The 142,974-nt window shown below is 44.0% G+C and overlaps 8 protein-coding genes across 15 annotated transcripts in view; 3 read left to right on the top strand and 5 right to left on the bottom strand.

The window, feature by feature from the left end:
* Positions 1-2,818, top strand: part of eme2 (essential meiotic structure-specific endonuclease subunit 2) — a 3,737-nt gene extending 919 nt beyond the window's left edge. The window contains exons 2-9 of one of the 2 annotated variants that reach the window (XM_029456322.1): positions 355-588; positions 990-1,111; positions 1,238-1,324; positions 1,414-1,538; positions 1,653-1,725; positions 1,855-1,970; positions 2,051-2,240; positions 2,412-2,818. In XM_029456322.1, the coding sequence (XP_029312182.1) occupies positions 405-588; positions 990-1,111; positions 1,238-1,324; positions 1,414-1,538; positions 1,653-1,725; positions 1,855-1,970; positions 2,051-2,240; positions 2,412-2,567 (1,053 nt within the window). In that variant the 5' untranslated portion in view covers positions 355-404 and the 3' untranslated portion in view covers positions 2,568-2,818. Of the gene's footprint in view, positions 589-989; positions 1,112-1,237; positions 1,325-1,413; positions 1,539-1,652; positions 1,726-1,854; positions 1,971-2,050; positions 2,241-2,411 lie in introns of both variants that reach the window. The other variant, XM_029456321.1, reaches the window with a different exon arrangement.
* A 2-nt stretch (positions 2,819-2,820) lies between these two features.
* On the bottom strand, positions 2,821-8,740 carry LOC115024580 (SPRY domain-containing SOCS box protein 3-like). Of its 3 annotated transcripts, none has more exons than XM_029456320.1 (7): positions 7,822-8,740; positions 6,062-6,309; positions 5,295-5,475; positions 4,587-4,798; positions 4,384-4,486; positions 3,947-4,072; positions 2,821-3,843 (listed from the first exon to the last, which is right to left on the bottom strand). In XM_029456320.1, the coding sequence occupies exons 2-7, from the start codon at positions 6,188-6,190 to the stop codon at positions 3,317-3,319; spliced, it is 1,278 nt and encodes a 425-aa protein (XP_029312180.1). In that variant the 5' UTR covers positions 6,191-6,309; positions 7,822-8,740; the 3' UTR covers positions 2,821-3,316. The 3 variants fall into 3 exon arrangements, with proteins under 3 accessions (XP_029312180.1, XP_029312178.1, XP_029312179.1); XM_029456318.1 differs by having other exon boundaries at positions 6,062-6,197; XM_029456319.1 differs by having other exon boundaries at positions 4,587-4,774; positions 6,062-6,197; positions 7,822-8,736.
* Positions 6,159-12,127, top strand: nubp2 (nucleotide binding protein 2 (MinD homolog, E. coli)). The gene is given in 8 exon segments (XM_029456323.1): positions 6,159-6,233; positions 8,824-8,939; positions 9,170-9,368; positions 9,595-9,680; positions 9,682-9,750; positions 9,939-10,049; positions 10,227-10,296; positions 10,819-12,127. Coding segments are annotated over 8 exon segments (795 nt in total). The 5' UTR covers positions 6,159-6,229; the 3' UTR covers positions 10,959-12,127.
* Positions 11,775-18,919, bottom strand: atp6v0cb (ATPase H+ transporting V0 subunit cb). Its single transcript, XM_029456325.1, has 3 exons — positions 18,652-18,919; positions 13,503-13,686; positions 11,775-12,796 (listed from the first exon to the last, which is right to left on the bottom strand). The coding sequence occupies exons 1-3, from the start codon at positions 18,722-18,724 to the stop codon at positions 12,592-12,594; spliced, it is 462 nt and encodes a 153-aa protein (XP_029312185.1). The 5' UTR covers positions 18,725-18,919; the 3' UTR covers positions 11,775-12,591.
* A 3,150-nt stretch (positions 18,920-22,069) lies between these two features.
* On the bottom strand, positions 22,070-29,079 carry tbc1d24 (TBC1 domain family, member 24). Of its 2 annotated transcripts, none has more exons than XM_029456584.1 (7): positions 28,943-29,079; positions 25,677-26,785; positions 24,952-25,110; positions 24,542-24,605; positions 24,025-24,120; positions 22,901-23,147; positions 22,070-22,774 (listed from the first exon to the last, which is right to left on the bottom strand). In XM_029456584.1, exons 2-7 carry the CDS (start codon positions 26,660-26,662, stop codon positions 22,620-22,622), a joined length of 1,707 nt encoding a protein of 568 aa, XP_029312444.1. In that variant the 5' UTR covers positions 26,663-26,785; positions 28,943-29,079; the 3' UTR covers positions 22,070-22,619. The 2 variants fall into 2 exon arrangements, with proteins under 2 accessions (XP_029312444.1, XP_029312443.1); XM_029456583.1 differs by lacking the exon at positions 28,943-29,079 and adding an exon at positions 28,754-28,935.
* On the top strand, positions 28,692-46,219 carry LOC115024756 (alpha-1,6-mannosylglycoprotein 6-beta-N-acetylglucosaminyltransferase B-like). 3 transcript variants are annotated; one of them, XM_029456580.1, is made up of 18 exons: positions 28,692-28,895; positions 32,021-32,076; positions 33,263-33,378; positions 36,896-37,025; positions 37,103-37,239; positions 38,810-38,874; positions 39,111-39,284; positions 39,591-39,758; positions 39,880-40,049; positions 40,263-40,394; positions 40,657-40,790; positions 42,191-42,333; positions 42,537-42,692; positions 43,075-43,221; positions 43,320-43,436; positions 43,546-43,620; positions 43,806-43,966; positions 44,203-46,219. In XM_029456580.1, the coding sequence occupies exons 2-18, from the start codon at positions 32,051-32,053 to the stop codon at positions 44,399-44,401; spliced, it is 2,250 nt and encodes a 749-aa protein (XP_029312440.1). In that variant the 5' UTR covers positions 28,692-28,895; positions 32,021-32,050; the 3' UTR covers positions 44,402-46,219. The 3 variants fall into 3 exon arrangements, with proteins under 3 accessions (XP_029312440.1, XP_029312441.1, XP_029312442.1); XM_029456581.1 differs by lacking the exon at positions 28,692-28,895 and adding an exon at positions 31,242-31,509; XM_029456582.1 differs by lacking the exons at positions 28,692-28,895; positions 32,021-32,076; positions 33,263-33,378; positions 36,896-37,025; positions 37,103-37,239 and adding an exon at positions 38,542-38,658.
* Positions 46,220-73,144: 26,925 nt separating this feature from the next.
* On the bottom strand, positions 73,145-116,000 carry ntn2 (netrin 2). Of its 2 annotated transcripts, none has more exons than XM_029456710.1 (7): positions 115,782-116,000; positions 101,971-103,245; positions 90,896-91,084; positions 84,885-85,034; positions 82,434-82,487; positions 77,821-77,895; positions 73,145-77,720 (listed from the first exon to the last, which is right to left on the bottom strand). In XM_029456710.1, exons 2-7 carry the CDS (start codon positions 103,019-103,021, stop codon positions 77,335-77,337), a joined length of 1,905 nt encoding a protein of 634 aa, XP_029312570.1. In that variant the 5' UTR covers positions 103,022-103,245; positions 115,782-116,000; the 3' UTR covers positions 73,145-77,334. The 2 variants fall into 2 exon arrangements, with proteins under 2 accessions (XP_029312570.1, XP_029312571.1); XM_029456711.1 differs by lacking the exon at positions 115,782-116,000 and adding an exon at positions 112,893-113,024.
* Positions 116,001-128,438: 12,438 nt separating this feature from the next.
* On the bottom strand, positions 128,439-130,997 carry nog2 (noggin 2). Its single transcript, XM_029456407.1, has one exon. The coding sequence runs from the start codon at positions 129,790-129,792 to the stop codon at positions 129,157-129,159; it is 636 nt and encodes a 211-aa protein (XP_029312267.1). The 5' UTR covers positions 129,793-130,997; the 3' UTR covers positions 128,439-129,156.
* Between the last annotated feature and the right edge of the window lie 11,977 nt (positions 130,998-142,974).

Raw genomic sequence — 142,974 nt, 5'->3', positions numbered from 1 at the left:
TTTTTGTGTAATCGTTTGTCCCTCGGCGGACACCATCGAGGTGATACTCGCTGTTCCACCTGTGTGTTGCACGCAACAACAACAACAACAACAACACATGGTTTAATAATGCGTTAATAATGATTATGTCTTGAACATATGAAATGTCTGAGTTGCGGAGAGCGAAAACATGGGAAGTATCTGAATCTGAGGAAAGCGATGCTGAGACAAAGCCCGATGAGAGCAGTCAAATAGTAACAATCAGCACAGACTTAACAGAGGATCAGGGTTCAGACCACAAGTGCAACATCCTCTCATCGTCACACACACACACTGAGCCATGTCCATCTTCTGCTTTGTCTCCTCCGCGACCAGATGGACGCGCCACGCCGAGCCCTGCAAGAAAGCGCCGCACCAAGGAGGAGATGGAGGCGGACAGACAGACAGCCAGGGAGAGGAAGGAGGCGAGAGATGGACAGAGAGCAGCCAGAGCCCGGGAGAAGGAGGAGGAGAGACGGGAGCAGCAGAGGAGGAGAGAGGCAGCGGAGAACCTGAAGAGTCTGCGGCCAGAGAACTGCCTCAAGTGTCTGACAGTCTGCATAGATCCAGGTAAACCATGCTGCCTTCAGGTGCTGTCGGAAATTATTGTTTTCGTCGACTATATTGGGACTGCCTGTCAACTCAAAACTCAAAGGAATATTTGACTGAAATAATGATGATATGATATAATAATAATAATAAACAGGTGATATGATGTAACTCGTATATCGGGATTTTACTAAGTCTGTTGAAATAAATAATATTAGCTAATAAATCAACTCTTTAGGCAAAAACAAATGTATGCATTACAATTTGTATTTACAACCTACAAGCTTCAATGTCTGAGCCAACAAGGACCCCTTAAAGGCATCATGTGACCAGGTTATGACTTCTACAAAGAGGACAATATGCTGAAATGCTGCATTTCCTTAAGTGTGTTCTTCTATAAGCCTCTGTGTGTTATTGTCCAGCTCTTCTGCAAGAGGATGGCTCAGACATCTTGCTGGACGCCCTGGCTACCTTTGAGTGGAGGTTTAGCATCGAGAGCCAGCAGCTCCCACACAGCATCACCTGGACCAGAGACTTACCTCAGGTAGCCACCTCACGACTCTCGTAAATAATAATAAACATAAACATTTGATTTAATTGTGATATTTTGGCTGCATTGCATTTATTCATTTGCTGTGTTTTTAATTGCATGTTCTTACTTTATCTTCAGGGAGACGATGGCCCGGTGGACGAGGAGCAAGTGGTTGTGGTGCTGGGTCTGACGGTCTTCATGGACATGGTGATCTCTGTGAAGAAAGTAAGCAACCTTTTTTAAGATGTAATAAATCAACCTTGATGGCAGCGTACACGATGGCCCGTCTCCATTTGATTTTGTTGCCACTGCAGATGCTCGACAGCGACGAGGAGGAGACGGGGGCGGGGTCTCTCCTCGGTCCAATTTTGGAGTGTCTCAACCGGGATGCCAAGAAGGTGGTCACTCTCTTAGTGACGCACTCTCAGCTGGATTACAGGTGTGTGTACATGAATGTGGCCTCTGATAGACATATACTTTCTGATCTACTAACTTTATTAATCTTTGGTCAAATAAAACACACAACAGGACGTATTGGTTTACTTACCAACAGGGTCGATGCTTGTGGTGTACGTTCACTAGATGAGACTCTACCATTGGGTATGGAGGACATGGACGTCGAGGAGGTCAGTTTACTCTGTTACAGTTTGTTATTATCTGCCACTCAGAAGGTATAAGACATGCGCAGTCCTGCACACTTTAGGATGTATGAGCTGAGCTTTAAGTTTTAAGATGAGGGGTTTTTGCCTCTACAGGTCCTCGTGTACCTACAGCTCTGCAAGAATGTCTCGCTGGTGTTCCTTGATGGCTGGCAGGAGGTCACTAACCATGTGTGTGCCGTCACCAAGTCCTTATCAAAACGCCCTTTCAAGTACGCAGCCACTTTAGTCATTGTCACAATAACGAGACGAACGTTTCCTCACTTACAAGATGTTCTTTATGTCCTTCCAGACTGCTGACGGAGCGAGCAGAGCTGCCCTTCTGCGTGGACGGCTCATGGGCCAGCGGGGCTCGCGTCGAGAGGGACGGCTCGGGGCTGATCCAGGTGTGGAGCAGGCAGATCCAGCAGCTGAACAGAGTCAGCCCTGCTGTGGCCTCCACTGTGGTTGCTGCCTACGCGTCTCCTCAGCTGCTGCTGCAGGTACACCTGAGTGTGCTTCAGGATGGTAGATTGGTAGATTCACCAGCTGAGTAATTGTTATATAAATGATCATTTTGTTCTTTTTTAATACATAAAATCACAAAACAATTAGTTGTTTATGTCCTGAAGGAACTTCCTCAAGAAAATTAAAGTGTCCCGTGTTGTTTTCAGGCGTACCAGAGTTTGGGCGCAGAGGAGGACAGAAAGTCGCTGCTGGCTGGTCTCTTGGTGAGAAGTGCAGGTAAAGAGAGACGTGTCGGACCGGAGATATCAGCCCGAGTCTACCGCTGCTTCACAGCCCAGAACCCCCAGCTGGTCCTGGACTAATCCGTCCACTTGAGAACGTCAGCGCAGATTATTCTGGTCTGGAATGACACTTCATCACCACTTGGCTACTTGTGTGTTAATGTTGATGTTTAGAAGCTAAAAATAAGCCTCAGATATCATGTTGGCAGTGAAGGACTATTTATAATATGATGTATATACATTATTCTGTTTATACGTATGAATACAAGATGTCAGCGTGACCGGCATGATGTTTTGTTTGTGTGTGAAATAGCCATTAAAAATGAGCTGCAAGCAAACTTTTCATTTTCATTTTATTTTAAATGAGTAAGAAAGTTAATAAACAAAACTTTATATAGAAAAACAAATCTTACAGTAAAGCAAGAACACAACCGCTGTTGATATTCAAGACAAATGCTGATTACAAAACACTTTTACAAAAGTAATTTCCACAGTATCAAAACAACTTTTCTCCCCCCCCCCCCCCTGGAGGTTACACATGAGAATAACAAACATTAGGCCTTCCAAAGACAGTGACATATTATTATTATTATTATTATTATTATTATTAACCCCATCAGCTAAAATGCAACCGAATGACCCAGCTGTCACTCGACTTCTTTAAATGTCTCACATTCATTGACAAAGTTTCTTAATAGAAAAGTAACAATCACTCAAAGTAGAAATATTGGCTAAAAGATGAGCTTGCTCTTATCTCCATGATCTCCCAAAGGACAAGTTGATGGCAATGGTAGAACAGCTGTGTGCCAAACACGTTTTGACTACTTGGGTCATGTCCAGCGGCACCTCTTGCACTGGTAATCCTCCGGTTCAGAGCAGCAGCTGTCGTAGTCGCTGCCGGGAGGAGTCGGAGGGCAGTGGCGACTGCAGGGTCCAGTTTGAGGTGACATTTGACGGGGGCACTGGTATGCGACTGTGTCAAGAAAGGGGCTGGAGCAGGGGCTCGGGGAGGAGCAGGGGCTCGGGTTGGGGCTGGGGATGGGGCTGGAAGGCAGGCTCATCTCTTCCTGGAAATCCTCAAGCAAGTCCTCGTTCTGCTCCGAGGCTTCGGGGCTGCTGCTGAGGGTGAAGACCCAGCCGAGCCGTACGTGGAGGAGGGCGCGCAGGCCTGGGGGCAGCTCCACCGCGTTGAGCACGTCGGGGCAGCACGGCAACATTTGGCGGAGCCGGGAACAGCAAAGGTACTGCAGGGAGGTGGGTGTGTAGCAGGCACGGATCACCTTCATGCAGCTCTTAGCTGCTGTGGAGCACACCATGGGGTAGAACTTCTTGTTCTGCAGCCTTGTGGCAGCAACACCTGTCGTAGTGGGAGAGGATTTAAAACACTTCAGGATTGAGAAAAATGCAGTTTTCTTCTTCTAAGCATAAAAGAGCTGCTCGCATTGGAGAGCAACACGCACCTATGCAGTGCCGATTCTTGTAGAAGGTCAGGGTACCGTGCCAGGTGTCCAGGTGCACTCCTATGATGGAGCCTTGGCCAAACTGAGAGGAGAACTTCACTTTGTCCCCTTTGTGCTGGAGGAAACCTTAAAACAAATATAAGAAACAGATGGTTTTTTTTAGTCAATTACAAAAAAATAATACAAGTCGTGCATTTTAAAGCCTACAGAAGTATTATTAGCCTACAGAAGTATTAGCCTATTAGCTAAATGCATCTAAAGTATCAAAATGAACAGTATTCAATAACCCCTGTGAGTGATACGTTATCCTATAACATTATTAGAGTGTATGAATCATGCACAAGTTGAAGCTGGTCGAGGTGGAGGTGGAGTATTTCCCTTGACTACGTGTGCTTTTCACCACTGCTAGAGCCTCCAACAGGTTTCATCACTCTAACCTGTGTAGGAGAGCCCCCAACTGTCTTCATCGTGCCCCAGCAGGCTGCCGAAGCTGAATTGAAACTTCTCCAGGTTCACCTCTGACGTTCCAATTCCCACCATCTACACAGAGCAAGCAGTAAAAACAGGAGAAGTATTTCCATCTCTTCACTAGACGATATACACCTATCTATATCTAAACATCTTCAGGCCTGCTACTCACCATATCGGTGCCATAGACGGGAGAGGTCATCTTGACTTCCCAGAAGTGTTGGCCGTCTGCGAGCTCTTTGGTGCCGCGGATGGCAGCTGTGCCGCAGCTGTAGTCTGAGTGAAAGCTCACCTTCCTGTTGTCGCAGCCGAGGAAGGCCCCGGAAGACTTGAAGCGCTCGTCCCACTCCCAGTCGAAGTCTGGGAGCACGAACACGTCAACGTCTTTAGTAGTTAGTAGTTAAGATTTCATACTAATTGTTAGCTGAAATAACGTAAACTTAAAACCTACATGTTGTATTCTTTTGTTACATTATTTTATTATTAATTTATATTATTCTGTTTTTTTGTTATTTTATTAATGACTTATTTCATTGTTTATAAAGTTAGTTATTTTTTATTTTATTATTATTAATGTTATTTCACGCTGTTATACAAACTATTACTGATATTATTGCTTTTAAATTCATTTTATTACATTTTTATTGTTTCGCATTTATTGGTCTGAAATTATCAATTTGCCAAATGTGTTTTTGTCTTATCTGCACAATACAAAAACACTGATGGATTAATTGAACTATTGAATACGTAGTGATGTACTCACAAAAGCCAATTATAGTATATGTATGTTATACTTTCATAATACTGTGAAAGCCTCATATTCGTCCCAGATTCAACACTTCTCTGTTGTTCATGTGGTGTATTGCTGTATTTTGCTCACCCTGATCCTCCTCCCCACAGAGGCAGTCGCTGGTGACGCCGAAGCCCATTTTAAGCTCTTCCTGACGGTCACACTGGCAGAAAGACTCCCCTGTCACTGGTACTCTGCTGGGCGAGGCCACCACCTCAGACACGGCCTGAGAACTCTCCAGGTAATCCACCTCAGACTCCAAGTCGCTGCTCTTTTTGACACAAAGGGCATCTTGTAAGTTCCTACACGTGGCCATGGTCCAGAGACGTTGGCTTGGCAGCAGCGGGGAAAGGATTTAGATCCAGCGGAGAGAGTCTGAGTAGTCAACGCTTTCTAAATTCTACTGAATTCCCTGACGTAGCATCAATAAAAGAGCAACCTGAAAAAAGCCTGGATTGAAAAATCACAATCTTGCTACCTTGTACTCGACAATCCAAAGAAGGGCGAAATGAGAGCCATGTTTTAAAGACTCAAAAGCATATTCCCTAAAACCCTATTGGCTCCAGAGGTCATGTGTGCTTGCAAGTAAAATTAGACCCCTTCCAAAAATACTAAGCCTCCTTTCCTTGCCTTTGAAGACCGACTCACTTACACAGAGCCATTTCAGACAGGGGACAGTCCCAGTGGAAAACTACTGGCACTCAGGTAGAAATATTATGTCATATGTAGTCACACCAAACTTTTGGACTTCTTATCCACTGGTCTCTTTCTCCAGTCGTACCAAAAATAAATGTTATCTCCCACTGCTTTTTAAAATTCCATCTTTTTCTTCCTCTCCACAAACCCCGATGTCTCACCTGTGTCGTCGCCCGGCCTTCCCATTCCTCCCTGTCCGACGTCTGGATCACTGCCATGGCATCTGTCTCTTTCCGTGCTTCGCTCCAGGCCAAATGCTGAGCCCGGCCGCTCCTGCCTCTTCGCGGCATGGCAGCTCTGTGGACCAAACACCTTTACGAGCAGCTGCCATGTGTACAGTAGGCCGTGCACGACTTATTTTTACGCATGTCCAGTAAAGTCAGCGCTGAACTCCTGGTTCACAGTTGATCTGTTTGTCGAGGTCAGATTATGTTTTTTTTGACACATGCATGTACATTTTACAAACCAAGCGGGCTGTGTTCGAGGGAGAGAGACAGAAGTGAATCCCTACTTCAGACTGAAGAGGGCTTTCTGGGAATAACAGCATGCAAATTAGGGCTGCAACTATTATTTTCATTGTCAATTCACATGTTGATTATTTTCCTCGTTGTTTGGTTTATAAAATGCCAGAAAATTGCAAAAACAAAATGTTGATCTGTGTTTCCCAAAACCCAAGATGACGCCTCTCAAACTACTTTTTTGTCCTCTACTCAAAGATATTAAGTTTACGGTCATAAAGGAGTAAGAAGCTGGACTCAGAAGTGTGAAGAGCAAACATCCTCTGTAGGCTTCTCTCAGTTCAACAGTGTGTTTACTAACCTTTACTCTCCTTACAGTCCGTGTGAAGCTGTGCAGACAACAGGTCTGGTCACCTACAGCCTTTGTGCACTATGGCTCGCCTATTTCCACTTGTCCCATATGTCGCAGTTGGCAGCAGGAAGTGTTTCCGTGCACCTTTAAACCTAACCCTCTGTTTTGCCACTGAAGCAGCATGTAGCTACCTTCAACTGCAAATAAGGACACCTGGCCTAGTGACTACAATGTGCACCCATCATAATATCCTTGTGTTTACACCCTGGTAATATTGACTGTTCCTACATAATTATGTGGCACTTTGGATGCAATGATGACAAGCGATACATCCAAGCAATCAATCAATTGCCTCGATTGCAGTGATTTGTTTTTCTGAACTTTATCCTCGTTTACCATTAACTGAGTTTGAGTGTCATCTCTTGCACGCTTGTTTTCTGTCTTACAAAGTATTATTTTAAAAGTATTTGTTCTACATCATGATAACATATAGTTGACACTTTGAACCTCAACAATAATCTTTGTGACTAAACGCAATACCTAAACCTGATAGCATGTCTCGGTTAATGCCACCACTGAACAAAGCAGCTGGTGACTGCTTTGCGAGCAGGAGCAGGAGATAACTGCCATTAATTTAGATTAGTTAGTCTGGAGCTAGTCTCACTTTAATTGGGCTTTACCCTACATACTGCACACACATCATCTGGACCATCCAGTCAAGACAAACCACAGTACCTTTGTTAGCCAGTCTTTGACGGAGGACAGTGACACTGAAGTGTATGTTTGCATGTTTCTGATATTCACTTAATGAAAATCACAACACTGTCTACGTCCTGCACAGACTTTCTATTCAAATACACCAATCCACTTCAGAAAGCAATGTTTACTACACAAGTCAGCGCACTTAAAAGAGTAATCTATGATTCTCACTGCAGGTTAGATAATAGCATCAGATGGATGTTTAAATATCAGCACATATACTATACTCTATGTATATTTAGTAACACTACAGCTGATGTTTTGCTGTTCTTTATCTGAACTCAGTCAGTAAACTCAGTCAACCACAGTACAACATGAATATCTCAATTTTAGCAGCAGTTATTGCTCTTACCTCACAATAGTTGTCCTGTACACCGTCTTGCAGTGGCTCATGCCAGTGTGCCGCTGTATCCGACCGTGTGACAGGTGCAGTTTACACTCTGTCCCACTTCGCAGCAAGCTAGACGTAAACATTACCTCTCCCCGCCCTCATCGTGTGCTTATTGGATAAGACTCGTGAAGGGGAGGGGTTTGTGTTCATTTATTTATTTAACAATATGCTGTATTGTCGATATATAAACACATATGTCAGGAGCCAGAGGTTTACATTTATTACAGGTTGATATCTTAGTTAAATATTTCAAACAGAAACACAAAAATCCAGTTTCGCCAATATTTTCGATCGTTTGCGGTGCGAGTAAATGCACCATGGTGCGCACCGGCAGCCTATTGGTGGCGTCGAAAGAGAGGCGGGACTTATATGTAAAAGGAGCTGTGTGATTGGCTAAGAGGCACGTGACAACATACGGAAGTAGTTGAAACCTGTGCATGCTCCAAGTCCAAAATATGGAACAAAATAATGGTAAAACGAAGTTACCGGTCAACAAAGTTCATTAGGTGGATACGTCTCCATCTTTAGCTCGTCCATCCGTACACGAATGTTTTCCTCGTTCTTTAGAGATGAAGGTTGTCAGAAACGGCTGCGTGTTTTATAATAGTTACGCATTTATAGCTTAGCTAACTGGCTAGCTGGAGCTAATTGGAGATCAGCTTACGTTAATATTCAGCTCTTTCAGCTGCTAAATCGTCCAAAATCGAGGTTTACCGAAAGGCTTTTATATACTAAGAGAAGCTTCTGTTCCTACGAAAAGCTATTATATAGTTACTAATGTTAAACATATTGAACTTTGACCTAGTTATGTTGAACTTGTTAACTCAGGTGATGACTCGTGCTCGTTTCAGTTTACGTTGACAATTTAAATGACTGACATTTAGAAACTTGAGAAATAACCTGCAATGTATCTGCTGCGTTCATGCTGAAATAACCCCATTTTGTTTCTCCTTATCATTTGAGACGGGGGTTTGGCCCAGGTCCGGCATGTTGTGTTGGTCCTGTCGGGGAAGGGAGGTGTGGGCAAGAGCACCATCACCACAGAGTTAGCTCTGGCTCTCAGGCATGCTGGCAAGAAGGTGAGTTCAAAGACCAGCTGAGTGTATGTGCAGCAGGGTGTCAGTATATGCTGACATGTTGTTATCCTATTTAAAAACACACAGAGGATCTACTAAAGACAACACTTGTGTTTGTGATGCATGCACACATACATAACTTCAGATATTATATATTAAATGTTATGTATTGCAAATGTCAAGAAATGAGCTGCATAAGTAAATTGACTAATTAATAAATCTCTGTTCATCAGGTTGGCATTCTAGACATTGACCTGTGTGGGCCCAGTATCCCCCGCATGCTGAATGTGAGCCGGACTGACGTGCACCAGTGTGACTCGGGATGGGTGCCGGTCTACACGGATGCCACAAAGAGCCTCGCACTTATGTCCATCGGCTTCCTGCTGGAGGACCCAGATGAAGCAGTGGTGTGGAGGGGGCCCAAGAAAACGGGTAAGCCAGTTTTTTTTTAGTGACATTTTAAGAGTTTCAATCATGTTTAGATGATTATCTGGATAATATTGTGAAAGGAATCACACACACGCACTAATTCAATGATTATTGTGATATTCTGTTGTCTGCTTTAACATCTCTCTCACCACAAACCCGCGCTGCATGATTTGAACTCGTACTCACCTTCTTCCGCCTAATATCCGACTCTGCATGTCTTGTCCCACAGCTTTGATTGGCCAGTTTGTGTCAGATGTAGCATGGGGAGAGCTGGATGTGCTGCTGGTGGACACGCCGCCAGGGACGTCTGACGAAGCATTTGGCGGTGGTGGAGAACCTTAAAAAACACAGATTGGATGGAGCCGTTTTGGTCACCACACCTCAGGTACCCACTAGTCTGGAGAGACCTCACTGTCCATAACAGGAGACAGAAGACTTCACTGACAATAAGCTCAAACATGAGATGTAGCTTCTATTACTGAACTGTAGACCGGACCCACCAGAAGCCTTGGCTGCAAAGTTGGTTGTCATCCAGTGACGCGATCGTTTGTTCTGGTCTTGTGTTGGCTACAGGCGGTATCCACGGGGGACGTGAGGAGAGAGATCACCTTCTGCAAGAAGACGGGCGTGCGGATCCTGGGCATCATCGAGAACATGAGCGGTTTTGTTTGTCCACACTGCTCAGTATGTAAACTTTCATACAACACAGATGTGAAATACCGATAACATCTAGTGAAATTGTAGCTACAGTAATGTGACAAGTCTGACAGACTATGAAGGATAAATCTCCAACAATGCATGATTAATTGTCTTCTGTCAAAGTCTAATCTGTCCATTTTAATAAATATTCTCTCTTTTCAGGAATGCAGCAATATATTCTCGAAGGGTGGCGGTGAAGAGTTAGCCAAACTGACCGGATCAATATTCCTCGGTGAGTTTAATGGGTTTGAATCGCACGTAATGTTAACTTCCAGCCACACGGTGTCGCCACACACTGTGACGTCACTCCTCACCCACCATTCATGATTTGGGAGGTATTTTACGCCACTGTCATGCTGCTAAAATGGTCGATCTAGATTTCAGTGCAGCAGCAGGTTTAAAAATACCTCAGTGAGAGCACGATGCATACATATCAATAATTCTCAATCAAATTAAGAGATCATTTAATGGTTGCCCTCAGCGGTTATCCGCATTGTGTGCAGATCAATCTCTTGAGTAATGATGCAGCTAATTCAGCTTACCCCGTGGCAGCGAGGAGCCAGCTGTATCTGTGCTGCAGCTTTAGACATGAAGACATTAGGATTAGTGAACGCCCCTTAACATCCACTTGATTATCACTATTTATCATTAATTAGTTCAGCGTTACTTCCAGGCACAAGGTCGCTGTGAAACCAGTGGTGCCCTTAATTGGTTCAGGTGAGGTCAGTAATCGACATGTTTTCTCCATCCTCAGGGGCCGTGCCCTTGGATCCTCTGCTCAGCACCAGCATCGAGGAGGGCAAAGACTTCATACAGTCGTTCCCCGACAGCGCCACCTTCAGTGCCATCAGCAGCATTTCTCAGACTCTGCTCAACAGCCTCCAAACTGCTTGAACCATGAATGTATTTTCTCGTGTGTACATGTTTGAACATTCTGTGAAAAGTACAGTAGAATACATAAATGTTAGTCGTCGTGTGGATGTCATTTCAGTGTTGCATTTTTGTTCTGTACAGTTTAACAATTTAAAACTATTTGCTGATCATCTTTTTTAGACCTCATTATCTGCCTTTAGACGGTACAAGGCAGGATGTGTGTGTGCAGATATCTTTCAACGCTGCCGTTGCAATTCTTGAGGCATTAACCAATCACTGCAGTGACACAGGAAGGTATGAATGGTAAGTCATTCTTCCTGTGAGACTTCAAAAATGTCACTGTAAATAAATACAGTAGTGAAAACACTTTGCGTTTTGAAGCCAGTCAAATCTAAGTTGGAATCTTCTTTAATTCGATTGTGACACACCAGGATAACTTCAATATCAGTGGTAATACAGGATTGTAGATTGGCGCTTTAGTAAATGCGTCAGCAGCAGTCCCATTTTCAGAAAACAAACCCCAGATCAAATCGGACCAGTTCTTGCATGAAACTAGGCCAAACTCTGAACACTAATCTCACTGGATCCCTGCTGCATGCTACGAACGATACCAAGTCTTCACATTTAAACTTGGATTTTCTTATTTTTATTGGGGAGGTATACATTTAATATTTGATCTGGATTAAATCTTCTGAAACTAGCCTGCCCTTCAGCTTTATATCCAACAGCAACAAAACACTGAAACCCATGCAGGATCTTGATGGCTGGAATGTGGAAGAGATGAAGTTACAGCCACAGATGAGGAGGAGGTGGGAGGTGAAGAAGATGGAGATGAAATTTTGGAAATTACACTTGTGAGTCCCAACACGGGGCACACACACACACCTTTTTAATGCAAACAGCAGTACTACATGAAAAACACTGAAGTTTGAGAATGTTTGCGTAATGATTAGAATACAGCTACACACAAAACTCCCACTTCACCAGCAACATACTAAAGGCAATCTTAATTATTAAACCAAGAATTACATCCAGAGGAATTCCAACCACTTATCACAATTAACCCACAGTGCATTAAATCTATCTATGTAGATATTTATATATGTCTGTATATATGTATAATATATCCTGGGGAATTAAAGACTTTTGCTGCATTAAACAGTTCAATGAACAATTTCTTATAAATAAAATCAGTTGAAAAAAATCGTAAGTCCATATACATTTCTCTTTACAAATAGATCCTCAAGATTAATGCAGAAATGGTGTCAACTCCCAAGTCGATACGGGAGGAGAAAACGCTGTGCGGCCCTTTGGTCAGCTCTCTAAGACCGGAGGCAGCTTGGCCTCAAGGCCGGAAATAAGTGGAGGGAAAAAAGGAATCTTCATCATACAATTTTTAAAACACACACACGCACGCACACAAGACAGACAAATCACTACATTGCGCATTTACAAGTTGACTATCAAATTGGGACAACTGTACACATTGTTGAGATAAGACCATATTAATGGAGCCATTTTTAATTCATTTTTTCCCCGCCTTCACTTCTTTCATCTCGAGTGGCAGACATTTTTACAATTCTTCCCCCATTTTACACTTTTTCACCAGCAGCCACATAAAGGGGCAGATGTTGTAGTGGAGACGTTTGGGTGTTTATTTCGTGGAGAGAATGAGGGCAACGATGAGCCCGTAGAGACCCAAGACTTCAGCGAAAATCAAGATGAGGATCATGCCCACAAAAAGCCTCGGCTGCTGAGCTGTGCCCCTCACGCCTGCGTCGCCCACGATGCCAATTGCGAAGCCTGCTGCCAGCCCACTGAGGCCCACGCTCAGCCCAGCGCCCAGATGGAGGAAACTCCTAAAAAACACACAGAGGCAAGTGTTCGTGAGCACAAGGCATGTTGATAATCAAGCAACTAAGAGCCCGTCATGTACACGTGGAGCGAATGGTTTGTCGTAGAGTAAAAGCTGTTCGGGTTCGGCCCAACTGTAATCAGTCTGCTGCCTACAGATTTCATCTCAACCAGATCCACTCCGGTTTTTGCTCGTTTCTACCGTGCAAGTTTTTAAACTGAGCCAACAACAAACCTGTGAAGAATGTCTCCATGTACACAATTCTTTCTCCAAAAAGGATTTACAGTTACCACTATAGCATGTTTTCTGGTAATTCAATATAAAAACATCTACACAATGTTATTTCTATATGAAACAACCACACTGTAAAACTATTTGTTTACTCCTGTGGGAAAGTCGTTTGGCTGCATTGCACAAAGTCGTTTAACTACACTGGCTGTGTTCATTGTGAAGAAGCAATGAGTCATTCAGTGCAACAGTTTAGCTTTTATGTGTTTAATAGTTTATTAATGGATGTAGTGGAGCTACAATGATCTAGTGGTGGCTGCACCACTAGATCATTGTTGGTGAATAGATTTTGATCTCTTTTCACACACACACTTTTTGTTATGGTGTATTCTGAGCCTGACAAGTGACATCTCCCAAATAAATACAAATTAAATTGAAAGAAATGTAGACAACACAAAATATGACTGGTCAACTGAACTCACTTGTAGAGGGTGACCTTCTCTGAGATGTTGTTGGCAATCAGCACTGCTACTACCAGGCCGTAGATGGCTATGATACCCGCCATGACCACTGGGATGATGGACTTCATGATGAGCTCCGGCCTCATCACGGACATGGCGGCGATCCCCGTACCGCTCTTGGCTGTGCCATAGGCCGCTCCCAAGGCTGGTAGGGAAGAGAGAAAATTGTTTTAGCTAAATAAACAAGATAACACACAAACGAGTTACAATAGGTTGACCGACAACAGGAACCAGAAGGCACAGCTGGATAATGAAGCAGAAGTGAAATAAGCGATAGATCAGCAATACGATAGTATACTCTTAGTTTCTGTTCCACTTAAAACTCTAACATGGCTCCACCTGGGGAATTTGCTTGTGTTGAAAAGAAGGGAAATAACCGACTCGGTTCTTTTTTTCCTTGAAAACTCAGCTTCGTACCATGTTGTGACTCATCTCCTCAAACGGCCTCTGCTCTTGTAATTTCAGAATGGACCCTGCCAGACCGCTGCAGAGTTGTACATCACTCTCTGAATAAAAGGACTCATCAGGCTTAAGCACACAGCTGACATAATAAGAGAAGCGGGATACCACATCCCCAGAGACGGCATCAGTACAGGAGGGGACTAGCGGTACACACTCATGCGACATCTGCTGCGTGGCATCTCCAGTCCGCACCAGTCTCTGGCTCGCATCACTGTAATGTGTCGAGGAGGAAGGAGAACAAAAAGCTCAGCATATTAACTACGTCAGCATGTGACGCTGAGGAGAAGCAGAGTGCCATCTACGTCACACACAACCAAGTCTGACTGCGGGAGCAATTTCTGAGCACACGACACCCTCTGTCCTTAGACGCTCGATTAGGAGAAGGAAAAACTTAAAGGAACCTCAGGAAAAGAGCCGACATGCAATAGATGTGCACCCAACAAAGGCCGTCACTGCAAGGCAGTGTGTGTCATGAATCAGAGGCTGGTTTGACCAGATTTCCCGACGTCAGGAGTGTGTGCACGCAGGAACGTGTTCATTTCCTCATCCACAGCGAAGCTATTTTTGTACATGCGTGATGTGGCAGGTCCTTCACGTTCCAGCCGTATTTAACATGTTTTCATGTAAATAATTCAACAACAGTTTTACATATTTCCAGTTTTATGGCTGCTGCTTTGATGCTAAATATAGCCATCTGCCCTCTTTGAGTTCTCTATTGCTTTGACAAAACATGTCCAAATGAGTTGTTGCCTGTATGCAATTTGTGAACAGATGTCAAAATGGCTGCATAACAGCCAGTAAATATTATGTAACTTGCTAAATCATCATCTATGCTGCAAGGCAATATCACAGAAAAGTGAGCAAAAATGCATCGTTTGATTAATATGATTTTGTCATTCCATTAGTGTATAAGTAAAAAAGAAATGTGCCTCTCCAAAGCAAACAATTAAATTTGAAAAGGCTCTCGAGATATAATCTTGGACAGCCTTGTGCATACAGCCCGCGGGGCCTTGCTCTGTGTTTACTCATTTCTTGGGACAAGGCGTTTAGCTAGCCTGGAGATAGCGCTGGTTAACTCCAAGACTAGCTGTGAGGCTTTCTGGCAAATTGATCTAAAAAAAAAAAAAAGGCCGGCAGGAAGATGATGCAGGCCAATCTTCAAATGTACACATGGCAGTCAGCCACAGCAGCAACTTGATTTATCACCAGATTGATGCCATCAATACAAGGTTAAATCACTGCTGCCCAGCTACAGATATACGTTTGACTATAACCGAGCACTGCTTTTGCAAAAACCACGAGTAACACAAGAAATATTTTTATTTTGATTTGTAGTGCCATTCCCTTTGCTGGTGGACTAAAATCATTTAAACAATCACAAGTTATATGGCACATCACATCAAACTGATTTACACCACGAGGAAGAACACAGCCAACCTCTGCCGTTCAAGAAAAAACACAAAAAGAGCTTTAGGACAATATTCTGGAAACGCCTAAACCATCCTCTGAATAGCCGACGATACTTCTAGACATTCATCCAGCGTAATGTGTTACCGTCTGTAACGTTATCCCTCGACTCCATTCTTTCGTGGTAAACTTGGCCTCACTGAGGTGTGACAGGTGAGGGTTGACGAACACTGGTAACTTCAAACATTTTCATTTCACTATTAAAAGGTTGGTGTGTGTAGCAGGGCGGCTTCTGCAGTGGTGAGGAGGAACAACCTCTGGGTTTTAATCCTAATCCCTTCAGCTTAGGTAAAGAGCCTTCCCCCCCCCCCACCATTTATTTTTTTTCCTCCCGGCAGAACATTTGATGTATGGGATGCCTTGTGACGTCTTGTGATGTCAGAGCAGGAGGTGCCTCACAGCTAGGGATGATCTTGCATGCAATATGCCCACACAATAGACAGCCGATCGAAATGTGGGTGTACTATGAATTGCACAATAGGGAAGGTCATAGTTGTAAAAACTGTCTGAGAGAACTGTGCCGGCTGTAGTGCAGTGTAAAAATATGGAAAGAGGAGACTTGCTGACCGATCTATTGCATCAGAAGCTGAGGCTTGTCCGGAGCATTTATGCTGCCGTCACCAATTATAACTCTGCGTTGACGAGTGCGCTTTCAAGAGAGAGAACGATAATGTGAATAATAAGACAAGATACAGAAAGCATAAAAATAACCTACGTGTTGACGAATTATGTGCTACTACGCTATACATACCGGCGCAATTGCACAGGAAAAGACTGCAGAACAAAACAAAAGCAGTTTTAAGATGCATCGCAAACATGCATTTGAAATTGTTGTCAGCGGAAGGAGGACACTTTGGACCAAGTTAAGATGGTAATGAAAGGGGTGCAGCACACCAGGCTACTAAAATGCAACATCACCTGATGCCAGAACATCACAGCAACTTGCAGCCTGTCACAGAAAATGGCTAATTACAGCAAATGTGGTGTGAAATGATGGGCCATCTGACAATAATCTTAAACCATTACTTCCGATATATTACAAACTGAATGATGGATCAAGCCAACACAACAGGACAGATTATGTTGATTGCAGCTTAAATCCTTTAGCTTGAGTACACTAAAGTGACTGACATCACAGAAACAGCTGTAATTTTCTATCAATGACTCCACAACACACTAAGATCCTGAACACGGAAGTCTGAAGAATCAAGTGTCCTTGTCCATTCCACCACATCTCCTTTGTGCCTGCATGATCCTCTCCCTACTAGTTAATTCCCCAGCTGTCACTCTTTTACCACCACAGGACTAGTACTACTGCTAGCCTCAGGGGCCCACTGCCATGCTGCCCTTACCTATCACTACACATTAGACCTGAGCTATGACAGGATCAGTTGGTTTGGCATCAAGCTGGTTCCAATTTCCTAGTGGGTCTAGACAATATAAAATCATATGGTTTTATCATAGGACTTTTTGAAACTGTATTTAATTAAGATGCCTTATAGTGCTGTAAACATTAACACTTCAAACAGCAGTTTCTGGATCAGATTTCTCTCAGAAATGTCTGAATACTGAACATGACTTCTGAGATGTGTCAGTACCATGAAGCCCAATATGATTTGACAAAAAACATGTTGCAACATTCCTTTTATTGACTATTAAATAGGCATGTGGATGTATAAATCTGTGATAAAAAACAAAGTGGAACAGAATCCAAGATTACACTCTGGCAGAAAAACCTCTTTCTAAATAGATTTAAAGGTTTTACACTAAAACCTTTCACTGATAATGTCCCCCAATGAAAACCTATGAACAATTCAGTAGCATACATTTAACGTTTTAGACAAAAGGCCTCCGGCTACAGCAGGTCGAGATCTCTGCAACATGGTCAAATAGTAGCTTGTCAATTTCCCAATGGAGCTTCACCCATCCCACACGTCCCCCTAGTCACATGTAGGCATGTGCTGTGATAGAGCGTATTATTGGTATATGATGTCGCTCTTGTCTTAGATTAAGGGAAAACAAAAAAAAAAAACTAGGTCAGGATCCATAAAACAAGTATGACCAATAATAAAAACAATCCAGTTTCAAAGTTCCCTTTCTGTCCAAAAACACTGAATATATATCTATATAGATATATATTTTGTAAAAACAGACTCAGTGCCAACTTGTTAACTTTATAGTAACATTTCACATGATTGTAGCCAGATGGTAAATTCCAAGTCAGAAGTATCATCATGTGATTGTCATGTGATCTTGTGTCATTCCTTTGGAGCAATAAGGAAGTTAACCAGCTGATCATTGTTTCCAACGTTTATTTCAGTTTTAATAAAAAGCAGTTTTCAGATTAAAATAACTTGCACTAAATTAGATGTTACTTCACTGACTTGCCAGGTTTACGCAGCAGTTTACGCACAACGGCGTCAATTGGATTATTTAATGCCATTTGTTAACGATCTCTACTTTCCAACTATATTAAATCGTATAAAACACATCACCTATTTATTTTAACACTCTTACACCTTGCATGCAGAAGTGTGGCATCTGGCAGAAAGGTGGGATTTAACATCACCTTTAAACCTCCTGCTAAATGCAGAAAGCTAACAAGTGCAGCCAACTGTACAAGATATACAATTATTGAAACGTTAATGGCTGTAAACAAATAGTTTAATAAGGTTAATAAGAGTAACATGCTGTAATTAGTAATCATTATTCACCGTGTTGTCCTTTCTAAAAATCAGATAAATGAACCAACGTATAAAACCGAACTAAGCTAGCATCTAAGCTAACATGGAGACGTCATCAGCTAGCTAGCTAACCAGTCGTGACTAGTCTTTGCTATCAGTCGTTGAAGCAGAAAAGCTAGCAGCGATAATTGCATTAACTAACTAATACTAACTAAACATTTGCAGGTTAAGAATAAACCAAAGTCACTGGCTGTCCCTGCTAGCTGCTACCTAAGTCTAAATAGATGACAGCTCAAGATTAGCATTGCGACGTTAACGTTAGCAAGGCTAACGGATGGCTTTAACAAGTAAGCGTCAAGAAACGCACCATGGTTGACAATTCAGAGCCCCCTGGTGGGAATGATATACACGCAAAAAAGGGTTAGCAGTAAATGCACACAGTGACATTTTGAAAACAAACCAGCTTAAATATAAAACGGTGATCGTGTGATAATTACCGCTGAACACCATAGCCGCAGAGGCACCCATCACAGCGAAGAACGGAGCATATTCGGGACTTTCGGACGACATTATTTCTCACTAAATACAAAAATAAACTAAATATACAAAATTAAGTATTAATGCCGACTCAAAAATCGCACTTGGCTGAATCTATCGAAGGCCACAGGCTTAAAATGAGAACCAGAGTACCCGTCTGACCACCTAACTAGCAGTGTAAACGGGACAGTCACGACTCTTCTGATAAATACCCGGCGCAGCAGCACAAAATGGCGAAGCGGAATATATCACCTGACTTGGCCGTACGGATAAAACCTATCATCGACTTGGTGTGGGGGGGGGGCGCAGCAACACAAAGTTGGTTAATGATACACTATGCAACACAACGTATCTATAAAAAAATTATGTGTGAATTAAAAAACATAACTGATTTATTCCGTAGGAATAAATCGTTTTATATTTGTGATTCTTTTCCTTTGTTTGTTGAAGGTCACCCCTATCAGGCATCACTTTGGTGTGCTCCGCTGCAGGCTTCCCCTCTGATATCTACGCATTCACCCTTCAAGAGCAGGAGGATGAAATGATGGGGAGAAGCAAGAGGGTGTGGAGACAATGCTAAGCTAATACAAACAAATGTGTTTGTGTTATCCTAAAATACATAATTTATTACAAATAAATATTCATTATGTTATATATAGACTGTCATGATCAAAGAGAACCCTACAGTTGATTAAAGTGACATTTCCAAGTACTGAAATTCCTAATATTGCATATGTTTAATCATATTTCTGCATTTTGCACCAGGACTCTACCAGGGTGTTTTACAGTCAGCTGTGATATGCAGCAACGTGGAGAGTGAGAGTGAGAGATTTTGAGGCTGAGTGTGTATGGTTGTGGTGGGGGGGAGGGAAGTGAGAATCCCCATTCCCCAGCAAGAGCAGGCTCAGGGGTCCAGAAAGAGGAGGGGTCGAGAGAGCTAGGACATCATGGGAGTGAAGAAGTGTGGGTGTGTGAGTCAGAGTGAGCTTGTGGAGTCCCTGTGCCTCCTCCTCCTCTTCTTCCATCCATCTCTCCATCCTGCTCCCTCTGCAATGCCTTGTCTAGTCAGCACCAGAGAAGAACCCCTCCCCCTGTATCACTGTAAAGCTCCTTTACTCGTGATGCAATTTTTACACAGGCTTATTTTCTTTTCAAACACTTTACTCTGCCAACGTCTTACTCCGGCTGCGTTATGCAACGAGGATAGATCATTTTGAGGCACGGATGGTGTGTGTGTGTGTGTGCAGTGATGCATTAATAACAAAAAGGTCACAAAGATTGAGAAGATTGTCACTTGGTTTTCTCTACTCTCTGGCGACTGACTGAACACTCATTGATCCAGGACTCTTTTAGGTGGATGGGGATGTAAACCTTTCTGTTGAGGTGTGATTATGATGTTCTGGTCTCTGGGATACACGCTCAGCAGACAGCTCATCTGACGACATGCAGCAAAACGATTGAGCCCCCATACACTTACACATTGTTGTTTCCTGTTTGTTTTGGGTGGATGGATACAAGGGTTAGGAGGTGGATGCTCTTGTGCTTGAGTGGCACTGATCAATAGGTAGTAAGAGGAGAATATAAGCACAAGGCATGTTCCTTAAAGATGCTGCTTTAAGGAAGGGAAACGGGGAACTGTGAGAAACTCTCACGAGGCCGTGATTCAATCAGGATTCTGTTCAAGATGCACCAGAGAGCATTTATCACCAGATATAACCGTACACTATACTGTGATTCTAAGATCCTTCATCTCTATGTGGATTTGGTACTTTAATGAAAAAGAAATAACTATTATTGAAAGACAGGTGTGCGGTCCATAAGGCTGATTTGTGACAGTCGGTAACACAAGGTGGAAGCAGAAACCTCCCTCCCTTCCAATAACCACATTACAATATTCAGTGTGTGAATCAGAACAATATTTGCCAGCACCGCCTCAGTCTGCCTCTTAATCCCCCCCCCCTGATGGGCGGGGGCCGGTCAAGGAGAGACCCATCTCAGTGTACGGGTAAATACTTAAGCACCTTACTCCTTGAGGCTGGAAAGCATGTTTTTCAGGAGATGCGCCAGACCAACACCCAAAGGAGCAGCTAAATATAGACGTGCATGTGCGATTAGCAGAGTGTGAATCCTGAATGAACAGCACAGCCTTGGCAAGACGGGAGCCAATGCTACTTACTGTAAAGAAGGAATTACTCCACCACTTCGCCGTCTAAGATACTACATTTCTCCAGATGCATTACGCTGTGTCACATCCACTGCAGCCGGACATTTGTGTAGAGCTTTAATGTGCAGTATTGATATGAAATGCTCACACACTGACTTGTTTAATATCAGGTCAGTGTGTGAGGATATCAGTTGCTAAATGTGTACAGCAAATAAAATGCCTGTGAGGTATTTCTTTACTAGGTTTGATTAAAATCTAACAAAGGACTTCAATGAATACAGCCGACTATAAAAGGACTTTTTAAAAGATATATTTGTCGGTATATCTGACTCATCTCTGCTATATGTTTTCCAGTCATGCAGTTCACAGTCACAGAGGCTTCCGAACAAAAAATAGATAGTGTGTGTGTGTGTGTGTGTGAGATTTAGGAGTCACACAGTTAGTGTTTTAGACTCACACCTACATACTGTAAGAGATAGCTTTAATGTTGCACGTTTTCTTTAAAGAAAACCTCTCGAAACTTAATTTTAAAGGAGAAACATACAGTTTGCATGTGTTTGGTATTATAAGTGCACAGAAAATGTAAAACTGAACCAAAATCACTGCATGACATGGATCTTTACTGCTTAATTATTTAACATTAATCTTGGTAAACAGGCCTACTAGCTGTAATTACAGTAGAGCAGGATTAGGGGGGGGGGGGGGGGGTGTAGTTTTGTAGTCAGCTGACCTAAAGGCATCTGACACTCTTCTGTGACAATCTGAAGTAACGTCCTCTCAGGACAGGGATGTGAGATTTGGAAGAAAAGCAGCAGAAGAAAAACAAAGAGTCTCTCGCTCTACTGAAAGCAACATCGCTGTATTTTCACAGGTCGGATACATTTGTAGTTACTCAATTGATATTTCACAGGAGCACATGTTGGAACACACAGACACTAACGAGGTTTATAATCACCCCGACGACACTTTGCCAACAGGGCGGGCGCAATCTTGGACTTTTTGTTGTTACTTTCTTCACACTAGAAAGGACGGAAAAATCCAGGAGAGAGTACGAGGAGGAGACGAGTGAACAAACTGCATTACCTGGTAACCTAACACACTGTATGTAGTCATTCACATGGATATTCATACGCAACACAACTCATTCAAAAAGAAAGCTTTCACATACATTATACATACACACACTCACAAACATTTACACATTAATTCATGAGCAGATCTGCAACATGTACACAGGCGATCGGGGGGGGGGGGGGGGGGGGGAGAGTTAACGGACTTGGGACTTCACTACGTCTTAATCTTAATCGCATCACACCAAATCAAATCTCACATATTTGATCATATTTGGCCTGGGAAAGACCTCTTGTTTTTGTTTTTGCTCTTTAAGGACTGCATAGATCGCTATACGGTCAATTTGGCAGATTGAGAGAAACCACAGAACATAAAAGACTGCAATAGCACGAACATGACCGAACAATAGCCGAAAAGAAACCTTCTGAATGAACCTTATATCGGTTTCTGACTTATTTCATATTACAAGACAAGTTTCGATAATTAGCACACAATAATACAAATCTGTAAATACAAAAATAAACAGAAAACAAATAAAAATATCACATTTCTGTTCAGCATCAATAAATAAAAAATAATTAATCATATATGAATTTGCAGGACGGACGTAGATCTGTTCGCATACAACATGTGTGCGCATGAATGTGCGTCTATGCCTGTATGGATCTACATGCATGTGTTATGTGGACAACATTATGAGGCCATGGCGTCCTGGAAGCCCCACGTTTCTAGCAGTGAAACCTGGAAGCTCTCCGCGCACAGCGGCGGGTTGTCGAAGGTGGCGCACCGGCCAGCGCGCCCATGGTTGAGCTCAGAGTCGATGTAGAGAGCGTTGCCGTCCCCTCCTCCTGATCAGACACAAGAGCACACAGTTGTATTAGTTACAAGTACAAAGACTGCATGGTTAATGTGTTCCCACGTGTTCGATTGAAGGTGAGAATCCTCCATCAACACCTCTGGAATAGTCCACTCACCCACTATAATGGAGTCAAAGTTGCCAGCCATGAACATGGAAGTATTCTTGGAGTTGAGGTTGAAGTGGTGGGCGGAGAGGAAGGGCGACAGATCTCCAGCAGGTTTCTCCGCCTGCTGTAAGCAGTTGTTGTCGGAGTTTTGCCCGTCAGAGGAGGCTGCGTCCTCCTGGCCCGGAGTCTTGCTGGAGGAGGCTAACTCAGGGTGGCGGATCACCACCCACTCATAGCGCTCCATCTCTGGCTTCATCTAGCGAGGGAAGCCAGGAAATCATCATCGATTACAAACCTGAGCGCCACACATCACAGCTAAACAGTATCGCACATAAAAAAGGTGACAATAAAATGATGTTAAAAACCCTGATGCTTCCTTCGTCCTCGACTGCACATTAACCGGCACCAGGGAGTTGCATTGTATGTTATCTATTAATAAGGCTCTACTACAAAAGCTGCCTCATTACCTATAAACACCTACACTGTGTTTGGGTTTTCTGTATGTTTATTCTTGTACCCAGGTATCTTGGTCTCAATGAGACTACCCGTTTAAATAAAGCATTAAATGAAATAAATAAAAAGACATCTGATAGATGATAGATCGGTCCTTGCTGTCTCTTTTTTCCTTCTGGTGTCAGGTGAGGCCCAGATACTACTGGATCAGGTTACAGGAGTTTCCGATCTGTGTGTGAGTATTAGTGTGTGAGATGACCGTGTTTTCTAGCTCAGAGAGCCCACAGCTGTGCATCAACACGGATAAACAGTGAATAATTCATACACAAGGCACTACGGAGCCAGTCTGCTCTTTCTAGCCCAGGTGTTATTATAACTTAAGCTCAGAACAGAAAGGGATCATGTGTAGTTGTTTCTGCAGACATGGTCGATGCCAGAATGGTGAATTGTGACCTACAAGGCTTTTCCAAATGGGAGCATGACTTGCCAAGTGGGGGCCACTGAACATCAAGAACATTTGAAAACAGGGTGGGTGGTACCCTCTGGTGGCAGGAGTGCGGTACTGCTCAAAATGAAAACATTCTCTCTTTAATGAATCGCTAGAAAACCTCCTTCAGATTCACCTTAAATGATTAGTTTGAAAGGAAACTAGTAAGTAAAGACACTAGAAGCAAACTCACCCTGAAGACAAAGCACTCCCCTGTGCCAAAGAAGCTCAATTTGTTGCCTCCTCTCTTCCGCTCCGCCCAGTCTGAGGACAGGAAGGCTCCACATACCTGGGGAGAAAAGCAGAACTGGAATCAGTGGGTTTATTTCTTCTACATCTGCAATAACTTCGTTCACTACTTCAAAACACATGCAAGAGATTGCTTTCTGTAAGAGGTCAAAGTTCGTGCTGAGATCCGTTTGTAGCGCCATAATCCAATTATATGACACGCGTGTGGTCGTGACCTCTGACGCCAACTCAGAGCCCAGGACAGGAATACAACAGGAGTCTTTTTTTAAATGCACAAAGCCGCAGTGGACCCTTCTAGTTATTGGAAAAAATATCAACTGTGGAGGTAAGTGCTTGTAGTACACGCCACATGCAAGAACAAGCTTTGTTAAAGTGGATTTAGATTACATTAAATATCTGATGGTACGTCATCAGGATGTCAACGTGTGTGTGGCGTGCGTGCGTGTGTGTGTGTGACTTACATCACCATCTATGGTCCGGATGAGGAGCAGAGTGGGTTCGTAGCCTTCACAATGAGCGTAAAATCTGGAGGGAAGATGTGAAAGTTTAATTTATTTCACTTACTTAATAAACATCGACTCTAAGGATTACACTTTGGGTTGTTGGTATATCTACTAAAGCGCATGTACAGATAAGTAAGGCGCCGTTTAAATACAGAACAACACTTCTTAATTACTTTACTACAGAGTAATTACTTCTGTTCCAAAATGGCAGGCTTGCTGGTTACTGCAGGAACATTATGCTCTGTGTAAAGAACAGGTTTAGGAAAAGCTTTGGTGTTCCTTTACCCTTTTATATATATCAAATTCAAAGACTTAATGCTAATCAGGGCCTGAAATGTACATTTTGAGGTGAGAACTGGACTGTGTACCTGTTCAGGCTGCAACCATGGCTGGAGGTGGTGAAGAGGAGCTGTGGTTGGCACAGGGCAAAACGCTCAGGGATCCACGACCAGATGTCCCGCATCTCCTTGGCACTGACAATCTCCGAGGAGAAGGTGTCAGGGTTAAGTGCCAGCTGCACGTTCCGCCTGGAGACGCCCAGAAATACAGAAGAAGAGATGAAGAGGTGCAGAATGTTGGCAATTCATAAACCTTTTAAAAAAGGAATTCAGAGCAGATGATGGTGTGAATGTATTTAATGTAATTATGGATTTATTTGCTGGCACTGACCAATCGTTTGATATCATAGTGATGACAACTTAAGTGTGATTGTGACGTCACAACTTCTGAGAGTAAAAGAGCATTATGAGTCAGAATAAGAGATGGATCTGGAGAAAGGCACAGAGAAGAGAACCCACCTAGGACTGTGAAATAACCAATGAAGTAAACACAGGAGTGAAGACGAGTGAAGACGAGACAGAAGATGGCGGATTGAAAGACACGGCAGAAACCAAACAAGAAGGAAAGAAAGACATGAAGTGAGACATTCACCAGAGCATGCAGAGTATGAAGCTTAAAAACAGAAGCTTAAGTCAATTTGATATTAAAAAGTATATGAAACAACAAATATTATAGATGTCCATGTGATGATTCCAATGTGCACTAGACGGAATTATTACAAGGCACCACATAGAAATCGGAGTATTGACTGTACCGCTTTTGTTTGACAGTGATTCCTTTCTGCTGCAGGGACTTTTCATTTGTGAGCTGCAGCAGGGTGATCTCCTTACGGCTAAACATACGGATGGAGAAGGCCTTCTCTAGCAACTTGTCGGGTGTGACGGTGGAGGCGATGCCCTTGACAAACGCTTGAATGTCGTCCCTAACTTTGTCTGATTCCTGCTGCTGGCTGCCCTGGCCTCCCTGGCTCCCCGATTTATGCTTGCGATAGAACTTGAGCAAGGCTATAGCCACACGGAAGAGAACCTTGTAGCCCTCCACCAGGTAGACATCAAGGACCCTGACCATGTGGCTGAAAGGCAGGTCAAACAGTATCCAGCGCTGCCAGTCTGCGTAGACTTCAAGCACATCCTGGGCTGTGGCCACGATCAGTTTGTGGCCGCCTGGGCAGTACTTGTTGGCAAGATCACCAAAAGTCATGCAGCTAGACTCATAGGCCAGGAAAGTCTGATCCAGCAGTCGCTTGCCGGGCTCGTTGCAGGCCAGTATGCGGCTGACCAGCTCGAAACACTGAGCCTCGTCTACGCTGAAGTGCAGGAGCAATGAAGTAACAGCCGGTAGTGACGGGCAGTGGGAGATGTCTGGAAACTGTCCAGCCACGCAGTTGATAATCTGATGGGCTGAGGCTACTGCCTCTGCCTTCAGGCAGTACCGTGGCACAGGACTTCCATCCACAAACTCTGGAAGTGGAATGTGGGAGGAGGGCGTCTTAGTTGCTGCATTTCCCATAATGTCACGATATACTTCTGCATCTGGGGTAACTGTACGACAGGGAATGGCTTTGATGAGCTGCTGGTAGACTTGCGCTCGTAGTTTGTGGTTTTTGGCCCAGTAACCCTGCCGCGCCATCAGTTTGAACTCTTTCAGGTCTTTACAGTCTACCTTGGTCGGCCCGCTGCTCTTGGACAGATCCCCCATCTGGTTCCAGTCCACAAATCTGCCATAGTCTTCTTCAGCCATGGTGCTGAAAACTTGCTGGACTGAGACTGTGAAGAGAGGAGTGATGCTCCGGGGAAGTGCTAACCTTCTGTCCTCCACACAGCAGATAACTTGCCTATTTGTCTCAACTGCCCATGATGTTTACTGGAAGACACACATGAGAAGAAAAGGAGATTAATGTGCATCATCGTAAAAGACATTGATAAATAAATAACTGCTAAACCAGTCATTACAAATTGGCCACAGTACATCTGTATACAACTGTACTGTAAAACAACATTAGCAAATGTCACTAATCAGATTTATGCTCTGGTTAAGATCTTCAAATGGAAAAGAGCATGTACATCATGCCTTTCAGCTGAAGCGAAAAACAAATCAAGTAAATCCGTAGCTTGAATGGAATGCAGTGATACGACACAAACAACTTCAGATGTTCTGCGATGGCCAAGTTTGATATTAAAGCGAATTAAACTGGGAACTCTTTCGATGAGGGAAATAAAAACTTTGTGTATGCTGTAAAAGTTCACTGGCAATACATTTAAACACCGACTGTCATTCAATAAATCGGATCATTTCCCGCAACGCTGACGCACAAGATGCATGGAGATGCGTGTCCAAAGATCATGCAACAAACTACAGTGTACTGGGAATGGTTGTCACACAATCATCCAATCATATCACTGTTTTTAAAACCAAGTCACATGGAGATGCATGTCCAGAGATCACTTGCAATATACTGAAAATAACAATGTCATAACATCATCAGATCCTTGCCTCACGACAAGTCACATGAGGTGCATACAAATACATTAACGCATAAACTGGAAGCATGTAGTGTGTGTTACCTAAACGTTGCAACTTTACCTTTGACACAGGATGTATCTTTTGTCAAAGGTAGACTTGAATCCAGACCCAACTAAAGAAACTGTCCAAAAGCTTTTCAGGTAATATCAATTATCAAGAATGGAGGTCCACTGAACCAAAGCCTTGATGCTCATAGTCTTCAAATATCCTCAACCCATCACGTATACATACAAAGGGAGGAATCATCGCATCCAGGCTACAGTAACTTCAAATGATTTTGAGTAAGATGCCGAACCAAACAAGCTTAGCTTCCATTAGGTTCAACTGGCTAGCCCTTAACGCTGATCATTTAAACGGGTGTCACCGACCCCATGATGACAAATTAACTTTGCACACTGTGTACAGGAAGGCTTGGCATAAACATCAGGAGTCCAAAGGTGGTTGGAGCTCTGATCCTGCAGAGTAGTAACCTGCCAATATGGCTCCTCTAATGTTGTGCAGTAGATACCTGTCCTCATCCTGAAACAAGGTTAGCCTCCTTAACCTACATAACGTATATAGACCTACTGTAAATGCAATAGATGAGAAATGGCCACGACACTGTAGATGTATTTTTGCATTGAATGAGCACTAACAGCATCAAACAGTGTTCATGCATTAAACATCTGAAGAAATACTACAATCGCTTCAAACGTTAGGTTAAGGTACTGACTACAAGCTGTGCAACCTACTCTACCTCTGCAGAACTGCACAGGCGGGTAGTACATTGCTGAGGCGAATCAAGGATTTTATCTTGGGGGCTAAATCAATGCACATACACAGACATTAGCACACAAGTATCTAACGTTACAGTCCCTGAGCTGCAGGTGACATTACAGTATCTGCGGGTACAGTTGTGTCACCACACACAGCTGCAAATGCACACAAAGCTGCACAAACTGTATTTTCTCTTGAGTGACCTGTTAAGGTTAGCTAGCCAGCAGAGGTGATAGTAGCCTGTGCAAACGGGTCACAAGGTATTTAATATTACCGCGCGAGTAAATCTGATACACCCTTTTTACATTCACACTTGCCAAGTTAGCATTGCTAGCTTAAGCTAGCCGCAAGCTGCTCCTGTCAGTGCATGTAAGCAGCTAACGAAACCTACACACACACACACACACACACACACACACACACCGAGCAGCCGAAAAACAGAACACGGAAGACAAGACACGAAGCCATGCAAATATCCATTGACACCAAAACAACCCAGTAAAAAAAAATATGTTGGCTAACGTTGCACCAGCTAGCATGAATGTTACCAACCCCAAATGAATGTGGTCCGCAGGCTGTCTTGGAGTTCGTTGATGTGGAGAGATGTCAGCTTGAATTTGTGCAAAAGCCATGCATTAAAAACACAAAGCCGGCGACAGGAGTATGAATTACAACTACCGCACACTGAAGACTGGTAAGCAAACGATAAATGACTGACAAGTAAACTGCCGGGGTCCTTACCTGGATGTGAGATGTCTTGAGACGTGAAGCAGTATTCATATTGAGTTGCCTCGGGCATGCGCAGTGGCTCCAACCTCGGTTTCTGTCCGGGTGTGTGACATGGTGTGTGAGCGTGCTGCTGCTGCTGCAGAGAGGGGCTCAGGTGGGCTGGGTAAACAACACAGTCACTGCTCTGGATAATTCACAAGAACTTCTCTTTTTTTATGGTTTAAAGACTGTCAATACACGCTAATACGCAGTTTAACTGCAGTCAATACAGTATGTGCTCTACTGGAATAGACTATTATAGGAAAGCCAAGATTGTGCACCAAATATAGAACCTGTTCCTTTTTTGATTTACTTCTTGAAGTCAACTAATTCTGCTGTGAGAATGCGGTTGCATGGCAGATACTTGTTACTTGCTACTTGCAGACATGCTCTGTCAAATAAGTGATGGCACTAGGAGAGGACAGGAAGTACCCTGGTAGGCCAACAAAGGCGGCCTTTGTCCTGTACTCAAAGCAACTGCCCAACACATGACAGTTATTTCTGGTAATTGGTAAATTGTGGAGCCTACCATACCCTTCCATAACAACAATAAAATGTTTTTCGGTCTTGTCTTGTGCTCCTTAAACACGGCTGATGTTTTTCATGTCTTCGTTGACTATGACCTTCATACTGCAATAGCAATACACGTTGTGCCTTGTATGCTGATGTGTAGTGATCTTTCAGCTTTAGCCAAATATTTTTGCAGCATTTGGCTGAGAAATCCATGCACATCTCAGCATTCATTGCACAGTATCATACTTCTTCATGATGTTGATTGTGTTTCTTGAAGTTTCTCACAGTCAAAGTTGCATCCACAACCTGTGACTACTTTAAACAGCGTACCGATCATGTGTGTTGGAAAGAAGAGAGCCACCATGTCACATGACCACGATAAGAATGATAAAGGAAAAATGGAGGATTGTCAGTGAGAGTATATGTGTTTGTGTGTGGTTGTGTGTGAGAGAGAGAAAGAGACAGATGGGTGTAAAGCCAGTAAGCCTTTAGGTCCTAGCTTATGGAGCTTTATGCTCATCAGATCTTTCCGCTCCCACACACCGCGTGACATCACTCCATTAAACCTCAGCCCACCCTTCTATCTCACATGTACACACACATGCACACACCGGTGCACACACATGCACATAGGCATAGTGGTGCACCCAGACTTGTTTATACACACACACACACTCTGCATACACATGTGTTGCGCCATAGCAGGACCTGAAACACTAAAGGATCTCAACAATCCTGTCGTCCAGTGGTCTCCTGTCAACATGCAGAAAAGGGTTTTACTCAACACAACTTAATTATGATGTTAGACATTCAAATATGTTTGTTCAATACAATTAAAGGATGGTAATTATTTGGTCGCCTGTATATCATTCATAAAACATAATCTCGAGATAATCAATAATTAAAAATAATCTTTAGTTGGAGCTAAAAGTCATAAACAGATGAACTATAGAGTTGCAGTTAGAAGACTTCCTGTAGCCTCAGCAGGTTTACCTCAACTGACTTGGACGAGCGGTTGCTCTCAGCCAATCAGGATTCGCTATCCTGGCTGCGTACTTGTTAAATTGGTGCACTTCCTGTTAGTAGCATCATGTCAGCTGATTGAGTGACATATGTGTCCTATCTATTGCTAGCCAAATGGGATGTTGTAAACAAGCTAAGTGGTTTTGGCATGCTGCATGGCACTGTGATCTGTAATCCTCCTAATTATTGTTGCATGCTCATTCTTATAATGAAATTTATAATAGATCACAATACCATTTTTGTTTGTTTGTTGTATTTGCTTTGATTTGAACACCCAGAGTTGGATTATTTCAGTGCTTTAAGAAAACATTTGTGGTTCAGTTTCTGGTCTGCAAGAACACCTTGGGACTATGGCGCCCCCTTCAGGTACCTGGGAGACTTCGATCTGTCATCAATCAAAAGTGCACACATAGAGGTGTATGATTTAGTGTTGTGACTAAAAGTTAAAAAATGTTGATGCTCAGTGAAACACACTTGAGCCCCTTCGGTAACTTGGTTTGGTTTCTCTCTCACACATTTCTATTCTAGCACTTAAAACCAAAATGAAACCTCCGAAGAAATACATTTCTGTCTGATTGAATTACAACTTAACTTAACTTTAATTGTTATCTGTAAAGTTTCCACTGGGTATTTTCTTAGGTCTATTATTACACTTACTATTGGTACTGTCATTAAATTTGTACCATCTTTTGTCTCTATTGTGCCGTTCTGTGCCAAAAGGTTTGCACCTTTCAAGCTATTCAAATGAGCTCCCTGCTTGAGTATCAATTCACAACCACGGCTTAAGTCTAGCCAGCGGGAATGAAAGAAACTGTGTCACCCAATAGCGTGGGCTCCATTGTATCGGTGAAAGGCCCAAGCAGCACTCTGGGTATTGTCTTCTCTAAAGGGGAGTCAGGTTACCTTGACAACCGCTGGATGCCAGCCCATAGGCCCTGAGAGACGGAGAAAAGGCACGGCCAGAGGAGGAGGGAGACAACGCCAAAAGAGACAAAAAAAAGGAGGCAAGATACTTACCAGCCCCAACTTTATTTCTTTTCTTTTTTTTTTTTAGTTTGTGTGTTTTGAGAACAGGCCTGATGGTTGCCAGTGGGTTGGGACGGAGACCCAAGGAGGTGAGGATGTGTGTGTGTGTCTTTGTGTGTGTGTGTGTGTGTGTGTGTGTGTCTGACCATGTGCTGGTTTGTCTTGTACGCCGAGCTGTTGACATCTCTGTATCTGCCTCACATGGACACACACCAGGTCTGGTTTAGGTTCAGTGTAATGAACATGTTTAACACACTCGCAGGCTGAAGAGGCTTCCATGGCCTTCATGCAATTCATGTGGGAAGTGTGGCCATTCATTTGCAATATAAAGAAACTGCAATGGACCTTTAGTGCTTAAACCCTGATATGAGAGTGGGAAATGTAATTATGTAACAAGAGAGCAATTGTGTTTTTCTCTTCCCAAGACATAACTGTACATTTATTACTGAACATGTAAAGCTGACTGGGGTTTTCAACTTGTTTTGACAGTGAGATCCAGCATCCTGTAAACAGAGGGCCATGCATGTTGCACTGCGGCCACGCAGGTAAGGCTTCGTCATTAGATCAGTGGCCAGGAAGTAACTATCTGCACCGCGCCTCATCCATACCATACATGACAGCTGATCGGGTCTGAGTGTCACCTCTCAGTGACTGCAGCATGACTATATTCGTAATCATCTTCCTTTCCGTGGAGCTTGATCTCCGCGGCAGGTGACGCCACCTCCAGTTGATGTAAGGCCAACTATCACAAAGTAATCTCTTCATGATCGTCTCTTCAGCCTTACAGCGCTGCTACCTTTTCATACTGTATATGCCCTCAACCAAAGACGTCATGATGACTGCTCTGACAGCTTTGATGAAATGTAGATTGATGGAATAATTTGATTGGATCTGAATCTGGAGCTTTATAGGCACTGGGAGATCCTTGAAACTGTTTTTGGATGTACTTGAGCTTGGCTACGCTGTGTTTCTTTGGATAAGGGTTGGTGGGTTTAGTGACCTGATGAAAGTCAGAGCGAAGTGACGGCTCTCTCTGCCCCAGTTACTGAAGCTGGGAACCCATGTGAGCAGTGAGCAGACTCATGCTTTAATGGCACATCACTCTTCAGATGTTTGTTTTGACACACCAGGGTCCTCACGTGGAGTCATGGAACAATTTAGTTCTGCACATTCTTTGGCTGTAAGATGTTATTGGCCTTTGAAGTCATGTCCAATATGCGGGCAATAAACATACTAACAAAATATAATGATTGAGTTGTCTAGTTCTACTTTGCTTATTAAATAAATATGATGCATAAGACTGGTATGTATAAAGATTGTAGCTCAACTAATTTGAGAAAATATAAATTATAATTTGATAAAAGAATATAGAGTCAGCTGAGCAGACAAGTTAAAAGTTAAAGTTAGCTAAAAATAATGGATAAATAATTCAGATAGTTAAATAATAAAATAAGATAAAAGTAGTGCGATAGATGGCTAAAAGTAACATAAACAGTTGAAACAGGGGGCTATTAGATACATGGTTGTTAGCTTAAATCAATGAATACATACTTCAAGTTGAAATATTGTTCACATTTGTAGCTTGAAGTGTTGGATAAATGTTTGAAACTTTAAGCTTCTGCCTCTCGAAGGTAGAAGAACGAATGCAAACTGTTCAAAAACATCAAAGATCCGGTTATAAATAGTGTTAAATTGTGTCATGGCGCTTTCTCTGTGTATTGTGTCCTCTAGTGGCTGCCTGGTGTTCTGTCTGTGCCTGTCTGTGCTGACCCTGCTGCTACAGAGCCTCTGGGTGCCACTTGAGATGACCCGGGATGAACCTGCAGGGAGGTCACCTGAGGAACACGGTAACACACACACACACACACACACACACACACACACACACACACGCACGCGTGATCAGACCTGATGTAACTGTCTTCCCAGCGTCAGATGAAGCTTTGTACACACTCCGCGGTAGGTCCTCCACTGTGTCTGACAAATATCGGTTTGTGGCCGAGATACCCCCGTTCAACTCGGCTAAACTGTTTTCCCTACGGGAGGGTATTTAAGGGGGCAAGTGACGGGGGTGTTTGGGCAAAAGCTTTCTTCCTGGTTTACACAAAATAGACAAATGTTGTCAACAATCTCCTGCAAAGTACGTTTTTCTGTCATATCAGCATTCTTTCTTTTGCACCAGAGGAATAAATGAACATACTCCGGCGCCGGTCCTCTCTCAAGCTCCTCTGATCTACGAGTTATTCATCATAACATCATTAGGAGTGTGACGCATCAGGGAAACACACGAAGCATGCTCCACTCTGGATGTCTCTAATGAATGTTTAATGGTGTATTTGTTGCTTTTGTCAGGAATCTTGACTGAGGTCTAATAATTTAACAGTGTTTGCATCATTTGAAAGTTTCTGATAATATTTTCTTTTTCAATTAGATTAGTTTAGATGAAAAGTTATAATCGGATACAGATGTTCATCCAAGTTGCATTTTGTTTTGACGTTTCTAATTCACTTCACTGAATTAAATGGAATACAGAAACTATTTTATGCATTTAATTTAATACCACATGCAGTAAAAGCAGCGTTATGAAGGTTATTAATCATATGCACAGACTTCATGAGAGGACTATATCTCTAAACATCCTGATCCTTTTCTTCTCACCCCTGTTGCATCTCAGCCACAGACCCACAGTTGTTTTGAGGGACCCTCCAGGAGTTGTGTACAAAGAGCCACCCAGCGATAGTTGTGTTGGAAAATGTACCACATGGGGGAAGCTGCGGGTCAACTCACACAGTTAAACCAGCTCAAATTGATCCGTTTTAAACGGTCTCTGTGAAACATCGTCTGTCTTTGTCAGACAGACGATAAAATATAATGCATATATATTATATTACGTCACTATAGTTCTAATTATTGCTAAGAAAAGGCTTGAACAGGATGATATGCAACGACATGAATCTGAATCGTCTCATTTAATTGCCAGATTTCCTCTAAGAAAAACAAATATGTTGGCTCTGAAACCGAGAACGTGTCCGTGGATTATTATTATTATATCATTAAAAATATTATTACATAATAAGGAGCTTTTTTTTACTGCATATTTTCCATCTCCATGTGATCCGACAATGTTCAGAAACAACTTACAATATATGTTCTACTGCGTGATATGAGAAGTTAGTAAACTTTACACACACACACACACACACACACGCACTTGTACAAGCTGCACAAACACACCTTTATGAGTGTTTTAATGATGTGGTCATACAGTTATCTCACACAACTGGCATTAAGTTGTTACCTCTTCTCTCCCATTCATCTTTCATTGCGTCTGTGCCCAAAGGGCCCCCGGGCATGTATGTAGTGATATGCTGAGAGTCAGCTGAGCAAACAGAGACGACGTGACATCACCAGTCTGGTGAATTTTTACTGTGTATCACAGGTTAAAGCTCGATCCCCAAGGAGAGTCTTACTGTGACCTCAAATCCACCCTAACATTACCAGCACCCCCCCCCCAATACACTCAATATTACACATTCACTGCCAGCATAACTCTTTTAACAGTCCTCCTTCCCTCATACAGACCTTTCAATCAAGACATCCTTGATCTGCCATCTCAAATAGTTTATTTAAGCCCCTCCAGCAGGCTTTTAAAACCCGCATTCACTGTTTTTACTGTTATGGTATGTCTGGTAACTACAGTAGAATGTCTGGCAACTAGCTATGTGGCTAACAGAACACTAACATCACTGCTTCACGTCAGTCAAGCACTTTACACTTCAGAGAAAACACAAGAGTTACTTGTTCAACTTTGTTTTTTAAAAACAGTTAAATATATAGACACTGTAATACTCATGTTATGGCCTCATAGCGAAATTATTATTATTAATTATTCAGAATAAATTAAATATATATTTTCATTATTATTATTATTATTATTATTATTATTATTATTATTATTATTATTATTATTATTATTATTATCATTATTATTATTATCATTATTATTATCATTATTATTATCATTATTATTATCATTATTATTATTATTATTATTATTATTATTATTATTATTATTATTATTATTATTATTATTATTATTATTTGAGAGTTGGAAGTCTTTTTTCTTTGAATACACTTTATTACAGAAGCCCTTTTCCCTCCTGTGTTTATGACTTGAGAACAGGTGAAACAGGTTAAAAAAATGTATTTACATTTGTCTAATTTATTGTATTTTTATTTTTTTGTCTAATTTACTGTATTGTTTATTAAAAAGTTTTAGCAGGTGACATTTTGTTTTGTTTTTGCAGAGTTTAGTTTTTGTGTGTTTTCTGTTGTAATACTCATTTTAACCACAAGAGGCTGAAGTGGAACATTACCCAATTTCTAAATTGGGACTAAAAGCTTTCATGTTCATGGAGAAGTACAGAACATGAAACATTTTTCATAGGAACGTAGAAAGATTATCCTGGCAAAACCTTTGTTTTTCACATGTTCTCAAGTCAAATTCAATTAATGAAAAATAAATGTGTTACCTAGAATTATTTTATTTTATTTATAACTGTCGTTTTTTCCCTTATACAAAATATTACAAAAATATATGATATATATCTATATATAATATAGATATATCACCTCTATATACTGTATATATATATATATATATATATATATATATATATATATATATATATATATTCCTGCCTAATTTCTGCATCAAGGTCATTCCCAGTGACTGTGAGTGGTTGCAAAGAGGTGTTGCATTGTTTTAAGGTTTTGGGAACCGCTGGGTTAATGAATACACAACAACTGACGAAAATCAATGTAAATGTGCTGTTTTTGAATAACATGAGGTCAGCAATTTGAGTTTAGACCTTCAACCATGAAGGTGTCTGCGGAAAAATGCTCATAAACATATGCATACTGTATGTCTATGTCTATATGAGTGTATGTGCCCGTGTGTGTGTGTGTGTGTGTGTGTGTGTGTGTGTGTGTGTGCGGGCTGTCTCTGAAACCACAAAGCAATGAGTGAGATGACGGCATAGCTCGAGTTACACATTTTATTGTGGAGAATTATGACGTTTTTATCTTTCAATAAATAGTCCTTCAGGACGAATCACCTCTTTAAAAGTGACTAGATGCCGTGACCCCCTACATGGAACATGGAACATGGAAAACACACGTAGCCATAATTGCAGCAGATCAGGTTAAGAAAACAGCATTACTTAGCCCTGCTGTTTAATAATACTCAGAGCAAGATTTGCCATGACATAACACACAGTATTACTACTTAAACATTATGATAGTGGGTAGCATATGATACTGTACATACATGACATGTCATGTTGTGTATACTTTGTGTCACAGGTCAACACGGGCTTGGTTTTCGCCGCTTGGCCCTTCGCTTGGAGGCTCTGAGTACTCAGGTGAAGAGGCTGAGCAGAGAGAGAGACGTCACGCAGCTGAGCAGAGACGATCTCAGTCTGTTACTGCAGAGGTATTCAACAACGTCTGTAGTCTGATATACAAACAGCATATCGCTTGTTGTGTTTGTTCACACAGTGTGTTTTCCAGCTTCAGACAGGACCAGCAAGGCTTAGCCCGCTTGGTGGAGAAGGAGCTGAAGAGAGTGTCTCAGAGGCTCGACCAGCTCAGCCGTCATCAACAGTCTCACACAGCTTCCCCACATGATGACCTCCGACTGCACACAGGTAGAGCCCAGTCCAGACCTGCATCACATTTGGCTCAAACACCTGTGTCTGTTCATTACGCCATGGTGTGATGAGACCCGTCACCAACTTGTTAAATGCAAAGGATCTGCTGTCTTAGCGCCCACTTTTCTTTCTGGATGGAGACTTTAGGAGACATCTGTATCTTACTCTTTAGTTTGGATTTGTCACGTCCTGTGGATGGACACGTACCTACCCACAAACATAAGATGAGTCTGACTGTGGTGACACAGTGAGATTTAGACTTAGTATTAGGTTATTATATGCAAATCGTGCCTAGTTTAGCTTTACTGGTACAAAGCAAACAACATTTTTACGGTTCATTCCAGTTATAATATGCTTTAACACACCAAATAAATACACTCTCCCCTCCCTGCGTGTTGCCAGCTTCAATAATTGCAAGCTTTTCTGTGGTTTACTGCAGTGGTAGCGTGATACTCCGAGCCAAATGCACGGTTCATAGCCTCAATAGAGGTTAACCACACAGTGAAATTAACAAGCTGTGATAATGGAGGGTGTGAATGGGGGGGTTAAAGGGCAGTGGGTGCAGGTGGTTATGGGGGATGAAGTCCTTGAATAGCAGTTTAACAAGTCCCACAGAGCCAGTGCCGCTCAACTGGCCGTGGGGAGAAAAGAAAGTTTACATCTCCACTACGACCCTCCTGAGAGGTGTCAGGTCAGAGCCGGGTTACGCACCCTGGTTGGCATGCGAGGGGTTGTGTGTGTGTGTGTGTGTGTGTGTGTGTGTGTGTGTGTGTATGCGGGCAGAGGGGATGAGAAGCTACATGCTTACCTCCCTTCCCGAAAAAGGGAATTTATTAAGCTTTGGGCCACACAGACACCATGCCGTGCACATGTGAAGGAACGCACTTGTCGACATGCAGACACATGCCACCCGCATGCACACAAACACACACTTCCCCATCACCAGCCTGCTCGCCCCTTACCCTCCGCCTCTCACATTACCTCACACCCATAAAATACGACCGAATTACCCAGGAGTCCTTTCACCGACGTGTCTACTCATACTTTTGTTTTTGCACTATATCATATCATGTTTTTAGGCTTTCACACCTCGACCATGCCTACGAGTTTTCTTATCTTTTTTCCCTCTCTTTTCCGTTTTACTGCGTTATGTTACATATTTAAGGACTGTGTATTTTGGCAAGGCCTGGCATTGTAAAAGGGTATGTTTGGTAGGAGGCAGGTGGGTCAGGTGTGTGTGAGCGTGTGTGTTCATTCCAGTTGATTGACATTGGCTAGAGATGGTGGGGGGGGGGCTTACGGGAAAGGGCCTCTGAGAACACACTGCCTCTACTCTCATGCCTCTCACGTGCATGGCAGCACTATACGTCGTGCTGTGTGATGGCTGCTATTCATTGCGAACATTTCAGCCTAGAGGTTGTATATCAAAGTTATTATCCACTGTTCTTCATTACCCACGTTGAGTCGACTCCACAATGTGCTTTTTGTTACTAAAGAAAAATAATGATACGTTCAAAATGGCCACATAAAAAACAAAACTGTGTGACGGCTAATATCTCACCCGCAGGGCCCGACGAGAAGTGTGAGGTGCCAAAGGATCGTGCGTACCCGGCCTGTGCGGAGAAAGTGGAGGTGAGAAAGTGGAAATATATGTGGTAGCATGATCTTAATGGCTCTGCGTGTGCACCGTTAAAGTCGTAGTGAAGCGCTTACCTCGTCTTAAAGTTGAACTTTTAATATTTAATTCCCAGTACATGAGCTGGATATATAAATCATGGGTGTTACAATATAGCATGTTATTTATACTGCACATCAACAACAATGTGCCTTGTTATTTCTTGCTGATTTAACATCTGTTTCTCCGGCAGTTCCTGCGGGCCCGTTGGCAGTCGGACCCCTGTTATGCCTTTTATGGGGTGGATGGTACCACCTGCTCCATGTTGACATACCTCAGCCAAATAGAGGACTTTTGTCCCCCTCGTCTGGGAAGAAACCACTCTGCGCTGCCATGGCACCGGAAACCTCACTCTTACACAAAGAAGGTTCAAGTCACAAAGCTTTTTTTAAATTATTATTTACTGGTCAATTTTGAGATTTTGGGCTATTTTGCTTCCATAACATATGTTCTTTCAGAAAAGTGCAAAGAAAGTATCCACAATGCAACTTTTACTTAGATTTCTCCTACATTCAGCTAAAGTTAGCATTAGATAAAGCCTCATTTGCATATCTAAACGTAACATTTCAAACATTTTTTATGGCTCAGAAAGAAACAAGTGCACCTACATGTACATACTTCACATGTACATACTTCACACTACCTCACTGTTTCCCACTGTGACTGCACTCAGGCTGAGATACGTACGACTCTGAGCCCACTGCACGATGTCATCAGCAACAGCAGTGGTCCTGCTGCAAACTTCATCCGCTCCAGAGTGGAGAGGATGTCAGAACGGTGGATACAGGCCGCTCTGAGGATGAGGCAGAGCAGCAACAAGACGCTCTCCACCCAGATGAGGGTAAAACCAACCAAGACAAATCTAAAAACTCACTTCTATAATAAATATACTCACTAAGCTTTGTGTTTATTTGCACATACAGATATAAAAAGACAGTAAGAATTCACCTCCCGTCCTCTAGGTGCTGCTGTATCCTGGCGCCCTGGCTGGGAGTGTTGGCCAGCGTTTTGAGGCGCTGGTGGAGAGAGGCGGTCCTTTAGGGGAGCTGGTCCAGTGGGCCGACCTCAGCGCCTGTCTGACAATCCTGGGCCACAACTTAACCTTCAGCACCTCACAGCAACAACTCCACAGGTTGGCACCACTGTCCTACAGCCCGACCATCATCCCACTCAATATATTACGTGCACTTGGAAAGTACTGAAAGTTTCCTCCGTAGTTACACACATTTGTATTAATAAGTGTGTGTTCTATAAAACAAACATTACACTGAAGTGATGAGAGAGTTAAAATACTTCTGAATGATGACGAGCGTTTAGTAGTAGTGATGTGTTTTCATTGGTCCAGCCTGATAGGTGCTGCGCCAGGCCGAGGCAGTTGTCCAATCCGGAGGCCCCTCACCTTTGACCTCATCTACACTGACTACCATGGTCTTGCTCACCTTCAAGGCGCCATGGGACTGGCTTTCCAGCATTACCAGTACAATTGTCTAAACACACAATTATGTTTCATTAGATCTATTCTCTGAATAATATTACATCTTTTTATTTTATTTTATTACATTTACACAGTTTTAGAAATGTTACAATGACTTACATGTGCGTTACATGGTCTTTGGGATGAAGACCTTTAATTTGATGGTAGATAAAAAGATTTATAAACCTAATGATAAATAAAATAGCCACATACTTGTAATCCCAATATGTTTAAGATACATTTTGTGATTAACTTCTTTGTTTAGGTGTTGCTTCAGAATCCTGGACTCCTTTGGCACTGAACCAGCCTTTAACTTGGGGAGTTATGCGCGTGGTCATGGATATAAAACACTGTGGGGCAGCTGGGGTCTGCTGCCTCTGCAGTACATGACCATGTTCCGTAAGTCTGCATGTATGTGTGTGTATTTGTGTGTGTGCGTGTCTGTAATCATGCAAACATGTGACTGTGTGACACCACAGCTGTGACACTGTACAGTACATTGATTCAGAAATGCGCTTCATTCCACTCAACACACATTTACAGACATATTTATATCTTGCTGCCGAAGCACTGATCCTTCACGTGCACCCCTCGAAGCATCTTCACAGTGAGAGGAGGATTAATAGCTGAGGTTAAATAAACTTGGTGCCCAGACAGAGCTTTCATTCCAACACCTCTCCATGTCATCTTTCCCACCCTGCCGGGAGATGGAGACGAGCTGGACGCACTGCGCCGAGAACCCGAAGCTCTGTTTATTTGTCCTACTTAGAGGGAGACAGGGATGGATGTTAGCTGAAACAAAGACCCAGGAAGTAGAGAAAAAGGAAACAAAGCTTGAGAAAAGAGCTGGCGTGTGTTTATGCTTCTGTTTTGAAATGGGGAAGAGGAAGATAGTCGATTGAAGAAAACTAAACAAACAAGTCAACAAAGCAGAACACTGAAACCAAGAAACAAAAGAAACTTCATTCCTTCACAGCTTCCTGTCAAACCCCCACATCTCATGATCTTGATCATATCAGTGTGCTGTTGCATATCTCTGCTAATCTGATGTGAGCGTAGACAGGTGTAAGAGACAAGTGGGGACAAATGGAGCTGAAAAGGAGGAGACGATGTGCTGCTGTACGGAATAAGAATAAGGGGAGATTTAGCAAAAGTCTTTTAAACAAGGACCTTGAGACAGGAGAGAATGACACACACACACACACACACACACACACACACACACACACACACACACACACACACACACACACACACACACACACACACACACACGTACAAATGTTGTAGAAGTCAATGTGATGCTTGCACACATGTCCACACACACCTTTGCCAGCACATTCCTTGTAAAGTAAATACTCATCGTTCACACCTTCTTTAGTGTGTCTGGTGGCAGCTTCCTATCCAAACAGCCAGACGTTAACCTCTCATATATTTCCTTTAACAGCTGATTTATATTCTGCACAGTATGTCTTTCCTCTCTCACACAATTTGACTCTTTACTTGTCATCCGCCCGAAATATGTTGTCTGTAATGCATGTCAAAAGTCATTTTGTCGATCCTCTTTCCTCTTTTGTGTTGTCTTCAAGTAAGATGAGTGTGCATTCATCATCGTTTAAGAGTTTTGGTCAAATAAGGACACTTTTAAGACTGTGTAGAGTGTAGTTTTATGTTTACATCCATTTTAATTTCAGATCAAAACTCACAAAATGAAGTTGAAGTTCTAGCCCTGGGTCTTCTAGTAGAATTGTAATTGTATATTTTTTTTTACATGTTATCTAACCGTCTGTCATGTCTAGCTCACACTCCTGATAACTCCTTCCTGGGTTTTGTGAGTGAGGAGGCAGTGAGGGAGGAGGTGAGGGAGGAAGAGCTGGAGCCGGACACCTACAGGAAAGACAGGATAGCAGTTGTCTACGGCAAACAGGACTCCATGTGGAAGGTGACCTAAAGAGTAAAGCACACGTCTGTAGAAAAGCTGTGAGTCAGCAAGGAACATGTCAAGAGTTACCGCAGAGTTTTACATCGTAGTGAAGATTGAACAAAGACATTTGTGGTTTTTGTGCATGCTGGTGTTAAGATCCTCTGTGTCCTGCGTGTGTGTGTGTGTGTGTGTGTGTGTTTGTGTGTGCGTGTGTTTACCAGGGCAAATCTGAGTATGTAGAGGTTATCAGTGAAGAGCTGGAGACCCACGCTACAGTCTACCAGGCTCCAGGACTCGCCTCTAATCTGCCCAGCTTCATCAGAAACCACGGCCTGCTGACTCAGGAACACTTCCTACGACTTCTCCGCAGAGCCAAGGTCAGATAAGAGCTCCTCTCAGAACAAAGCTGTGAAGTCAGTAAATCTGTTATAAGCCACATTTTTTAACTGTATAATTTAACCGGATGAAAGATTGTAGCCATTGGACATCTGGATCTTAAGTTTCTTTCAGAGAAACAAGCTGAACAAACATTAGCGGCAGCCGAACAGCGTCAAGGAAACACAGATTTTGAGCGTGCTGCTTTATTCTGCTTTATTCAGTGTTTTGGAGAGGAGGAGACCTCTGCGGATAAATTGACTCGAAGGCAACAGATCCCACGACGATTTCACGTCACATCCAAACTCTTAAAAATGACATATTGTCCGTTTAAGTGCATTTATTGTTTTTTTTTAAATAGGTTATCTGCTGCTCCCCTCTCAGGTTTTCGTAGGTCTTGGGTTCCCCTATGAGGGTCCAGCTCCCATTGAGGCAATAGCCCTGGGCTGTGTCTTCCTTCAGCCACGGTTTGACCCACCACACTCATCAGACAACAATCACTTCTACAGAGGCAAGCCCACCACAAGACAGGTAGGGAACTGCTCAAACTAAAGGAAATGAGTTTTGAATTGAATATACATATTGTACAGTTTTTACATCTAAAGCCAGTAAATAACTTTGGATGACAGATCTCCTCCCAGCACCCTTATGCTGAGAAATTCATTGGCAAACCTCACGTTTGGACTGTAGATGTGACCAACAAGACTGACGTACGGGAGGCCGTCAGAGCCATTCTGCACACAGAGGTGAGAACAAGCAGAAATACTGTATATACATGTGTTTAAACACCGTTTATAATCCTATACATTTCAGCTACAGTAGCAGTGTAAAAAGTGCATGTGTATGTTTTTGCAGGTGAAGCCTTTCACTCCCAGAGAGTTCACATGTGAGGGCATGCTGGAGAGGGTTCGTGGTTATATCGCTCACCAGGTACAGAGATTTAGCTGTGTAGGAGAGAACTGTTGCAGTATTTCTTAGTGCTCATTTGACCTAATTAGACTCCTAACATGGCCTGACCTTAATCTCTAAAATAGGTTTTCACCCAGAAACCATTCAGTTGTTATTTGGTTCAAACTCTCCACATTGTCAACTTTCTTTCTCTTGAATCTCTCCAGAATTTTTGCAGTAAATCTCTCCCTACTTGGCCACCAGAATGCGCTCTAAGGGTGCACCTGGGTCCCCTGGGTCAGTCGTGCGCAAATGTGTGTCGACGGTCCTCCCTCGTGTGTGAGCCCGCTCTGTTTCACCACCTAAACAGTCCTGCTGCGTTCGCCAGGTGAGAAATCAGTGCACTGCACAGGTATGCAGGAAAGACTAAAGTTCAGAGCTGAAAATGACCAATGAAAGGGCCTTTACAGTATATTGTGTGAAAACTGACTGTAAAACACATGCAAATGCTTTATTCAACTCATCTTTGGTCATAGATCGGCAGTATGCGTTCAGTATTTACACTCCTAAATCAGAATATCAGAACAAGAAATTGCAATTTAACTTTAATTTCTCATTTTGTAGACTCAAGATAGGCTGCTCCAGCACGGGACAGGAAGTCAACCACCTGTTTCCTTCCTACAGCCCTTGGGGTCGACACTGTGGCCTTCAACAGGAGCCTCTGCTCTTCAGCTGTGCGGGCTCCGACCTCTCTCAGCGCAGACTGTGTCCCTGCAGAGCTCACCTACCTGGACAGGTGGCACTGTGTCCTGACTGCCTCTAAACACAACTGTGAAAGAACTCAGGAAATAAGAAGGGAAGAGGAAAACAGATGATATGATAAAGACAGCACCAAAGAGTCATCTGCAATACATACGGTACAGGTAGAGGATCGATCCCGAGCAAAGAGACGGCTTTCCTGCCAATGATTTTGAAAGTTTTGCGGTCTTGTTTGGGGATGTTGGAATATATAGAGTATCTGCATTTTATTTTATTATCATGTGTAATCTGAATCGTCAGCATCACTGGCATTTAGTTTTTCACAACAATTTTCAGTTATGTTGTGCCAAGTAGAGAGAGGTCAAATACTGCAGGGTGCATCTACGTTCTAGATTTCACCAATTGCGACTTTTCTCAAGACATTTATTACTCAGGAACCAAAAATGAATAATTGTCTTTTTTAGTGTTAACGGGTGATGAAATCAAGGCGTGGCGTCTCATGGCGGAGAACAAAATCCCTGTTGTTTTTGTAGCTTTTCCTTGATCCCTTAAGCAAATAGTCTTTAGATTAAGGCAAGATGCACTTTAAGGAAAAAAAGTGTTTTGGTGTATTTAAATGAATACACGTGAGAAGTGGCACTAAAAGCCATTTAGTTCTCTTCTCCCGCTCCACATCTTCAATATTATGCTGAATAAGTAGCTAATCATTCATTTGCTTACAGTAATGTATCACACTGGTCAGCGTTGCATGAGATTACCGCCCATGTAACCCTTCAATGCATTGCTGGCTGCAGATATTAGCCCGGGCCTCGGAGGAGAGCGCGTGACAGCCTAAGTGATGAGGCTCATTATCTGAGTGAATCATGGATAACCTCTGGATGCCTTTGGGAAGTCACAGCCATATGACCATGATTATACTGTCATATAAACCATTGGTTCCCAACCATCTTTGACTTAGGAAACCCCCTCAGCTCTGTTTAAATCCATGCCCCCCACCAGTATAGGCAGAACCTCATTGTTTGTCTTTCAAACACATATTTTGCGTCATTTAGACTGGGGAAAAAAGTCACTGCAGGCAGGATTAATTATGTTTTCTTGAGTTATTTTACTAGAAATTATGATTTTGATCATAACAGATGACTCATTTTACCCAGAGTTCTTGCGTTTGCTCCAATATTATTCCTTGACTGCCTCATGACTTACAGATACTTAAAGCCCCTCAAGGGTATTTTGCACCCCAGGTTGATATGAACAAACATGGAAACTTTACATACAGATTATACAGTGATTTGGCCACATTACACACGCAAAGAGAGGTTTTAAACTTGAGCGTTTCCATTTCAGAAGCCTCAAATGGTCACACAGATTTATCCCATCATCCCTGCCTGCAAAACCGCTTGTGAAAGAAACAAATGATAACAACTAAAGGTCAAACTACAGTGTTGTAAGTGATGGGGTGCTGGATTTACACGGCGCAGCTGTTAGCAAAGATGGCTCCAACAATGGCAACAAGCTGCTATTTTGAACTGTGTCGATGTGAGGCTTTTCTTGGAATGGACGCACTCATGAATGTTAATTGGCAGAGCAAGAGAGCTTTTCTGCCTCGATACACTTCATGTGACCAGAACATATTGTCACTCAGGGATCAGACCGCTCAGGGCTGCGACGACAGGACTGGTCGACGATGTGATTGACCAGTAAATGCCTGTGAAACGGTCGATGAAAAAAACCTTTGTGATGACTTTGGTAGACTCATTTGGACCTGTCAAAATGGACATTTGCTTAATTAGCTGAACGGTCCAAATATGATGGAAATGAACTTGTGTTTATGTCAAAAGGCTGCTTGGATTAAAGGAAAAATAAAAGTTACTTTTGAATCAGAGGGAAGCCTCTGGAGCAAGTTTTTGGAAAGTGATATGTAATTTCTGGATGAGTCATATTAATTCATATCAGTTACATGTGTTATGGCGTATAAAAGCTGTCACTCACCTCCCAGGGGGCTGATAGCAGAGGGTTCAAACTAAGGGTTCAAAAACAGCACAGAGTAGATATGGAGCAAATGCATAAATGTGGACGGACAAAGGTTTTAGTGTTCCACACGGCTGCCTACTAACCTCATAATGAATGCGACTGTATGGGAGTGCAAAACTGACAGTCCATAGCCTATGTGTCAGAAACGTGATATAGGCCTATAGGCCTATAGATAGAAATGCTCCTAAGCATATTGTAATCTCAAATAAATGTGAGTCTACAGCTATGCTAGTGGCTCTGAAAGGCTAAAGGCTACTTGAGCTAAAGGCTACTTGAGCTAAATGCTAGCATTGCAACATGCTCACAGCGACAATGCTAACATGCTAATGTGTAGCAGGTATAAAGTTAGATATATAGATAGATACTTTATTAATCCTGAGGGAAATTTAGTTTAGTTCAACATGTTTATAATCTTTCTTTAGTATGTCAGCATGCTAACATTAGCTAACTAGCAGTAAACACAAGGTAGGCTACAGCTGAAGTTAGTGAGGATTAAACTATATGTTGAGCTGTTGATGATGTTTGGTGATTACAATTCATCCCAAGGGGGACGTAAACGTACAAAATGTCATCTTAATCCATCCAATAGTTCGGTCGGGACCAAAGTGATGGACCAAACCGACAGACTGACATTGCCATGCCACTAGCATGGTTAAAAAGACTGCACTAATGCCACCTGTGCTCGTTGAAACAACGATTACAAGGTTCGAAAATAAGAGATGATTGATGGAGGAGAGAAAAAATCAAAACCCTTGAGAAACCAAGAGAGGAAACTTGAACCTGTGTCAGGGTCGGCCAGACATCATGGAACGTTCTCGCTCCAGTAAAGGTTCAATAATGTTTTCTCCGAGTGCTTTTTAATTTTACATGAGAGACAGGAACTCTTTTGGCCACATAGGGACTCTTTGCTCCTATACCTTTCAACTGTGGAATGTGGTGCGAATCAAACTTTCGCTGCCAAGAAAAATGAGAGATCTTATAGAAGAAAGCAACACATGAGAGTTTCGCTTAAATTCAAACTTTCAACATATGTCGTCTGTCGTTTTGCATGAAAGATAAAGATTTATTCGGAGAAAAGTCACGCTATAGAGAAGTGAGAGAACAGTTTATATATACAGTATATGTTTAGACATACATCACTAGCTTACTCACAAGTTGGGGATGACAAAGCACAAACATATATATATATATATATATATATATATATATATTCAAACACCGTTTCAGATTGAGTGAACGTCGCGTCTTTGTCTCGTTTGATTTGGGCTTCTGTCTGCTTTGTTCTTTCTTTAACACTTGTCTTCACATGCCGTTTACTTTTACTCTAGTCTCCCTCTCTTACTGCATCTTTATCCATGCTTTTACTAATTGGCTACAAATATAAGGAACATAGTTTAGTTCACTGCATATAGTCCAGGTTGCACCTTAATGATTTGTTCACTTCTGTACCTGGATGCATTTTCAAAATGGCCTGAGAAAAATAATTGAAATGTAATGATTTTGTCTATAGCCAATATATATATATATATATATATATATATATATATATATATATATATATATATATATATATATATATATATCCCAATCTTGATGAACCTCTGGCTCTTTGCCTCTCCAGCTTTGTTGATTTGCAACGGCAGGTTGTTCCCTAAAGGGGGCAGTGTGGTCAAGCTAAATCTGCTCGCACTGGACCAACTCACAGCATACCCGTTAGAACCTCAGCAACCTGCTTAGGAAGTGACATATGAAGACAGAGAAACATAAAAACATCCGAGAGAAAACCGACTTTTGCTTGTCGGAGACGAGAAAGAGTGGAAGGGAAACTGAAGTACAGTAGATGTGTTACGACAAATGGAGACACTTCGAGTCTTCTCCACAGGTAGCTCCCAGTTTAGTCCACCCACCCCACTTAGGAGGAGGGAGCGAGGAGAGCGGCTTAGCTACCAGAAGAAAGCAGCTGCTTTTATTGAAACCTGTTATTGGCGTGCCAAGATTACACTGAACAACAACAACGCTCCTCCCTGGAAGCCAGTAAAATGCCAACAACAAACACTTGGCTTGCCTACAGCGCTGTTAGAAGCCACAGAAGTTGGCCTTAATGATACTTGGTAACTATTACAGACTATTAAAGAAAAGGAATAAAGAGGGAAACAACGGGAAGGAGAGAGAAGGGGAGAGGAGCAAACAGGGATTTGTTCAGAAGTTGTTTCCAGGCATATTGTAGGTAGCTGACTCATTGTTGGAAAACCTTAAAGAGATGCACTGTTGGTTTAGTTGTTGAATGAAAAAAGGTGTTTTTGTGTCCGCCTGGAGACAGATATAATAGTTCTCTGCCTGATGTGCTGTTACATCCATCAGCAACACACACTACAGGCGTAGAGCTGTTGTGTATGCTTGAGTGGTCGGGGCATGGCACAGGCCGGATTCTCCCCAAACGTCTCGTGTCAGTATTCCTGCAATCTCACCACACCTGAGTAACTCTGAGGCAGACGTGATCCGGTCCACATCTCGTGTGCCTCTATATGTGTGTGTGTGTGTGTGTGTGTGTGTGGCCAGATAGCTGCTAATCCCATTGTCTTTATGTATGTATTCAACTGAAAGCATTTTATGACCTCTAGGGGACAGGAGAGGTCATCCGCACAGACTGAGGTCTTAGAAGCAGCAGCCACAAGAGAAAATGTGATATCTGAAGTAACTTCTAAACGTGTGGCAAAATGATAACAGAAAATACTAAAATAATTCTGCAGCGGACCAATTTTGCAAGGAAAGCTTGGAAGAGGAAGTGAAATCTCTCATTTTGTGCTGAATTTCCCTCCTTCTAACGCTACAGAAGAGAAAGTTGAGAAGAAACACAGAGCTAGCTCCGAGAAAGCCCTCGTCATCTTTCATCCTACGCCTCTGAATTTGCCTTCATTTTCTGGGGGCCCATAAATTGGCTCTTATTGTCCCATAAATGACTCCCTTTGGGGTGGGATTTATAGTGAGGGGTGGCAATGGGGTGTGCGGAGGGGTTTAAATCCCACCTTTTGATGTCCCCTCTGCTTAACAGGCAGTGCAGACGCGCCTGCCCATATGCTGCACCGTGCCTTTGCCACACACTGCTAGCGTGCGACTCTCTCACACACACAGGCACATTAAAGGATATTAAACTGCTTTTCTGCTTTCATTCAGAGTCATGGGATGTAACAGCCAAGCAGGGTGGTTCGCGTTAAGCTGCGCCACTTCCTCAGCTGTAATTAAAGCCGCCCATGCAGGGGGTCTCTAACAGTCTTGTTTTGCTACACCCCTGATCCTGACCTTATAAAAGCAGACGGCAAGCCTTTTTTTTTCTTACACTGCGGAATAGGTTGAAATAATATAGTCTGGAGTTTATTTCTTGGTGATGTGGGTTTTTCCTGTAGTTTTAATAATAAATGTCCACCAAGCATTTGACAGGTGGTGACCAAATTCAACAACGGACATTATAGACGTGTTAAAAAGGAAAATCATGTGATAACAGCTTCAGAAACATTTCAACCAATGTCATGGAAGATATTTCAGTTCTGACGTCATGTATGAAAGTCTCACCTCTCACTTTGGTGCTGCAGTTAACACTAGGTCACAGATCTGGTAGCTTAAAGCAGACTCAGGAGTCAGGCCGTGCGTCATAAAAGCACTCTACAGAAGGTGTTGGTCCGACACACGCCGCCAAAATTGTTGCAGTTTTAACTGTCGATGTTAATATCTGGGCATTTGCACTCCAAGCCAGTAGGGGGCACCAACATGGTAACATTACACAATTTATTGCACATGTGCAGATGGCGTGTTGCAAGATAAAGAGAATCCACAAACTGCAAAACTGTGCAACAAGTCAAACGTAACTTCTCTCATCAATCTACACTTAATACCCAATAATCAAAAAACTGAAATATTACATTGACACAAGTATTCAGACGCTTAACTCAGTAGTTAGTTGAAGCACCTTTAGCGGGGATTACAGCGTGGAGTCTCCATGACGCGACCAGTTTTGGGGATTTTTTGCCTTTCTTCGCTGGACTTTCCCGTCTCCACACAGGATCTCTGGAGCTCAGCCAGAGTGACGACCGGGTTCTTGGTCAACAACAAGGCCGTTCTCAGCCGATTGCTTAGTTTGTTGTTCCAAAAGTCTTCTGTTTAAGAAGTATGGAGGCTTTGGGGACCTTCAAAGTAGCAGCTCTGTGCCTCGACACAATCTCTTCAACCTTACACGGTGGTTTTTGCTCTGCCATGCTTTGCCAGCTGTGAGACCTTATACAGACAAGTGTGTGTCTTTCTAAATCATGTCCAATCAATTGAATCATAGCAAAGGGTCTGAATACTTATAATACTGAAAAAGAAAAGCTTAAATTATTTTGCAACATTACAAAATGGGGGTCAAGTGATGAGCTGAGGTAGGAAACGTAATACAGACCCTAGTGGGCAGAAGTTAGTGAGATGAACCAGAGGCAGAATGTATCCTGGTTAGGGTTAGGGTTAGGGTTAGTCAGGATAGTTTGTGTCCCTCAGTTTTCCCTATTCTCTGTCTCTCTAAGTAAGAATCCATTTGTCCTTTCTGTCTCCGCTCCTTTATCTCACTCACAAACACCTTCGCTCTCTTTTCACTCGGCCTTTTCAACCTCCTCCTCTTTTCTGCCCACTTCTCTCTCTCTCTTTCAGAGGCAGATGAGCCAGGTGATAGTGACACAGCCAGCTGTATGCCAGTTACCACGGTGATGACAGCTGCCAGCCCAGGTGCACAGGCAGCTGGGAAGGCGAGGAATGTGTGTGTGTGTGTGTGTGTGTGTGTGTGTGTAACACAGAGAGAGAGATGTCTGTGACACTGGTATCTGTGTGTATGCATGCTTCTGTGTGTGTGACAGAGATAGCGGGGGAAAGGGACCTGGGTGCTCGTGAGGACACAGGTGTGTTAGTGATGGTGGGAGCGTGGGAGAAGAGAGGAGAGAGAGGAGAGAGAGGAGCAGTGGTGAGGGGATAAACTGACCTTTGACCCTTTTCATCGTCTGGGCATTTCCCAAGATCCATCTGCAGCGACTCGGATGTGTCTCAACGTCTAGACGTTTGTCTGTCACTCAGTGCTTGGCGACCGTGTCTCAGCGAGCGTAATTGAGTCAAGACATGAAATCATAGCAGGAAACACGCAGCGAGCCTAGTTAGTGCTCGGATGACATCAGCTTGTTAAATTGGAGCCTGTCAAATAAAACAAGGTTATGAGATGAACTAGAAAGATAATGAGTGCAATCCCGAACATTCCCACTCAGTAGAAGCTTTTTCTTTTCTATTTCATTGATGGTTCAAGTGCTATTGAGTCATCGCAGCAGAGCACATTCCTCGTGTGGTGCACCTGTGAGACGAGCACAGATGATACAACATCTCTTCAAACAGCCTCTTTCTTTTTCTTTCTTTTCCTCTTTTTCTGTCTCTTCTGGGAACATTCCAATCTACTCCTCTCGTGCACCTTCTCCTCTTCACCTCCTCCCCCTCCCCTCCGAACCCCGTTCCCTCTCCTGAGAGCGGGAGGCCGCGGCGCCATCACTCACCACTTGGTGATAACTGGCACAAAGGGGGCCTTGGTGGCCCCGGCTGCGGCCGCTCTGGGTGCACCGCCACTGGGGAGAGAGTGGAGGAAAAGTCCCCCCCCCAGCTCTGCCGATTCCCTCCAGTCCTCCATCGTCCCCTCCTCCTCAGATGATGAAAACTCTGTCAGTGCGGATTAGGAAGGAGCGGTGTGTGTCGGCGGAGGGAATAACGGTGATAAAAGCCGTGCCGCCGCACCTCTGTATGTCCATCGCTCTTTCAACTTGCTCACTATTTGTCACTTTATACCAATTTTGGGATTTGAAACCCTTTCATGCGGCTCTCACGTTGCCAAGCTGCTGTTAAGCTTCAATTTTTTTATGTGGAGTTTTAATAGGTTCCCATTCAGCCTTGCTAATGCATTCTGATGATCAAAGGCAAGCTTCTTTATTATATAGCTAAGTAAGTCTTTGAATTTATACATCTACTTTACACATGCAGGTGGTAGTAAAACAGCATGCTCAGGGTGAGAATGAAACTGATTCACAGTGTGTGGTCTCAACTATCTGTGTTAGTTACATTTTCATAATTTAATATGCGATCATATTACATGTACAGACCGAATTTTGGGATATATGGCAGAAAGACGGGGGCTATAGAGACATTCTGAACAGTAGGTGATGGCAAGGAAGGAAGGGAGACACTAGGGCACAGCACTGAAGGATTCTGGGACGGGGATGGGGGCATTCAGTTGGGAGGGGGGGGAGGAGTATTCTCAGGCTGGCACAGTAACGGTCTCGCTTCATGGTGAGAGAAAATGGGCGCTGAAGAAGGCTGGTGGGAGGGTGCAGGCTCCGAAATTGATTTCATGCCGGAGTCAGACACAGCCCCAAGGAAGGAATAATATGTGTGTGTGTTTGTCTGTGTGTGAGGAAGAGTAAGAGAGTCCAGTGTGAATTGTGAGGGGCACACAATGGCAGGAAAAGAGAGGGGCCGACCTGCATCAAAGAGACTGGATCTGCATAAGATAAAAGCATGTTGCGATGTTGCTGTTGACATCGGCAGCAGGCAGCACGCACAAATACTGGATGTTTGTTGTTTGTCCATTATTTCACTTCCTACGTGTCCAATGAACTATATATTCAATGACATTACGACCTTCATTTTAGTTTCATTTAATGTCCTTTATTGACGATCGTTTCACCCAAAAAACACGCACATATTTTTTCCCATTCAACACGTAGCACCAGCTGATGAAAGCAGACAGGGACTGAAAGGGCAGCTACATTATTGCACAAGAGAAATCTCATCAGTGCACATTGACATTTATGTAAAACATATGCAGCAGAACAGCAGGGATTTCCATACACTGTAAAAAAAAAAAAAAGTGAGACCTTGAGGAATGGATTAGACGTTGGGGATACGTGCCATTTAAAATTCAGGCTGTTTCCTTCTTCTAATGTCTCTCCCACACACACACACAATTGCACACTCGGATTCCATCTCTTCTAAGTATTCTCACACAAGTATACATGTACACACGCTCACAGAGTGCATACCTTTGAAGAGTGTCTGCTCCACAGACCACAGACCTGCACTGATGCCTTTATTCGTACTTATTACACCTATCATGATCTCAACCGCTCTTCCCTTCCTTCTTGAAGTTTTGTCCTCCTTACCCTCACTTTCCATCACCTTCTTACTTTTAGTGCATCTTTCCCTTGATCTCTCCTTCCTTCCCTCGCTCAGCCTCTCTCCATTCTCTCTCTCTCCTCTGTCCTTTCCCCCCTTCTTGGCATCGGCGGCAGCATCTCTTTTAAGGCACATGTCAAGGGAACTGTCTGCCGCTTTCAAAGGCCTTTGTGTCCGGCCTTTCTTCCCCTTAATTTGGTTTCCCCAAAACACTTTCCCATAGCATGGCCGTCTCGCCCCCTTTTCTCTCAGCTACCCCTCTCCTCTCCTCTCATCTCGCCCTCCCTCTCTTTCAACTGTCCTAAATACGTTTCACTGAAGATGATATGCATAAAGTCTCAGAATTTATAATTTTTTTTATGAACATTCACGTTAACATATGTAAAAGTAATCTGCATTCAAGTAACGCTAAATGTATTCAAATGCAAAACAATCTCTAGAATCCGAAAATCAGTTCTTCGCTCAACCAATTATGGCAAATGTGTTGTCAGGAGATAATAGGGAGATGAAGAACACAGGATCAAAGTGCTAAAATAAATCTACGGCAAGAAAAACCCATAGACGTAACTTCGTAGTACCGGGCCCTCCAATGCATCCCGGGCATCCGGTTTCCCCGCTGCCCTCTTCCCATGACTTCTCTGACCGCATAGGTTTCTTCAGGGAGCTTCTTGTCATGGCAACGCTCACCAAAGTATTGTTCTGTTAGCAGGCTGAGTAAGAGGGAAGATGACCTTGGAATAAAAGAGTGTATTTATTTATTTGCTTTGCCAGACGAAAGAGATGACATGTTAAAAGTTTCTTGCGAGCAGCAGAAAGTTGGCAGGAGAAATGCATTCTGGCGTGCGTTGCCCCTGGTGGGTGCAAGTGACGGCATTCTTCCTCGCATGTGTGTATAGCATTGCGGTGTCCTCACCTAAGGCAGACACATGTGGTTCTAATCCACCGTATACGGACAGACTTCTTCGCTCTATCTGCATCTTTCTCTCTCCCCATAAACCTCTCTTGTGTCTCTTCATCTATCCATCAGTCCTGCCTTTGCTCCCATTCCTGCTTCTTTGACAGCAGTCTTCCTTTCGTTCACATTACATATTTCCTTTTCATATTTCTCATATCCCTTGCCAACATATTTTCTACATTGTTTCACCTTTTTTGCTGAAGTCCTTTCTTCCCTTTCCCCCCGCTTCGTCTCTCCTGAACACATCAGCTACCTGTCATTCACTCTACTCGGAAATCTTTGAAATCTTTTCCTACAGGAGCGTCGCAACTGTGCCACTGCAGGATGTATTACTTACCTCTCACATCACACTGCTTTGAGAGACTAATGCCAAAAACATCTCTTCTCCAGAGATTGTGTGTGTGTGTGTGTGTGTGTGTGTGTGTGTGTGTGTGTGTGTGTGTGTGTGTGTGTGTGTATGTGTGTGTTTCATCAATGGTTGGAGTTGTATCCTAAACCACAAGGGGTCAGACATACTGTATGTTTTTATAACTGTCAAGGGATTTAAAAAGTCCAAATCTGGAGTAGATAATCTTTGCTTTGAGGTGTGTGAGTGTGTGTGTGTGTGTGTGTGTGTGTGTGTGTGTGTGTGTGTGTGTGTGGCCGTAAGTAACTGCCTTTCCAAGAGACAGTTTTATAAGCATAATTGTGTCCAAGTGTGAAGGAGACGTGGTGTCTTGGTGCTGAGAGCCTGAGGATGATAAAAGGACGTGGTTGGAAAGGAGATGTCTGTATTGACTCAATGCCGGATGTTTCCACAGTTCTGAAGGGAAAAAGGGAAAAATCACATCTTACGGTTTGTCCATTTTTTGAAAGTGGTTTCAGTTTTGACAGCCAGACGAAGGCCAACGCAAACCATCTTCTAAAAGGGTGGGGGTGGGGGGCAAAGGTTGAGTTGGACTCTCTCTATCGCAGAATCAACAATGGGATTGCATTACCGAGACAAGAGGAACTCTGTGAAAGCAATGAGACATAAGCTGATTTAAAAAAAATGGTTTTCCGAACTTTAAGGCCTTTTTCAGATGGATGATGGTTATTGAGAGTGATATGGAGTGAGAGTGATACGGCTAGGGTCAGATCAAGTCCTCCTGCGTACAACAAAACATGAGAGACACGTACTACAATGGAACGACCATGATGGAGGACATTTGCTTCTAATTGACCTCCACCCTTTCGACTGGGCCCCCCAGTCAGGCGTGGCCCGTTGCCCCGAGTAACCCCTCGCAGCATCTCCACATCCCAGAGTGGTGAATAGGAGCTCTCTCGCTCTCCCTCCTTCTATTGACACACACAGCCTTGTACCTTTGGCCTGACAAGCAGGGGAAGAAGTTGTTTTTGCTGTCTGAACTCAACCAACCATCAAACTGCTCACAGCTGGGACCCAGAACCATGACCTGGGACCAGGACTCTGAGGAAACTCCCCCCGATTTGCTTCCTCCAGGACGATGTCAGACATGTCAGTGGTGGCGGCGATAAATGTGATGTAGAACTTCACTTGAGGATTCTAAAAAGTGCTGAAAGGTTTCCCTTTCCATAATAATTTCTACGTTTGGGTGCGGTCTCACCGGCACCGGCAGAAAACAAAGAGAGGCACTTGATGTGATATGACATGACATAAAAAATTTAAATCATGGTTCTATTTTGCACAATCAGTTAACCTGATGTCAAACAACTTGGTGAAATTGGTCATTTATTTGGTTTCCAAATGAGACAGGCCACCACTTCAAAGAGATTGATTACTGCTGCCAAGCATGCATGAAATCACCAGACATATTTTCAGTTGCGCCTAAATTATTCCTTCCAAGCATTTTGGAGGTTAGACCTTTCCTGATGGCTCAACGAGGCTGCACACGCACATCAATGCATACACACGACAATACAGGCTGCAACGCTCACGCTTGAACACACACACACACACACACACACACACACACACAGACACACACACACACACACACACAGACACACACATATCACAGCTCAGACAGCCAGACTGCCCACACCCCCCCCCCCCTTTCTTTCTCTGACTGTTTGTGTAAGCGAAGACTCAAAGTTGAGAGAGAACGAAGGGTGTGTGCGTGTGTGATGGGAGGTGGGGGGATAAGAGGGAGAGAAGACACTGAGAGCGAGCTGGTGATCTGACAGCGTTTTGATGGCCGCAGGCTGGAAACAATTTTGGGGGGGGGGGATGAATTTAATACAAATTCCTCCCAGCGCAGCCATGTGTCCCGGTCGACCTGAGCTGCCCCAGCACACCTCGCTAGAAACTCACACCCTCTGCCCGCCTCCCTCCTCATCCACCTCCAAGCTCTCCAGCATATGCTTAGCTGTCACTCAGAGCCTCCTGTCACATTCTCCTCACGCCTGATGTGTCCGTGTTTGTGTGCATAAGAAATGCGATGTTTGAAGAGAGAAGTATTCTGGGCGTCAATCATCTCACGGCCGAGAGTGACAGGCGACGGGCCCGCTGCAGGAATTTAGTTTCACAGTACCTGAAAGTGTTTTGTCTCATCAGACTTCACCATGCAGGTCTAAGAAAGGAATCCTGTGGCGGCTCAGCTCCTGTCATGAGGTGCTGCGACTGATCAAATGATATATTGACTTAAAGCAGAGCTCTGCAGGGTTGGATTATGGAGTAAAAATAAAACAAGTTGTAGTTGGCGTTGAGAAAGACGGCCTCATACTGTTTCAACCTGTCTGCCATTAGTACACCATTTGTTCTGCTTTTGATCAAATAGGTAATTTGCGGTGAGGATTAGACAAAGATTATATTTAGCAATTATTGTTCCGAAGCAGAGCGGCCCGCTCCAACTTCATCATCCACTCTTCTTGGAAATGGATACCCTTCACTTTTCTGCACCATTGGCAAGCATGATTGACCACAATTAGGCCAATTACAGACCATTTTAATGACTAGGACAAATTGATGACAGGGGTTATGGGAGCAGCTGTCCTCATTTTCACCATATTACTCTCATCAGCCTGGACATCCCTGAATGAACCGGAGAGGCAGTTGGAAAGGTGGGGGAAGTTTCGGAGTGGAATGTACCGTACGTGTGTGGAAGCGTAGGCGAGCGCTGGAGTACTTTTGCTGTGTGAATGCAAGTGTTAGGGTGCGTGTGTGTGTGTGTGTGTGTGTGTGTGTGTGTGTGTGTGTGTGTGTGTGTGGGTGTGCATTTGGGTCGGTGTTGAGTCACGTCCAGCGCTGATCTGTAGTCACTGTTGAGCCAGAGCTGCAGGTGTCCCTGTGCCCCGTCGATTGCGAGCCGCCTCTTTTTCCCAGGAAAATGCTTTCAACCGGAGTAGGGTTACCGCAAAGCAGCACAGACATCTGAGAGATGCCAGGAATGTCCTTCCCCATCAAAGGGGCAGCATTTGGCCATTTTTATATCTGCAATTAAAAAGGGAACAATAAGAGGGAAGAGGGAGTGAGTGCAAGGATAGACTGAGGAGAGAGTGAAAAGGGGTTGGAATAGAGGGAAGAAGTGGAGAAGGAATGTCAGCACCTGCTATGGCTGTATGCACTGCCAAAGAAAAAAACTGCCGCAAAAAGAATGATGAAGTATGATTCGGCCCCTCCCCCGTATTATTTTTTAATAAACCCTTTCATAAAAGGGAATGCCCCCTCTTGACCTCCACTTTGCATCTGGTTGAAGTTGTTGCGGGAAGCACCTTTCCAAGTTCAGAGACAGAAAAAGGACCACGGACATGTGAGGGTAAATGTCCATTGTAGGCTTCCTTGTAGTGCATCAAACAGCAGACAGACAACGTTAGCAACCAGCTGGTGGAGCATATTTAGCAGCCACATATTGTCCTCAGGAGTTCGAGTCGAACATCTTTTAGGATCATTTATATTCATTAGGTGGACACAAACACAAACACAATTTTAAATGACTAATAATCTCAACTTCAGGATTCGGTTGTAGCCAATTAAAGACACTCTAAGGAGTTGGATGTACATTTTTTAGGTAAGTAAATTTAGTTTGAAACATGTTTCTCGCTTGCCAAAGTTAGCATCACAGTTATTATCACAGAATTACCAATGCACCTTGCTAACCAAGCTAGCTAGCTAGTGGTAGCTGATAAGCTTTGTTAGCTGTGGGGGCCTCACTCCTCACTAGCTTCAACCCACGTCCAAATATGGTCACTTCTGGTTCCAAAAAACAAGATGGTGACGACTAAAATGGCTAACAAGTAGCCATAAAAATTTAAGCTATATGCTTGTCCTTAGGAGAGGAACGAAGGTCAACTCGCACCTCAGTGTTTCTACAACTTTGCTCATTCCTCTAAAGGTCAACAATGACCATCGTAGAGAAGATGACCCAAGTTGTTCTCACCTGGAGTTGAGGAAACCATCATATGTTTAGTGGAGTTTAATTTATAAAAGTGCCGCAGTGCCTTTAAAATCTCTGCGATTCCCTTAAAATATGCTCGTTTTTATGGGAAACAGTCCAAACTCAACCCAGAATGAGGCAACATACACCTTTGGGGTTTTTGAGGCTTGTAAAAATGGGTGTTCATTGCATTTTCGTTCTGTGAGCCACCTGTTCACGCTGGCATTGCTTTCAGTTTGTGAAATGTATGCCGTATATTTTGAGCAAAACAGAACACAGTTTTAACAAAATGTTCTCTTGGATTTCCCCCAATCACTCACTTAAATGGAGATTTCAATTTGGATCCATGAAATTAATTTTTCATGGTTGGCAGTGGACAAGTGGTGGAAGTTGATCCTTTGAGTTGGGTGTGACTGTGTTTGGCAAAGCTAGACGAGTCACTTAATGGCCTTTTTTTTTTCATACTCTATGTCTAAATCCTTTGCATGCTCCCTCTGTCGCTCCCTCCCACTTTGGCTTCCCCTCTCTCTCTCTGTGACTTGGGGAGCTTTCAGTCGGCACATTGCGTGCGACAGCGATGCTACAGGCTGTAAAGGCACAGTCCAGGAGCAATAACATAGCTGGTGCAACATCGAGGTGTGTATCTGTGCGTGTGTGTGTTACTGAGACAGTGGATGCACCTGTAAGCTAAGAGTGTTTTTTAGTGTCAGTGTGCTTAAAAGACTTAACCATCTGGCAAACGCCACTATACATCCAGCAACTCGCAGCTTTGCCCGTGACACGGACTTCCATGGCCAGCTCCAACAGGCAGCTGTGTTCTGGCGCCCCATAAAGAGAATTCCTGCCTGATTTTACAGTTCTTTCCTTTTCCTTGTTCCCTTCAACAACATGTGGATTAGGAGTTGTGCCTTTTAGGGTTTGAGCTGGAAAGCACTCTGACACATCTCGTGACTTGATCAGTGCCACTATTCAAATATTAGAGATTTATCAACGGCAAAATTGTTCCAGTAACCTGTTCGCAATTGCAAAAAAAGAGAAGTTGTATTCCAGCTCTGGGCACACTGCTTGTGAAAACATCCATATCGTGAGAGCAGGTGGTTGAAATACTCCAACTTCTCCATTTACACGGACTGAACCACCATCTTTACATACTGGCTTGAGTAATCTATGACTCTCTCTTGTGTTTTCTAACATATAAATGAGTCCACATGAACTGCGTGCCCTTTAAAAATCAATTTTGTGAACATTGAGTTCTGGGGAAGGACATTGATTGGCTGGTGCCCTGCTGTGATGCTACAGAGGTGGCTTTTTATTGGAGTTTTTTTGGGGGGAGGGAGAAGCAGGAAGTCCCTTCGGATGCTATAAAGCGCGCTCATATAAAGGGGTAATCCCCAGATAATTACAGGTGGGGTGCTCTATATACAGACTCAGACTGAGGGGGAGGCACCACTACCCAAGGTCAACCCCCCCAACCAAACTGCCTTACCTCAAACCATGGATGATAAAACACTAATAGGCTGAGGCTAACACACGCTATTGCCAGCAGTTTATTTCCTTACTATGGTGGTAGAAACCGAGACTTAACAGGTGGATTTAAAGTGTGTTCACCAACTGTTTCTAATTACAAATCATCTTAACATCAGGAGAGGCAATGTATATGGGAGAAAGCTCCACTTTTTAAATGTATTTTGTGGGAGTTGGGGTTATGAAAAGGCTTCAGTGTGTTGGACATCAACTTGATGCTTGTGGTTTGACCCAGAGAAGGCTGTAGGTTCAGTTTCCACAGCCAGTGATTTAACCTCTAATGGAAGCGTTTCTCCAGCATACTCTCATAGCAGACATGCTGACATGGTCACGGCTAGAGTTACAAACCATCCAGCATAAAACAACACAGTCGGGCGATAATTAAACCAAAAATCGTTACGTTACTTAATACACTAATACAGAACGGGGTTTGTGTGTGTGTGTGTGAAGGGTCCGTGTTTTAAAGACCTGCTCCAATGAAAATCAAGTTTCTAACCTCGTTAACATGTCCATATAGTGTTTTTTTTATATGCTTCAAAACATATCATGAGTGAAATAAGCAGTCAACGCCATGACTGAGCATTTCCGCCTTGGAGCTGCAGCGTCAGACAAACCAGGGTTTCATATGTCACATACCTGGAACCAATCCCGTCAACTTGAGGGGTGGGGCTTTCCATAACATTAGCGTAACGCTACGGTGAAACAAAGGGTATCAGAGGTTTGCAGAAGTCCTTTTCCAGAGCACTGTTTTGAAAAACGTCACCCAAAAACAGAAGGCTTTTGCCATAAAACTTATATTGAAGCCTCACACTGTTCCATCCATGTGTCCTGAAGACACAGTGAGTACGAGCCAACGTGTTGGTCAACCGGTAAGCTTCAGTTTCAGACTAATTTGCATATTTATATTTACACGCATACTTAATGAGGCAAAGGTGTAGCGTTATAGCTAAGCCATTTTAGGGCAAAATAACTCATTTTGATGATCGGAGATAAGTTTTAGGGTTTTATTCGGTGCCAGGAGAGACGCACTGAAGTGACAATCCCTGTTTGGTTTCCCTTTTTTTAAATAATGAACAGAATTATGACGTAATAAAGTGCACATTTACTGGCCAGGGAGTGGATATGATTTTAAAGCCTACTTTAAAAAGTCTGTATCATTTATATTGTTCATCTTTAGTTTATTGGACGTTTGAAATATTTACATTACTATACTGGTGGTTGATGCACATTATAAGTAGTTATCTGGCTACATGATAGGTCTTTGGGTGCATGAATACCCATGTGATAGTTCATGAAATTATTGTGTATGGATCCACTTGGTTAAATCCATCTTAAATTGGGTGGTTTACACAATTAAGTTGCAACAAGAATCGTTCCCAGAGATGACTGGTTTTTCAAATAATATGGCCGCTACTTAACTGTTTTCTTCTTTAGGTGTTGCTCTTTTCTTTGTATGTTTGCTGGACAAGCTGCATACTCCGTTATTCCAATATTATAGATTATTACTTTAGGGGCTCCCAGCCAGGCCTCAAGTATTATACTGTATATTTAAAGATATTACAATTAACTCCTGGCTTCTCTCCGTCTCTGCAGGTTGATTTACAGACGACAGCGGGTCTGTGACAACAACTGCGACCATTCCTGAGAAATACCACTGCTCTAGTGTACACTAACACTGAATACTAGACAAATATGTGGCTTTACTGTTCCCCTAAGCATGCAAACTATGACAGATACAACATTTCACATAACAGTTGCTGTGCCGGCTGCGTTGTAAACATGGGGTTCAATTAACTGCACAATAACTGCTACAATGAAACCTTTCAGAAAGGCAAACAACTTGAATTATTCTATTCAGTTTTGGAATAACAATATGCGATATCAGTGGAAATATGATATTTAGTGAGCGGCATGTTCCACATGCAAAAGGAGAGGGGCAGTTGTGGGAGTACGGTATTCCCTAAAAACACTGGAGGCCAAGTGAAATTGAGCCTAATCCCCTGGAATGCTGCTTCCGTCTGGACATGTCGATAAAAATAAAGCTTATTGTGATAGTGGGGGTTCAGCCCCCAGGTAGAGTAATGAAAAGAAAACTGGCAGAGCTCCAAACGGGAAAAGCTCACCTTCCACCCTGCTGGCCATAAGCTAGATATTCATGTGGATGCATACCAACAGGAGGTGTGTGTTTCTGCGTGGGGGAAATTGTGTGTTTGTTTATGTGAGCATAGGTTGTTCAGAATGTTAAGCTGCACACAAAACATGCACTTTTCCAGTTTCGGTGGAAGGAAAAGCCACGGAGGGAAAGTGAATGAAGGGTTTGGAACGACAACAGGTATTTAAGTGACTGTGCAGGTGTGTGTGTGTGTGTGGTGGTGAAAGGATAAGAAGTTTGGATATGAACGTACACCAGAAAGAGTTGTACACTAAAAAAAAAACTAAAATAAATACAGTGATCAAGAACTAAAGCAAGAAGTTGAGTAAGCATGACCAGGTAATAAGTTAGCTGTGAAAGTCTAACAGGCAGCTAACAGCCACAAAGCAAGACAGGCAGACAGCTGCACAGGTCGCTCCGGCTGTAGGGTTTACGAGCCGGCTCAGGTGTGCCTCTCTGAAGGGCCTTTACAAGCCTGAGGATGCATTTAATGAGACTGGCTGCTGGGTTTGACATATGTGCACATGCACACTTTCGTATATGCACACAGACATATGAAAACAATGATATTCTCTATTAGAGCTGTCAAACAATAGATATTTATGTCACAACTAACGTTCAGTGATTACTCACAGTCATTACGGCTCCATATTTCCTCACATGCCGATTAAGCTAAGCGTTGTGCTAAGCTAAGCTAACCGACCTCATCGTCTGTTTTACTCTAAATGGGAACATAGTTTACTAAATGAACACCAGGCTGTTTTGGAGAAGACTTGAAACTGTTGAATTGAGCAGCACCTGTTAAAGGAGAAATACTTCACTTTTAGCACATTCACTAAAAAAGAAGATTAAACTACAGGAAACATAAAAAAAAGGGTTTCAAATCCTTATTATAACCAAATAGAATTACAGTTTACTTTTCAGCATGAGCAGTGTTTCCACAACAAGTCTCTTCTCTTTCACCTGGATGAGATCCATCGCTGAAGCTTTCAGTATAAGCAGACGATAAATGCGGCGTAGAGCTCTGTTTGTTAAACGGATCCAACATTCACTCACTGCTTAATTTAATGAACTTTGATTTACAGGTTGAGTCATAACTAATTTTGACAGAAAAGTTCCAAGAAATGTTTCTACTTTTGCGACTGTAGCTGCGAGGCAGTGAGCTCCTTTGTTGGGTTGTGTCTTCCAGTTTGTATGCGTGTTTTGTAGATTTCAATATATATGGTATATGATATGTAACGTTCAGGCTTTGAGGTGATGTACTCTATCTAAACTCAGCCCAATGCATCAGGATTCATTACATCCTGACTCTCTGCATGCTGCATGGGCATCTTTTCACTTTCAACATCATCTAACATTAAGCTAACATTGCCACAACATTATAATAGCAATGCAACAGTCAGTAGGGCTTATGCTAAGCAGACAGGCAGGCCCAGGGTGTAGAGGAATGCAGGCTTTCTGTATGTTTGTTCTGCTGCAGCTGGGCTTGGCCACAGGTATGCACGAGGCTGTGAGGAGGAATACTCAGAGTGGGCGGAGGTCGGTGCCATCTGCAGCACCGACTGCACGTTCTACCGTGGGAGAAAAGTTGAAGGCTAGAGGCAGCGGCTAGCACGGTGGTAAAAGATGTCAAGACAAATAGACAGAGTGAGAGAGTGAGGGGACTCCTTGTGCTGCACCAAGGCTGAAGGGGTGGAGGTGGGGAGGCAGCTGTTACAGTTATAGGTTAGCTATAAGGGTTGGCAGACAACATCAATGACTGACTTCAGGTGTTGACTGTAACACTCAAACTGTCATCTGTACAATTGCAATTTAATGTTGAGATGGAGAAGTTGGTTTGACTTAAGTCATAACTGATTTTGTGGACTGCACGTACAGCACAGCTCTATGCGGATAGCAGCCGGTACGTGGTACTTTTATTGGTACCACCTCGGTTGTGGTTTCAAGCGAGCTGAGTCGATACCAAAAGGTGGAGTTAGCAAACAGCAGACCATGAATCGTCACTAGCACATCACGTGACTTCCTGTACAAACTTGCCGTTTTTAAATAGCCAAGCTACCGTCAACAAGCGGCCTCATCTTCTTTATTCAACATTGACTTTTAGTTCCTCAAAAGACTCGACCAGCGTTCTCCTGGGGGTAAGTTCTGTGTTTATCTGACCCACACAGAGAGGTGTTGCTCTCTGGATTATAATTCAGCATCACCTTCTTTGTAAACAGTTGCTTATGTTCCCGTCCAGCAGTCACTGAGCAACATTATCAATCATACTCGTGTCTGATAAAAGTCCAATATTCAGGTTTTTTTTGCTCTACTTTTGGTCTCTACCAACTCCTGAAGGTTATCCGGTTATTTATCTTCTAAGTGCTCTACTACGTCTATGAAGGATAAAAGCTTCGCTGACATAAACAGTAGCCTGTAACTTTCTTACAATCCTTATTTATGTTGATATATTCTTCACTGACTAGCCACTATTCTTCTTGGAAAGAGCTCACCTCTCAGGTATAAAAGTGAGCGCTGCACACATGTGTAACTTTCCATCTTTTAGGTGGGGGGGTGGGTGGGTAGTATGCGGTGGGGGTAACCAGATGGCCCCTTGATTAAAACCAGATGGTGGCAGTTAAAAAAAGAATGAGAAAAATGAAAGGATACATGTATTACACTGAGAAATACAAATATATTCACCTGGATAGAGGCATGTGATTGTACAGCTCATCTTTTGTTTATGGAGAATCACTAGTGTGCACCGACAAAGATATAACATATTAAAGCAAGAAGAAGAATTATTAATTGTGCCAGCAGAAGTTAAGTCATAAGAATATATAATGCATTGCATTGAAGGGAAATCATTCTAAGAATTAAACTATTTTACACCATAAAATATATTTAGCTTTGAAAAAGTAATTGTGAAATTCTCTAAAACACATTTTTCGCCTTCTCTAAACTTACTGAACTCTTGTTTTGGCGAATTCTCACAGAAAAACAAACATACGTGTCAGAGAGAACTTTTCAGATGACACATCTGCTTCAAATGATCTTCCCACAAATAACTATTCAGGTCCATATATTTCTGAGGTAAAACGCTAATGGCTCCAAGTCAACATTAATTCACTTCCAAAGCGCTTGAGTCGATCAAACTCCACAGTAGGCCGCGCTAACCGCCGCTGAAAAGTCATAACCACAGTGGTTATTGTAGGGCTGGTGTTAGCCATATTGTAGCTCAACACCTTCTAATGACCGTCAGCCTATTGCAGCTCACTTTAGACGTGTAATGCGACACCGCTGTTCACACCACAAACCAACAGGTCTTCAGGGACTTTTCAAAAGGTGTCTTGTAATTGACTCCCACCTAATGTCGCCCTCAACTGACTGACTAAGATTTGTTGAAAGATAAATAAGGAATGAAGACGGGCTAGCGCTGCCAGAGATTAACGGTGTTTATGACATAAAACAAACAGATGTTGTATTATGAACATTTGGCTTGTGCCGCCTGCACTTAACTATGATTACAAGCTTGGCAATTTGTGAAGGTCAAGTATGGTGTTTTTGACAAGGAGGACATAAACAAAATCCTTCGTTCTCTCGCTTGTGTTTTCTTCATTTCATTTATAAACCTAGTTTTCATTTTTGCAATCACACGGAGCTTCAGGAGTCTGTTGCATTACAGCGAGCTTACGAAGCCTCCTCACCTGGTTGTTATTACGCGTGCTTTTTGTGTGGTACGGCCGCCCCACTCCCTTTACCCCAATAACCCTCTCCTCACCTCAGCCTTGAAATAATAATCACAACTTTGTCATGGCACCTGGCACACATAGCCCCCTAACTCTGAACTTGGACCCCAAAGATAACTGTCATTTGTAGGTTTCTTTGCGCTGCAGCAGAGCGGATATAGCTGGATTCAGGAGTTAAGTGCTTCTTCATGATGCTGCGTTCAAGTCTGCTGTGTTTTTGATTATACACAAAGCTGCTTCATCTCTCTGCGAAATGGCCAGCTTGTGTCAGTGGGCTATGTAAACACCCGAGCCTTCATATTTGAACATCAGTGTTGACTTTTCAAAGCAGGAGGCATGAGAGAAAATATATATAGAACCTAAAGGTCACGTGAGAGTGCATGCCGGTTCAAGGATAAAGAAGGGTTATCAAGTATTGAAAGACGTGTCTTCATTTTACGACGAGAATGTGCAGAAAACTGACATCCGATTGGTTATCAGATGGTCTCCTTTAGCGGACAAAAAACACACTAAAGTCTGTTGAAATTCTTTAAAAAAAACACACATCTGGCTCTGTCACAATCACTTCGATGGGGTTTCCCCTGCCCCCATCCCTATCTCAGGTTTCTTGGATCGCTAGGACAGGTGCACATTCAGGTGAAGCATTACTCAATGATTTTCTCTATTGCTCCTTACTGACAGTCCCGTATCTCAGAATATCATTGCTCTTGTATTGGGTGATATCGTTTGAACACCTGCATTTAATAAAGAAATAATGTGTTGGCCAGTAAGTTGTCTTCATCCCATCTTCATGTCAGCCATACAGTTTCACATCCCAAGCTAAACTTCATTAGCAGCGCCATATGTTTAAAACGATCCAGATATGACATTATTTACACAGAGGAAACCGTGAGGCACCACCACTAACCATATTCAGTGTAAAACATGATTTAAACAGGTTCACTGAACATTACGATGGAAATAATTTGTGTAATGCATTTTAATCAGGCTTCCCGGATGCAAGGCCGAAGTTTACTGTTTTTAAAAGAGGAAAAGTTTTTGGTCTTGTTATGCAGCCAGTGGTTCTGAGTTTCTGGCCTATTGCACTGGTTTGGATTGTTTTTCCAGTCACTCGTGTTTGCATAATGAGGTACCTTTTCTTCCGCTGCAATGAGCGCTAGAAAGTAACGATTTACCAACATGCCGCACCACTCCATAGCTCGTCGACATTCTGCCAAGCATGACTCTTTCATTATGCCTGTCAGGAGGAAAAGGAAACCGGAATGCATCATGCCAGGATGGTCCTCGCCTGCATCTGGATGCCCGTCGAACATGTCGTGTGTGTCTTTAAGTGCCTAGCGGTCTCAGTCGGCATTGGTAATGCTGAGACTAGGGTGCCAAAGTAAATTGAGATGGCTTCCTGGTTATACTACATGCAGCCATGGCCATAGCTTGGCTTCAGCCAATACCGCTCGAGAAACAGGAGTAGAGGACAGGAAGTGTGGTTTCCTCTGGTTTTACAGCACCATGTCAAGCCGTGGGTCCTGCACAGCCCAGCTAGCCACTGAACTGTGACACACACTCATAGGAATTTGCCTTTATTAAAAATGACTGATCGCAGCCTCACTCACTCATTGTATGTATATTCTGGTGTTTTGCAAATGCTGAGGTTGTTATTCCTGTGTAGCCTTGTCATAGGCGGAAGGCTCTATATGCTTTTCTTGCAGTTAAGAACCCTCCATACAGTTTTTTTGGCGTCCATTTCTGCTTCAACCAGAATCTAAATGCAGACACAAGTGACGCCTCTATGTCATGAAAACCAGATCTAGTCCTTAGCTCTACCATCACGCTAGCGAGGTGTTTTATTGGCTTGCGGGCGTGGCTGCCGAGTGGCATCTGTCATCAGAGCGTGCCCTCGCTCTACGCCAAGGTAAGTTTATTTGGTTTGATACGTGGTGTGCTGCCCATATTTTCACAGGTGCCTGTGTTGTTGAACCAAGAGCCTGATTCCTGCTTTCCCTGGCAGACACAAGGCCCTGGTTGTCCAGAACTTCCTCTGGTGGACGGGGGGACGGGTGGGAGGAACGATGCCCTTCTGCTCCCTGAGGAAGCATTCCACTTCAAAATGTCCTCTCTCTAAACCCTACCACACTATCCGCCGTAATCGATCGCTTTGGGTTGAGCTAATGTTTGTGTAAATGAAAATGATTGGTGTTAATGAGAAGAAGAATTTGGGACGGATTGAAACTGCTTCTGCGATACTACTCTGGAGTCACAGCGCACTCATTGTGTCAGACACAGCAGCACAGTTTGACATTGGTTTTAATACTTACCAAGTCTGTAAATGACAAGACTTTATTGGGCCTGTGAGTGATTGAATGTCGAGACTGTCAAAACGCAATAGAAAAAGCAACATCAACATGTTTCATTTCAAATATCCATGGCCGATTTAGACATAGTGGAAGAGTAATGATCGAGGAGCTGTCGTTGGCTGTGATGGGTCTCTGAGTTGAGAGTCCTCCGAGCAGAACCGCGTCCTGGTGAGCAGCTGCCGTCAAGTCACGCCACAGCTGGGGTGAGGCTTTGTAGAGGGAGGGGGGGAGGTTTAGCTTTGCTTGCCCTTTTTATAACCCAGTGAGTCGGGTGATAGTGAGGAAAAATCTGTCACATGCCTGTTGATGCTGATCTGGAATCAGATGTAGATGTTTTGTTGCCTATGAGGAGACGATGCTGTCTAGTCATGGCCTAATTCAACTCTGGAAAGAATTAAAACACCATTAAGTTTCAAATGCCCCACACACACACACACACACACACACACACGCACACTTTTCCCGATATTTTCTCCGATCCAATTGAAGTTGATATACAACGTGTACAAATGTTAGAATGCTAACACCCCAAATTTAGATGGTGAACATGGCGAAAATGATCGACAATGCCGTTTTATTTGTGTGGTAATGTCATTTTTAGGAGACCAGGCTGCTCCATGACAATAAAATGTACCCAGAGGCTCATCTCAGCACCAGATCTCCACTCCACGTCTGACTGTCCCAAACGTAAAGACCACAATTCCCACTGGCATGGAAAAGCCTCCAGGTCCTTTTCATGAGAAGCGGACGCAGAGGAAGAGAAAAAGTCTCAGAATGGAAACTTCTAAGAGGAAAAAGGGGATGTGTTTTTCACTGGGGGGTAATGTTGGCCTGCAGACATCGAAGCATGACTGCAAAAGGCCCAGTGAACTGTGGAGCTTGATGACATCTCAGTCTGGACTCATCACTGTCATCTCTGGAGGGAAAGGCCCCTGTCTTAAAAAAAACCCCCATCAAAACCACATAGATCACTTTTTACACATTTCATGAGCCGTCTCAACCGCTAACTCGCTCTTCCCATCTCGTCCTCAGCATGTCATGTGGTCTCTATTCCTTACGTCATTCTCTAATCACTTTCCTTTCCTCTCTCAACCTTTTTCACCTAACCCAGCTTGCCCTCTCTTATTTTGAACCCTCCCCCCCTGCTCTGTCTCTCTGTCCGTCTTCAAAGATAAGTAGGCATCCCTCACCTTTCAAATAACATCACATGGTAACAATCAGAGTGGGCTTTGGCAGACAAATTAGGGCAGTTAATGTAGACCGGAGATCAGTGCAGAGGCGGGGAAGCTGGTACTAAATGCCAACAGATGGGGTCTGAAGTGGATCGGCCCAGACCTAACGCAGTAACGGTACAGTATAGCCCAGGGGTGTAGAGCTGAAAGAGGGCCTGAGCCTAGAGGAAAGAGGAGCATTCTTACTAAATCTACTTTTTTATTAGACAGAAATGGAAGAGCATGGAAAGAAGTAGAGAGAAAAGTTTTTTCAGCCAAGAAATAACAGTTTTTTGTTTCGAAAACGATTGAACTTGGGTCTTATCTGAGATTAAAATCCATCCAGAACCAGAGTTTTTGGAATAAATGCTTCCTCCAATCATCCCACCCCGGTTCGATTGGACTCGGCAACAAAACATGTCTCTGTCTGTCCTTTTATAAAGAAACTGTGTATATGTATTCCAAAAAATGAGTCAGATTTATGTTAAACCCAGCTCGCCCCCTGGTTCACCACTGAATTATGCATATTTAATCAAGTGTTTGGCTGGACGACCAATGGGACTCAAAGCCAATTCAGCATGGACACTCCTCACATGGCACATTTTCACCAATCAGTCTGTCATCACTTGTACAAATATGAATGAATAATGCTCTCTGAAATCTACTAATTCAGAATACATTTTTCCTATAAAATGTGGGACTCATCATAGGCTGCTCTGAGAGCATTTCATTTTTATATTCCAGTTACTCTGGTTTGATGAAGCATACGTCCCGTATAGATGATTAATTGACCCTTCACACCGGATCTAAGCAGGGAGCGCAAAGTTCTCTCCATCCGTCATCCAGTCCAACTTTTAAAGAGCGCGAGGAGAATTATCTTTTTGACATTCCTCTCTCCTCAGACCTTGGCAAAATCAAAGCCAAAGACGCTCTCTGATTTCCGTATCCAACCTTTATCCCAAACCCGAAATGCGTGCCCCGGGCTTGATCCTGAAGTAGCCCACCACAGTCAGATGGAGCATTCTTTGCCAAACACAACACTGCAAATAATTCTTTTTTTATACATCATTAAAAGTGTTTGTGCTCACATTGAAGTAAGTGAATGTTTAATAATTACTCAGCCCTAAAGCCAGGATTGTAATTCTTGAAGCAAAGCTATTAAAATGTGCCGTAATAAATGAGACGACTCACGAAGAGCTTACGTAAAATGCATCAGTGTAATTTCTATTTGTCCATCTGCACACAATCCGCTTTTTGTGATCACCTTAATACATGGGCAGCACACACACACACACACACACACACACACACACACATTCCTCTTATGTTACAGGCTTTGAAGAGGCAGACTCATCCCCATTTTCAACAGTACCCAATCAAACACAGAGCTGAGGGGCGGATTAGGAGCAGGCTTGTGCTGCACAATGCTCCTATCAGGGACCACACTGGTTTTAAATTACCCCCTATTCCTCACTCATTTTCAATCACTCACTGGCCCAATAAAGTTTGTTTCTCCAATAAAAAAAGACCAACAAAGGAACACTGAATCCCAGTTTTGTGCGACAGCAGCCCCTTACAATCCTCGACACTGTGTGTGCTTGTGTCTGGAAAATTGACCACGAGTCTCATGCATGTGATTGGCCCATTTGTCAGATAGAAGATTGGGTTTGAGAAGAAGACATTTCCTTTTGGAGCCATGAAATGTGCTTTTGTTTTAGTTTAAAATGGGAAAAATGTAAAGATGGAGAGATTGAAGGATGACAGATGTGCGATGTGCAGAGGTGTGGTCATTGTCATGCATGTTGTCAGCTCCAGAGGGAGCGGTGTCTCTTCAGCCGACAGCTGGTTTCACTCAGAGGAAAGACATGCAGCAGAGAGCGAGAGAGAGATCAGACCTTCACCACTGAATATTTATGATCTTGGTCCACACAGATTTCTCGCCACATTTTTTGCGGTTTCCAGTGGGGGTTAGTACTTGGTGACCCACACACACTCACAGACAAGCATACATGAGTGTTCACAGATACGTTCAGATATTCACACATGCTTTCGCTGTCTCCAAGGGGAACGAGATGGGGGGGGGGGGAGGGTCGAAGTAAAAATAGAGGAAATAAGTCATAGAGATCATTAAAATGGAAAGTCGTGAATGTGGTGAAAAGTGAAAAAGAGAAGATTTAGGAAACAGACCTACACACACACACAGAGACCCCATGCTGGAAAATGCCGTTGTTGAGCTTTGAAGCACAGTGGTAATGAGGCTCCATTTAAAGCCAATGAAGCCGCTTTGGCAGCTTATGAAAGCACGATTGGTAAGCCCCCCTCGTCTGCCGCTGGGTGGTGTGTGTTTGTGTGGATGTGTGTGTGAGTGTCAGTAGGATAGGGAGGGGGAAGAATGGACAGTATTTGGCCAGATCCCCTTTGCCGTTTTCTAAGAAGCAGCTTCTCTCACAGACCAGTCGCTCTCCACAGCTAACACTGAAGTGGCTTCCCACACACACTTGAAGTTCTCATCATTGAGTTATAATGTGTGGCAATGTCTCAATATAACTTCGGTCCAATATCTCAGTCCTGCCACAAGCTATGAGACGGAGAGACAAGGAGAGGAACACAGGCAGGCTGACGGGAGGCCAGGATGTCCAGGATGGATGTGTTTGATTCAGAGACATATGTCATGGTCCGTGTGTGTGTGTGTGTGTGTGTGTGTGTGTGTGTGTGTGTGTGTGTGTGTGTGTGTCCAGACAATTTCAGCAGCCTCTAGTCTCAAAAGCTTGATGGCCATGCCTGGGGAGAGTGATGATAAATGGTTGCTTTCCTGTAATTTACCTTCAGCAGGATGGATGGAGCTGGCCTGTTTGGTTAGAGGGTGGGGAGACGAGGAGAGAGGAGACTGTAGGTGAGAGACGAGGGGGGGGGGGGGGGGAGAAAGCGAGTAAGGAGTTTCCTGCTTTGGAACCGACTCTGGAGTTGGGTTTCCTCAGAGGTGAGGTACACATTTGAGTGTGTGTGTGTGTGCCTAGCTGTTTATTTACAGAGCTTTAGCTCTTGCTCTGTTCATATAGGGGAGCCCCTCTCCCCAGTGCTCTCCCCCTTCAGACCCCAGTCTAGCCCCTGTGAGTGGAAACACACCGGAGCAGTGCCCACTGTATGCGAGCATACTTTCCAATAGGAGACACACACATATCAATTTGACATCATTTCCGCAGCTCAGGCTAATGACTGTAATTACAGAGACAGATGATCAACACAACACACAGCTCATTAACTAATAATTTATTTTTTTATCATTTAGATTAAAAAGTCAGTGGTTCATTGCCTCAGAGGAAAAATGTACAAGGAAGACTTTGATATAACAGAAGTGAAGAGCAGGACTGAACTGAGGGAAGAATCCCTTTCCCCAAGAAAGACAACGTGTGTGTGTGAGTGTCCCAGGACAGTAATGTAAGAGAGAGTGGTGGGTTGTTGTGTCAGTTCCCGCGCCTCAATGGGAGAGGGTTCGATCAGCCCGCGTCACATTTGCACACGATCCTCCTCAAAGTCATTTACAATTGGGCGGTTGTTGTTTGGAAACAACATAAAACCAAAAAAGGAATACATTCTGTGTAATATCCGAACCACGTATTCTGGCCGTGATCACAAAAGCATATGTTTCTGGTTTCCACATCCATATAACATCATCTGGTTTGTACATCCATACACGTGAGTCATCCCGGGCCAAGGGACGCTTTTACGAAAGACAACATGAATGGTAGAGGCAGTTCAGTACATATTTACAACATTAAAAATGTGTCAAGACTTATTAAACAAGGCGAAGAGGGAAGCGAACCAGAGAGAAATGGGAATCGGGGGGGGGGGGGGGAAATGTAAATGATAATTCTTCATCATTAGCTGTTCAGACTCGTCAATGCAAACATTAAACAGTGACCAAACTGAGAAGCTTAGTGCCGCTTCAGATGAGAGCTCTCTCAAATCTCTGCACCTTCAGGTCATGTGCATCACTTGTTTACTCGGGGAATTAGACAAACACACACACGCACACACACACACACACACACACTCACACACACCGTTGAATGCTATAAATGCTGCAAAGAGGGGAGGGAAACAAAGCAAAGCAGTTATGGCCTCAGTTCCACTGCCAAGCTGCTGGGCTTGTTAACGTAAAACAACAGGACGGCTCTCCCTATGAGGCTCACTAAATAGCTTTCACAGGACTACGCTTCCACCCCCCAAACAACATCTGGCTCACTCTTACTTCTTATCTTTATTCCAACATTCAGGGTGGGCACTTGGGAGCCAATAGAAAAGGAAAGAAGGATTTTGTGCCTGGAAGAAAGATTCAAGGACACCGCAGTTCCTTCGCAGGTTTGTTGGGCGCTTAAGAGGTTGAGCGCCAGAGAGGCCTCACGGGCACGTACTCTGACCATCAATCATAATGTGTCACGCCATACTCACATACCGGGGCGAGGAGACTGGTGCTACTGTAACACCACCTGTCTGACGGGCCACTGCGGACAGCCAACGCACAAATAATTGACTGTTTGGTTCTGCATTTTTGCGAATTTCCAACGGTGGGAATTGTGCCCCGGGCGTAGTGCTGTCTACACTTTCTATGATACCCACGTCTGTAATGCATTATAAACATGTGTTATAATCAGCTTGTATCACTCAGAAATATTCATATTCAACACATTATAAAGCATTTTATAATTACTAATAAGGTCAAGCATCATAGCGCTTCTTACTCGCTTTACTAGGATCATAGTGTATTATAATTCCCATAGTTGTAATACATTATGATCTTTAATAATGCATTAAAAGCACTGTTATAATATATTATAATGTGGTTATGAGTTACCATAAGTGGTCATTAATTGCTTTAAGTGAAGTAAAGTATTTAAAATCAAACAATAATAACTTAAGAATACTTATAATAACATTATTATGCATTATAACAGTTTTTATACAACAACAATGGGAATTATAATACTCTGATCCTGTGAGTGACCAGCAATTATAAAGTATTATGACCTTACAAGTCATAATAAAATGCTTTATGTGTTATGATTACTGTTATAAAGCATTATTAATACGTATGAGTGCTTATAACTGTAAGTACACAGTGCTTTTATAAGATTATAATGCTTTATAAGTATGTTTGTAATGCATTATACACATAGAAAGAGTTACCAAACTTTTGTCATCGCGGCGGGTGATAATGAATTTTGGTTACAGGTTTGTTTTTGGATAATATAATCAAAACTGTCAGATAAGCATGAAGATCCACAATGATTTGAACAACATCCTGCTCAGAGTTTATAATAGCATTAACTGTCATGACGTCCACATTCTTAAGCTTGGTGACATTATTTCATAAACACTTACAATCAGACCGTACACATGCGTGAGTGTGTTCTTCACAGTTTGACATACATTCTCGGAAGACGTGAAAACAAGATCTACAGCGCGTTACAGTAACGCCGCTGAGGAGTTTTGGCAGCCTCGTTCTGCGCTGTCACTTATCTAAGACACTGAATACACAACATGCAAAATGGGTTAAAAGAGAGAGTTTGGGGAGGAAGGTGGCTGACACGGAGAAGAGAGCAGAGAGACACTTTTGGAAGAATGACAAACCAAACATACCGCCGCAGCCAGAGGAGCGTAACCACTCGCTAGCATGACATGCTTGTCGGCACACTCGCTGCTACGCTAGCTTGACGTGCCCCTCAAAACTGTGTGTTTATCTTGTACTCTATTTAAATAAATTCTAATGTGCTTTACAAAATGAAATAACAGCAAAAGGCAGATTAAAAGCTTGAGAGCAACCAGACGGGTCTCTCTGTGGTTTTTGTTGGTCCTGACTTCTATAGTCGCTTAATTGAATTTAAAAACTGACTATGCTTATTTGGCAAAGGATGACAGGGACTGTGTGAGGGTAGGCAAGTGGGGGGAAGATGACTTGGGAAGTTTTCCTTTGGATCTCGATGCTCACTTTTAGTTTAGTTCTTGCTCTGCTCACTGTAAGGTTTTGATGGACCAGCAAAAACCACAAACATGCAAACATAACAAAGCACATGAGGAACGAAATATGATCCTCTCATGTCAGAATACAATCAGTGAGCACTAAAAACTTTCCAGCCTCATTCATTTTGTCAAAATACACTAGAGAAAAACACGATTATGTTGTTTATCCGACTTTGTTTTCTTTTTACTGCATGAAAAGGAACTCTCGTTTCAATCTCTTATTTCGGCAAACAAAAGTCTGCCAGTCCAAATGTTCAGACATTTAAATACAAAGAAATGACAATGGCCACACAGCAACATCTGGAAGGCCACTACCGAGCGGAAGACATTATCCATAAAGCAAAAAAAGTCTCCTTGGAAATATTGGTATTGTTCTGAAATTCCAGCCATTTGTCCACACCGCTTAATCTTTCTTCCAGAAAAAGTGACAAGCAATGAGTCATGATGGTGATGCATGACTTTATAAACCACTCATGAGAGGGACTAGTGGTGAAGAGGCACAGCCCCGGAGGCCTGGAATGTGACTCACACATGGTGACAGGGTTTGTTCTGCCTAAAATGAAACAAAAAGATATATCTCAAATAAGGATATGGCTGGGATATGGATGGATGAGATACAAGTAGCCACACGAAGAATATAAACTCTACTATGAGCAGTGGCATCGAATACTTGCAGATATAAGAGCCTACACGAGCAGTGTGTTCTGTGAGGGCTGTCTGGCTGCAGCAGCAGTGGTGGTGAGACTGAGGTTTGCTGTGGAAAACGTCCCTGCAAAGGGAGCCCTTGGTTCCTCGCGGGACAAGAGTTTCATAGTTACAGTCTGTAGACGTTACTGCAGAGACTCAACATGTTTAACGGCAAACGTTGAAAGGTTGTCAGGTGTTCCAGCTCGAGTTGTTTCAACAATGAAACGTGAGGAGGCTGAGGATGTGCGGCTTGTCTCGTTGCTGAAATCAGTCAGTGACAAACACTGTTGAATAAAATCCTCACAGAAGTGTGTGAAGTGCGGTTTTTTTATACGTCAAACAAAGTGGCAGGAGACCGTCGGTCTTGACAGGAAGCGGAGGCTGAGGGTCAGGGGGTCGTAGTTCGGGGACGAGTGGACATTTCCGCTGTCGTCGTCGAGGGAGGGAATGGCGTCTGCTTTTGTCTACACTTCATACCCTTTTTAATGGTCCCTTTTTAAGGCAAACCAATTGGACAAAAAAAAGACATAACAAAGAACCTTGAAAAATAAAAAGGAAAATAATTATACAATATACACAAAACGTGGTCCTTAAAACAGGTAGGGTACATGCAGTCTTTCTAATGTGCAGTGTTCCCGTGATGGCGGGGGGGATGGGGGGGGAGAGGGAGATCGCTAGGTAAGGGTTCATGAAGGTGGGCGATGGAGGGAGAGGTAGGGCTGAGCGCTGCTTTCTCATCACGCTTTGCTGCACTTCCCCTTCTTCTCTTTGCGCTGGAACTTCCTCAGGCGTCTCGTCCAAACGTCCCTCCACTGGATCACCAGGCTGTTCTTATCGGCCATTAAGCCGATGCGCTCCGCCCCTGGACTGGTGGCTCCGCCCCCGCCCCCGGGCCCGACCCCTGGCCCCGTCCCCGTCCCGCCGTCGCTGCCGCCCATCACTAAGAATCGTTTGCTCATCTGGATCTTGGGACATTTGCAGGCCAGGTCCTTCATGTGTACCCACAGGATGTTGTCGCCTCGCTTCATGGGCTCTCCGCGGCTCTTGTACACAGACACCAAATTAACTGAGAACTTCGCCCAGTCCCCCACCGTCTCCATGTCCAGCACGTTCACTTGCACCGCTGCAGACACATTCATAATAAAGAAAAGCACACTCAGGTCAACTAGTGACAACACAGTGTGTTTATTAATTATGGTTGATCATTAATTCTGCTCTCTTACCGTAATCCTTTTTGCAATATTTCTTCATGTTGATCTTCAGGTTGCCCTTCACTGGTTTACAATAGGACTCGCAATCTGCAAAAAAACCAAGCACACCCCACATTCAACCGGCTGTCTCTTAACAATACTTACTGGCACTCAGATTACACACATAATGGGACACTTACACACAAGTTTACATTTTAGGACGCACTGTTTCATAGTGCATTAGGAGCTGCGTACACGTGTGTAATGTAAAGTTAGTGTGACAAAACACTGTAAACTGTTATGTGCTGTGAAACCACCAAGAAACACTCAACAGCATCAAAATAAATCACTATGTGCCAAGGTTGTTATAAACACATATGTACACTGTAAGATGTAAAATGTGCAGTTATTTACTGGCAACAATTATCCAGTTGCTGTATATCATACCACGTAAAAGTTAGTTTTAATTATACTGTAAAATGATGTACAGTATTATACTGCATTGTATCCTACCCTCGCTTTATCTATTAAACGCAAGTAACATTTTCTCTGATGTTAAAACTTACAATAAAAAAAAGATGTTTTTCACGGTCAGTTAGTTTTACTGTAAAAAGAGTGCATTAATAATCTACAGTTACTTTACTTTATATTCACTGACGGGGGGCCGAAGGTTGGATAATGTTGAGCTTGGTGCTAAAATACACCTTCTGACAAATCACTGGGACGCAGGTTGAAGCATACCAGAGTAGTAAAAAGTGTTCAGTTTGACATGTTTTCGGGGGGTCTTGAGAAAAGACAGAGCGTGGTGGAAGCAGGTCATGGCTGGACCGATGCGAGGAGACCTTGGCTGCCAGTGTGACGACGGAGACCACACATTGGATGGATGACCTCCGCTGACCATTCAGAGGTAGAGCCGCCAGTGATGAGGTGTTATAATTACGATGGTGACAGTTCAAATGGACGTCTTGGCTGAGGGACCAATCTCAGATCTTTTCTTGACTGACTCTAACACCAGCCTTGGTTTGGTTTAGTTGTCATTTATCTAGGAGCGTCTTCTTTATGACTTCGTCACACGGTTACACAAATATGGAACAATTCTGCTCTAATTTTAGAAAGTCTAGAACTTGAAGCAACAGGCTCACATCTCTTGACTCTATGGTGCAAAGTTTACCTTCAACCTTAATAGCAAATCACAATAATAGTAGAATGCATGTGTAAATGGTGTTGACAAGAGACAAAAGAAAGCTGGAGATAAGTTAGGTCAGATAGAGCACATGCATCTCATTATTTCTCATGGTTTGTTTCTTGCGACCATGGAACAACATTAAAAGCTTTGCTTTCTCTGTGATCCCGACATTCCACGAGCGGAGAGCAAAGGGACTAGAGAACAAAGAAGAAAATGAAATGAACTTTCGAAAAGCAGATGAAAGTGCTCATGCTAGAAATCAATAACAAGAAGCCTTGATATATTGTATGGCATTGCATTGCGTTTTTTAAAATTGTGCTCATGGTAACTACTGCTACTGGAGCTGTGACAAGAAAAAGAAAGAGACACCGTTGATCATTAGCACGGCTCTACTGTACTTGACTGGATGCCACTGGGTTTTATGAACCGTGCAATATTGGATCCACTTATTTCAATTACAAAACTACGAGGAGGACACAAAGTTCTGAAAATGTGGAGAATGCCAAGAGGGTCCTATTCCAACATGGTTCTTGTCAGTTTTAGGGAGGGGGCACGAGAAGCTGACCATGCCGCTCGCCTGGAATGTCGGGGCATGGAACTGGAAAACCACATGCTGGACTGGTATCTGCGGTCAGGCCTCTCATTGCCTTCAAGAGGAAAAGCATTCAGTCATGTTGCTTCCCAAAGCAAACCAAATAAAATAGCTGGATGTGAATTTCCCAAATTAGAAAGTAAAAAGTGGTCGTGAGAGAGAGGAATTACGCTTTTCGGGGGTTGCATGAGAGTCGGGGTGTTTCATCATTCATTTTTTTGGGGAGGGGGGGGAGGACGGATGGAGCAATGGAAGGAGTGCAGGAGGAGAAAGAAACAGGGGACCAAGGAGCCCATAAAAATGTCCAGGAGGCTTGGCTGTATATCAGAGTGCCGGAGATTTTATTAGCCAGAGAGAGGAGAGACAAGGAAGGAAGGGGAGAAAGAGAGAGCAGATGGCAGCTTCCAATAACTTCGAGACAGGGTGACTTTAAAAAAAACGATGATTGGAGGTGTAGATGTGGACGGGTTCAGAGGTGCAGGTGTGAATGGATTTGTGTGTCGTACATTACTCGCATACTTTAACTAAATGATGTTAAATATCATAGCGTGCTTAAGGTCTTTTTCATTATAAATGCGCATGAGGTATTTCATGTGCAGATCATTATCATGTAAGCGTGCATGCAAATGTCACAGTACATGAGATGTGCATGGATTTCATTAGATCACTGCCATAGTGTGTGTGTGTGTGTGTGTGTGTGTGTGTGTGTGTGTGTGTGTGTGTGTGTGTGTGTGTGTGTGTGGTATCCAGGGGTTGGCCTAAAGGTATCAGTGGGGAAACGCTGGCTAGGAGACAGTGTGTGTTTTCCCATGAATGAAGAGTCACCCACTGCTGGCTGTTCACCTGGAAAAACTCTCGGTGAATCGCCCACTGACCCAGAAGACCGGCCCACTGAAAACACTCACAATTGGTTCCAGGGCTCTCGATGCCCTCGTTCCCTTGAGCCCCTCTCACTGTGCCATGACAAGGACAAATTGCACCGACCGCCCCTTACACAAAAACGTTTTGGGGCCTTGGGTTTTCTGATGTTTAAGCTCCTTCTATGGGAGTTTAGGAAGGAGAAAGATGGGGGGGGGGGGGGGGGAAATGCTCTGGTGTGTTTGGTAGAGCCTGCGGTGAATTGGCGATCAACAACTATTGTGTTCCAAGACCCCGTAACATTTTCCCAGGGAAGTAGTAAACACAAGACTGTGGTTTTATTTTGTTTTTCGAAAAAGTTCAAAGGATCAAGCAATGAGAGGAAACAGAATGAGAGACTTACATTTACCGTCTCGCGGTGGTAAGCCGCCGTTAGCCAGGCACGGTGCAGTTAACATCAGTGTCATCACTTTATTTTATCCTACTAGACATTTGTGTGAAATTGGCGTATCTGCAGTATGAATTCTTGAGTTATGACCAAAAACGTGTTTGGTGAGGTCACAGTGACCTTGACCTTTCACCACCAAAATCCTATCAGTGGATGTTTGTGATAAATTTGAAGAAATTCCCTCCAGGCATCCCTGAGATATTCCGCTTCACGAGAATTGGATGGTGCGACGTACGTACACCGAAAGCGAGGGATACAAAAAGTATTATTATTGATATACGTTTACCTCTAAAGGAATATTTAGGCAGATTTCTTAAGAGTTGGAGAAGATGATAAATACTTTTTCATGTCTGTGCGTGAATATGCAGCTGGAGCCAGCGGCTGGTACACTTAACTTAGATTAGCTTATTTTAGCATAGCATAGCATAGCATAGCATAGCATAGCATAGCATAGCATAGCATAGCATAGCATCTTCAGATTTAGTTTTGTGCATTTCCGCCTTTATTTGACTTGGCTTATTTCTGTTTCCTAATTTAACTTAGAAAATGTATAATGTCTACCGCACAAACATGAGAGTAGTATATATATATATATATATATATATATATATATATATATATATATATATTAACATCTAACTCTTGCCAAGAAAGCAAATAAGTGTATTTCCCGTAATGTCCAAAACAATGTATATGTTCTAAACCATTCGATTTAATAGGAGGTTTTTCTATAGTCACTGTAGGGCTAAGTTTGGCCTTCAGCTTCAATACTTTCCAGTGAAATTAAGTCAGTAACAGCTATTATAGACATCATCAACCCTATAACTCATACCCTCAGACTGTATTTGAAATAAGTCCATAAGTCAAAAGTGCAATTAGCAGAGATCTTTCTGACAAAATCTATAATTTGTAGGCGAAAAAGGATACAATAACAATAATGCTTCCAGTAGTGCTGTACAGTGTATGTGTGTGTGTGTGTGTGTGTGTGCGTGTGCGTGTGTTTGGGTGGTGGGGGGGGGGGTCTGCAGCCTGAGTGATGATATATGTTATAAACCCACTAATGAATCAACATTTCCAAATCAACACCTCCATTCAAACCAAACTGCTGCAGAATGAAAAATACAGTGGGGGTAATTGACCGGAGCGTAAATTGGACAGTTAGAGGGAGAGGCTGAACAAATTTCCCCCCAGCCACATGCCAACACTTTTTTCCCCCTTCCACTGTATCTCCCAGCTACACTTCAACTAATCACCTCTGCTGCCTATCTACTGGCCTCAGCTTTAAGCTGCAGCTGTATAGAGAGCGCAGCGAGGCTCCACTAACTTGAGGTTAGCGGTTGGGGGAAACTGTGCCAAGGACACAGGTTTTTAAGACAATGGAAACATTCTGCAGGTCCCAGTGCACTCGTTCTCTCTGCCGAACTTCAAAAGCAGGGACCAACCCTTCATTAATATTTATTCCACACCTTAAAACTCACGTCCAGAAATATTAAAAAATATGTTTTTGTTCCTCTCATAAAGCAGCGGTGCTTATGGGCGAGGTGCAGAGAGCGAATACTAACCTGCTGGTTCCTCTGTGCTGCTCACCACAGCTGTGGGATTGACCACCGGGATTTCTGAAACACACACATAAGAAATACAAAGTTATTTCGCTGCTTAAATGTAAGTCCGTGCCTTTCAAGTACGGTCTAAGTGATTTGGCTGCATGCCTGCAAAGAGTGCATGTGTGGTGTGGAAATGAAGTATGTCTGAATTCATTAAAAGTTATTCCAAAGAGTTGGCGCTGGAAGGTTTTGTGAATATAACAAAAAAAGGGGGTATTACTGAAGAGAAGTAGAACGTATATTAGCTCCCCAAGGCCAATAGGACCAAATACCAGGGTTGTCGTAATGTAGGTTTGTATCGTGACACATGTCAACTATGCACATGAAAACACATGGGGCATTGCAGACAGACATGCCAGATAAACACTGGCAGACTGACAGGGATACTTATTGGTGGTGAGAGGGAAGACAGGCTTAAATAAACCATGCATTCCACGGACTAACGTGGTGGTTTCACTGTCATTTTTAAGGAATACATTGAAAGATCCTGAGACAGTATAAGTGGAAGAACTAATGCAGGTCAGAGGACCAAATGTAAGTTTTTAGCCAAACTCAGTGGATGCATCACAAATTCACCCAGTAATCCAGTTTGGAGAAGTCAATCCATTCAAAGTCGGCACACTTGCTACATCTGAGACAGAAGTTTGATTCTTTGAGGCACACGGGTTGAAATGGACTAGATTAGTCCCGTCCTCCCCTAACAGATGCTGGGTTAACACTGCTGTGTAATCTCCTTGCAAGCATGTACAGACAAATGGACAGATGGCAAGGGGGTAATCTTGGTTGGATCGTCTTTAGACAGATGCAGCCCGCCCTCGCTGTGCCCGCCGGCTACTCTAAAAAGTGCCTCGTGGAATTCCTCCAGGACTTTTCTTCTAATCGTATGCAACTTTCCAATACAAATGCTAATGCTAACAACGGGCCCGCTGCTTTTACCGTAAACAGAGTTACTGGAACGCCGGCTTAGCATCCACCCAGAGGATCTGCTTTTGATTGGATTTGGAGGTTGAGGGTTTGAACCAAGCGAGTGGGAGTGTGTTGGCAGAAGGTGGGGGGGGGGGGGGGGGGGGGGGGGGGTTGTTGGAAAGCTGTTTTGAGGGAAAAGCAGCAGTTGTCTCTCTGAAATTATGGACACCCCGCCAACAAAAACAAACAAGGGCACGGAGATTTGTGAAGGCAGGCGCAGCTGCTAGAAGCCACTCTGAGTCTGTGTGCCCTCATGGCCACATCTTGTGAAGACAGACAGATGATGAAAGGATCATTCAGATGAGGGTTGCTGCCATCATACTAATTGGCTGCTTAATGGGCTTGTCTTCTGTTTTGGGGTCTGGGAGCCCCAATAGGAGGTAAGATGCCCACCATGAGGCCGTATTGACACACACAGTTGTCATTAACTCTATTCTTAATGGATCCAAATTTGCGCATGTACTTAAAACGCACATACACAATTCTTCTTGTTCTCACTGGGATGGTTCAGTGGCACTCAAACGAGTGGGGTCTGCCATGCATGACCACAGTTGTTTTTTCCTTCTCGCCCGTCAGCCATCTGCTCTGGAGCGGCATGTGAGAGAAACAACACGGCACCATGTGGCACAGTGTGGCGGAGCTTGGTACGGCACTGGGCGGCACGCTTTGCTTTGGAGGAGGTTGTCTTGTGAGTGTGTGCAATGTGTCCCCGCACCGCCTGGCACACAGTGTGGTGGAAAGTTGCCTTCTATTACACATGCCTGCATGTGCCGGGCCGCTGGCAAATTTCAAACCCCCACACGCACACATACGCGTTTGTCACAGGAAATTAAAAAGCTGATGTAGTCTACATGCAAACTACACACACACACACACACACACACACACACACACACACACACACACACACACACACACACACACACACACACACACACACACACACACACACACACACACACACACACACACACACACACACACACACACACACACACACACACACAATATCGTCGACAGCAAGTGGAACAACAATATCCAAGTCATGAGTTCTCTACCAGCTCTCCACAAAGATCACATTTCAGTTCATTCTGGTCTAAATGTCATATCATAGCATTTTCAGTGGCCATGCAAACCCACAGTCAGAACACATGCAGTGTGTGTGCAGAGATTGTGCGGGTTGGGTGTGCCTGTCAGACTTGGGCTACAGGCGAAGTGTGCTTTCAATTACACTCTGTAATGTCACTGCTTCGAGTATGTGCTGCTTTTTGTGTAGTTCACCGCTCTACTGTAACGATGTGTTATTCCCTTTTGTTATATGATGTTCTTCACAGTGTAGCTTCTCAGTGTGTCGCAGTTTTATGCAGTGACTCACTGCCAAGAGGATTAGATTAAGCTCAAAGCAGTGTTAGGTGTGTGTGTGTGTGCATGTGAGTCACTCACTGATGCAGGGGGCCACTGGTGAGCGGCTCTGCTGGTAGCCCTTGGCGCAGCGGTTGCAGGTGATGCCGGTGACGCCGTCCTTGCAGGGGCACTGGCCTGTGGTCTGGTTGCACGTCTTGCCGGCCGCGCCCACAGGGTGGCAGTCACAGGCTGGGGTGGAGGGGGGGGGGGGGGGACACAAGTGTGAAGGGGGATGGAGGGTTGTGAAAGAAGGGACAGAGAAAATATATTAGATGTTAACTCATTAAACATGTTGCCAAAATGGCACACAAGACACTGGGTTTTTCCTCGGACACGGCAGAGTCTCTGCAGGGCACCGAGTTAAAGGAATACTTCACCATTTCTATATACATTTCTCAACCCATGTCACCTTGAATTCTTCAAGAAAACCTTTTTGTCTCGCATGCCTTCAAGGTGAACGAGGAATAAAGAAAACAGAGATAATTCTTGATGAATGGTGGCTGCATTTAAGAACAGCAAATCGATATCCACTGATGAGTTGAGTAATTGATATACAAATGGTGAAGTATTCCTTTAAATCTTGTAATCTTATGTTGTTTGCCAGCATACAGCAGATATGCATTAATGCTGAACGTTTGGCTCAGGACTTCAGGGTGTGAGGCAGCTCTTGGCTTCTGTGCTTGGGATTGTGCATCTGTTTGTGTGAGGAGAGAAATAGATAAATAACTTCTGTGTGAACATAGAAGACAGAAGGTGACAAGTAGAGAACGGGGACTCGGCAAGGCACACTGTGTCCTCTTCTCTGCTTGTTTCCGCTCCCTAAATGCCGTCCGGTGCCTGCCTGGTGACACACGCTGCCGTTTCAATCAGTCGATTCCCAACAAATGCCAACAGCAACAAGCAATGCTCCGGTCACCTCACTTTGGCGAGGCTTTTATGACTTTTGGTGGTTCAAGGCAATTTATTCAAGCCTCCTTAAGCAATGTGAGGCTTTTTCTTTTTGCTTTAAAGAGCTGTTAAATAAAAGAGCTGGTCCGAAGCCTTCTGAGAGAGCTTTATAAGATGTCAGAGAGGATGACAGGGAGAGGGAGAAGCAACATATCGGAGAGTGAGAAGTGTAGTGGAGGATTGGAGAGAAACGGGGAGAGACACAGCGCGTCAGTGTAGTCCAAACAGAGCCTCTGGTGTGCTCGACAGCATAAACAACAGTGAATCTAACCAAACTGTGGTTACTCCAACTCCACTAAATAAGCAGACATTTGTTCTTTGAGTAATAAACGCATACTTAACATTTCACAGCAATCCAGCCAGACAACATCAGTGACATATCAAAACAAATGTAAGACTTTTACATCTTCAGGGGTGTGACTGATTGTTGTCACTTCAAATGTGCAGAAACGAAACAAGTCAAGAGTCCAGAGAAGTATCCTCTCCTATCTGTCACACACACCGACATGCTGCCAACAACACAACAAACCAGCAAATGCAAGGTGTTATTGTTTGGAAAACAGGCGCAGGGAGTGACTCGACTGTAACACGATCGCTGTAATGTCCAAGATCATCAAGAAAAGTAAAAATTCAACTTTGGGGGAAAAACCCTGTAACCCAACAGTTTGTTAGGGCTTGCCAGAGGAAGGCAGCTGCTAACATGCCACGGTTTCTTCCCACCACTTGACGGAACTGTGAATGTGTTTATTTGCACCGGACATTTTTTTTCGCTGCTACAACAGAGGAGAGCCTGAGGACCCTACCACCTGTTGACTGGGCAAAGGGAGGGTTTAAATGGCTGAAACTGACCCAAGAGTGATCGTGTGCGTCTGGCGGCGGGGTGGGAAGGGGATTAACTGCGGCTCAGATCTTCAGGAACACGTTTGCCCTTTTTTCGGCAAGACCAAGCGGTCCACAGGTGTCAGAGTGGCTGCAGTCTGTTTGAAGCTGTGCACAGAGACGTAAATCTGATGCTTCGGCGTCCGTGCAAAATCCCCACCATTTGAGTCACGCAGGCCCGAACAGGAAACTCAAGCTCTGATGACATTTGGTAAGAGTTCCTGACTGACCTGGAGCGAATACACTTCTGCATGTGGCAGGATGTCAGAGGTCAAGTCAACAAAGGGTCTCCCCACTGTGTGTCAACCATGTAACTTCCATAACCCACTTAATTCATCACCCAAGAGAAAATCTTCTATTTCTCACCATTTTATAAACTATTCGAATAATCGGGAAAATAATAGACGGATTAATTAAGAATAAAAACAATCCTTAGTTGCAGCCCTATCTTTCCTGGGGGTTTGTCCCCCTTCTTCCCTGTGAAATTATTTTTCCAAAGCACATGTGGGATAAACCCCCCGCTATGTGATCTGTCTGATACAAGTCTGGAGCGGTTCTGTCATGCCTGCCCAGACATGTGGCCGTTGTTTTCCCGGCTGATCACAGAACAGCACAAGCTATCAACTCGATCGGCTCCCTACCGACAAGATGTGAGTAATGTCAGGAGTTCTCACTTCCCTACTAAACAATCACAAGCTGTAAAGACATCAGAGTCCACATTGTTGCGTAAACAACCAGCAACTGCCAGATCTGAACGGGCTGTAAGAGGCAGGATGGGGACAGGGGGTGGCGGTGTCAATCTCCACCCCCCCAGCTCTCCTCCTTGAACTGCTTTTCTGAAGTTTTATGTGCAGGGGCTCAGGCCAGTTAAGAAGCAGTAAAACGCGTCCTCAGAGGTTGATGACTTTTCAAGCCTTTGCGACTGCAGACGTGACAGGCACTGCGTAGGGATTTGTAGTCCTTTGACAGGCTCAGTTTAACTGATTCGTGTTGCTCTGTGCATTTGTGTGTGCGTGCTTATGGGATAAAGTACTTGCGAGGACTGCTCTTTGTCTGCAGTTAGTGGCAGTTGGCACATTCGGAGAGGGTGGTGTTAAAGAAATTCAAAGCAATTAAAGGGTTTAAATATGTGCATTTCTTAGGCATGCAATCAAGAGATTGAATTAAGTAATTTGTATGCACAGATTATTAAATCATGCACATCCAATGTTTAAAGAGATACTATAAAAGGGAAGATTTCCACAGCACAGCTGCATCCTCTCAGTGACATCTGAGACTATAATCTTGATGTCGCAGGCTAATCTTAAAACTAATGTTAGAAAGAAAGGTGTTATTCACCATCAAGGATCACATGTGTATGCCGCTACAGGCCGTGTATCATATTACTAACCTAAAATGACCCGTGCAATTAGGTTGCGTAACCATTTTCTTCTGCGCAGTGTTTTCTGACAGCAAAGATCCTCATGCTTCAAAAAGATATTTGAGACATACGACCAATGTGGTTTATGTTGGCCGCCGTTGCTTCACATGGACCGTGGCCTAATTTTTAATGCCTTTTATCGATGTTCCTTGTGGTCAACGGATACCAGCTGTACAGCTTGGATTCACATAAAAACCTTGTATTTTTGAAGAGCTCATATACTGCAGCCAGGCCATGTGGTGAGTTTCTTTCATTCTGCTGACTGCGGTAATGCTCGGGACACAGTAAAGGGCCCGTGGAGACTGGTGCCTGGGCATTTGAACTGGAGAGCCCTGCAGTGTTCTGCACGTGGGAGGTAAGCAGTGGTGGTGATGGAGGCAGGGTGGGTACTCCTCCTCATATACTCCACAGATTCTGTATAGACACCCATCGACAGAGCAGGTCTCATTAGAAACAGACGTGGCCTGCTCGTCCTCTCAGAGCCTGCACGGCCCCCCCCATTCCAGTCTCGCCTTTAGAAAACACCTGTATTTTATTGTCCATTTCAGACGTGACCCCCTTCAGCCACACCGCACCTCTGACCTCTATCCTGACCCCGACACATGGAGATAAAACACGGAGGAGAGCAGACACCGTGGTAAAGAAAGAGAAAAAGACAACGTTTTACAGGCTTGTAGTGAGTCATGGTGAGATAAATCAGAAGTTTGGGAGGAAGTGGAGAAGGTGGTTATAAACAATCATGGGAGATGGAGAAGATGGAGATGAAAAAAAAGTGAGCAAGTGCCGAGTTGAAGGAAAATGACGGCTCCTAGAAGGCTGCAGAATTGTTCTGATCAATCATGGAGCCAGACGCTCAGCGGAGGCTTTTCGGACGTTGACTTTCATTTCCGTGACATCTGGGGCCTTTGAGCGGGAGCGAGATAAACTGTTTACCACCTGATCACAGGCTTTGATAAGGACAAATTGCAGTGTCAGGGGAGGGCGGGGGGGCTTGCGTGTGTGTGTGCGAGAGCATCACACTCCAAGGTTTCGCAGGAAATGGAAGACGAGGGAACAATTTGCACACATGGTCGTGTGATCTCAGGACTGATCTCCCGTCAGGACTGAGGCAGATCTCTTTCTGTCAGTGCTTTGGTGCAGCAACAGGTCAAATTACTTCAGTGTTGAGGAATGTGACCGCGTTACTGTGGAGGTTTTGCCATTATATGATGAATGGGCTCGACATCTTAGCGCAATTAACATGGGCAAGTGCGGCGTGATATGGTGCCATGTCTAACCTTCTGGTGTTCGGTTACAGCGTGGGCCGGCTGCAGAAGGGAAACTGAGCGGAAGCCAGCGGGAGATTTTCACCACAACATTTCTACCGTAAGATATTCACGGCTATCATTATTATTATTATTATTATTATTATTATTATTATTATTATTATTATTATTATTATTATTATCTGGAAGTGATTCTTTCTGTAATCAATAGGATACAAAATACTCTCTCTGCTATCGATGTGAATATTTTTAAAGTAAACTGTGTTAAGTGCTTCCAGTAAAACACCACGCTGAAGTATTCACTGCTAATGTGAAATAATAAAAAAGGGGTAAAATAAATGTTTCCATGAGAAATTCTTTGGTCAAGTGATAATGTTATGTGGTGTGTGTGTGTGTGTGTGTGTGTGTATGTGGCTTCAGGCATGCAATCAATGTGTTTCTCTCTGCTACGCTGTGGCAATATCTTCTATTAAAAGTTACAATGACCGCGTGTGTGTGTGTGTGTGTCTTTTTAAACGTACTCAGACGTGATTACGCAAGTATTAGCAGGGTTAGAGAGAAACTCAATCAGCTTTTGTTTGAACATGTTATAAACATTTAGCGCAGCATGTTGCCAAATGAAAAGTCAAACTGAGCTTAAAGTAATAATCCGTGACACTTTCATATAAATAAATGTTCATTTGTGTCTGTTCTATTACTGATTGATTCAACACAAAAGTGATCGTCATGCATGAGAACGTTTCCATTAGTTGTTGTAAACGTAGAGTAGTTGGTGATTATTTCCCAGAAGAAGTTTGTGTTTTATGTTTCAGCAGAAGAAGAGCAGAGCATTAGGTGCTGTATGAGCGGTGATCTCCACCGTGTGTGTGTGTGAATAGAGCAGAAAATAGATCCGCGTTGCCGCTTGATTGACATATGAAGTGTAGAAAACAGTACGGCAATTAGCATCACATGAAGTGTCGTCAACACCACAGTGAAAAATATCAAATAAACTCATTAAAAGGAATATTTCACCCCCCAAAACTCACCGCGTGTCTCCTGGCATCTGTGAAGAAAACTTGTTTGCTTCCACGGTGAACAAAGAACCAAAATAAAAAACGGCGTTTAACAGCAAAACTATATCAAAACAGTGTCACGCGACTTGTGCAGTCGTACATATGCTCCATTCTTTCCAAACACATGAATTTTCACCAAACACTTCTGCACGAACAGTCTCGCGCTTGCGTAGGCGCACTACTAGTCCGTGCGAGTCCCAAGTGAGTTGAGGTTTTAGCAAAAATGCACGTGTTTAGGAATAAGTGAGCAAACGACTGGATACATGAGACTTGGATTATACTGCACGACTTGCGTGGGAGTTTGTAGACGACTGTTTTGCTGTTGTTAAGCGCGGCCGCAATTTACTCCAATTCATCAAGAATCTTCTCAGTTTTCCGGTTCTTTGTTCTTGTGCAAGAAAAACAACGTTTTCTTCAAGTTAACAGGATGAGTGATTGAGATACAAATTAGGATTTTGGGGATGACATATTGTAGACTTTTACCTTTGCAGGCTCGTCGGTGAGTGATGGGTCTGGCCATGTCTCTGTAAAAGCCCTCCTTGCAGTAGTGGCAGTGGCGGCCTGCGGTGTTGTGGCGGCAGTTCATGCAGACCCCTCCGCTCTTCCTCCCCGACAGCTTGTACAGCTCCATGTTGAATCGACAGCGACGGGCATGGAGGTTGCAGTTGCACGCTGCAGAGAGAAGAGGAATGTTATCAGTAATGTGATCACATCGGCAAAAAGGTTAATAAATGTAAAAGTCTCTTCGCGGCGTTCGTCCTTTTAGAGTCTTAACGTAAGTGATCTGAGATGAAATAGTCACATGGAATCTGCATTGCAGTAAAACATACGCTTACTTCCACGTATATTACAGAGAGCTGGCGGAGCTTTTCCAGGAAGGCAGTTTAATCTACACTGCGGCTGTGTGCTTGGCTGCTATTCCAGAGCTCATCAATCAAAAGTGATATTTGCAGAGCTCATTTTCTCCATTTCATAATGAATGAATTCAGCTTCTCTCAGCCCATTAGATATTAATCACTGGAAAGAGAGACATTCATTTCATGAATCACTGATGAGTAAAGACTCCTAATATCTATTAAAAGCGAGAACAATTCAGATATAGGAACGGGCTCGAGCTAGCTGTCTTCTAAATGAGGCGAGTCGCAATATATGGGACGTGTGAAGCGAGGTTATAGCTCTCCACAGTCTCTCTCAGTTCCACTTGAAATCCAGCGGATTCCTTTATGTCTTCTTCACCTCACCAGTCTTTCCATTGATTCCTCCGTATGAGGTTACATTCATCAGCTCTGACATATTCTCTCTCTGTACATGTGGGGTTTGCCCTGCTCTGCTGCTAAAGTCAGACCTGCGACGTAAAGACTTGGCCGCGGCTTCAAAGACGGTTGTTGCGGCGCTTAGCTCCAGTTCAAAGTTATCCGCGGATCAATTGGAAAGGAGATGTTTGACCAAAAATGTCAACAGTTATGGTAAACGAGGATTATTAGGGCATCACAACAGCAGGTGAGAAAAATGCACTAACACTGGATGTTTGGAATAAGACACGATAAAGGTGAATAAGTTCAGACAGACGGGCTGAGGGACTGAGAGGCTTTTGTGTGTGTGAGGCTTCGTGTGCAATACAGGGACTGGTGAAAAGGCAGCTACAGAAATGCATCTAAAACTGGCAATATTAGAGCAACAACGATAAGTAACTGTTTTTAAAATGCATTAATCGTTAGAGTAATTTTCCATGCATAAATGTCTCAGCCTCCCCAAGATGAAGATGTAATGCTTTTTTTCAATTTATCTTGAAAATAATTCAATAAAAGTGTGTGTGTGTGTGTGTGTGTGTGATCATGTGGGGAGAGTATGGTGTGTAACTGCCTGTGTTGTTCTTGTCTGGACATATTTCTATTTGTGTACTTTCACGAGTTACAGATCAAGTGACTAAACAACGGCTGCCGTCTCTTTCCTCATCGTCTGCGGCCGACACAACTAAGGTCAGCTCTGCAGTGAGCTGCTGCACCCTCAGTTACACTGAGCTACACGGATCTGTATAATGTTTGATGAGCTCCAAAATGACTGTTAATGACACTCATGAAGGAGAATGACTTGGATAGGCTAAATATATGAGCGGTGAACGTTATGCACCTCCATTCAAACTGAAGCCTGGCACCAGGTTGGGAAAGAGGCCCAGTTTTCCCTGGTTGCAGTCCCTGGAAAGAAAAGGGGGAGCACATTCCCAGACTGTTTCCCAATTCCATCTGGTTATTACGCGGCCGAATACGTATAGCATTCTGCAGTTAATGAAATACCGTTTAATGTGTGGATCAATATCGAGGCAGCGCTGCTTGTGTAGAGACACTTTCTGTGTGCTCTCATGAACCCGTGAGCCCAAGATGAGGATTGACCTTTGACCCTGGAGAATTGTCCAAAAGGAGATCTTTCACATCGCAGAAAGCTTATTATCTTAAGTGATACGGTCCTCGTTTTAACTGAAGAAAAGACACAATATGTGTGCATGTGAACTAAACAGCCTGTCCGACTTCTTCTGAGGGGAACGTGACAAAGAACACACCAGCTCCGGCGAGTGGCTGGGGCTGCTTGCGGGGAGAACAAGGTGGGGGGACTGTGATTATGATCAAGCGTCTCAAACACACAGACAGCTGTGAGCACTTGTGTCCATTAACACCTTGTAGCAGCACATGAAAGCGACGGATCACACTTTCTCCGTGGCTGAAGTACCGTCGGTACCTCTTATGGCATCTTCTCGATTCGACGCCGTGCAACAAGATCGGCCGACAAAGTCTGAAGTAGGAGAGGATGTGTTCAAGTGTGGAGAATGTAAAGAAAGCTCCGGAATAAAACCTTTAAATGATTTGGCATGTGTAGCAGTGATGGATTTAACACAGACTCTCTGTGACAGTTGTGACGGGCCGACAGTCAGGGAATTAGTGGCAGAAATACTCGTTTGGTGTTTGACCGGGAATAAAATGAATGAAAGTGTGATCCAAGGTTAATTACTGAGCAAAATAAATAAGCAGAAAGCACTCAAGTAGGTGTTTGTATGTGTACGAGTGTGTGTGTGTGTGTGTGTGTGTGTGTGTGTGTGTGTGTGTGTGTGTGTTTTCGATGGTTTACATGCTGTGTGCAGTTAACTTCAGCTCGGAGCTGCAGCTGCCCAAGGATCCTGGAATGTTTATGGGTTTGTTTTGAAGTGCTTGTGCACGCACACACACACACACACACACACACACACACACACGCACACACTTTCCCCCGCAACCTGCCACCCCCACCATTGCAGACCCCCCCCCCCCCCCCCCAAATTAAGCTCAGCGGGGATAACTGAACACTGTTGAAGGCCATTTTTCAATTCATTAACACATCAAAGCCTCACTAGTGCTCCTCACTTATTCATATCTGTTGGAGAGAAGAAACAAACACTTGTGTGTTGTTCTCAGTTCTGTGGGTGGTGGAAAGTGTGATCCTCCAGTGAAGCATGGCTCCTTTATGGGTCAGTGTCCAATTTGAAGGATGCATAAATCTGGTTTCTCGTGTTGTCGTGGAAATCAAACAATAAACACTAAGCTGCGAGCTTGGCAAACGAGAGGGATGCTGCAACAGAAATAAAGGAGGGGGATGAAGGCAGAGGAGCAAGAAACCCACTAGGAAAATATTAGAGTGGAGAATAGTTGCACCACTTTGTCATCCAAATGAAGAGCGCCAAACGCACATTCAGGTTGAACAACTGCTAGAGTAAATGTCTTGTTTTTATCCAATAGCTAAGCACAGGTAACAATGTGAAATATATCAGGTAAGGTAGACTGACAGGAGAATACATCACTGTTAAAATGCAGCTTTCATAACAGGTGCCTCAACGTGTAAACGTGCTCTGCACAAGCAGACTGGACTGGTCTGTCATGTGTGCTATGACAAATTGGGCCGTAAAGACGGCGCTCAACAAATAACATGCAAGTGTGTTTGTGGACTGCACCACCTCTCTGCTCCCCTCCATATGTCAGGGATAAATCTAACCTTATTTTTCCTTCAGCACCACCAAAGCCAAGTCGGTAAGCACAGCCAATTGATTTTGGATGCCTGTGCAAAACCCAAATCCCATGGCTAAAATTGGTCCTTGAAAATTGGAGGGCTACTCTCCCACCAGCACCTCTCCCCTTCTTGGCCCAGGCTGCGGTCCAGACCTGCTGCAGCCCCCCTTGGGTGCCCTCTCCGCCTGGCCAAACAGGCTCTGCTATATTGTCTCCTGCCATCATGTGTGTGTGTGTGTGTGTGTGTGTGTGTGTGTGTGTGTTGGGCTGAGTTCCGCCTGGCTGCTCCAGCCACCTGCTCAGGGCACCAGGGGGAACACCCGGTTAATTAGCTCCTCATTAGAGCCAAGACAGTGTACAGCGTGGACACACACACACACACACACACACACACACACACACACACACACAGACACAGACACAGACACACACACACACACACACACACACAGACACACGCGCACGCACGCACGCACGCACGCACGCACGCACTCACCAGAGACACGGCTCCAGGCAGTACCTGCTCACTAAATGACATGGATCAAGTAACAAAAGATGCAAAAAGTCAAACAGAAGTGAGACTTAAACAGACGTAAACACCGCCGGGTGTGTTAGACTCTAATGAGCTGTGGACAACAAGCTGAGACAAAGATTTAAGAACTCCGAGCTGAGGACTAACAGGAAACTACAACTGCCGTAGTCCTGCTGTGTGCAATATGTGGACCGCGCTACGATAGCTTCTACCTCTTTGTCACAAAGCCGCTCGCTCTTTCCTTCTCTTCCACACAGACATATCTTTCACTTCCAGCTCTGACACCATGTCTCAGCCCTCCCCTCCGCTGGTTTCTGCGGTTAGCCTCACGCCGTGGGCTTAAGAGCCGGCTCTTGGGAGCCCTTTTGAACTAAGAGTCCCCTTAACTCCTCTCCCACCCCTCCCCTAAGCCTCCCTTCCTCACTCCTCTTACTTTCATGAGACCCCATCTCAAATACTCTCCCTGGTTGCCTCTCCTTCCTTTTGCTTGTTTCCTTCCCCAACCCTTTCTCTTGTGCATCTTTTCCTCCATCTCCCCTTTCTCTCTCTCTCTCTCTCTGGATGGCATCAGGCAGGGAAAGATTTTAACGAGATTAGGCTGGAGGGTTGCCATGTTGGGGGGCCTGGTGTCAGTGGAGAGTTGAGTCCTTAGCTCTGTTCTCCCTCTCTCTGGTCCACTTCACTTCCCCACATCTAAACATTGTTATCTGTGCCCCGCCTTTGCCTTCACTCTCTGTCTGTCTCGGTCCTGAGCGCTGGGGCAGAAGGGAATCAGTAAAAACTGAGGTAAAAACAGATGTGAGTTATTGCATACACAACTATGAAGCCTGTCTGGGGGATGCGTGCGATACCTGGGCTGGTTTAGAAATAGAAAGTGACAGATGGAACCTACTGTGTGAATTCAGCACTGCAGCCAGCGATGGAAGTGCTGAGAGGAAAACCTAAAGTTTGATGTTTTTCTCTCATCAGGTTGTGACACAAGGCTTGTTAAATGCATAGGAAGCTAAATAGTAGTGGGCTGAGGATGGGTGACCCAGTACCGAGCAGTCAAATCAAAGGTCAAATGTTAAACTGAGGGAGAAAATATTAAGAAACCAGATCTACATGGACACCTATGGTGGCCTTTTGTCAAACGTTTGCAGGTTTAGGCAACATAACGACCTGGTAAGGGTTTAAAAAAGGTAAATAGTACACTTGTTAAGCTGTGGACGTAACGTCTGCTGTTGTCTGATAACTATCAGGTCTTAATTGAGCTCTGACTCATTCTATACTGCCACTGAAGACAACTGAAAACAGACAACATGCATTTCATATGCATGAATGCATGAGTGTAAACATACAGTACATACACGTCGTCTATGTCAACCACAGTCAGCCCAAACCACAATTAAAGGGAGCAGAGCGATTATCGCGCACTCATTGTTAAAGAACAGACATGTATTTTGTTCTTAATGGCTTCTGAATCTCGCTGCCACCAGCAACACCGGCTGGCAGCCAAGAACCACATATTTTCTCAGGCCTGCGAGAGCATAAAAAGATTCAAACTGTAATAAAAACACAGAGAATTCAATGGCGGAAGAAATAAATAGCTGATTTAAGCAAAAAGGAAAGATGCATGAGGAAGAAGAGAGGAGAACGTCCATGCAGAGAGTTAATCTTTGACAAGAGTTGGTTACACAAGGATAGAGAAGAAGAGAACGCCGGCGGTGACGGGCACCTCGGGAGGTGATTGCTACCATCTGTGGGGGAGAGTCGATGGGGGCCTGGGAGAGCAGGGTGGGCACGCTGCAGTTTGCTTTGGCGCACGGATGAAATGCTATATCACACTACTAGATTACATGTGGCTCTCACACATGCACAAATGCAAGGAGATGCGCGCGCACACACACACACACACACACACACACACACACACACACACACACACACACACACACACACACACACACACACACACACACACACACACACACACACTTGGCCTCAGGCAGCCGCAGAGCGTTTCTGAAGGATCCAGCGTTTTAACCCGGCTGACATTAATGTTGTTATTTGACACTTTGCTGTCCTTAACATTTGTTTCACCATGTTCCCTGCTTGCCAGAGTCTTTATAGGTGGCTTCATGGAACGAGCAAAGCATCAATCCCTTCCCTTGTGGGTTGGCCGAGGACCAAAGTTGCAACACTGACAGAGGGAATAAAAGCAAAGAGCAAAGCTACAGTACAAACCAATCAAACAGACCAAACCCTGTTGTCTCAGCCAGATAAAGGAGGTTACTGTTGCTTCACACACACAAACACACACCACCAAAACAAAACTCACACACCTCATGTTTGTTGGCCTCACTGTGCCGTAGCCCCTGCGTCTCACGCTAACCACCCCAGAGGCATCATTTCATAGCACTGTTGATTTTAGAACAACATTCCTCGGCTGTGTAATTATTTGAAAGCACAGGAGGTTTCTTTTTTTAAATCGCCTTCTTTCACTCAGCAACCCCCGCCACACACACACACACACACACACACACACACACACACACACACACACACACACACACTCCTGCTCATTTGTGTGTCGCGCCGTAAGTAACTGAAGTGTCGGTTCCTTGTTAGCCTCCAGCCACAGGTGGTGGAGGTGTGTGTGTGTGTGTGTGTGTGTGTGTGTGTGTGAGATGCGGGGGGGCTTTAAGTCAATTAGTGAAAGTAGGAACATGGCACATACATTCAGTAATATCAAGGCAGCTCTGGCTTGTTTCATCCTTACCCGTCTATATTCATATAATTTTGCCCCCTCGGGTCGGGCGGCTGAACTTCAGCTGGTCATGGAGAACACTTTCAGGCTGCTGTGTGCTGGATTCTCAGAGTTCAATGTGGAAAGCAATCCAGTGAGGTTAACTTTGTTATACCGAAGACCAAACAACATTGTGTTGCAAGAACAAAAGCAGACAAATCCTGCTCCCAGAGTTGTCCAAAAAACATGCAAACTCACAAACACCGTGGTCTCATGTGTCGTGTGTTTAAGAGTGAGGTCACTTCTTGATCACCGGGCCCAAAAAAGTGTCTTGGTGACTCGGCTCTATGACTGGAACAAGGGCCTGACCTCTGCTTGCCCTTGCTCGGAGATGTGGAAGGGGGGGGGGGGGGGAACTGGTGTGAAAGGATGGAGGCCTATTTTGAAATTCTAATCAGCTATAAAAAAAATAAAATAAACATCTGCCCCTTGTCAGTGAGGGAAACGAAAAGAGGACAGAAAAAAAAAAAAAAGAGAGTTTGTTCTTCTGTGGTCTTTGGAGTTTCCACAGCTCTGTGATCTGAGGGCTTATTCTGAGCCCTGTTCCTGAGCATGTGTTCCTGGCCTCTTCCTCTGACACACACACACACACACACACACACACACACACCTCCGCTGGATCTACATGTACACAGCTCTCCCTAAGAAACCCATCTGTCAAATTCCCCCTAATAGTTTCCAAAAAACAGGCCGAGCCCACCAAAAACCACAAGCGCCCACAAAAGGTTTGAGCGGGCTTGTGACTTCAAAAATATGTGTGTTCTGCTTCTCCTTGCTCCGCTCATTCATTAGAGTGGCAGACGTGATCTAATAACATCTGTGATGTAACAAGTAATAACTTTTTTTTAGAGGTAATAACTAATTTGTGGGAATTTCCTTCAGGTGATGATGACATGGACGGATGTATAATGAGAGTGAATACTTATTTGGTTGATTGATTGATTTAATTTGAAAGGAAACTCCTCTTCTTGTGCAAAAAAACAGAATGCCAGATCACTCGTTTCCCACTGGTCTCAATATGTCAAAACCTACTATTAAAAAACATTCAACAACACCACGCCCAGACGCTGAAGCAGAGCAGGAACACCCAGCTCTGCTACCAACCGCAGCTCACCTGCATTTCTGGCAAATCAGCCCAAATGGCAATTCAAACAGCCTTTATGTGACCTCTGTGTTTAATGCTATGAATGCATAACAGTGTGCCTGGCGAAACACTGGGAGCAGACCTGGCTTTGCTGGTCCATTAGGGACGGATGATGTCTGGCCCTGGGCTCGTAGCGTCCCAGAGCAGGACTCTGGACTTCTCGCAGTCCAAAACGAGGGAAAGGAAGGGCTGGAAAACAGAACAGCTCGGTGCTGCGGCCAAACAGAGCCAAGATGGCTGCAGACATGGCCAAGAGTAGAGCGCTCCTACACCGCCATAAATTATCATCTACTCAGGATGTCACATTGTCGTTGACTCCACAAGAGGCCTCTTCATCTTATACGGTGACTTTGGCAGACTCTATTATGGCATGATACAGCGTCTCACATTTTTAAGTCAACATAAAAGTAATTACATTACGGCATCGACCATGCCAGCAGAAAAGCCAATACTCCATCACAACTAGTAACCAAATAGCTCTTATCCATCTGTTTCCTCATTCTGTCCTGTGGGCAGATAAATCACAGCTTTTTCCATCATGTCTCCCTCAATACAAACAGACACGCTCCTTTACGAGGCTGCCCTCTCTGACTACTAGAGCAGGGATTTGTAAACCGATGTCTTGAGGCAGGATTCATAGCGAGGGAGGCGGCAGATGGGACGTGTGTGTGCATGGCTTGTGTCTGGAGACAGTACATGAGCTTGCCAAGAGCACAGACAGTAATCTTGGTGCGGTGCATGTCAAACATTTAGTAAGAGCGGCGAACAATCAAACCAGCCTGTTAGACACAATGTTCTTGTCATGCTGGGTAAAGATTCAAGTCACAACTGCTGGGAGTGAGAGCGAACCCTTGCAAAATCTTTAAAAACATCTTAACAACACTGTTTAGTCGTGAGATTAGCTACCAGGCACATGATTTCCCGAGGACTGACAGACTATTGATTTGGCTCTGAATTCCTCATTACCCACATACAATCCGTCAGCTTAACCTTGTCACCGCCCCGCAAAGGATCGTGACCTCAGCCCGGCCCCCTCAGACCCTACCTTCAACCCAAACACCCACAGGGCCTCATGAAGGCTCTGGTAACACCTAAGGGACTCCTTGGCTCTGTAAAATGCCACTCTTACACACTTGCCCGAGCTAAATACTTACACCTCGCTGCCACAGTGGCTCACACTGCAGCCCGCCGGCCTTTTCTGCACCGCGTCAGAAAGAAAAGCGAGCGGAGACATCAACAAGGGGCGGATGCATTTTAAGAATGGGTTTTAATGTACACTGGAGAGGCTTTTTAAAGGCTCTCCTGCTACTTAAAGGATATGTTGGAACCAGCTCTACCGGAATAAGCTGTAAAGACGCTTTTGGAACATGAAATTGGGGACGTCTGGGAATGACTTTTTGGCGTGTCCGGATGTGTGATCAGGTATAGCGTGCAAATTGCAATAGGCTTTAACTGCCCTGTATCAACACTGGGATTAGGTCATCAGAGTTGGCCAGTGCAGCACGGCTGTTTAGTCCAGAAATCATGGATGGAAGTGACATATCAATCCCGCTGAGAAGAGCACTACGGGAAGCGGGTGTAACATTTCGGAAACAACTACGGGCCGTTTGAAAGAGGGTGTGTGTAAAAGCATGAGCGAGGAAACACCGAGGGATTTACAGGATATTGTTGTAGAAGGGGCTAGGTGTGTAATGTGTGTGGCTGTATCTGAGGGCTGAATAAGTGAGGGTGTCAAAGCCAAAGTAAGGTAGTGTTGGCACGGGAGGTTTGAGAGTGAGGGAACGCTGGCTGCGTTTGGCCACTCTGACGCTAAACTGGCCAAAATGCTGCTCTGGCTCTGTCACTCTGTGTCCCCTTTAAACAGATCTGGCACTGTTCAATGCTAAATATAATCTCAGGCCAGCTCACCGGGCAATTATAACATGTTAGAAAAACATACACTGCTTTTCAATGTTCTGCTCCTGTTTTTTTCTCTCTCAGGTTGTAGTTTTATGTCATTGTGGGGAAAGGTTAAAATGGGGACAGTGGGTTCTAATATGGTTTTATTTTCCTACGCTAACACATTTTCATGACAAACAAAATTGACCTTAATTAAGTCCCGCCTCGGTCTATTTATACGAACAGAGTAATGCTGTACAAATGACCAGCAAAGACACGACCACATGTTAGAGAACGTATTCCTGGATTAGGGTGAAAACACATGGATAACATGGCAGTAAAACCTTTGTACAGCCATGAAATTAATGTACTGTAAGCACTAAATATCACATAAAATCCAATAGAAAGATGTAATCCATTTACATTAACAAAAATAACCACAGAAATTGCTATGATTTTCACTTTGCAAGCTGTCAGAGCACGTCTGGATGACTTTTACAGAGCATGTCTTGAGGTAGAGGCGAAGACTGCCAAATAACATTCTTGGAAGACTTAGCTGTAGCAGTGTGCCAATTACTCGAGCTGTTGTCATCCACTGTTTAGACTTGCTTGCGCAAAAAAAAAGAAGAGTTTTCTTTCATAGACAAGTCCAGAAAACACGATTTTTGTTAAGAGTAGGCCTGTTTCCCTGCAGACGAGCGGTAAACAGAAGGGACTGATGGGAAATGCGAGGAAAACGATGGGCTCGTGTTTTGAGAGATGTTGCCCAAATTTACAAGCTCAACCGTATGTTCTGGCAACGATCTTTAATTAGCCCTGTGACAGTCAAAACACTGGTCATCGTGGTTAAATCACTGCTGTCATATCCTGAGTGGGTGGTGAAAAGGTCATGACTCTACCCAACAGTGTTAAAGTAATAAACATTTTCAAAAATACTCATTGAACTACAAATTGTGCAGCTGAAGAATCCGCGTGTCTCAACACATCACATGTGCATGCTCCTTTTATAATAGACACTGAATTGATGTAAAACTTAATTGACAATGAAATTTTGTTGCATTCGTCATTTTTAGGAGACCAGGCTGCTCAGAAAGTCTGTTGTGAAATGGTCGTCTACAGTACGTCCTACAGCAGAACAACTGAAACATGTGGAAAGCACATTAAGAATGACAGGGAAAGACTTACGCAGACACTCATTGGCCTCGCGAGCATTGGCCCTCTGCCACGGTCGGTCATAATGAAAGGGCTTGCAGCGGTCACATTCAGGTCCCTCCGTGTTGTGCTTGCAGTCACACACCAGTTTGCCTTCCTTGTCTTTCAGACAGCGCGAGCCATGTCCGTTGCATTTACACCTCCCGCCCACCTGGAAGTCTCCCACTGCATAGAAATAAGTTGGCAGCGACGATGTCACCGCCATGGGGTCGTCGTCCCTCCCTCCGCTGTTGCTTCCTGCCCCCAGTCCCAGCTCCCGGGGAAGCTGGGGACGGCTGAAGACCACACGGATGTCTGTGACAGTCACCCAGTCCTGGAGGACAGGGCTGTTGTCAAAGTCTTTGCCGGAGGGCCGTCCGTCCAGAGTGCTGAATGCAATGAGGCCTCCAGACAGCGGGTAGAGGTCGGTGTGGCCATCTGTGCATAGAGCCTCCTGTTCGTTCTGCTTGGTAATGCTTGCTTTGTTGGGCCGATTGTACATACGCCGACACTGTGAGGAGTAGAACTGGTAGGGCATCCAGGTCTTGCCGTAGTCCATGCTCTTGTATATGGCCAGGGACTCGGGTCGTGGTGAACAGAACTGCAGGCTGACATAGGTGATCTCAAACTTTTTACTCAGTGAAAGCGTGAGAGTCACGTTGTGAGGCGAGGTGTTCAGATTCTCTGACTGCCAGCAGCTGAGGTTGTGAGCTGAGTTGAGGTCAGTGAGGTAGGAAGCAGGGTGGGCCCGACGAGGGTCGGTTGCATCACAGATTTGGCACGCACGCACAGAAGGCCGGTCGTCGGTACGCTCCACCACGCTGCAGGAACGGGACGGAGGCCGGCCGCAGATGCTGGACACCGTCACCTCCTTGCCGAAGGCGGCGTTAATAAACTCGGGGATACAGCGACGGGCTGCGCCTGTGTCATCATAGCAAGGGTCTTGAGGGGTCTGCTGCCCTGAGAAGGGGTTGGTGGCACTGTGGGTTAAAGATGAGCATGCCAGGAGGCACAAGCCTAGCAGGCACCTCCAGGGTCCCCTCATCCTGCTCAGAGAGCCTGAGTGTGTGTGTGAGTGTGTGTCTGCGTTTATGCAGTCTTTGTGTGTGTTCCCAAAGAGTCTGTGTGTGTAAATATGAATGTGTACGTGTCGTCGTGCAGATCCCTCTATGTGTGTGACCTTTCCCCTATGTGTGTATAATTGTGAGTCAGTGGAAGGAGAGTGTCTGAGCTCAGTGACCCTTCACTTCAGGCTGACCAGAGCCCTTCCTGCAAGAAAGAGAAACAAACACAAAGGTCAATGCCATGCACATATTTTTACCATAATAGGATATAAAATAGAACGTGACGCTGATCCAATTCTACTGTACAAAAAACAAGTTTGTGCATCTTCAAAACTAAATTATATTTTCCCTCAGAAAGGAAATGAAATTGAATCTTTTGTACTGTACAGTTACAAGTGACTAAAAGCCTGTCAAAGGATAAGACAGTTAGACAGGGGCCCCAAGAGAAAGGATGCGACCATTTAAAGAGAGACATTAGTGGCTGCAAGTGACTGCATCCTTGAATTTTAATGCCGGCCTCTCATTCAAGACTTCCATTCAGGTCAAAACTGGCCAGGCTTTCTGGTCATGCTCGAGCAGCATGGCAGAAGTCACCCTATAATCCCTGGCGATGCCGCAAAGCAGTGGACCGTGTGTGACCCTGGTCATGCCTCCGCTTCAAGAGTGTGTCCTGAAAAAAGGAGACCATTTTTATATATGAAGTAATGGCTCTACGTTTGAGAACTTAGCGATTTTTTGCAGGAATTTGACGGGAAATCAAGCGTTGCAACACTATTGTTACATCGTGCTGACCCTAGAGAAGGCCGCATTATCTTCATTCACTGAAGCAGAAAATTCACCAAAAGTGATAGCTATTTGAGGATTATACTGAGGCTAAGAGACTCCATTCAAGCCTTTCCAAATCTCTGGGTCAAGATAGGTACCTGGATGACATCATTCATACGCTCACAGCTAGACGAGGGGCCCCAAAGAGAGAAAGATTGAGGGGGGGGAGAGAGAAAGCCTTAGGGCGAAGAAAGAGACAGAAAGAGATATATATAGCCTGAGGCTTTTCCTTCCCTAATCCCCTTTTTACTTCCCTGGGTGTCAAATCCAGAAGAGCCCCATTTCAAAACAGACAGCTTGGGGTTGAGAAGGCACCCCAACCCTCTATGCGAGGTATTTATTAAATTACAATGAATCCCACCCACCTCCTCTTACCCTCACTCTCCCTCTTATACTACAGCATCCCTCTTCATCTCAGTAGAACAAAAGGCCGCTTCTGTATCCACTTCAGTCAAGCGAGGAAGGCAGACAGACGGATTTAAAAACAAAAGTTTCGTTCTTTTCTTATGTGAGGGGTCCAAAGCTAGCAACCCTGAAAAAAAGGGCCCGGTGGCCTGGTAAATAGGAGCACTCTTCTGTGCTCAAGTGCTCAAACCCAGCCATTTGGCCTCTTCTCAAGCGCAGATTGGATGTTAAGGGAAAATACTGTGAGGGAATAATACAGAGCAGAAAGACAGTGAGGAAGAAAAGGAGGAAGTGCAACTGCTTCTTATGTCAATCCTAGAAAGTTGGGAGGTAAGTACACGTCATTTAAAATGTCTTTTCTGCTTCATTTTGAAGTGTATATTTCCCGTCACACTAAACTCCGAAGTACTCACTCCCGAGAAGTTTGAAGACCAAATCCCCCCCCCCCCCCCTGCTGTTACAATATTCAACATATGAAAGATGTATTGCAGGGAACGAGCCTACTCATAAATGATTAGAGTAAGTGGGCTTTGCCAGGACGGATAAGGACATTGATCAATGACATGTGTCTGAGGACGAGGAGGTTAAAGTGGGCACGCAGGCGGGAGTTCATCAGCCAAGGCACTCCATCAAAAGGCTGGCCGCGGTAAAGCTGGCGGGCCCGACACCCACTGGGGAGGGCACGGATAGACGGCTGATAGAATTAGCAACTCATTAGCATCCAGGCCCAGCTTCCATCAGCAGCATGTTCATCCGAGAGGAGAGACAGTGAGGAGGCTCGGAGAGGGAAGGAGGGGGGGTATGAAGGAGCGGGAGGAAGGGATACAAATTATGACAGGTGAGGAGGAATTATTCAGACTTAGTATTTCATGGGCATGTTGTTCAGGGAGTGAGAGGAAGTTTTATACATAAACATAAATGAAAAGCAGGAAAGAGACTGGAGCGAGACAAGCAGGCACAAGGAAAGAAGAGTTTCAGTAGATAAGAACGAAAAGAGGGGGGGGAGAAACAGTGAGGGGCACGACAGTGATAAAGCAGAAGTGACTGGAGGGAGGGCGAGCGAGGACAGATATGAATGGAAGCAGTAGGAGAGAGAGGGAAAGTGACAGAGATGGAGGGAGGGAGTTGAGGGTAGGACATAAAAAATGAGAGAGGGAGAGATGGAGAGAGAAACAGAGGGGAGGCAGATTAAGGTGGAAGACTGCATTGGTCTGTGTCTGGACTTTGGATGACTAAATATGGTGCGGTCCGCGTGCTGCCGGGCCTGCTGGGAGATTCTTCCAGGGTCTGGTGCTGTCAGGCGCGTCTGGCAGATGAGCGTGTAGGTTAAACAGAGAGAGAACAGTGACAAGGCTGTTTAATTCCACTCTGTACGCCCTCTGAAATAGATGCTTGCCTCGCAGCAAGTGTTAACTCTTCTCTGAGACAGTCCAGCAACACTATGCTCTGGCAAAGAGCTGCTCTTTATTAAAAACATATTCTACATTGCTATAAACACTGCAAAAAAATGTGAGCCCGTTCCACAAAATCCTTCTGGATTCGTAAAGCTTGGCCAGGATGTCGGCACAGTGGTGTAGCTGGCTGACCTTCGAAATACTGAGAATCTGTTTTAGCAAGAAAACGCTTTTGCTTTCAGCATTGACAGTGTGTTTAACAAGCCACAACTTCCCCTCAGTGGAGGCAGACATTGTCTTATTAAATGTGGTAGCAACAGCTGCCGGCCCTGTCCTCCTGAAGAAGACAATGAACCCCACACAGATGTGCTGCTGGCTGGAGCTTCATACTTAAGCGTACAGAGTGGTGACGTTCAGCACCGAAGTTAATAAGATTATTTGGCAAATGTCAAACTATTTATCTCGTACATTCGGCATTAATCCAAGTATTCAAATATGTGTGTGTGATATTAACTTTTAGGGTACAAAGAAGAGATGTGCGCTCTTAATTTTGTGGAAATAAGTCATTCAGCTTGAAAAAAAGCATGAGACCAAAACGAAGAGGTGGAAGCCAGCCGATCAGTTTCTAATCTGACTTTTGATTTTGGCATTGGCTACCCTTGCATTTAGATTAAAGCAACGCGCAGACCTACCACCAAACGGTATGTTAAAAGCAATGTATCCTCATAAAACGGTCCGCACGATATCTTACGAAAGGTTTTTCTAGTTCTCCTACGATTGTCCAGGAACACACGTTCATTTCTGCTCGTTACAACAGGCTACAGGCTTTATCAAAACAAACTTCCATCTTCACAGGAAACAACAGGTTTAGGCAACAACACCACTTGGTTAGGTTGAGGAACACATCGAGACAAATCAATCCTGCTTTCACAACATTGGTCTCCTGGGTGAAGGTCAGGTGTTTCTGGACACACCTATGAACCCTGACCTTCTCCCTACGTGTACTTCTTCGCTCTTTATACTCCCTGGTTCACGATTACATGGAATATACATACAAATTGATTTTGAGGGTTGCGTTGTGTAGGTACAGCTACCGAACAGTGTGAGAGAACTGTTCCTGTAGCAGCTAAGCCACTTCTAAATGAATGGCTGCTGGGAGTGCGGTGATAAATACAAACAGCTTAGCCACTTCACCACTGCAACATTCCTCTGTGGCTTAATGGCAAGGAAAAGGTAGTTGTGCCGACGTGCTACAACCCCTGGTGGCTAAGCTACTTCAGTGAATAATGTACTCAGTTCGTTTTACGGGCACAGTATGGGAATGGATGAACAAATATGGAGCTTGTAGAGAGGAAACCCCCCCCCTGCATTAGAAGTTGTGCCTCACCACAAAGGCTACTGAGGCCATTTGGCTACTGGAACTGAATTCAATGGTTTTAATCAAACAGTGACAGCGCCATTAGAGAAGGTAGATGATGGAGGGCGAAAGGAAGGGAAATTAGATTACATTTCCCTTCCTTGGTGAGGAATAGAGGGAGCGACAGAGAGAGGCGGAGAGAGAAAGGAAGACAGGAAGAGGAAGATGACAGGGTGGTCCGGTGGTTTCAGCAACGTTTTTTCAGCTTCTCCCTGTCACCGGGAGATCATCCCATGTTGAGTTGTCTCTCTTTCAAGCGTGGGCGCCTCTGTCAGAGTTCACAGATTAGAAAAACAGAAGTCGCTGAGAGGCTTTATTTGGCTTGGGTGTAGAGGGGGAAGGCGCCGTGGGAGGTGAGGATAGGAGAGGGACAGCTGAGCCACTTTGTATCCCAAGTGGGAGCCTTTCACGCTGCTCGAGAAAGTTGGCGTGGTGGCCCCACTAAGACTGGGAGTGAATGGAGGTCTACTGGGTTGCCTCTCTTGGATGACAGCAAGCTGAGGCACAAACTGGTGCCCTGCTGTCCCTCCAGTCTGCTGTACAGTAATCCCTGGTGGGGTTATTAGTGGCTGCCCAGAACCATGGAGGACTTTTTAATAGGCTAACAACAGGACCACCTCCATTCTCATTATCATTATGGAAAGATGCATTGTAAGAATATAAAAGAACAGTGAGAGCGGCAACAGTCAAAAATCTGCCTGACTGCACGGTTGGAAGTTGTTTTCGACGCAATTCACCTAAATAACATATCAGCTGTTAAGTGTTCTTTTTGGGGATTCATTACACACACACACACACACACACACACACACACACACACACACACACACACACACACACACACACACTTAATAGGTAAATAAACCTGTCCAGATGAATCAACATGACTGACAGGCCTCAGGTAACAGGGGCCAAATATTAGTTGCCTGAATTCTACTTGATGATGGTCGTCCCTGCAGTGGTGACAATCCTGCTGTTTGTGTAAGCGTGCATGTGTGTGTGTGAGAGGGGGGGGGGGGGGCAGGGTGCTCGGAGTTCCTTGCTGGCATTCATTAGGGATTTAGGAGAAGGGGAGGAGGAGCAGGGAGGGCCGAGGGCAGGAGGGGGTCAACTCTCACAGCTGAGAGCGTCATTAGCAGGGGGATAACTGACAAATTTTTAAAGTCTGCTTATGTCTGCTCAGAGGCGCTGTGTGAGTGTCTCTGGAAGGTTTCATCTGATAAATGACCAGAGGGTTTTTACTCTTCAGAAATGTTCACTATCACCTCGACATGCTGCACCTGAACTCCTGTTCATAGGATGATAATCTGATAATACATCTCAGGCTCTAAAGTGTACGGGCTGATCACAGGAAGCAGGAGGATCCACAAAGCATCATAACACATATACGTGAAATAATCTCTGCCTTTCCATCTTTGCATCTGGCAGAAAGAGACCCTGCAGGAGAAGAACGCCCCGCGGAGGAATGCAGCAGCTTCTGTGGCCCAGCCCACACGGCTGGCCCCGAGTCCGACAGCGGTTCTTTGAATCAACAGAACCTGATCCAGAACCGAACAGGAGGAGAGAAGACAGACAGTGCGAGGTGGAAGATGAGGTCAGGCTAATTCTCACATCTTCACAGACTGGAAGTTGTGCTTTGCTACCGCTCTCTGTATTTATGCACATATACACTTTAGTCGTACAAAAGCAGGAGAGAAATGCTGATAGGACAAGTCGTGTGTTTTTCTGTTAATGAAGAGTTCTGTGAGCTCAGAGCTTTTGGTGAGAAAATGGGAGGCGTAGGGAGGGGAGAGGACATGAGCAGGCAGAAAGTTCTGGGTAACAGTGACTCAGATTCAGGGTTCATTTGTGAGAAACAAGGCAAGAGAAAATACAGATATCTAGAATAAGAAGGGCTCTTTGTTTCATTTTCACACAGATGTTATGTCCACTCGTTTTCTGCATCTTAGAGTAAAATTGTTTGTTTTTCGTCATAAAAAGTGGAGAAAAATGAAGACAAAGTGAAAATGTGATGCTGATTTCGAGCCATATGTATACGTATTAAACTTAAATAACATAGTAGCCGGGTTTGCAACTAACAATAAATTGATTTCAGTCGCATATAATAATAAATGATATTTGCGTATCACTTAAAATAATGGGTGAGCCATGTTCCGCTACAACACAGTGGCATCTTTGCAACAACAACAAAAAAACAAATCAAAAGAAGGGGTTTTAAAACTTCTGAGGACGTCCCACGAGGCTAAATCTCAAATGAAAAATATATCCGTGAACTTGAGCGTGAGGGAGGAAAACGCTGTTCTCCTTCTTGGATTTTTAACTGGCAGAGTGATGGACACGGGAGCGAAGGGACAAGAGTTCAAAGATTTACAGCCTTCTGTGTCAAACTTTGATCTGCTTTCAAATACGAGAAATATTTCCTCTACATGTGCTGTCAAGATGCGCCGAGGACGGGATGACACCCTTCGCCCTGTGATGGCGGGCAGAGGAACAGATTCCTTCTCCGTGTGTGTGGCTGGATGAAGGCCAATGCGGCAGGGTTACAGAGATGATAGAGACGTTCATAAGAATGCGCAGAGGTTGAAGTGTACTGCTTTGAGAGTGCGTAGGTGGACTGAGGGCTCCTTGATTTAACATTTCCCATGGACCTGAGCGTAACCCTCACCGCAGCTTTGCAGCAGTGTGGTTGGACGGGGAGAGGCAGGTGAGGTGTTCCTGAGAGGAAGTAGCTCGTTTAGAGGGATGGAAGGATTTAAGGAGAGGAGAGGTGAGCACTCCTTCAAAGCCCTTTGAAGGCTGGCTGCGGTAGGCAGAGCCGCGGTTTTCCCAAAAAGCCCCCCTAACAGGAAAACAGTCTCTTTTTTTTTTTCCATTGCACAAGAGCAACCTCTACCCCACAGCCGAAAGCAAGGACCCGCTTTGAACTCGCAGGGGGAACAAACCACAAATCATTTTATTAAGTGCTTGGAATACTTGCACGGTTGCGTACATTACACTTAAACACACACGTTGTTGATGGACAAACACATGCTCTCCACTTCTCATTCTCAATATGTGCCCTCACTCACACAGGAAGACACATTGTGGAGGATGCCAACGCTTGTGACTCATCAGAAAACTCCCTTTCTCCTCATCACTTGTTCCTCTCCTCTTTATCTACACCTCCGATCGAAGCGCAATGCTAGCACACTTTGCCTAGAGGTCAGAGGTCAGAGGTCTCCTTGTGAAAAAGGGAAAGTAGCTTAAAAAAATGTTTGTCTTGACTGCACATTGCCACAAGTCCTCCAAATTTAACAAATAGGTACCTGCCTCTAGACACAAAAGTGTTTTCTGTTTTCAAATCACCGTCACTGTTTATGAGACAACGCTATGGTTATCCCCTGAGGAGTCACGGTGGGCCTTTACACCCATACATCCACCCTGACATCCTCCCTATGCATTCCTCCTTCGCTCCCCTTTATGGTCGCAAGATGTCTTTGTCACTCGATCGGGACCATTTGCTATTTTAGGGCCGTCATTCTTCTTGAGACGACACTCTCTGTTAACAGCTTAGCATGCTAGCAAAGAGCTGGTCCAGCTATATGGCTGCAGCTTGCTATCTTAACAATGTACTGCTTCGCCCACTGTGCTCACATGTCCAATAAATGTCAACGAGATGAGCAGAACTGAGCATGGTCAATCCGTTAGCGACTGACCACAGACAGGATGTAAATGTAGCAAAATGTGGCTTCTTTGGAGGAATCAGATCACCGAGAACTCAGCGTGTGCCATCAATACCAAACACGTCTACTGTGTGTGTCCAAGTCAGATAAAGATACTGATAGGTACTAAGTGGGCATCAATCATGTGAATCTTTGCCCCTGGATCCTCTTCTCACAGTGTGAGACATCTTGGGTATCACGCTGACGAATGAAAGGTATTTTAACAGGAAACCTAAGTGCACAATTTGTCACTCAAAAGGGAAAACACACAGCCTTCTTAAGTCAGCAAGGCAGCTCTCACCTCTAAAGAGTGAGTATGTGACTGTGTGTACTTTATCACCGCATCAATCTCAAGATCGAAATATGAATTCCAAATCGGGGATGGAAATGTTCCAAGAAGGAAAGAACATCAAATCTCTGCATGTGAAATTCCACTTGGGGTCCAATCACAATATTAAACTGCCATTCAAGAAAACTAAGAGTGTTGTATTTGCGGTGGAATTCAGCTGCCAGAGCTCGATATGGTAGCTCCAGAGAAGCAGCTGTAAAATGAAAGGCGATCAGTTTGATCTCACTGACAGCTTCACCAGCGGGGTCACGGTTGAGCAGAGCCAGAAAGAAATTATGTGGCTCGAGGTAATTTGTTCAAAATGACAAAAGATCGACTCAAAGATGGGATTGGATGTTTACACGCAGCAAAAAATAAACAGAAAAGGATTGACTGACAGAAAGAGAGATTACTGTTGAACCCATCGGACACAAATATATTGGATGTGTTGACGTTACTCGCTCAGCTGGACCGAGCCAAGAGTTCTGAGGAATCCTGAAGAAGAAAACGATCTACTTATGTTACTGCAGCTTTCTCCATCTCCATCGCTCCGCTTTTCTCTGGGGGTTCATGAATACCACATACACACACAATTTTTTTTATCAAATCTGCACTATGTTGCCTTGGATTAGCTTCCAAGTCATGTGCCCTCAGCTGCTCTTGGCTCTACCTCCCTCGCTCTGTTATTGATGGAAGCAAAGTGATGCAATTAAATAATGATGATTAATTTGTAAAAACAGGGAAGCGGTGGCCACGCTCCAGATGAACAGCACCTCTCTTCACCACACAAACATGTTACACTTTACATTCCCTCTAACTTCAGTGAGCGGTGGAGATTCAGAGGCCTTCTTCAGGGACTGATTCCAGTCATTTGTGGAGAGAGTGAGAAGTAGGTCAAGTGGCTGACACTGTTTCAGGGTGCAATAGGGGCATACTTTAAGTCTATTGAAGCAGTTAAGATAAGCAATCTGTATGGGACTCTCACTTTCACTTCCAGGCTTGTTGCTGCTTGTGAGCGGAGAGGAGATGAGTTCAGAGAGCTCATCATTTGTGTGGAGGCTGTTTCCTGTACACGTTGACCACAGTGGGCTTCACTGTCACATCAAGTGCATCATCACTTGAATCCTCAATGAACCACAGAGAAGAGCCAACTAAAGCTACGTGACACTGTGCTGTAACCTTTTCTCTCTAAAGTTGCTCTGCAGAATCTGCAATACAGAAACATCATGTTTTTCCACACAAATGTTTTCAGTATGCGAGTGGTGGCGTTAAAGCGAAAAGGGAAAATATTAGAAGTGACAAACGCATTGGGAGACTCGGCCAGGGCAGTGTCGAGGAAGACGGGAACCGAGAAGCGCGCTGCTTGCTTTGGCATCCGCACTTGGCTCTGATTCCAAGTCGCTATTAAAGCTCACTGGCTCCGTATAGTCCACCTCTTGTACCTCGTATTGAATCCTCGGCGCGGGCTGTTTTTCTCGCAATCCCACGGGCTAGTTGTAAAGCGAGGAGGCTGACACCTGTCTGTAGTGTCCGCAGCTCTGATCCAGCGCGCCCCGCTGATTCAGCGACCCAAACACCTACTTACAGTCACACGACCTCAGCCTATAATAAAGTAATAACAGTCATTGCCTTCATTTAAAACTAATGGCAAGTAATGGAGAGTCTGTCATATCAAGCGCTGTGAGTCACTCACTTATTTTCTCAGAGAACAAGTGGTGCGTAAAAGTGAAATCTGCTCTCCGAAGATGTGAAATAAACAGACACCGCACATTATAAACTTACCCGCTTGTCAAGTAGTGAATGTTACAGTCTTTGAATTTAAAAGGACGTCCCCACGAGATCCACACCAATTAGCATTTGGGTTCTCTTCCGTCAGAAAGTGTCCTCTCCAAACGTAAAAGTGTCTCGTGTTGCTCACACACGTCTCGTTAAAATATTAAAAAAGGACAAGAGAGACGCGTGCAAAGCAGTCAAAAGTGAGGGAACACCGAGAGGAGCTGGACCACTGCATCCGCGCCCGAAGCTCAAACCAAGTGAAAACCGTCCAGCACATCCATAGGTTGTAAAGCGAGCCCGTGATAGGCTACTCCCCATTAAAATCAAACCCAGATTTTCCCAACCATGTATGCGCGAGAGAGAGCGAGAGAGAGAGAGAGAGCGAGAGAGGAGAGAGAGAGAGAGAGAGAGAGAGAGAGAGAGAGAGAGAGAGATAGAGAGAGGGAGAGAAGTCTCTAAATATTCCAAGACCCCGCTGTGTTCTGTGTTTTGTTAACTTAAATTTCATTTTACCTGCAATTTGGTGATGCATGTAATTTACTCGTGTAGCCAAAAAATAACGCGCAAACGAACATAAACACTTGACCAAACGACCACTTGCTTTAAGATTATTTTACCTCCAACAACACAACTGGTCTCACTTTTACAACAAATACCTCCGCCGCTTTACGGACTGATTCTCACTGTGCTGCCTGCTCCAAATGCCCCATGGCTCGTTGTGTTCACAGGCAGCCATATGGAGGTCGTAATGAGAACACAACGTTGAACCTGTTGAAAAAGAGTAAGGGCTCCGGGGCCCACAGAAACAAGAGGCAGATGCAGAATGTTATAATGTATTAATCCCAATAATAGTGCAACACATGTTGGATTTATTAGCGTAGGCCTGTGCGTCAAGGCAGCAGAAATGTTGACGTTTAGATGTTTTTATTTTATTTTTTATTAATACGTAATAATAAAAGTAGCATCAAATTAAATATATTATGGTATTGGCTCGTGGTTGCATCATGAAGACAGTCTGTATGTGTGTACGTCTGTGTGTGTGTGCGCGTGCGTGCGTGCGTAGAGAGAGAGGTTCGTTTTGGCACAGAAATGTGGCAGTGCGCCCTCGGCCATGACAGCAGCACATTAACTTATTAACTGCATTCATATGGCTTTATGCTCCTCTCTCAGTGTGTAGGTTAAAGAGAAACAGCTAAATGTGGTTTGTCATGATGAGTGTTTGCAATTTTATACAGAGGAGTGTGCGTAAAAGTGCACTGGAAAGATCATTGGTTTACAGTGTACATACAACTGATTTTTAAATTGTAGTCACTATTAATTATATTCATATTTACATATATCTACACAAAGCAGTGGAAGAACATAGGTGAGGATTGTTGTTTGAGATATATGTACACACATTCTTTTTTTTTTATTATCTCAGTCAATGACATCTGAGCACCAGAAATACTCATTTTGTAAATGCATGTAGAATAACATGTTCTAGTTGTAAAACCAGTCCTATAGAGGCGCGAGGACGCCCACAATCCGCTTGATGATTTCCGTTCATTTATAGGCGACAGCCCGCGTGTTGCTCTGTGTTATTGCAGGTGCAGCCTTCCTACCAGCGGCTCATTACTCGAGCATCACGGCCGATCAAGTCCCGAGCACCTCCCGGCTCCGCTGTAAGCTGATCAACATTCCTCCTGTATGTAGCCCACTGTACCATCCTCTACAGTACTGTACCGGCCCGCGACCGAGCTGCGCTTTGGTGCCTTTAATGCAGTAATTCATCTCAAAACAAAGAGCGTTTAAATATGTATTCAAACCCGCGGATAATTTAAGATAATACGCATTAACCCCAATCCTATCTGTGCGTGCGTGTGCGTGTGTGTGAGACAGAGAGACCCTACATCAGAACACACCTGCAGCCAATACTAATTAGCAATGTCAGTGAAGCAATAGGATAGAAGAACACGAAAAAGACAGTGCCATATAATAGGTTCACACACAAAGGAGGAAAGTAGTGTCAGCTTCATCAAAAATAGGCCAAAAATAAATTACATTTAATCAAACTCATGACACATGGGCAATGAGTTATTATTGTGCTATATATGTTAAAGAATTAGAGCAAAACTTGACACATTTCCTTCTAGGAAACTTCCAATCACCGCGCATTTATCTGACACCATCCTGTATGTATTGTCCTTTTGCTCCTCTGGCCTCCTGTTTAGTTACTTTATTCTTCAATTTGTCTAAACCCAATTCTTCATTTGGAATTCTCCTCTTCTTCATTTCTTGGCGATTTCCTCACGTGAATCAGACCCTAAAATAACGTTTCACAGGAGTCTAAATTACTTGTATAATGAATCTTCATTATTCTTTCTAATTGCATTTTTTTCCCAGTGTTCCCTGGTCTTTATTTTTATTCTCCAACTCTCTGAAATTAGTGTGGGAATGATTCTGTAGTCGCACTTTAATCCTTTACTTTACTATGTTTTCATTTAAAACGCTTGAGTTTAAACAGAGCCATTCCAGAAAGTAGGCCAGTAAATAGAGAAATTGGAACAATCGCAGGGGGATTTCAATAATTTGGTCCAACAGAGTTTCTTGGAATTGAACAAAATCTTTAGTTCAATAACAAAACAAGAAACTAAACAATCTGCTTTCAGCTATAACCGTCAGCTCATCTGTTTCTATGCTCTTCTGTGTCTATTTACACTGTGACAGCATGGTACATGTTCACGCATTCTCCCATACAGGGCCGATTTTGACACATTTCTGTGAAATGAAGGAGCCCTAGTCAACCTAATCTAGTTAGATTATTTTTCCAATTACAACTGGGAGAGATTAGACTGCACTAAAAAGACAGAATGAAAGAAAGAAAGCAGGACTAACAACAGGCAACACACTCACTTGCTGTCAGATGGGATTCAAAAGGGGAGCTCTCCTCGGTCCTTTAGAGTTGTTGCACTTGGATCAGTCTGCTGATTTTTGTCTGCAAAACAAGCCTCAGTGGTGTGTCTGTTCAAAGCCCGGGGCTCTCGGCGCTGGGTTCCCTGCGGCGGACACCCTGGAGAAAAATGTCAGCCTCCGGCTTTTTCCTCGCTTCAATTTTTGGCACCCCTGCTGTTGGGCGCCCCTGCTGTTGGGCGCAAGGAGAGATGCCTACCTAGTCGAGGGGGAAACCCCCTACATGGTTTTCAGTGGGGGGATGACGCCCTCTTGTGGCTGAGCACGTGTATAGCTCCGTGAGGTCTCTGAACAGAGCTCCACCCACAGTTTAGTACACTATACATTCTGTTAGCCCAAATAATTAGAATAGGCAACGTCTTTTAAAAGCCACGTCTAAAGAAATAAAATACATATTGACATAGCAGAAAAGCTCAGGTGTTACTAATAAAGTTAATGATGCACAGTTCCATTTAGTTGTCCCAGTAAGCCCTGCAAGTGAGCCGGCATACACAATAACACTTAAGTGGAATGCAACCATCATTAGTTTTATTAGTTAAATTGTTTGCTTTGAGAAAGTTCTGTAACCCTGGAATACAATTTAATAAAATGTAATACAATTGAATAAAATTCAATAAAATGTAATACAATTTAATAAAATGTAATAAGATTTAATACAATTTAATAAAATTCTAGAAAATTTAATAAAATTCAATACAATTTAATACAATTTAATAAAATTCAATACAATTTAATACAATTTAATAAGATTTAATTAACTTTGATTCAATAAATAAAAGAAAGAAAGAAAACAAAGAAAACAAAGAAAACAAAGAAAACAAAGAAAACAAAGAAAGAAAACAAATAAAACAAATAAAACAAAATAAAACAAAATAAAACAAAATAAAATAGAATTTAAATAAAATAAAATGTATTCAATTAAATGTAATGAAATAATATAAGAGGATAATTCATAGCTGATGTCCCACTAAAGATATAAACCCACATGGTGCAGTTTTTTGACTTGGAAATTAAATTATTACACTATTCAAAAACTTCCTGTCAGTCATAATTGCACCATGGATCAGTGGTAAGCCTCTGGGTACACAACATGGTTTGTATGTGGTATGTTTAATTAATTAAAGGGAATACATCATTCTATCGTATGTTCATTTTGATTCATTCGCAAATGTACTTTATTTTTCCTCAAGTGTCTCCTTGGTAGTTTCAAAAACATCTTTAGAACATTTCCAGTCATATCTGCTGGTTCCAACACTTCACTGAAATAGTTGCTTTAATGTATTAGATATTAAAATCATGTTTTTATGGATAAATTGTTAGATAAAAATATGATGAGGTATTTTACATGTGTTTTCCCAAAAAGTTCCTTCGTGCACTTTAGTTAAGGTAAAAACGTAACAATATTATTCCAACAATTGCTGTTTGCACACCATGTATTGGTAACGATGGATGGCGTGTCCAGCAGAGTTCAACACTTTTAATGTATTTCAGGGAATTAAAACTCTTCTTAATCTGTGTGCTGTGTGCAGCTCAAAATCTCAGCAGAGATCATCGGATGTTTTGGTATGTGGCTAACATCATCATGCTGTTCAACCACAGTGTAACCACGACCACACGCTACACTGTGTGTTAGGGAGCAATTACAGCGTTCATATGGAGACAAGTGGACGACAACATGCCATGCATCATCTGGACTTCCAAACAACGAACAATGTTGTCACTCAATAATGTGGACAAATTACAACTTGGCATTAAATATGTAATCATATTTCATATGCACTTTAATGTTTGTTCAACAGGTCATACAATTCAGCTGAAGAAGAGTGTTCACTGTGCTTGGACGAAATTTCCTGCTCGCAGTTACAGCAATGAACAATTTATTGTCTATAGTTGTAAATGTTAATATGTTGTTAATAAAGGGATTGTGGTCTGTCAACCCAAAAGTTGTTCTCAAATGATCTATTAAGCAATAATGAATTACATTTATCAATCATTAATAAGTCCATTTGTGAGTGGTGGAAGTAACACTCCACATGTTTTACTTAAGTAAAATGAGCAATACCATAGTTTAAATATAAGTCCTGCATTCAAAGCGTTACTTAAGTAATAGCACAACAGTATTTAAATCAAAGTATGAAGTACCATACAACAGAAATAAACCTCTACATTGTAATTAAGTACTGGAGAACATGTGCTCTCCACCACTACCAATTATGAATCCTTTAACAGTATGTGATACCGTTATATGTTAGAAACAAGTACAAGATCACACTCAAAGTATCCAATATTTCTCCCACTAACCCGTACACCTGACTCCCAGTGAGGGGGCTGCTCTTCACTGTTCTGCAGCCCCCTGCTGATGCCCTTCTGAAACACACACTGCACATAAATACGGCTGCACAGTCAGCGGTAGAGAAGTGGGCCAAACACAGGGGCACGGTGGAACCAACCGACTGGTAATTAGTTGCTGCTGGCAAGAACCCCAGAGAGGATGGGTAGGTGGTTGTAGAGGTGAGGATGGGGCGGGGGGGTTATGGCAGGGTTTTAGGGGGAAAATGGGAAAAGGAGGTCAAAAGAAAGACAGAGCGAGAGATAGAGCACTGAGGGCACTTCAAACGACATTGAAGTCCTGTGTAAAAATAAACAGCTTGAGCCCCTCTCAGCACACCCCCTGTTTATAACGACAGCCGCTTGGGGAACCCCGCCTGTTTACTTTCCCTCTGCCGACTCATCTTAAGTCAGGACGGCGTGTTGGCGTTATTGTATACATCCTCTCACACACTCACTCGCTCAGGGCTCAGCTGCCACTCGACTTCAAAGACCCGGGGCCTGAGTGGGAACGGAAGAGATATTAATGGCTATAATACCAGCATGTCCTTGTGCAATGCTTGTGTGTTTCTGTGTGTGTGTGTGTGTGTGTGTGTGTGTGTGTGTGTGCAGGCCTAGACTCTCCCTCCATGTGACACACTCACACTTCCATGGCTTGGGGTGTGCGGTATCAACATGTCAACATTAAGGAAAGAGAGCTATCAATAGCTCTTCTGCCAGTATTATTGTCCCATCCATCATTTTGACATCACACCACGGAAGGTGGTCTCTTCCCAACTCACACTGATGACTCAACCGCAGAGAGTTTTTAAATGAGGATACCTTGAGGCCGCAGCGAGGAATCTGAAGTAACCCAATCTGCAGCCCTGAAGACTCGGAGGATGTGTGCCGGCCTCCGTGTGTACGTGTGCGTGTGGAGGGGATACTGTTGACTCGCTGTGGGATTATTTTTGGGTTAGCTGCTTACATTTGACAGCAGCGACCGTCCAGGATGACGGTGGGAAATTGGCTTTCCTGCTTGGTGTGCATGTGTGATTAACCCGCAGAGTAAAAAAAGAGTACTTGGAAGTATGTGTCTGTTTTTACATACATGTATGCATGTCTGTGCATTGAGGAGGGGGTTCAGGTGCCTCTCTGGTGGTATTTAGACCCTTCATTTGTGTGGAATCCAGCATCATTATCCCAAAGTGTTGCCAGCTGGAAGCGCTTGGGAGTTCCCATTTGAACTCTATGTGTGTTCTGAAGATGTAGAAAGAGCAAGAGAGCCGAAACGCTCTAATGAACGCTCACATTCTGGTTCTCATTCCGCCTTGATATTCATGAGCGGCGGAATCTGGCAGTGTCTTGTCGATTAGCTAATAAATTGTGCGGCCACAACAACACCACCCAAGGCTACAGAGCCTCTCTATGAATTACTTGTAATCCAGTGAGCTGGAAGTGGATAATGGCGAAGGTTTGATTCAAGCACACTGATAGTAAAGAACAGCCAAACATATCTGCAATCCATTAGAAGAAAACTTTAAATGCTTCAGATTTTCCCCTCTTGCCTAAATTCATCAACATCAAAAATGGAAATTCTTAGCAGTTTTGATTGGTGGGAGATCATAAGATCAATAAGAAAGAGTGAACACATTAAAGTAACTGGGATCCTTAGATGTACTGATCCAGTGTATGCTTTTTATAATGAACCTGTAGGCCATCAGAGCACCAATGTTCTTTGCCTTGTAATTGATTTGCTGGCGGTACAGCTCTTGGGATGCCAATGTCTATTGGTCAAGAGGTTCGTCACTTCGATCCAGACTGAAATATCTCAACAACATTCATGATTTCCAAAGGATGACTATAAACAATGTTGGTGACCCCCTGACCTTCTCCTCTAGCTCCACCAGCAGGTCAAAGTTGTCACTTATCCTGTGAAATAACGTGTATTGGATGTACCGATATTCACTGCGTTGGTTGATCCCCTGACTTATTCTAGCGCCACCATGAGCTTGACATTTGTAGTTTTCAGTGAAATGTCCCAACGACTACTGTATTGCCACGACATTTGGGACAGACTATTGAATTGCAACTTTTCATCCAGCGCCGCCATCAGAGGAACATTTCAATGTGCTTATCTGATAACCACAGTGAAGTCACACAGCTTCACAAGCATACCCACATTTACAGTAAGAGAAAGCACAACATCTTTCCACTAGATGGTAGTATTGGTCTAGTTTGCCATTCTCTTCCACCTGTTCTCAGGGTTTGCTAAGCAGGTCAAAGTATGAGACCATCAACCAGAACCACATCCAGACACTCAAACATGGTCAAAACTGACACCAGGGTCGTACAGGAAAACATGCAGACTGATCCCAGGCTGCTTCTGTAGCCGCTGGGAGAAAAACAATTCTATGCTGTGATTTAGGGCATCTGTAATCAATATAGCACTCAGTAGGTGTCAATCCTTACAGATAGACAGTTGTTTCTTTAGATTTACCAGGAGGAATTCTATTTTGCACGTGTAACAAAGTAATGGTGGTCTAAAAAAACAAGTTGTTTTTTTTAATCCAGCTTCAGCGGTTATATTGATATTTTCTAAATCAATAACTTTAATCATAGTCTGCGGGTGTTGAAGCTTTCTGGGGGTTTAAGTCTCAAGTATCAGTATTCTTTGTCAGGCCCAGTGGTCAGCTTTCCGTAGTCATTTCCGTTCACAAAAGGGGTATTTACCTTCAATATGGTTTGCATAAGCTGTAAGGAGGCTCGGGGTGGGTCAGTAATTACAATGCAATTCAAAACCAGCGCTCCCAAAACTAAAAGAATGTTTCTTCTCACCAGTTGAATCATATTAAATGGGCATAATGGGTGGTATGACCTTTTTCTGGGAAAATCTTTGTCATAGGGTAACACAAACTGACGTTTAATGCTAAGACAAAGTTTAGTTTGAGGCATTAAAAAAAATATCAGAAATGAATTTCCCTCCGATAAAGAGAGTATGACCCATGTCTTTAAGTGACGCATACAAAGTTTTAGGTAACACTATGGGAAATTCACTTGACAATTGTCCGGCCAATTACATTGTCTTGTTCATTGTGGTCTCTCTCAGTGTAACATGAACCATTCCTAAATGAGACTAAATGCCCTCTGATTCAAACAAGTTCATAGCAGTGTTCCCATGGGGTCAACCCTCGTGCAATCTGAGCTGAAAAGCATCCCATGTGGCTCTCCCTTTACATTCAGATCCTATTGACAAGTGCATGCAGGCAAGCAGGCAACAACACACACACACACACACACACACACACACACACACAAAAACCTGCCCCCTTTAAGCCTAAACCTCTATAGCCGTATATGTCTATTCCCTAATTGGTGGTTCTTCTTTCAAAGGAGTGATTATGTGTGTATGTGTTTAGAGGCGTCCTCTCTGTGCAAGGCGTCTCGATTCAGTCCATCTCCAACGCCGGAGGGGACAAAAGAGGCACCCGTTCCTCCTCTCGGGGCGAGGGGCCGTTGACACCAATAAATCCCCCCTTCCACTTCCTCCCCGGTGTGTTGGGGTTATGTCAGGAATGTCCTGGGTCCTATTGTCCCCTGGTGCTCTGTTTTTGGTAACCCATCACCAAGCATTCTCTGCTGCTCACAGTGCCTCCTCCCTCCCCCTTACACACCAACACACATACATGCGCACACACATGGACGTCCACACCCCCTGGGCTGTGTGTCCCCTGGTCCCTCACTCTGAATAGACCACCTCGGCTGAATACGACAGACAGGCAGGCGTCAGTACATCAGGATCAGCAGCCCGAGTCGTGCATGGCGGCCCAGTGGGGAAAATACAGCCAGTTATTTTCACCTGTTTGGTTCCCTCGCGCTCTTTGTCTTATGGGAGAAAGAAAATTAAACAATGGGCCGAGTGTTTTAGACTCCACTCTTAATGTCTATTCTGTCCTTTCAGTGGGATCGAGTACACTGCCCTCTTCACCCCTTTTATAATGATCGGTGTTAAAGGACACATTCATGTGATACGCTTACACTTTTATACGTCGTTACTCTGTCACGCCTGTGGTGTTTCAGACGTTGTTTTGTGATGATTTCTATCATATGCAACCTGTCTCGTGTACTTATGTTCGGGAACTCCTTGTTGTTGTGTTCAGCTAAAAATGACGATTGACTTAGACTTTCTTTATTGAGGTCTTTATCCAGTATGTAATCATGAGCCATGACTCTGCTGTCTGTCACTATCGTGCTCTGCAGATTGCGTGTGTGTGTGTGCACGGTCATGTTTTTGCACGGGACAGTCATCAAGTTATCTGGAGGAGCTGCCTGCCATCAGAAATCCAACTTGAGCCATAAGGTCTGCACAATCTGTTTGATTGAAATACACTTTGTCATCTCCCTCACTCTCTTTCCCTCTCGCAAAACCTGCTCACACATAGTGTGTACACACATTCCCAAATCTGTTTGGTTGCCACATGTCACGCATAACTATTCAAGACATCATGTGTCCATTCATTGCGAGCCCTTCGTGCATTCATTCAACCTCTAATAGCACACATACTCTCATCTCTGGCTTCATCTGATCCATTCACTCCAATCACGGGAGAGGTAACATCACATTCTGCTGCTGCTTCCTCGTGTGTCACCTGGCTGCACTGGAGCTCGCGCCATTGCCAAACCCCAAATACCAGAGGTTTGATTTGTTGTTTGGTGGGGGCAATGTATGTTTTCTGTGTGTGTGTGTGAGAGAGAGAGGGAGAGAGAGAGAGAGAGGGAGTAGGTGGGTTGTACACATGTTACGAAGCGAGGCGCCATTGCGGCCTAAAAAACTATTAGGCTCTGTAAATACACACTGTGGCGAAAGTAAACATTCTCAGCATGCCATCTAGGCGCACAGAGGGGTACTGGGAGACAGCCGCCGGACAGGCTGTGAGGGGGAGGTGTATATGTGTGTGTGTGTGTGTGTGTGTGTGTGTGTGTGTGTGTGTGTGTGTGTGTGTGACTGTGTGTGTGTGTGTGTGTGACTGTGTGTGTGTGTATATGTGTGTTTGTGTGTGTGTGTGTGTGTGTGTGTGTGTGTGTGTGTGTGACTGTGTATGTGTGTGTGTATGTGTGTGTTTGTGTGTGTGTGTGACTGTGTATATGTGTGTATATGTGTGTGTGTGTGTGTGTGACTGTGTATGTGTGTAAGTGTGTGTATATGTGTGTTTGTGTGTGTGTGTGTGTGTGTGTGTGTGACTGTGTATATGTGTGTATACGTGTGTTTGTGTGTGTGTGTGTGTGTGTGTGTGTGTGTGTGTAGGTGTGTGTGTGTGTGTGTGTAGGTGTGTGTGTGTGTAGGTGTGTGTGTGTGACTGTGTATATGTGTGTATGTGTGTTTTTTATGTGTGTTTGTGTGTGTGTGTGTGTGTGTGTGTGTGTAGGGAGTACAGAAGCAATCAGTGAGCTGAGAGGAGATGGATATGGAAAATATAGATTTTAATTGGAGGAAAAAACTCATAAGTGTGTACATAATCAAGCCGGTACAATCACGATCACTTTGAGTAGTCAAGTAAACACGTTAAAGATAGTTTACCTGTGAGTGTCGTTATGACAACCACGCACCAATTAGGTATCAGGAGTACTCTGGGAACACCTTGTGTTTGTGTGGGCTGGGGTTGAGTGCTGTCCAACTCGCATGTCTATCCTGAGATGCTGAGTGTGTGTGTGTGTGTGTGTGTGTGTGTGTGTGTGTGTGTGTGTGTGTGTGTGTGTGTGTGTGTGTTTGTTCCTTGTTTTACTCACTTTGCCGGGGCCGGGGAGGTCAATGGGCTGAAAACAGTCTCAATTTTGTGTCCCATTTGACGCACGAGCCAGGTTTCTGATTTTAGTTTGATGAGGTAAAGATGGTCAGTCGTGGTTAATGGCGTATTTGTGTCCATACATTTTTAGCCGCGGGGCTCAACACTTTCACAATCCACAGTCTGTGACACTGGCATGTACCGAACACAGTCCACAAACTTTAACGCACGTTTCCTGGTTGGTGAGGGAAAAAAACTGGATAAGAAGTGAAATTATTTTCTTAAAGGAATAAAAACACGACCATTGATACAAAGGGACTATTTTCTGAATTCAAGACCCATGCTGGCAATGGGAGAAAGCACAAGTAACCATGGAAACAGAGCTCAGAATATGCACTATTCCCAGCGCTGCCAGTGCCACGCCACCCACAGCTCTATTTTTAGGCTTTACTTTGGGCTTACAATATCTATTACATCTAACAAGAGTTAAACTGAGTAATCAGCAAGCATGACTACAGAAATGTGACTCTGACACTATGCGTCTGATTAAAAGGGTAGCAGCATAAGAGCATATAGGGCAACCATGCTCTTACTGCAGGACTGCTGCGTGAATAATGACAGCTCCAAGGACGCACACAGCATGAAATACACATCATTTATCTGATTATTACTTTTCAAATCGCTGTTATCAAGAGATTAAGAGTAGGCTGTGAAATAGTAGACAGATAAAGATACATTTGGCTCAGAGGATTACAACAGGCAGCCACAACAGCTAACAGAAAAACAAATAGCTGTGTGCATGGAGAGATGATGTCATACAAGAAGGAATGAGCCTGGATATTGAAGGCCTTTTCAACTTGGTCTTCTGTCTGTGCTTTAAGCAGGAAAGCCTTGCTTGGCATCACAAGCTGCTCTCCACACTGAAGGCAGACTTGTGTTGAGAAACTAAGACTGAAGTCATACAGTCCTGTGATCGATGAATGTACTCATGACTCTCCGTGGCATAGGTTGCATGCATTTCAAGTCCATCACCAGTCTGCTTAATTGTCAGAAGCGGAGTTTGATTACAATCACCTGTTATTTGACTACAGTCACCTGTTGCAAAGATGGCCGCTGTGTTGATGTAATGGCATGTTATGAATTCAGTGCCCGCCGCTGGGGTTTGTGAGCTACTGCAGCGATGGACGGTTGACATCGTGATGATCTTGGATCAGTCTGCAAGCACCGGAAGAGTGTTGCCTTGAAGAAGTTCTCATCTTAAACACTCACACAGATGAAAACACACACACTCGCATTTTAGGCATAACCTTGGTAAGAGAAGAGTAATTAACCAATCAGGGCCTTGAGGAGGTTTAGAGAGAAACACTGAAGACCACCAAGAAGACAGTAATGGATCTGTGGGAACACACATAAATGCACACATGCAAACACACACACACACACACACACACACTTCGATACATCTCTTGCTTCTTACACAAATGCTTGACACACACACCTCCAAACACCACAAGCTGGGGTTGGTGGTCTGACAGAATGCCGCGTATCATCTGCGGTGACTCCATTTAGGGCTGTGTGTGTGTGTGTGTGTGTGTGTGTATGTCCTCCCTCCCCTCAGTGCTCCATCTAATACCCTGTCATCATCAATAACCTCAGCAGTGCTGACTCACTGGCTTTTACAACCATGGGGTTTGGGCCTTACTTACAGCCACAGACCCTTGTCTCCATCTCTGTCTGTCTGTCCGCCCGCTGCACGCACACACACACACACACATTGTGTGCATGCAATCAGCAATCAACACGAGTACTTACACACTTATTCTTCGGCGTAGAGCCACACAGGTATGGATGTGTCTCTCACATGTTTGCTTGAATGAAACTCACCGCAGACCCTTTACCACCCACCCACTGACGCACTCCAATCATTCCCAATCTGACCGCAATCTATCATAATAATCGAGTCTCATCATCTTCACCACAAAACTTGCCACCCCACCCCTCCCCCATCCCTGTCCTAATTGTCTCCAGGCCTTTATTTCATTCTCCTTACAGGCTGCAAACGTGTGATTTATCTTATATTCACATGAGGGTTTAAATATAAATGAAGCTTCCAAATATACTGAATTTATTCCTCCTGTCAGAGGCCTGTACTGATGAATGTGGAGACTGTGTCAGACTATAATGATGCTGAGCGTCTGACGGGGCGGAGGCCACCACTGTCTTGACATTTTTGTGAACAGTATGTGAATGCAGGCTGCTCTGATGTGTCTGCGCCTCACATGGCGGTGACGGGGAGACGTTTTCTCATTTTTCTCAGCGTAACACATCCATCAAAGGTCTGTCTGCAGCCATGAGGATTGTCAATTCTACATGAAGGGGATTTTATGATGAAATGTTGTGATTCCACGATGAACGAAAGCGTAGAGTTTATGAATGGTGTGAAGCAGTTAACATAGCCGTTTTGCATAAAGTGAAGACAGGAGCCTCAGACGGTTGCAAATGTGAGGATTGGCAGTTTACCCTGCGTGTAAGTAAAAACCCACATGGTCCTTATTTAATCTACAGCCGAGTCAGCTTCAATATTAACTCTGCATTCAAAAGGTTTCTATCTCAGGGACGGGGTTAATCGAGTGGGCGTGCGGTGGGTTTGAATCTGGGGCAGTGAGTTTATCTAATCAGACACCACTTACAGGATGGTGATGAGTGATATAATAATAACCTGATCATGCCTATACTATGTTTATTTAGTCAAACACAAAAGGACATACATTAAGTCTCAATGTAATCACATGTGTAGAGATTCTAGTTCTGTATTTATTATCTGACATATGATAAGAAGTGTGATTCAACTAATAATGCACTAACAAAAGGGTTATTTCTAGTTATTTAATTACTTTGCTGAAAATTAACGATTCATCATTTTGCTGAAGACCCCCTGGACTCCCCACAAGGACCACCTGGAGGTCCCCGGACCCCACTTTGAGAACCACTGATCTGACTGGCTGGCAGGGTCTGCTTCTAAAAGGTGCGCACCTAACTGGCTGGAGCCAGGGCGGCGGATTGCCTTTCACACGCTTCTAAAATACTCTCCGGGCAGAGCCTGAAAGGGTTACTGTTTCCCAAAGTGCCTCATTCTGCGCAGTCGAGAGGGGGCGGCTGAGTGGCGCCGTCGAGTCAGAGACGCAGTTTCTAAAAACCCCGAGACATCATCAAGAAAGAAGCTGACAGTAAGGAAAGCAGCCCCCCTCCTGCTCCTTCTCCTCTTCCTCCTCCTCCTCCTCCTCCTCCTCCGCTGGCATGCTGCCGTCCTTCTCCTCTGCTTACCAAATCCCCTCAGTGGTTCTGTCACAATAACCGGGCGGCAAGTGTCAAATCCAACTCTGCCCGCAAAAACACAAATCACTTTAACGCACACAAGATGCGCTCAGTGGAAACACACGAGCTGCTTTTAGCTTTCAGACATTTAGTCATAGCTCTGTTTAAGTCGTTGATTGTATTTGAAGAATAATATAAACACCATAAAACCCCCTACTTACAGAAAATGACTCCTCGCTTTGATTTCATAGTTAATTTCCCTGCGCGTCTGCAGCGCGTTTAATTGGCCATATCTCTTTAACTTGCAGACAGCATACCCCGGCTCTCCAATTAATAGTCTGCTAACGTCAAAAACAGTTGACCATTGTTTTATGGGCTTTGTGTTTTTTTTTCTCTCCAGGGCGGTCAGACTTGAATAGGCGCCGGTCTGCTCCAGTCCACCTCTATACAAATACCTCAGTGGAACTTGTGTGGAGCTTCCAGAGTAAAAAGCACAGACCCCAGACGCCCCTGGCTCGCGCATATACGCTCGCCATTTCATCATCTGACACTGTTTGAAATGTCTGAATCATATTTTACCCATTATGTTAACACCTCGCAGCCCTGAAACGAGCATGTGCGTAGACAGGGGAGATGAATGTGCGTGGCCTCCTCTCTCTCTCTCTCTCTCTCTCTCTCTCTCGCTCTCTCGCTCTCTCTCTCGCTCTCTCTCGCTCTCTCTCTCGCTCTCTCTCTCTCTGGCTGAGACAAATGAATGCCAGTTCTGTGGAGCGCTTGAGGTATGTGTTGCGCATTACACAGCGTAGTAAATCAGCTCTTTCTAAAATCACTGTGACGGCGTGGAGCGTCAGGCAGTCCACACAGAGTCACTGAAGCTTGGACTTACTGTGCAGTTAGTAACTCCACTCCACTTCGGAGCCCGGCCGTCTACACTGCAAAAAATATCAGTCTTTAAACAACATCTTTTATAGAAACGTGGCTCAATTTCACTTGTTTCCAATTTGAGAAACACTTTTTTTTCTCCTCCAAATTTAACACCATTGCAAACAAGTGAAATAATCTGAGCCATCAGGAGACTTTCCATGCAAGGAAATATTTTAAGATTGAATGAGACAACATGTTCAGATGATATTTTTTTACAGTGTACACGCCCCCTGGATATAGACACTGTAAGCAACATGGCTTGACACTAATACACGTTGAAAAGATAGACTTTATTGCTAAAACGTGTAAACATAACATGTACACTGATATGTTTTACTTTTTTATTTATTTTATTGAATTTTTTTTTATTTTTAGAAATATTCAAGTAGACATCTCCCATATTTTTTTCTGGTATACTCTGCTATTCTCTTTCCTTATGCTCTATACTCACAATCGTTAAAATAATAAATAAAACATACAGATTTGTTTATTTCTACAATACTATGTATTCCAAAAAAAAGCTGAGTTCACGCCTTTATATATATCTTTAACCTCAACTTTTCTTTTTTTTTACAATTTAATTATTATTGATATTAATATTATACAAAAACTCTAGGCAGCATTGCAGTGAAATAACAGTCAGCATCAATGTTCAGTTGAAGAAAAAGTTCACCTCTTGGAGAAGTGTAGCATATGCATTGCATCTTCAATGTCTCATAAAAAATATCAAAAAAAAGCTCTTCCTTATGAAGTGCTCGTGTTCCCCCAAAAAACACGTTTCAGGGTTGAGAATAAAATATGGTCCTGGTTCAATTAGAAAAAATAGCTGCATTTTTCTTAAATATGTACAATGTTGGTATTTCACTTAAAATGCTATATAAAAAAATAGATTTGCTATGGTGCCCACCTCTGTAGAGAGTTAACAGTGCAATAGAAACCGTATTTCCAGTCCACTCCCCCCTCGACCACCACTACTTCCTTCGAGAAAATCAGCACGAACACTTGCACTCTGAGATGATTGGGTATTGCACCTGTATCCACGTACAGTATTTCTGTCTTAGAAACCCTTGACAATACCACCGGAGGAAAATCTTGTTGATTGACTTGACGGGTTTGCAAGACATCCCCTCAGGGAAGGAGCACGAGCGCTCAGAGAAACAGTTTCCCTCCTTGATGTAACGTGGCCAGAACCTCACGCCCAAATCCTTCCAGGTGTGTACCACTGGGCAGTGCGTATAGGTCCACAGCCACTGCAGAAATTTCCTACGGGCTTTCTTGCCCACTTTTACCCGCTTTCCATAGGGGGTCTCTGTGAGGTCCAGGTTTTTAATCTCGTTAGGCATGGACCCCTGCAGCTTCACCTGGTTGTCTGCCGCGGAGAGGTTCACCAGCATGGGCGAGGTGATGGACATGAAGTTGGGGTCAAAGTTACTGCCGAGCTTTTTCCTCAGAGTCCTCTCGGCCAAGTCCTGCTCCCGGGGGTCATACTCCGGGTCGGGGTCCTCCTTAAGGTCGGGCACGGGGAGGTGATCACTGGGCGATGGACGGAGGCGAAGGAAATGCTGGGAAACTCCAAGGTGAACGCACACCAGCACGTACACGAGTAGCGTGTGAGAGAGGCCCATTATTCCTCTTGTTTTACGCACCGGTTCTTCTCGCGTAGATAATATTCAATTCTTTTCCCGGTCACTGTGTTCTCTGCAATGACCAGCCCGGGGCTTCATAAATAGTAGAAGTTCAGTCACCAGCAAGGCGATACTTTTAATAGACCACGTCGGGTTTGAATGACATGGAGCGGAGTGCTTTGCTTTTTAGGGCTCCTTCAACTTTGCAATTTGCCCGCTGATGCAACTCTGCAGCGCCAAGCTGTGCCCCTGCTTTGCAAAAAAAAAAGTGTTTAGTCTAAACAAAATAAAAAAAAGCACTAAACAAAATGGGGAAAACTCTATTCACGCTCTCTCCGGCCTCACCCCGCTCCCTTGGATTCACTTTGGGTTTCTTTCGGTTGTCATGGTTACCCCGGGGACTCGAAGCCACGACGAACTGTCTACACTGGATGACAGCGGCCGAGGCGAGAGCTGCATGGAATGAAGTGTTTTCTAAAGAGACAGAATAGATCCGGAGCGTCCCGAGAGAGAAGGGCGCACAAAAGAGTACTTCACCGAGTTTTAAATGTCACGCGCCCGGCAATGAGGGCTGCCTTGGCCAATGTTATTTTTACGCACGGCTTTTATAAACGTGGCTTCTCTTAACGTCGCCTGACGCTCTGAGCTTTGACAAGGCCCCAGGGCGCACAATCCATGGACTGAGGAAACACTCTATGCAGTCAGTCCCCGGTGGTATTCCAGCCGTCGATCTGTGCACCTCAATGAAAATGTCCAAACTCTTAGAAAAATGCGCAGCGGTGGGATGCAATCTCAAGTTATGAAACAACAGCCATTTATCTTTCCAGAGGATGTTCCAAATCGCAGAGCAGTTCTTTACATAAAAGTCTCAGGCTGTAATATTCCCACAGAAAAAAAAAGACGCTGAAAAGCAAATTGCAGTGTCAGTGCATATCAAATGCAAACTGCAGAAAGCCAGTAAACCTTGTTAGTTCAGAGTTCCTTTCACTCTGGCATTGCTGAATCCTTTCAGAAAATCTCCAGATCCCACTGTCGCTGCATGACGAGACAGTCCATAACCTGGAGCTTTTTTGCCCGGTCGATGCAAGCGGTCAATTCCTGAGGGAGCGTCTCTACTTCTTTGATAACTGGTACAGAAGCTCCTACTGAGTCGCTCCTACTTCAGGAGTCTGAGAGACTTGGCGCTGGAGCGTTTCTTTGCTTAGGCACACTGTGTGTGAGTGTGTCTGTAGCGAGTGGTGCTCAGTCCCAAGTTAAATATCCCCCTCCGACGGTACAAAGTGTCAGAGGGGCCTGCCCACCCCGGCCACTTTCACTATGATTGACAGCCCCCCCCCCCCCCCCCTCTCCTCCTCCGGGCCACCCCCTCCCCTCACAACGTGGAAAATATCAGCCACAATCACAAGGATCAACTGGGTCCTAAAGCACCAGTTTTATCCCGTATTATAGTGTAATATTCCACAACATGAACAGTGTTATTATATTACACAAGTTCTGAAATCTAACACTCACTTTTAAGTGCTAGAGCAACGGGTTCCTCCTGCGCTTTTCATCAGCAGACTGTCTGCTCACTGTGATGCACTAATAGGTTCAATACGCTGTCAATATTCAGCTCGGGCGTTTAAAAGAGTTTCCTTGGCTTGAACTTTCCCATGAAATTGATGGGAAACGTTTAGTAGCTTGTCTACGGAAAAGGGGCATCACATTCCACCTTTGTTCGTCAGCATTTGGGTCTACACAGGAATTGGCCCGTTTAACTCAGGGGTCACAAAATAGGCGCGTAATTAAAGGCTATAAATGGCCATGGATAACTAAGCGGTACCTTTCCCATGCTAAGCAGTCATTAGGACATGCTGGACTTACTTTTGCTTGAACTATGTTGGTCCTATTATAATGCAGTTTGAACATTATTTAGGCAAGTTTAATTTATTGACTATCAAGTATTTAAATATTTTTGTTTAGCCATAATAAGATGGTATTAAAATCTAGTCAAAAATATATCTGTTGATGCATGAGAAAAAATTATGAAGTTGAAAAAACAGCAATAAATGTAATCAAAGCATTTAAAAAAAACGTTTTATTCATTCATTATTCAACGTTCATTATGTAATTAAAGTCACAAAATGTAATTAGATTTAGTTTAGATGTGTTTCCCACTAATTCATTCCTAGCTCTAGGTTATTGAAGTTATCCTGCAGTTAGGACAGGCTGAGAAGGGTTATTGGGCATTTCGACTTGTCATTGTGCTTGTCTTTTGTAGTGGTCACTAGAGGGCGTCGATCCAGCATGGTGTGGACCTGCAGCAAGGGGCTCCCCAGACTCTCTCCCTCACTGTTACTGGCTACTCATGTTTGAGTGCATGGGGAAGGAATGTGCACTCATACATAGTTATGGTGCAGCTCAAGTGAAATTGCTCACCAGCTTTGTGATCAAAGATCTAAAAGCCAATGCTGGAGCCATTATGCCAAAATAAAGTAATTAACCTGCATCAATATGAGTATGGTATATGCTGTTGAAAAATGGAAGAACTTTTATCAGCGCTCTAATGTTAGAGTCTGGCAGGATTAAGAGACTTCATTAACCAATCTTCTAACTTCATTAAACACATCAAAATAGTTGCCCCGCAGTGTTCCGCATCCTGTGAGTAAATTTCCACTGACTCCTCCAACATGCATGCAGACACACAAAGTTATAATCTGGTTAATGATTAGGGTGCCAGTGTAGACAGAGCTCAGTGGGCAGCGGGGACAGTAAGGCTGAGCTGGCTACTGTAGAACCGGCCTTTCCCATTGTCTTCCTCCACAGCTCTTGGGGTGCTGGACTGAGAGAGAAAACCCCATGCAGGGAGAGACACTTCCCTTCCTCTTAGTCTCAAGCACTAATACTGGCGAGCAACCTAGCAATGAGTACACCCCCATCCCCTTGGCTAATTACTGGAGATAAAGACAAGGAGAGGAGAGAGGAGGGGACCGGTGAGCACAGTGGGGAGGGGTGGTGGTGTTGATGATGTTGAGTAAGTGGGGGTGAGGTGGTGATGATGAAGATGGTGGAGGGTTCAGCACAGAGAAGAGGATTGGGAGGGGGGTTAGTGGTGGTGCCGGATGGCAGTTTGCTGTGGAATGGCTAATTAAATAACGCCATAAAAGGACCCCGGCTTGCTTTAACGAAGCCCGTCAACCTCTGACGAGTGGGGCTGGGGTGCTGGGATGGGGGTGGGACGCACCATGGAGGAGAGAGGTGGGGCTGGTGCTGAAAATTGGGCTTGTATAACAAGGGGACTTAGCTCTTTGGTTTTGCAGTGATTGTTCACGCTCCCTTAGGTCTCAATAGGGCGCATGGTGAGGGTGAGTTGGGGGGCAGCCCTTAGGCACAGATAGGACCCCCTTCTCCCCTTCTGCTGTGAATACTATATACACATTCACACCAACATGTAACACATACACAAACACATACACACACTATAACACCCCCACGGCTCTATACAAAGGCCTCTACCCAAGGTCCAAGCAGGAGCTTATCCAGTGCAGGGGCACAGCAAGGGGCAGGCCTGGCCAGACTGGCTGACTGTGCCCACTGGGGACTGGTAGAATGGCACAGGGGGGGTGGATGGAGACGGACAGCTTGGAGAGGCGTGAGGGGAGTGAGCTGGGGAGACTCAGAGACCAAGATGAAAAACATCACCAAGCAGAGCTGGCCCGACAAAATCAACATTGTTTTTCTTGCTGCATTAAATGAGCTAATGTCAGGTGATAAGGAAAATGAAGGAATGTGGCAAGTTGCTGTGGCCATTTGGAAATAGTCTTGAGTGGCGGAGATATTGCAACTCTGAAATCCTCAAGCCCCCCTCCCTTCAAACCAACAGATATGCCTGGAGCATGTCTCCTAATTAGTTTTGTGTTGTGGCGTCTCCAACAGAACACTCTCTGTTGGATCTTTGGCAGGCTGACAGATCAGAACCAACCAGAGCCGTCAAGATTTTTGGAATCGTCAAAACTGCAGAAAACATTCAGAGGTGTTTTTAACTATTTATTTATTTCCCCACTTCCAAGAGCCCGGAGATCTTGGGAACTACAGAATATTTGTTTCTATTGTAAAATCCAGCATAATAGCCCACTGAAATATTGTGTTGTAATAACTGTATGAACAAGATCAACTTATTGTACGCTTGGATTGGCTAGATAGATATCTCTTGCCACAATAATTCAAAACAGAGAGGTTCAAAATGTAAATAAATAGCTTTCTACCACGGCCTGTCAATATTGCATTCCCTCTTTTCTCTGCTGCCCTCGCCATCTTCTCCAGTCTTACTCCCCTCTTCTCTCTCCTCCATATTCGACTCTGTCTCCGAGCCTAACCCAAAGCAGATGGCTCGGGAAGCATGTCAAAAATCTGTCTCCCGTTAACGCTACTTTTGAAGCCCCCTCTACACTTTTTTTTCTCTCCCCTAAAATTCATCATAAAGTTATTTTTGCAAAATACCCAGTAAACAGCATCAAAGTGATATATTTTCCCCTTTCCTCTGATGACAAGGAGAACAAAAGAATGGAGCACTAAGTGTATAGCTTGTCTCGGTTATTGAAAGAACGCCATGCCACTCTGATGTGCAATCTGAAGCCAATCTGAGCATGGCCCCGCATCCTTTGTTTCTACTACGACATTCCAGTCGTGATGGAGAAAATGTTGCTCCATGCTTGATCACGAGCTGTGATTAATGGTGATCATATCATAGATGGCTCGGTGTCTTTGTGATGCGATGGCGGGGCCCACTTTGAACTCAGGGACTGATGAACTCAAGCAAAGCCAGAAAAAATATCACTGTGACACACACACACACACACACACACACACACACACACACACACACACACACACACACACACACACACACTGATTATAAATGTTTTGCTTTAGATTTTTTATATGTTTAGTCACAGCTGAGAAAGATGAATTAACTTTAAGTTTTGCAAGTATTTGGGCATAAACCAAAGTAAGTAGTGACAAATTGAAATTACTAGATGAAAATTTAAGGGATAACAATTCATCCTAAAGGGGGGGGGGGGCATAATGTCTGTACCAAAGTCATGGAAATCCATCTGATAGTTTTTGAGATATTTCAGCCAAAACTACAAATGTGAACTTCATTGTGACGCGAGAGATAAGAGGATCAGCAAAGTCATTCGGATTCATCCTCGGGAAGCCATGAATATCTGTATCAATCTGGTAAATATTGAGATATTTCAGAGGAACTGTGAGAACTTTGACCTAATGGTTGCACAGAAGGAAAAGTTAGAGGATCACCAAGATCAGAAGGATGTATTCTCTAGGTTCCATGAATGTGTGTATAAGATTCTTTGGCCAATCCCGAGTAATTGCTGAGATGTTTCATTCTAGGCCAAAGTGGTGGACCAACCAACCAACCAACCAGCCAACCAACCAACCAACCAACCAACCAACCAGTCAACCGACAGACCAACCAGCCAACCAACCAACCAACCAACCAACCAGCCAACCAACCAACCAACCAACCAACCAACCAACCAACCAGCCAACCGACAGACCAACCAATTGACCAACAGACCAACCGACATTGCCGTACCTGGCTAAATTATGATCCAAGTTGCAATACCTAGGAATTATCCTTTAAATGCTAATACTTTTGTTGCAAAGTACTTCAGTAGAAGTACAAATGTAACTTTTAAATGAAATAAGGATCAGCCCGGACCATCCAATGCACTTCATCTTTTTCTCTCCTTTCGTTTTATTTGTTGCATCCCATTCTGGAAGAGTCCTTTTTCTGTTCTCTGCATCTCCTCCTCCTCTTGCCCTCCCTCCTTCCCTCCTTCCCCCCCCTCCCCGTGGCAGGGAGTGATGAGGATGGAATTAAATTGATCACCGCCTTCCGGAAAACAACAGGAAAAAATAATGCATTCCGAACGCCAGGAGGGCGTTCCCCCTGGTCTTCCCTATGGCAAGATGACATCATTGGCCTGCTGCCCAATTCCCACCGTTCACAATAGGGTCACTGTTGCTTTCTCCACGGTGGCACAACAGCCAAGAGAGGAAGAGAGACAGAGAGAGGAAAGACAGAGAGAGATAGAGAAAGAAGGGGGAAAAGAAAAAGGATGCCAGCAATGTTAAGACCTAAAGGCCTGCGCTTTACACACTGAAACACAAGCACACAAACGTCTTCAGACAGCCACGTTGACCAGCGCTCCACATTCCTCTGGACAGATTTGGCGGGTTGAAGACATCAAGCGGTGTTTGAATGAATGCCATGGCGGAGACATGAGAGCTGTGATAGTGGAACAAACTGTATATCATAGTTTATTTGGACGGTTAAGTCATGTGTGTTCACTACTCGCGACTCCTCGAGATTCAATCTGTCATCTAATCTACTTTCTCATCAGTGAAATCATCATTGGCATGCTGTATTGATCCCACTCTGCATGCTTGTTGTTATGACATTACTTCCCGTGCTCTTGGTTTACACAAGATGACAAATGGAAAAGTAACTAGAATGGAATAAAGACTTAAGATGAAACATAATTTGGAACGAATAGGTTACTTCAATCTCCCCAGTTCCACTTGAAAAGACCACATTTTGAAACACAATTATGTCAAGACAATGTCATTACTCTTTTTATATCCCCAACTAAAGAGTGATTTGATGAAAAATGTGACCACATGTCTTTCAGAAGCTCTGTCCAACTTAGGTAAACCCTTACCACAAGTACTGGCAATTCGGTCATTCTCCCGACCACTAAGCCATTGTGTTGCCACAGGCCATCTTGTCGAAATGAAACAGTTTGCCCACAGCCACTGACCACAACAGATGTTCCTTTGCCTGACACTCTCCTCAGCATGTGTGTTCTGTTGAGTCTAGAGCCAAGATACTTTCATAGACTGGCACTGCGTAACAAAAACAAAGGGAGGGAAATTCTACGATGGCGTCTTCATTGGTCTGTGACAGGATTCAGATTGAGGTTGCCCGGTTTAAACCTGGCAGCCTGTTAAAACCGCATTAAAAACTTTTGTGTCCTGGATGGAATGCAGTCAAATAATCAGCGCAGGTTGCACAGACATGATGGACCGCATTGGTGTCACGACCTGAACAAGTCTTGCCGCCCCTAACCCCAATCAAGCATGTCGACAAACGGGCAGCGCTGGCCCCTGCTGCCCTTTGGCCCTCTGGTATGTTTGTGGAACACGCAGGAGGGTAAAAAGGTGACAGCCTGCCCAGATGCCAGGAGGACTGGGAAGGCTTTGGGAAATGTCTCGCCGATGTGTGAGCGCGCACTGCCGCCCAGGGGGTGCCTGCCTGCTTGGGAACCGGACGGAAAGAGACGGGGGTTTGACAACAGGCCGAGTGTGCGCTCAGAGAGATAGTTTGTCCAAGGGATGTACCAGATGTTGACTCACACTGGTTTGCTAATCGGGAGCCACAAGCCCCTGGAGCCATGAGTAAACAGGAACGTCTGCCTTTCTCTGTCACCACAGGGAAATGGAACTGGGCTTGGGAGTAATGAAGTGACAATGTCATGAGAAATTGAAGTGGTGCTGTGGTTAAAGAGCTGCAGAATAATAAAGGCCTACAGCCACCTTAGAGCTCAACCTCAACTGCTTATGTCTCAATCAAGGATTAAGGTGTTTCTTTTAAACTGGGTACTCAGTGGGAACAGGGAACACCCATTCCCACCCACCTGTCATTGTGAATAAGAATCTCTTCTTAATTGACCGACTGCTGAAATAAATGAGAGCGAGGGAGTAGCTAAAGACAGCATAATTAAGATGACTGACAGCGCTCTACAAAACTGAACTACATTAATGCATAAGGAAACCTAGAAAATTATAATAGATTTTTAAAAGCCAAAACTGTGAACGGTACAAAACTTAATGGTTGTTTTTTCATATAGCTTGAAAATATTAAAAATACTGAAAACCAAAAAGGTGTTCTGAAAGCATCTCCTCTCAACTATAAATCAATTATATTATTTATTCAATTATATTTATCAGATCATTAAAATTGTACAAATAAATTCCTGATTAAACTGGAAACCTTTAGCTACTGGTACATATATACGGTAGCTAATAAGAAGGAAGCAGACAACAGATAGCACTCTCCATACGCAGGGCAGCAGACAGAGGCCGTTAAACGCTTTTACACTCCAATAACTTTCACAAGTCAGAGGTCTAGAGAGAGAGAGAGAGAGAGAGAGAGAGAGAGAGAGAGAGAGAGAGAGAGAGAGAGGCACACTGCCTGGCCAAGTATCAACAAGGAGCTATTGATACCAGAGATCTGTGCTGGTGTCAGTCTGAGAGCCAAACAGGATCACAATTGTGGTTTGTGCCAATAACCTTGTTGACCTTATTTAACCTTGGATTTGGCCAGTTGAGAGCTCAGACTACAAGTGTTCATTCAAAAAGAAAATTGGGAAATCCATGTTTGTGTGAGAGCACTCTGTATCTGTCAATCCAGATACACTCTATGGGAATGGTATGTGGACACCAGTCAGTCCTGGTTTTGGGCAGAGAGAAATGTTAACGCTACAGTATATGATGATATTATAGAAAATTGTGCGCGTCCAAATTTTGTGGCAACAGTTTGGGGAAGGCCCTTTCTTGTGTCAACATGGCAATGCCCCGATGCACAAAGCCAGGCAAAGGAGTTTGTTGTGGAAGAACTTGACTGGCCTGCACAGAGCCCTGACCTCCACCCCATCCAACACCTTTGGGATGAACTGGAACACCGACTATGAGCCAGGCCTTATCATCCATCAGTGCCCGACCTCACTAATGCAACAACCATGATCTTTGCCTAACCATAACCATACCATAGTTGCCTTTCACAGACATTGTAATGAATACATTAAAAACATTGGCATAAGGTATAACATTTTGGTTGAACATAATCCAGGCTTTTGCAAATGCTCAATATCAATGTTCTTGTCTGGTGATAAGATTGGTAAGACTTTCCAAAAGCTGCGTGTTCAACACTCACATATGGTTGTAAGGATCATGTGTGCACATACTGCTGGCCATTTTGTAAATATTCTTTTGTTATTTTGGCAATTTCCTGGCATGCAGTCAACGTATAGAATGTCTCTATTTTCAGTTACCTCTCTCACTGCTTGTAAATTGAGTTCTGAGGCTGTTCAGGTGTGTGACAATAGACGATGTCATGGTGGATATAAAACTATAATGAGATAGAGAGACAGAATTCAGGAGTCGGGCACCTTTCTCAGTCTGTCTAGTGTGTGTGCATGCATGAATGTGTGTGTGTGTGTGTGTGTGTGTGTGTGTGTGTGTGTGTGTGTGTGTGTGTGTGTGTGTGTGTGTGTGTGTGTGTGTGTGTGTGTGTGTGTGTGTGTGTGTGTGTGTGTGTGTGTGTGTGGTGTAATTACAGCCAGGTCCCCGGCGTGGAGCCCAGTAGAAGTATCGTCAGTCTGTCTGTGGCATGCGGTGGTGCTGACCTTCCCTCTCTCCTCTCCTCTCCTCAGGCCTGGTGACTCTCTGACTGTCTCTGGCTACACCAGACACCCCACCTCACCGCTCACACACAGGTGCTAGGAGGACAGCTGGCTGCTCGCTTTGTGCCTAACACGTCCGGTGAAGTGTTCCCTATGCACCGCTCATTACTCAAACTGAATTGTGTTCATGTTGATATTTATTAAATGTTGATGCAACAGTGCACCAATCTCACAACCCAACCGGCTATCGGTCTGATGACGAAAGTTCTCTGGGAGCAAGCGGAAATATTTTTGGGGTTCCGGTGCAGCCGACAGAGATCCGGGCCAAGACTTCCTCGTGCATTCGCTGGTCTGTTGTTTACAGTACGATTAGCAACCTAAAGTGGGAGACTGGAGTTGCTGACGACGTGCACCACCAGATTGTTTCACAAGTAGCCAAATTATAAGTTAATAAAAAGTTACCAAAAAGCTAAAGCATCACGTGATAGCCGATGGGATCCGAGATTACAATTCGGCCAATGCATTCCGCCTCTTTTACCTTCATTGTTTTTTTAACCTTTGGGCGATATGTCTTCCTAACATTTGTTAAAATCAGTTCCCGAAACTGTTTCAACATCAGCCATTTATCTGTCTGTTTGTGTAATATTTGGTCAGTTGCTCCAAATATCCAGTATGCTGGGCTGTGGTCACACACACACACACGCACGCACACACACACTCTCACACACACACACACACATTTATGCATGCACACACACAGAGCATTACTATAATGAGTGAGCCTGACAGTAATCCGTAAGGGTTTGGTCCTCAGCAGGGCAGAGCTCAGGGCCTTGAAGATGAAGCTGAGCTGGACATGTGTGATACAACACCAGAGAAGAAGAATGGGGGAGGATGATGATCAAACAATCTGGTCAGTATGAGTCACTAAGATCCCCTGAGGAAGTCTATTGAATCAAATCCAAATCCTGCGCAGCACTCTCTGTATTTGAGTGAGTGCTTATTTATTTGCATGCGCGAACATGTTGCCAACAGCGCTCAAAGTGTTTATGTCAAAGAACGTGTCTGTACAATTTTGCATGTCTTTGTCTGTGTATATAGTATGTGTGTTTAAGAGAGAGTGTGTGTGTGTGTGTGTGTGTGTGTGTGTGCAATCAGCGAGTCTGGAATGTCTCAAGACATTGTGAATCCTGATGATCAACATTGTGATCCTGTGTTACATGTGCTGCATGCTCAGGGCACGTTTACCCAAAGTGACCCAGACCGCCTCCGTGCTGGTGAGACGAGAGCCTCCGCATTGTCTGATATAAATGCAGCCATTTACCATTTATTCATCGTACAAAATAAGATGAACGTAATAATACTTAGGATTTAAGGACTGTAAAACATGACATGTCAAGGGAAGAGGTTGTATTCTTCCACAGAAACATTTTAAATATCGTAAAGTGTTGATTTGATGGTGTTTTTGGAACGTATTCAGTATATTTACTGTATTAAAGAAATACACTTGAAGAGAACTGAAGCTGAAAAGGCAGTTGAAGCAGAAGCACTGAAAGGAGTTGAAGTGCTTCCGTTTCAAAGTTGTGGCCGAAGTTGAAGTACGGAAAGACGCTGTAAAGGTGAAGTGGCAGGTGACACACAAGCGCTGAAGGAAATTGAAGTGTGAGTTAAAGTGTAAGCGCTGGAGAGCCGAATGGAAGAGTTTCAAAAATAGTTTGAATATAGACAATGACTGATAGACCAAATATCTGTTCAGATATCTAAACTGTGAACATGAGATAACTCAGGTAAACATGATCAGAGAGTGTGTGTGTGTGTGTGTGTGTGTGTGTGTGTGTGTGCCCACATGTACGCCTGCAAACATCCCCCCCCCTCCTCACTGCATCCAGGGGGATTTATTTGACCCCTTATTGCCAGCGGTGAGCCTGTGGTGGAGATGAAAGCATGCCTTCCCAGTGTGGCCCCAGTTTCTATAGCTATGGACACAGACTCACACTGGTCGGGGACAATAGAGGGGCCCTGCCACTCGCCCCTGCCAGAGCCCTCTCCTCTCCCCACCCCATCCGTCACCACAATCATATTTTCAAAACAATAACACAGCCGGGGGGGTGGGCATGATTGAAGTGTGTGCGTGTTTGATCTGTTGGTATGCAAGTGTGTGTGCGTCTGTGTGTGGGTGTGTGTGTGTGTGTTTGTCTCTTGAGTGTGTGTGCATGTGTGTCGTTATTTTTAGGCACGCGTTTGTTTCATCTGAGTGTGAACATGCTCGTTTGACTTGTGTCAGAGAGAGTGTCTGTAGGTCCACACATGCAGTCGGGAAGCAACTGTGTGCATGCTTACTTTTGTATGTGCAGATGCAAGTGTGTGTGCATGTGTGTGTGTGTGTGTGTGCGTGTGTGTGTGTGCTGTGAGCCGGGCCTTTGATGGCGTGGCCGGAGCGTGCCTAATGTGACTGCTTGCTGGGGTGGGGTGGGATGGGGGGGTGGCAGCGTTGAGCCTCCTGCCCTCGTACTGTCTACCCTGCCGTGGCCCAAGGCTCCCCCTGCAAACTTGAAAGGACCAAAGGAATCCCCCCTAAACCCCCCGACGCCGCCCCCCACATGTTTTCAGAAGGCATGACATCATCCTTTGCACAAAGGGGGCTGGAGCTGGGGTTAATATGGATGTATGTGTGAATGTGTGTTGTGTGTTGTGTGTGTTGTGTGTTGTGTGTTGTGTGTGTGTGTGTGTGTGTGTGTGTGTGTGTGTAGGGTACAAGCCCATCGGTCACAGCATTTGTCTGAAACTCAAGATTTGTCCCTTTTCTTATTTTCTTGTGTTTTTGCCTGAAACTATCTGTCTGACTCTGAATGTTTTGCATTTCCAAACATCTCCTCCTTTTATTCTGAGGTACCTGAATCCTCCAAGTCCATACACACACACACACACACACACACACACACACACACACACACACACACACACACACACACACACACACACACACATCAAGCCAATCTGGTGTTTTTCTCTTTCCCTTTCTATTCAAGAGCCTTTTATGTCAATGATTAACGTGGATTTGATCCTGCTGCTTGCCAGGCGCAGGATCCTGAAACTGAACACAGAATGCCCTCGGCTGGTCCTTCCTTCTCTCATCTTTGTCTTCTTCTTGGATTCTTTTTTTTTGGCATCAATGTTGGCTCTCTTCGGAACTCTGGCTCCTCTGCATGCACCCCAAATTTCACTGCAGACCCAAGCTGTTGTTTTCCCCAGGGTGAGGGAAGTTTGGAGCACTTTCAAACAAAAATCTCATTGGTTCATAACTGTGCAAGTGATTGCATCAGGGGCTGCACCTTCACTCCACAAGGATGTTGGACAGATTGTTTTTTATTTGACATCCAACAGAAGAAGTGTCAAGATGTGACACCTTTCTATTTCCTGCTTTGTTTTTGGGTGACTGGAGGAACCAAACACTATGCAAATAATACATACACAGGTTTATTCAGATTCCATTTACTACCTTCTACTCAAGGGTCAGATGGCAATCAAGAAGATCAAATATGTTCCTGTCAGTGCACCTTTGTGACAATGGGGGTTATGAAGGGCAAAGACACAGACACCATCATGGCTAATGTCATGGCCACTCCCTCACACACACACACACACACACACACACACGCAAACACAGAAATCTGCACTCTCACACACACTTAAAGGAACACTTCACCCCCAAAAT

This window comes from Cottoperca gobio, chromosome 19 (assembly GCF_900634415.1).
Source record: "Cottoperca gobio chromosome 19, fCotGob3.1, whole genome shotgun sequence".
Taxonomy (NCBI): domain Eukaryota; kingdom Metazoa; phylum Chordata; class Actinopteri; order Perciformes; family Bovichtidae; genus Cottoperca; species Cottoperca gobio.
The sequence above is the reverse complement of the archived record's forward strand: the minus strand, read 5'-3'. Positions and strand labels throughout refer to the sequence as shown.

Bases quoted from the DNA above. Each gene is read 5' to 3' on its own strand.
- LOC115024580 (XM_029456318.1), bottom strand. From the start codon at position 7,943: ATGTTTACGTCTAGCTTGCTGCGAAGTGGGACAGAGTGTAAACTGCAC. The intron at 5,476-6,061 runs GTGAGACATCGG...TGTGTCAAAAAG, and splicing joins AAGGCCGGGCGACGACACAG to AGCAGCGACTTGGAGTCTGA. The intron at 4,799-5,294 runs GTGAGCAAAATA...TAACTACTAAAG, and splicing joins CTGTGGGGAGGAGGATCAGG to ACGTTGACGTGTTCGTGCTC.
- atp6v0cb (XM_029456325.1), bottom strand. From the start codon at position 18,724: ATGTCGTCCGAAAGTCCCGAATATGCTCCGTTCTTCGCTGTGATGGGT. The intron at 13,687-18,651 runs GTAATTATCACA...CTTCCCTACCAG, and splicing joins TGCGGCTATGGTGTTCAGCG to CCTTGGGAGCGGCCTATGGC. The intron at 12,797-13,502 runs GTGAGTTCAGTT...TGTGTTTTTTAG, and splicing joins GAGAAGGTCACCCTCTACAA to GAGTTTCCTCCATCTGGGCG.
- tbc1d24 (XM_029456584.1), bottom strand. From the start codon at position 26,662: ATGGCTGAAGAAGACTATGGCAGATTTGTGGACTGGAACCAGATGGGG. The intron at 24,606-24,951 runs GTACACAGTCCA...TCTTCCCTCCAG, and splicing joins CATGGTTGCAGCCTGAACAG to ATTTTACGCTCATTGTGAAG. The intron at 24,121-24,541 runs GTAAGTCACACA...TTTTCTCCCCAG, and splicing joins TCCGGACCATAGATGGTGAT to GTATGTGGAGCCTTCCTGTC.
- ntn2 (XM_029456710.1), bottom strand. From the start codon at position 103,021: ATGAGGGGACCCTGGAGGTGCCTGCTAGGCTTGTGCCTCCTGGCATGC. The intron at 85,035-90,895 runs GTAAAAGTCTAC...CCTCCACCCCAG, and splicing joins TCACCGACGAGCCTGCAAAG to CCTGTGACTGCCACCCTGTG. The intron at 77,721-77,820 runs GTAAGAGAGCAG...ATGTGTCTGCAG, and splicing joins ATATTGCAAAAAGGATTACG to CGGTGCAAGTGAACGTGCTG.
- LOC115024756 (XM_029456580.1), top strand. From the start codon at position 32,051: ATGCATGTTGCACTGCGGCCACGCAG. The intron at 33,379-36,895 runs GTAACACACACA...TTTGTGTCACAG, and splicing joins GAGGTCACCTGAGGAACACG to GTCAACACGGGCTTGGTTTT. The intron at 43,437-43,545 runs GTGAGAACAAGC...ATGTTTTTGCAG, and splicing joins GAGCCATTCTGCACACAGAG to GTGAAGCCTTTCACTCCCAG.
- nog2 (XM_029456407.1), bottom strand. From the start codon at position 129,792: ATGGGCCTCTCTCACACGCTACTCGTGTACGTGCTGGTGTGCGTTCAC.